The 123,179-nt window shown below is 42.0% G+C and overlaps 5 protein-coding genes across 8 annotated transcripts in view; 1 reads left to right on the forward strand and 4 right to left on the reverse strand.

Annotated features, from left to right (window-relative positions):
• The window catches only part of plagl2 (pleiomorphic adenoma gene-like 2), a gene marked incomplete at its 3' end in the record, with an annotated part of 3,816 nt that extends 897 nt beyond the window's left edge, over positions 1-2,919 (forward strand). The window contains exon 2 of the mRNA XM_079181451.1: positions 1,464-2,919. Coding sequence (XP_079037577.1) covers positions 1,468-2,919 — 1,452 coding nt within the window. The 5' untranslated portion in view covers positions 1,464-1,467. The remainder of the gene's footprint in view (positions 1-1,463) is intronic.
• Positions 2,920-20,132: 17,213 nt separating this feature from the next.
• Positions 20,133-35,012, reverse strand: tm9sf4 (transmembrane 9 superfamily protein member 4). The gene is made up of 18 exons (XM_079174696.1): positions 34,991-35,012; positions 31,654-31,764; positions 30,940-31,039; positions 30,620-30,776; positions 30,203-30,347; positions 29,588-29,711; positions 29,354-29,475; positions 28,242-28,353; positions 27,610-27,680; positions 27,356-27,488; positions 25,520-25,601; positions 25,352-25,427; positions 25,130-25,213; positions 24,653-24,828; positions 24,450-24,513; positions 24,206-24,325; positions 23,637-23,726; positions 20,133-23,362 (listed from the first exon to the last, which is right to left on the reverse strand). The coding sequence occupies exons 1-18, from the start codon at positions 35,006-35,008 to the stop codon at positions 23,213-23,215; spliced, it is 1,935 nt and encodes a 644-aa protein (XP_079030822.1). The 5' UTR covers positions 35,009-35,012; the 3' UTR covers positions 20,133-23,212.
• Positions 35,013-35,384: 372 nt separating this feature from the next.
• hck (HCK proto-oncogene, Src family tyrosine kinase) lies at positions 35,385-56,071 on the reverse strand. 2 transcript variants are annotated; one of them, XM_079170679.1, is made up of 13 exons: positions 55,848-56,071; positions 48,652-48,791; positions 46,682-46,715; positions 45,891-45,984; positions 45,649-45,744; positions 45,379-45,482; positions 44,102-44,251; positions 42,439-42,591; positions 42,159-42,341; positions 40,307-40,383; positions 38,747-38,900; positions 38,318-38,449; positions 35,385-37,181 (listed from the first exon to the last, which is right to left on the reverse strand). In XM_079170679.1, the coding sequence occupies exons 2-13, from the start codon at positions 48,781-48,783 to the stop codon at positions 36,979-36,981; spliced, it is 1,512 nt and encodes a 503-aa protein (XP_079026805.1). In that variant the 5' UTR covers positions 48,784-48,791; positions 55,848-56,071; the 3' UTR covers positions 35,385-36,978. The 2 variants fall into 2 exon arrangements, with proteins under 2 accessions (XP_079026805.1, XP_079026806.1); XM_079170680.1 differs by lacking the exons at positions 48,652-48,791; positions 55,848-56,071 and adding an exon at positions 47,285-47,325.
• A 3,864-nt stretch (positions 56,072-59,935) lies between these two features.
• rbbp8l (retinoblastoma binding protein 8-like) lies at positions 59,936-79,586 on the reverse strand. 3 transcript variants are annotated; one of them, XM_079182718.1, is made up of 14 exons: positions 79,510-79,586; positions 76,329-76,411; positions 76,158-76,200; positions 67,787-67,882; positions 67,338-67,450; positions 67,053-67,128; positions 65,909-66,096; positions 65,754-65,797; positions 65,316-65,377; positions 64,275-65,010; positions 64,083-64,179; positions 63,929-63,984; positions 63,628-63,766; positions 59,936-62,522 (listed from the first exon to the last, which is right to left on the reverse strand). In XM_079182718.1, the coding sequence occupies exons 2-14, from the start codon at positions 76,387-76,389 to the stop codon at positions 62,461-62,463; spliced, it is 1,773 nt and encodes a 590-aa protein (XP_079038844.1). In that variant the 5' UTR covers positions 76,390-76,411; positions 79,510-79,586; the 3' UTR covers positions 59,936-62,460. The 3 variants fall into 3 exon arrangements, with proteins under 3 accessions (XP_079038844.1, XP_079038842.1, XP_079038843.1); XM_079182716.1 differs by having other exon boundaries at positions 63,929-63,987; XM_079182717.1 differs by having other exon boundaries at positions 63,929-63,987; positions 76,329-76,407; positions 79,510-79,559.
• Positions 79,587-116,404: 36,818 nt separating this feature from the next.
• The window catches only part of gata5 (GATA binding protein 5), a 7,660-nt gene continuing 885 nt past the window's right edge, over positions 116,405-123,179 (reverse strand). Inside the window, exons 2-7 of the mRNA XM_079172333.1 lie at positions 122,702-123,179; positions 120,681-120,850; positions 119,314-119,442; positions 119,002-119,086; positions 118,658-118,785; positions 116,405-117,626 (exon numbers count right to left, since the gene is read on the reverse strand). The exon at positions 122,702-123,179 is cut by the window's right edge and continues 145 nt beyond it. Of these exons, the coding sequence (XP_079028459.1) occupies positions 117,507-117,626; positions 118,658-118,785; positions 119,002-119,086; positions 119,314-119,442; positions 120,681-120,850; positions 122,702-123,179 (1,110 nt within the window). The 3' untranslated portion in view covers positions 116,405-117,506. The remainder of the gene's footprint in view (positions 117,627-118,657; positions 118,786-119,001; positions 119,087-119,313; positions 119,443-120,680; positions 120,851-122,701) is intronic.

Below are 123,179 nucleotides of genomic sequence, written 5' to 3' on the forward strand. Positions count from 1 at the left end.
GCGTCCCGCATGGGGTGGGAGGTGTTGCTCATCAGGGATGAGAGCTTAGCCATCATCCTCCTGTCTCCCACCACCTCCACCGTATCCAGTGGACACCCCAGCACACTGCTGCCTTCTTGACGAGTTTGTTCAGTCTGTTCCTGTCAGCTGTCGAGATGCTGCCGCCCCAGCAGACCACTCCATAAAAAATGGCTGATGCCACCACGGAGTCAAAGAAGGTCCTCAGGAGTGCTCCCTGCACTCCAAAAGACCCGAGTCTCCTCAGCAGATAGAGTCTGCTCTGACCCTTTTGTAGAATGCGTGGGTGTGGTCATGAGCTTCATTCTCAGACAGCGGGCAGCTGTTTTTCAGTGAGCTCCACACCCACTGTACACTACTTGCCCTGCTCCAAACAGCAGGCAGACAAAGTTAGGTCGCTGGTGGACATAGTGGAGCATTTCGCTGTTATAGAGCTAGATATGTCCCTCAGTTGGTGGAGACCAAAGTCAGAGCTAAAAGTTGAGTGACTATTGGACTTACATTCATCAACTGGCCAAGAACCTGACTCCAAATGAATGATAATGTCGCTTTGTAACTTCTGGATGTGTAAATAAGCTGTTAGTTTAGTAAAATCTTACCATTTATAAGGTGTTGAAATATCAATGCTGTATTTACAAATTAGTTTTTTCCTAAGTGGCAAAAACAACCAATCAGGAAGGAAGGAAATGAGCCTCATTTCCACCAAATGCTCGACTTGACTCGCTTTAAGTACCAGGTCTTCTTCTCTATTGCATTTTCCACAGAATACCTCCTCAGTGTAGACGGGTTTCTCAGCTGTTCGCCGTGGCGACACCATGTGAAATTTCTGTGACATCATGTACAACGACACTCACTAAATCCTTTCATCAGCAACTAAAATGAGCTTCTAAAATTGTACGGCGTCGTGTACGGCATTGTTTTGCAGGCTGCCATGATTTAACTGGGGCGAGAAAACTAAACAAATTGTGGTAGATATTGGCGGTAGCTTGGTTATTTAAAAATGTGTGCAGGATGTCCCGTGCCACTCTAGGACCGATTCATTCTGACCGATCAGTGGTCTGCAGTGTTTTAACTCTACCTTTAAGTATCGGCTTAGCTTCCTTGGTAATTAGACGGATAGTACCAAAAAAAGTAGCCGGTTTGATCCACAACTTTTACTAATGGAAAACCAAAAAAGAGTGAGTCGGGTTAAGTAGAGACATGCAGTGGAAAAGTCTCATAAACCCATCAACATACTAAGATGTTTGGAATCCTTTGAATCACAGGAAGTGGTTCCAAAACCCACTTTGGGTCCTTGCTTCAAACCACTGTGACTCATTTATGTATACATGGACACAAGAGGTTTGACTGAGAGGAATTCATGCCTCACTTTAGCTTACTGCCAGACTGCATAATGAATAAGATAAGCACTGCCTAACGTCTCCTTTTCCTGTGCCCCTTTGCAGGCATATGGCCACACACTCTCCACAGAAGACCCATCAGTGTTCGTTCTGTGAGAAAATGTTCCACCGCAAAGACCACCTGAAGAACCACCTGCAGACCCATGACCCCAACAAGGAGGCCTTCAAGTGTGAGGAGTGCGGGAAGCACTACAACACCAAGCTGGGATATAAGCGCCATGTGGCCATGCACTCTGCCACGTCAGGGGATCTCACCTGCAAAGTGTGCATGCAGAGCTATGAGAGCACACCCGTGCTCTTGGAGCACCTCAAGACCCACTCGGGGAAGTCTTCGGGCGGCACCAAGGAGAAAAAGCACCCGTGCGACCACTGTGACCGGCGTTTCTACACGCGCAAGGATGTGAGACGGCACATGGTGGTCCACACGGGTCGAAAGGACTTCCTCTGCCAGTACTGTGCCCAGCGCTTCGGCAGGAAGGACCATCTGACACGTCACGTGAAGAAGAGCCACTCGCAGGAGCTGCTGAGGATCAAGACAGAGCCTCCGGATATGTTGGGTCTTTTAGCGTCCGGGTCACCACCTTGCTCTGTGAAGGAGGAGCTCAGCCCCATGATGTGCGGCATGGGTCCTAACAAAGACCCCATGATGGGCAAACCGTTCCCCAGCGGGGCCCCTTTTCCGATGGGCATGTACAACCCCCACCATCTCCAGGCCATGTCTAATTCTGGGGTGGGTCACCCGCACCCGTCCCTGATGCCCAGTCCCTTGTCTGCAGCTATGGGCATGGGCTGCCACATGGAATCTCCTGGACCTCTTCACCCACGCTCCCTTCACCACCACCATCACCACCACCATCACCACCACCACCATTCCCCTCCGCTGCCCACACACCACCAGCCTCCGGCTCCCCAGCAGCAGCACCAGCCCCAGCCAGCCCCCAAATACCAGCTGGGATCTACCTCATACCTGCTGGACAAGCCCTTGAAAGTAGAGATGGAGAGCTTCCTCATGGATCTGCAGAGTGGCTCGCCAGGCCCGGTTCTCTCTGCAGATCCACATGCTGCTGCCTCACCCACCAAGGACGGACTGGAGCCCACCTCGGGCCTGGTGGATGAGCTTTGCGGGGATCATCTCCTGTCCAAGAGCCCTGTGGTGATTGCGGAGTCACTGTGTGCTGCTAACATGGACTTCTCCCACCTACTGGGCTTCCTGCCCCTCAACCTGCCTCCCTACAGTGCGCCCATGAGCACGGGAGGGCTGATGATGGGCTACACCTCATCAGCGACCCCCTCCTCCTCCTCCTCCTCTTCCTCATCTCTGCACGAGCCCCACGCTGCGGCACTCGCCGCGGCACCTTTTACCTCTTTGCAACCGCAACCTCAGGAGCAGCAGTGCTCCAGCGGGGGTCTGGGCATCGGACCCCTGCACCCCCACCCACCAGTGTTCAGCTCCAGCCTTAGCACCACCACGCTGCCTCGCTTCCACCAGGCCTTTCAGTGAGAGAGCCAGTCCTCGGCCCAGCCAGGACGGCCTCCACACCAGCCTCAGCTCAGCTCAGTGTGGATATTTCGGGCTGGGGTTCTTTACAGGGCCTGTTGAAGAAGTTAGAGAATTAGAATAAATAAATGAACATGTAGAAGCCTTAAATGAAAGTGCACAAAAGATTTTGATTTAGCCTTAAAAGGAAGTTAAACCTCTTAGAGCAAAAATGGAAAAGGTCAAAAAAGAAGTTGAAGCAGCTTTTATTTGGGCGCCCCTCCCCCCTATCCTATAGTTAGAATGATGTATTAACCCATCCTTTTTTATTTCCATTTACTCCCCCCTTTTATCCCCCTTCCATCCCATATTTAGTAGTATAGAGGGCAGGATCAGTAGGCCAAAAGGCGTGGTACTGCATACTTTAAGTAATACTATTTCTTTTTTAAAGATAATTTTTAGTGAAGATTATCTGTCTTGTTGTGACCCAGAAAAAAAATATAGTTTGAAGTGGATATTTTGTTTTACTTTATTTTCATTTTCCAAATGTAAGGAAATGGTAGAACGTGTCTCATCTTTGAGTTTTGAACCACCCACTCTAATAACAAGATCAGTACAGAGGGTCTCTCCTCTTTTTCTGTCAGTGAAGGAACGAAGAGATATAGACATTGAGTCAACGATTGAACCGTAGCTCTTTAAAATCCTCCTCTTCATTGGGAGACAAGAGCCGCAAAAGCCCCCTCTGATTAAAAAAGTGCTCTTTAAACAAGGAAAACATTAAACGGATGTCCCCATTATTTTTCTTTGAACTGTAGCTGATGTGCTCTTAGAGTCAGGTCAGCTAGAATGAAAGTAGCTCACTTAAATGAAAAACAGACTCTTGATAAGAGTCCCATTTGCTGCCAAACAAACAGACCAGTCACACACATGGCCACCCATTTTTCAGGAAAGGGAAAAATAAAAGTGAGTGAAAGTGTGAGAGTTGAAAATTATGGAATATCACGCTGGCTTTTTTTTTACTGTTCCTAAAGAGAAGCACTTTTTTTTTTGTCTCCTTCCTCGTGACTTCTAGAGGTTCTCAGAGACTCTCCTCAATTCCTTCACCTGTCCCTCCACAGTTATCTTTTAAAGTTCCAATGAGAATAGCAGCCGTTACTTGGCTGCCCAACATACCTAAAATATATATATATATATATATATATATATATATATATATTTCTTTTTTTTTGGAACAAACACATCTTTAGGCAGTCTTTTTAAAAGAAGATGCATCATCATGGTAATGATGAACCCTGACATATGTGAATGGCAAAAAAAACAAAAAAGATTTCAGTGACAGATGAGTAAAAATGTGTTAAAGAATGTTATTGCAGTGTACGAAATATCTCAAAAATGAATATTATTATTGCTTTTTATCTCAGTAAGGTGTATTTTAGGTAGACGTATTAAACTTAAGTGATGATGTTTTTTGATGTCTGGCAGGTTTACATTTGTGTGTATCTTGCATTTTAGATCAAACAAACGGATGAAGTATTAGCTTTTTTCCCCCTCAAGCTTTTTTCTGTCCTATCCGATCTTTACCTTTACATGTGCTTGAGTTAGTATAGCGGAACCAGAACTGTGGATGGGAAGTGTCTATAGAAGGCTGTTAGCGCCTTAATAATCAATTAGGATTTGAACTAGATAGATTGTTCAGATGCTGACGAGGACGGCCTGCCACTCTACGGCTGTAAGTCGTCGTCCAGCGGGTTGTGTAACCCCTGTGCTGTGATGAAAAGTCACAGCAATCAGAGTTTTACATCCTTTCTAACCATTCACCACCAGCCTATTAAAAACCTGAGCCCAAAGTTAACATAAGCGTCAAAGTGAAACAGGTGCTCTCGAGCTAACGTTCAGTCCGTGGCACGACCAACGCAACCGGCCTGTCCGTGACCTCACACAGAGACGGCCCCCCGCTGTCATCTGTGATGGCTCATTTTCTTGTCCGGAGACGTCGTCGTGCCACAGGCGAGCCCCCCAATCACCATTAAGTGTTGAGTGAAAACGAAGAGAAAAAAAACGGAGCACATAAAAACAAAAAATATAATACGTTGCTGCTTTTAGCTACGGTTGCTGATGGACGACAACTGTAGACCACTAGAACATTTAAAGGTTTTTTGTTTGTTGTTGTTCTTGCAAGATGGACAGCGAGCTGAAAACATGCACAAACCGAACCGACAAAGTGTTCATCATCCCCGGGCCCCATCCCCTCCTCCTCTCTCAGCTGCTTTGTCGAGTCAAAGGTAAAGGGTCTGAAAAACACGGCGGTACCCGGGAGAACGCAGTCACCCAATTCCCAGGCTTTGACATTCAAAGCACAGGGGGGAGGGACACATGACTGACTGCACAACCCGGAGGTATCGCTCATAGTCATATATTTGTTTTGTTTGTTGTCATATGATATATTATTTTCTGTTTGTATAAAACAGGACCTCGAAAAACAACACAACACATCACCTCATTTTTGTTTGTTTTTATTTTTTTCTTACCAAAACCTGGGGAGAAGAAACTACATTTTTGCACAATTGCTTGTTACAAAATGCAACAAGTGTTACCTGATTTAGCCGGAACCCCGGCGCTGAGCAGCTGATGGCTCTGATGTCTGAATATTCCCCTCTGGCTGAGAATTCAGAATCAGCAGCACTGACGCAGGAGAAGCTTCCCCACAGTCTGACTGTTAAATCACAACTCCACCTCTAAAATCCGAGATTTTATGATCCGAGTTTTGAACTAAATTGAAACTTATATTATTAGTCTCCCCCTGGAAAGTCATTATTTTGATAATGGCTCTTGTAAAATGATCAAACTTTTTTCTATTGATCCTAAACGAATTAACTGTTGGCACCTTTCTGAGAATTTACATGATATATTCAATTTATAAAATGTATTCAAATTTGTTCTTTGTTATAAGCTAAGTTTTAAAAACAAACCCTCTTGGCTTAAGCCAAATTTGCAGCAATCAAATTGAGCATTTAAATGAAAAGCTTTGGGCATGTATTACGTTTGTCCTCCCTGGGTTTCTGTGAGCTAATCTGAATTCTAGCACTTTCAACCTTTTAAAAAAAAAAGAAGAAAAAAAAAAAAGAGTATTTTTTCTTTTAAAATTTCAGCTTATATGTTCATATGTTTAAAATGTGTATTGATCCTGTATATGTATGTGCCATTAGTTTGATGTTTAGACTTTATCAACCTTTGTGTATTTCTCTTCTCCAAAAGAATAACAGTATTTTTGATAGACTTTTCACTAATATCCTTCTAAAGAGCCCCCTGCCCCCCCTCCTTTGAAACCTTTTTTTGTTTTTTCGGCTAACCAGCTTTGCCCTCTCTCTCATAAATCTATCTAATCAAACTCTATCGCCGAGCGCTTGAAGAGAACAGCAGGAACATATCTGTTATTGTGAGGCGGTGGGACACGAGGCCGTTGTCAAAGCCACAGCCTGACCACAGCCTGCCATTGAAACGCTGTTGCAACAGAGAACCATCTGCGTGCCATATTTAGACCATGTAACTGAAAAAAAATAACCCCAAAACTTAGCACTTAAAGCTTACAGCCCCAGAAATACTTGTTCCGTCATGACAACTTCATGCTGATAATGACGCATGTGTAGTTTTACTTGAATAAAAGTTTGTTTTCCATAGTGAAGTTGGTAAATGACTCTCACATAAATAAACAAAACAAAATAAATGCAAGTAAAAAGTAGTTGAAAAGTAGAATAACTTTTAGATATTTTCGGACAGAAGTGAAAAACATGGAGGCTGTACTTGTAGCTGTGAAACAGTGTCAACAACAGATTTGTGGCTTGGTGTGCTACCTGAGCTCATACCGGTGTTTCCAGAGTGATTCCAGGACTGGGTCATTTCTTCATAGTGAGATAGTCACTGGATTCATACTCCGATCAGTACGGAAGGTCACTTCCGCTAAGAAAAGAAAGAAAGAACAACTCTACCTATGGTTAATGATACGTTTGACTTACAAAGTTAAAATGATGAGGTACGAAATCAAATTGACTTAATAAGTCAAGATTATTGCTTATATGTTATTATAAGATTCTAAGGCTACATCCACACCGCTACATTTTGGTTTCAAACCGCATCCCTTTTCTGTTTACCCCTGGCGTCCACACTGTTCCGACGTTTTACCGTAAAACGGAGACGTCTGAAAACGCTGCTGACGGCGTTTCAGTTTGAAAACTTCAAAGTTGCGTTTTAGTCTGGACGGGTAGAAACGGAGACCTTTTAAAAACCTAGACACCCACGTTCATCACTTGATTGGTTCTCATCAGTCACAACGTCGCTTCACTTGATTGGTCAGGTCTCTATATCACGTGATCCATAAGAGAAACATCGGCCTCGACTACCAGTGGTTCATTTCAACATTAATAACCAAATACAGGCCTTGCTGACTTGTTGTCTGTGCTAGCAGCTGTCGTGCAGTTAAATTCAGCATTTTTTAATAAAAGAAAACGTAGGAGGGTGGATGTAGCCTAAGTCAATACTACAAAGTCAAATTATCTGACGAAATCAAAATGTAGCCTTTAAATTTGGAATCAGTATCGTAATTCTTTACATTTAATAAGTGAAGATGTTGACTTCTGCTTCTTAACTACTATTGACATGAGAACTAATACTAAATGATCACGTGACTCGATAAGTCACAATTGGATTCACTGTGTCTTAATTGACTTACTATATCATCATTTTGACTCACTACTAGGCTTCAGTAGTGTTAACTGACAAAAAAAGGTGATTCCAAACCAGCACGACTGTGACACACTCGACATGAGATGGATGGTCCGCCGACCTCTGACGGTGATGTTACTCTGTTCCTTGGCTCGGCTGTAGCTCCATTACCTCGACCTGCACCTACTAGGGATGCACTTATCCTCACCTTTTCCTCTTTACTACTAGGTGCAGAACGCAAACATTTTAAGGGAATTTGTTCATCAGTTTAACTGATTTGATTTTAATAATGCTCTCTCTTCCTCCCCCAGTGTCTCTTTTTTATTTTTGCTTTTAGTAAAGAAACTGGGTACTGCCTGATGCAGGCGACATCCACATGTAGTTTTATATATTTCTAGCTTAATGTAAGTCTTGCATTCCAACCTCTTTGTGTATCTCGTTTAGTGACATAGCCCATTTTGTTTTTATCACTTGCTATTACAGCCACCTCTGGAATAAAAAGGGTGAAAAAAGGGTGAACGAAAATAGAATATTTGCATTCACTTACACTATTTTATATAGCATGGAGTTTATCAACTACAGGGAGAATTATATAAATGATGTACTTCGGAGAAAGAAAGAAAATGAGAAGTCTTGCTTTTTTGTTACATATCTCACATGCAATCAGTTGCTGCAATGTAGAAGTGACAGATTTGTATATTGGTTGATCCAAAGAGATGATGAACACAACAACAGAACTATTGACTTATTGTACAGTACAGTGTATCTTTGAGTTGTCATGTGTTATGTTGAAATGATTAAAAGACAAACCAGCGGTTTCATACCCTCTTTGCATTCGATTTTTTTATTGTTTATTTTGAAGGTTTTCTTCACTATTTTCGTTTTTGAACTGTAAACCACTACAAAAGAATATATCAAGTCATAATTCAATGTTACATAAAGTCGTGAGCTTACGTTGTGTCAAAAGTGTGTGGATGAAGCATTAGGTTGTTACATTTGAACCCTTTAGTGCTTGGCTAGTTAGCTAGTTAGCTTGCTATTTCCACCGTGCTTCAAAGCTACAGTAACAGAACATAAAAAGACATGAACATGAACTGCTGGGCTTGGTCTACACTACTTTAAAATTTAGCCAGACTGTACTGTTTTTAAAATACTGTTTATGATTGCTGTCACTCATTCAATTAGCTTATGCTTATCAAAAATCATTTGTGATTTTGAGTTTACATGCCAGGCTAGTACATGTATGTTAGCGGCAGGGACATGCGGTCAGGGGAGGCAGAGCCTCACCTGTCATCATGAAAAGTAAAAAACAAACTAGAAAATTTCGCAAGAAATTTTGACAGTGTGGCTTCTACTGCCGGAAGACGTCGCAATATATAGCTACACAGGCCGATGTTACGGTTCGATTGAGTTATCGCTTCTCTCTTTTCTGCATTTAAAATCCATACTCTTGAATTTAATCTTGTATAACGGTTTCAATTTCCTGTACATGTGAGTTTTTCACACACCAAGCCGGATCAAGTGCTGTCTGTTCAACAGGCAGTTAAATATATCGTCCACCGTTAATGGTGTTAGCATTGGAGCTAGTTTTCTTATGTGTATTGAGAGGGACCCCTAGTCATGGTCATTACTTTATAACAATGAACAACCCACAACTAACGCTCTTTAACAGAGCAAATCACAACGACACAACAGTCTGTGACACAAACAATTTGTAACACTAGTAATTTTACATTTATAAAATTACACCGCCGAACTGCATGCTGGGTACAGCTCACTCGCCTGCTAGCAAAACAGTCTGCTAACAGCTGGGAGAGGCTCCGTTGCTCCAGTAAAGTTTTTCACATGATCTGCTCTTCAACTCATCATTTCTCTCATGTGTTCATATCGGAGCAATAGGAGCTACGGTTATGGTCACACTGTGAACGGAGACTCACAGTTTGTGTATGTGAGTCTATGAGCCTCTTCACTAATTAGCTCAATCAGAATCACCTGTGCGCCTGCAGCCTGTTCATGGAGAAAAAGCAGGGAAACGCCTCTCCTCAAATTACGTGATGCCTACTAGTAATGCCTTTGGAAATGATGGGAGCTTACGCTCCCATCATTTCTCTATTTGAGATAAATACATTTGTTTGAGAAGCCTTTGGAAATGATGGGAGCTAACGCTCCCATCATTTCTGTACGAACCTCATTCTGAGCTTCATGTTAAGATACAGTTAATCTATGGGGCTTTTATTTTGAAAGGATGGGACTGGGTGGGTGAGAGAGGGGGAGAGGAGACATATTCATAATGTTTGACACAAACACAAAGGTTATTAAATGACAGGCTTCATCACAAGTATTCCAGTTAGGATTCACTCTGTGGGGCTTTTATTTTGAAATGGGAGGGGGGGGGGGGAGACAGAAAGATAGAGAGAGACAGAGTGAGTGAGTGAGACAGGCAGGCAGGCAGACAGAGAGAGAGAAAGACAGACAGAGAGAGACAGACAGTGTGTGTAGAGAGACAGAGAGAGAGCGTGCGTGCGTGCGTGTGTGTAACTGGTTGCCATGGTGAGGACGCACCTGGTGTTAGAGGCAGACTTATTAATAAACGTTACAGTAAACAGTGATTTTGAAACAAAACTTTTTAACAAAAAGTAGGAGTCTGAGTGCCAAAATATGGATACCGTGAGAAAGATAAGACTCTGCCGAACATGGTGATGTGCTTTTTTATGTTAGTGGTGTTAAAAATGTGAGCTCGAGAGCAATGTACAAAAGTGGTACCGTCTGCTTTCTTTGAGAAATGAGTGGTCAGATTTAACATGGAGTCTAATGGAGCAGAAAGCTGGTTTTCCTGTAAATTAAGGTCTGTAGTGCAAAATGTGTAAATGTGCTGGATTCCACAGTCATTTCTCTAGACCAGCACACCATTAGCTAACTTTTTGCAAAAAATAATGCATGAGGTGTGCAAATTGTGGCACTCTGAGCAATTTGTTTGCAGAAATCACAGAATATTTTCCTGCTCTGCTCCACTCTAACAATTATGCCCTCACTCTAGCCCTTAACGAGCTGCGCAATACACACCCATTATAAAATCTGAAATGGAGCCAAAATGTTCCTGAAACTTAATCTGCGACTTCATGAAAACTGTGCTAGCTATCAAAATGTCCATTTGGCTCAATAACCTCCAGCGTTTTGTCTACGTTTTAAACTTTAAATCATTTTTCTATGTTAAAGTATGGCTTGTCAATATGGGTCCAAAGTTCAGTGTTTTTTTTGCTCTCTTCACGCCGAAACCCCATTCAAGTCTATGGGCCAATTTTGCTCCGTTTTTCGGGATTTTCGGGAAAACCGCTGGGCGAATCTCTTATACAGGACATAGCACACCATTCCCGATCGGGCCGCACGTTCGGATATACTTTTCACGCCGCTGTTGGCAACGCTGTGTGACGAGATACACGCCGAAATTCGGGGTGGCAGATGGAGAATAAGAACTAGAAAATGCATTTCCTGCTGAAAATGCGTTGGAATGCTGAAAGCTGAAATTAATTGCGAAAACATTGCTGAAACATTGCTGAAACATTGCTGAAGTATGAGGACGTTGAAGGATTTGAAAGTTGAAGAAGTTTAACAGGATTTGAAGATTTTCTCCATAGATATCAATTCAAAAAAATTGCAAAAAGCTTAATATTTAAAAGATTTAAAGATTACAAATGTGAAAAATCATAGCACCCCTCTCCTGAAAGAGCTGAACATTTTGATAGTCGAACGGTTTCTGTAGCTTAAAAAAGGGAAAAGTCCTCTCAAAATCTCTAAGACCTAAATGAATATATGAGAGACACAGAGAGAGAGAGAGATAGACTGAGTGAATGAGTGTGAGAGTGAGAAAGAGACAGACTCAGACAGTTATATGTACTGAGTGAGTGAGTGAGACAGGCAGACAGACAGTTATATATACTGAGTGAGTGTGTGAGACAGGCAGACAGACAGTTACATGTACTGAGTGAGTGAGACAGGCAGACAGACAGTTATATGTACTGACTGAGTGAGTGAGACAGACAGACAGACAGTTATATGTACTGAGTGAGTGAGTGAGACAGGCAGACAGACAGTTATATGTACTGAGTGAGTGAGACAGGCAGACAGACAGTTATATGTACTGACTGAGTGAGTGAGACAGGCAGACAGACAGTTATATGTACTGAGTGAGTGAGACAGGCAGACAGACAGTTATATGTACTGAGTGAGTGAGTGAGACAGGCAGACAGACAGTTATATGTACTGAGTGAGTGAGTGAGACAGTCAGACAGACAGTTATATGTACTGAGTGAGTGAGTGAGACAGGCAGACAGACAGTTATATGTACTGACTGAGTGAGTGAGACAGGCAGACAGACAGTTATATGTACTGAGTGAGTGAGACAGGCAGACAGACAGTTATATGTACTGAGTGAGTGAGTGATACAGGCAGACAGACAGTTATATGTACTGAGTGAGTGAGTGAGACAGGCAGACAGACAGTTATATGTACTGACTGAGTGAGTGAGACAGTCAGACAGACAGTTATATGTACTGATAGAGTGAGTGAGACAGAGAGGCAGACAGACAGACAGGAGGTCTAAAAATGCCTTTGACTGAATATCTCCAAGTCGTGTGTGTGTGTAGAGAGAGAGCCTGCGTGCGTGCGTGTGTGTAACTGGTTGCCATGGTGAGGACGCACCTGGCGTTAGAAGCAAACTGATTAAGAAACGTTACAGTAAACAGTGATTTTGAACAAAACTCCTGCCTCCTTTTAACAAAAAGGGAGCCAAAAAATAAGGATACCGTGAGAAAGATAAGACTCTGCCGAACGCGATGATGTGTTTTTTATGTTGGTGGTGTTAAAAATGTGAGCTCCGGCGCAATATACAAAACTGGTACCGTCTGCTTTCTTTGAGAAATGAGTGGTCAGATTTAACATTGGTCTCTATGGAGCAGAAAGTTGGTTTTTCCTCTCAATTAAGTCATTTTCTGCCAAATGTGTAAATCTGTGGGATTCCACAATCACTTTTTAACGAGAAGACAGGATTAGCTACTGTATGAACTAAAAAATATATATGAAGAGTGTAAATTGTGGAGTCGAAGGCAAAAGACAAATATTTTTTTCACAAGAATCTGAAGCTGCTCTTCACTCTAGCGGTGACATCACGCACTCTAAGCTGCGCAATACACACCCATTATAAAGGCAGAAGAGGACTGAAAAAATCATAAAAGTTAAAATGGGACAGTTCAAAAAGTATAAAAGATATTGAAAAGATTATAACATACAATAATAGCTTAAGATTTTCTCTGTATTTTAATGTTGAAATGGTGTCTGTAGCTGAAAGTATGAGGAAGTTGAAGGATTTGAAAGTTGAAGAATTATTTGAATTATTTGAAAATATTCTCCATAGAAACCCATTCAAAAAAAAAGTTGCAAAAAGCTTAATAATTCAAAAAGTTTAAAGATTAGAAATATGAAGAGACATAGCACCCCTCTCCTGAAAGAGCTGAACATTTTGATAGTTGAACGGTTTCTGTAGCTTAAAATATGAAGGAGCCTTAGCGTGTCAAAAAACGTACGGAAGAAATATAAAAAGATGAACTAGAAAATTTCGCAAGAAATTTTGACAGTGTGGCTTCTACTGCCGGAAGACGTCGCAATATATAGCTACACAGGCCGATGTTACGGTTCGATTGAGTTATCGCTTCTCTCTTTTCTGCATTTAAAATCCATACTCTTGAATTTAATCTTGTATAACGGTTTCAATTTCCTGTACATGTGAGTTTTTCACACACCAAGCCGGATCAAGTGCTGTCTGTCTTCAACAGGCAGTTAAATATATTGTCCACCGTTAATGGTGTCAGCATTGGAGCTAGTTTTCTTATGTGTATTGAGAGGGACCCCTAGTCATGGTCATTACTTTATAACAATGAACAACCCACAACTAACGCTCTTTAACAGAGCAAATCACAACAACACAACAGTCTGTGACACAAACAATTTGTAACACTAATAATTTTACATTTATAAAATTACACCGCCGAACTGCATGCTGGGTACAGCTCACTCGCCTGCTAGCAAAACAGTCTGCTAACAGCTGGGAGAGGCTCCGTTGCTCCAGTAAAGTTTTTCACATGATCTGCTCTTCAACTCATCATTCCTCTCATGTAGTCATATCGGAGCAATAGGAGCTACGGTTATGGGGGTTTGAGGATTTGTTTGAGAGGCGTTTCCCTGCTTTTTCTCCATGAACAGGCTGCAGGTGCACAGGTGATTCTGATTGAGCTAATTAGTGAACAGAGACTCACAGTGTGTGTATGTGAGTCTGTGAGCCTCTGTTCACTAATTAGCTCAATCAGAATCACCTGTGCACCTGCAGCCTGTTCATGGAGAAAAAGCAGGGAAACGCCTCTCCTCACATTACGTGATGCCTACTAGTAATGCCTTTGGAAATGATGGGAGCTTACGCTCCCATCATTTCTCTATTTGAGATAAATACATTTGTTTGAGAAGCCTTTGGAAATGATGGGAGCTCCCATCATTTCTGTACGAACCTCATTCTGAGCTTCATGTTAAGATACAGTTAATCTATGGGGCTTTTATTTTGAAAGGGTGGGACTGGGTGGGTGAGAGAGGGGGAGAGGAGACATATTCATAATGTTTGACACAAACACAAAGGTTATTAAATGACAGGCTTCATCACAAGTATTCCAGTTAGGATTCACTCTGTGGGGCTTTTATTTTGAAATGGGAGGGGGTGGGGGGGGGGACAGAAAGATATAGAGAAACAGAGTGAGTGAGTGAGACAGGCAGACAGACAGAGCGAGAGAAAGACAGACAGAGAGAGACAGACAGTGTGTGTAGAGAGACAGACAGAGAGAGCCTGCGTGCGTGCGTGTGTGTAACTGGTTGCCATGGTGAGGACGCACCTGGCGTTAGAAGCAAACTGATTAAGAAACGTTACAGTAAACAGTGATTTTGAACAAAACTCCTTTTAACAAAAAGCAGGAGTCTGAGTGCCAAAATAAGGATACCGTGAGAAAGATAAGACTCTGCCGAACATGGTGATGTGCTTTTTTATGTTAGTGGTGTTAAAAATGTGAGCTCCAGAGCAATGTACAAAAGTGGTACCGTCTGCTTTCTTTGAGAAATGAGTGGTCAGATTTAACATGGAGTCTAATGGAGCAGAAAGCTGGTTTTCCTGTCAATTAAGGTCTGTAGTTATATGTACTGAGTGAGTGTGAGAGAGAGACAGGCAGGCAGACAGACAGTTATATGTACTGAGTGAGTGAGTGAGAGAGACAGGCAGACAGATATATGTACTGACTGAGTGAGACAGACCGACAGACAGACAGACTCAGACCGTTAGATGGACTGAGTGAGTGAGACAGGCAGACAGACAGTTATATGTACTGACAGAGTGAGTGAGACAGAGAGGCAGACAGACAGACAGGAGGTCTAAAAATGCCTTTGACTGAATATCTCCAAGTCGTGTGTGTGTGTAGAGAGAGAGCGTGCGTGCGTGCGTGTGTGTAACTGGTTGCCATGGTGAGGACGCACCTGGTGTTTATAAACATCCCTAATTAGAAACACCTGTGTGCCAGCAGCCTGTTCATGGAGAACAGACAGGGAAACACCTCTCAAACAAATCCTCAAAAACCCCATAACCGTAGCTCCTATTGCTCCGATATCAATACATGAGCGGAAGGATGGGTTGAACAACAGATCCTGTGAAAATTGTGTCTGTAGTGTAAAAAATGTGGCTAAACTGGCGATGTAGAAATGGGGTACCGAGTTCTGTGGAAGATGTTTTTGCAGCAAGATTTAACATTGGTCTCTATGGAGCAGAAAGTTGTTTTTTCCTCTCAATTAAGTCATTTTCTGCCAAATGTGTAAATCTGTGGGATTCCACAATCACTTTTTAACGAGAAGACAGGATTAGCTACTGTATGAACTAAAAAATATATATGAAGAGTGTAAATTGTGGAGTCGAAGGCAAAAGACAAATATTTTTTTCACAAGAATCTGAAGCTGCTCTTCACTCTAGCGGTGACATCACGCACTCTAAGCTGCGCAATACACACCCATTATAAAGGCAGAAGAGGACTGAAAAAATCATAAAAGTTAAAATGGGACAGTTCAAAAAGTATAAAAGATATTAAAAAGATTATAACATCCAATAATAGCTTAAGATTTTCTCTGTATTTTAAAGTTGAAATGGTGTCTGTAGCTGAAAGTATGAGGAAGTTGAAGGATTTGAAAGTTGAAGAATTATTTGAAATATTTGAAAATATTCTCCATAGAAACCCATTCAAAAAAAAAGTTGCAAAAAGCTTAATAATTCAAAAAGTTTAAAGATTAGAAATATTAAAAGTCATAGCACCCCTCTCCTGAAAGAGCTGAACATTTTGATAGTTGAACGGTTTCTGTAGCTTAAAATATGAAGGAGCCTTAGCGTGCTACGGAAGAAATATAATAAGAGGAATAAAGAAAACAGGATAACAATACTTGGAATGCTTAAAAGCATTCCAACAATAAAGAAAACAGGATAACAATACTTGGAATGCTTAAAAGCATTCCAACAATAAGCCCGCAGGATTACAGTCAGTGTGCTTTGGCACAGGCAGTTCTACTGCCTTTGTGCCACAAAGCCACACTGAATAAGCCCGCAGGATTACAGTCAGTGTGCTTTGGCACAGGCAGTTCTACTGCCTTTGTGCCACAAAGCCACACTGAATAAAGAGAAAAACAGGATAACAATAGTTGGAATGCTTGACAGCATTCCAACAATAAGCCCGCAGGATTACAGTCAGTGTGCTTTGGCACAGGCAGTTCTACTGCCTTTGTGCCACAAAGCCACACTGAATAATGATCAAATAAAAAAAATCATATTTCTCTACTGATCTGTGCTATAAATGTAATTTCTGTATGATTTCAATCATTTTTATAGTCAAAATCGCTAAATTTGCGCATGTCCTGTTCAAACAGAGAGGAGACACGCGAGGTGAGGCAGCAGCAGTTGTGCCTCACCTCAGATTGCGCAATCCCTCACAAAGTGGGTTGAGCGCGTGCCTTTTGCGTTCTCATTGTTTGTCACCACTGTAATATTTGTAGACGCTTGTATTATACGTCCTTTCCATAGAATATGTCATGTATTTCACGTATGTGTAGAACATATTTAGTCTTGCTGATCTGACAGAAACCGCAGTGAAGAAGCACAGAGGGGAGGCAAACAGTACCTCTGCCTCACTGAAGGGGTCGTGCGAGAGCCCACGAGTCGGCTTCATGCGTGTCGTTCCGTTACTCTTCTTCTACACTTCTCTTCTTCTTATAATTTGCTTTGACCGCAAACATTGAAGATTAAATATCTAAGCTTTAACAATTCTCAAAAAACATGGTAATATGACCAAATCAACAGCAATTCAGTGTCGGACAGGTAAAGTCAACTTTTATGTGTTTGTTGTTCTCTTTATAAATCCGTAGTTACAGATTATCGAGGGATCTCGCGATGTTCGCGAGACCTCACCGCACGTCACGGTTAGCGGTTTGCATTCACACTAGTGATTAGATTAAGTGATTCACAGGATATAGAAAGGTTTAGGGCCACTCTTCACTAAATACTCCTCTCCCACAGTATGCACTCAGACAGGAGAGGCTGCTTTTAAATGAGGAGGCGGGTGTTGATTGTGACGGACGCTGCCTCCATACAGACAGACGCGTATATATGAATCCCACTGCACCGTCCATTGGTCAGGGCATAGGACCTGGACAAATCCATTTACCGGGAACCTCGGCGAGCAGTGACGCCTGGCCAATCACGCTGGAACGCTATGCAACGGTTCACGAAAAGCGGCGGGTTTCATAATAACGCTACAGTTCAGAGCAGTTTCCTGTATTTGTGTCACATGTGTTTCACCACTGCTCCGGCCCCTTTTATAGCTTTGAGGCAGGTCTCGAGTCTATTTACTCCAATGAGAGAATTGAACACAGATTATGACAGATTCTTTTGCTCCACAGTCGCCAAAGTAAACATTGAATACGTTTTCACAAGACAAATATCTTCCGAACACTTTAACACTGAAATGGCTTTGTTTTACAAATATGATACAGAACGGGTGTATTAATACCACATCTCTATGATTCACATATTTGAATTGAAATGAAGATAATTTACAAAATAATACAATTTAAACGAATCGCCATATGATTAAATTAAAAAGATGAAAATGTCATCCCAGAATATTGCAGGACTAGCTGACTATTGGCTTTTGTCCCAGTGTGTCTAACCCTCGTACCGGACCAGGGTCTAGATCATGTCTCAGAGACCTGCACCAGTAGGCCTGCATAGCATAGTGTCAAGACTACCCCTAATTATAGTACTAGGGAGCTAACCTATACTTACATCAACTGAGCTGACTCTCACACATACACTTACGGGATGCCAACAGTGCCATAACTCAAGAATAGAAACTCTTTTGGTTTCGTAGAATTTTCTTAGGAGGAAGTTAAAAAAAGGACAGCGACACCACAACACAGACTTAATCATTAGATTACACCAGTGGCGGGCCGTGCATTTTATACCTTCACTGCTGTCCTCACAGCTACGGTTATTATTTGTTTCGTGTAAAAATGAAGCTCAACACCTACAAATACACTAACTGCAGAGTGCAGATACATGAATACGCCGAGAGTGTCTCCTGTCTGCTCTGACTGCAGCTGGGACTGCTGTGAGACTGACCGCCTGTGAGTGCTTTGGGGCGGCTCATGGCAGCACCCGCTGCTCGTTCACTACAGTAACTGTAGAACGTACAAGCTTTCACGTCAGAGTCAAAGTAAGAAGTAAGAAGTTCTTCTCGATTCATGGATGCCAGTGAAGACAGTCGAGCCTCCCCAGTTGTATTTCTTGAATAGGTTTTAATGCGTTTGAGGCTTAAAATGTCCGCTCCACAGAGGCAGCAGATATTGTGATTGTCCCCGCCCAACATGTCACGCTAGCCCACTGACCAATCACGTATGGCTAGGCCAGCTAGCAGCTCTGACACGTCAAAGAATAAGCCCAACATGTCAAACTAAAGATCTGATTGGTTGAAGACTATGACAATCAACAATATCGTCCCCATTCACTTAAACTGCAAAGGGATTCACTTGTGAGTCTGAAGGCCTCGGGCCTCTCTTCTTACCTAGAGACACAGAGGTGAAATCTGATTGGATAAAAGCTCTACTTAAAACAAGCACATGTAGCTGTGCAATGAGAAAATAAGATAATGGGAAAGGAAATTATAATACATGTAGTGTATTTATGAAAATGTATTAAATTATAAAGTAGCTATGACTTTGTGATTCTGTCTAGGCCAGCAGAGAAGGCCTTGCTGGCCCTGACGGCTCACCACTGGATTATACCCTCCTAGACTCTCAACGCACTGGCGCACACACACACAACATACATCACATTTATAGCAATGGTGAGTGGGATTCGGGGGAATCTAGTGGTGAGACTGAATATTGCAACCAACTGAACCCCTACGCTCAATCATCCCCATTCCAAAACCGCGGTAACGCCATTTGCCTCACTCAGAGGCCATCCTTACCATAACAACACTACTCCAGGGGCAACAGAAGTCACCCGGCAGCTGGCGGTACCACAGTTTTGCACTCTTTTCGGCTCATGTTACCGCAGTTTCACAAGCGCGTCGAAGAGCTAGGGTGGCCTTCAGATTATGTAAAAACACAAAAGGCTCCCTCTAGAGCCAGAGTCTGGTTTGTCGGTAGACTACGTGAAGAGGACCCGCTCCCTATATAGATATGAAGGGCTCATTCTAAGCTAACGATAACACAACCATTCTTAGTTTCTGGTGATTATACACCAATTAAAACATAGTTCTAAATATTACATTCCATTTCTTCTAATAAACCCCCCGAAATGCTACACACTGGCCCTTTAAAGGGGAACTCCAGCGATTTAGTACCGCACATCCATAAAGTTGTGAGGCAAGAGACACTCTCATAAGAATGGTGCAACTCAATAACATCTTTCACTAGATTTCCTTCCTGGTAAATGCCCATGTCTTTAAACCCTACACCCCAGTTTGCAATGCAATGAGACTGAAGTTGGTTTCAGACAGTGAGCGATTATCGCTGTGGAAGAACTCCAGCCTGAGACTGAACTGCAAGTATAAAAGTGCGTTGCGAGCAAACGAGAAGGGAATTTTTCATGCGGTAAGTTTACATGCAATTTTTTTTGCCGGGTGACGCAAATACGCGAGTTGAAATGTTTCAACTTAAGCAAAATAATTTGTGCAACGATATGTCGTAAAAAGTTTAAGAGCATTGAAATGTTCCCAATTTGGCCAGAAATTAGAGACGGCGGACAAACTCTTCCCTCTTCTACCAGTTCTAACATTGGATGTTGAGGGAGAATATTCGCAACTCCAAAGTAGTCCGCATTTGCACGAGTAACGCACAAGCGTTTTAAAAATGTTTAAACTATCTTGTCAACACAGTGGAAGCTGATTTTCATATTCATCTTGTTATCACTTTATTGTTTTGTAATTGTACATTCTGTAAAAGAAACAAAGAAAAAAGTAACAAACAAGTTCCTTTCAGTCATCATGAGCATCATGCTTTTGGCTAAAACGATGACGGGATCATTACAGAGAGCGCCACAAACAGCGAAACGCAACAAATACAAAGCCGTTTCATTTTTCTATTTACATTGTAAACCCCTCGACCATACATATGCACGCATGACCCGGGCCTCTTTAAAAGTGTAAAAAAAAACTCCCCCGGCATGTGCACTTCCAACAGCAGGAGGGGAGTGTCCGTCTGCCGTTACGCAAGACAGCAGCCAAGTGTCAGGGCCACGGTAACTCTGACGTAATACAGAGGGCAGAACAGTAAATAGGAGATGGTATCAGTGGGTCTAATTGGAGTGGAAATAAATTAAAGTATAATAGCCAATACACAAATTCACCCATTGAATTGAGGAAACCTCTGAAGGCTGGCTCGTCTCGCTCTCTTTAAGCAGCTCATTTGAAGCTCAACACGTGTTGGGTTGGCTCAATTATGATGAACGAAGAAGATGACACAGGAGGAAGAGTCACTCTTTCATTCAACCGTTTAGTGCGTGGAGAATTGGGGTTGAGCCCCTCATTTCTTCACGTAAACTAGTAGGATGTCAGTTATGAAGACAATAATAGACTACAATAAATATTTAACCCAAGAGCCCAGAATGTCCTGCATATTTCATCAAAATGTATCATCTCAGCTTGTTGTAATTTAGTCTTTAGAATATGCTTTTGGGACTCCGATCCGGCCCGTAACACCCCCGTTAACTGTATTGTAATGATGTACCAGTGTTCTGCTGGGTTCGTGTTATCTGTCAAAGGGCAGCAGGCAACAAGAACAGTGCTGTGCTTGAGATGTAGAATAGAGTTAGGATCATGCTGACCAGCCCATGTTGTGTTTAAAGGAATACTTTGTCATTTTAGGAAATACACTCAATCCCTTTCCTCCAGTTGGATGTAAATATGAAGCAACCTCCAGCAGCCGGTTATCGTAGCTTAGCATCAAGACGGGAAGTATTGGAAAACAGCTATACTGGCTAGATTTCATCGTCTTTGGGCAGGCTGAGGCCAGCTGTAGCGTTGTTTCCAGTCTGTGTCAAAAGCTATCATCATAAATGACAGTAGTATCAATCTTGTCATCGAACTCTTGGCCGGAAAGCCACTAAGTGTATTTGGAACACGTTCTCAAACCGAAACCAGAGTAGACTCACGTTAACGACCTATACGTTGTGAAGCGGTCGCAGTTTTAAACACGTTGAGAAACGGAACTACTTACAAACTACTCACAAAAGTAGATGGTTAGGTCTATGTTTGGGTTGAAATAAGTATGTGACGTAGTTTCTACATTACATTCGTGACGTGGTCACGTACTAACGTGGTTCTGTCTGTACCTGAAAATAACTCAAAGTGTCAACTTTTGGACACGAACACCGATCTCCTATACATATATATACATATATATACATGTATATACATGTATATACATGTATATACATGTATATATATACATATATACATACACACACACATGTATATATATATATATACATATATATAGTGTTTTTAGCTACATTAAAATGTATTGGCTGTCTATGGGGAACCCTTAGCTCAAATTGCTAGTCTAACAGGTTCCACCCATGCTCTAAATGCAATTTTAAGTTTTTTAGCTGACAAATCTAACCACATTTTGTTAACCCAAAAATGTCATTTGAAAAGGGGAAAAAAACAAACATGAGAATTCAAGAATACATCATTACTATACAGCTCTATTAATTAGACTTGATTATATTTCAATGCTCTGCAACCCATGACACCCAAGCACTGTGAGAAGCATCTACCACTGTCTGTAGAAACAAAGATCTGATGATATACACAAAAACGCAGCACACATTAGATTCAAACTTAAAAGAAATGAGGCATAATTTCTCAACAAAAACGGTCCTTTGAAATAACCTTTCGCAAAATGCACTCTCCATTGCTGCATAGTTGAACAGGCACCCAGCACTGCTAAGGCTACACTGATAGCGCGGTTAAAGAGTGGAAACGTTTCCTTTTTTTTTTTGGTACGTTTCTACTGGAAAAGCTTCAAACACATATTTGTGTTGTGGTCTTTCGAAAATAAAGTTACTCCTACTTGTCATATTTATTCCTTTTCTCCAACTCCAGTGGCTTCACCCAACAGTCCGCTGCTTTAGGGCATCGGGTTCATAGTCCCGTTCAGAGCCGTTCTGCATCATTGAGTGCAAATGGACCAATATTTGGACTTTTATCAGAGACCCGTTGTTTTGGGAAGGAGAAGGGAATATCTCGATTACTGTCGTGGTTAGCATGGTCAACACCAGGACATGGAAACTGGAGTAAAACTAATAGAACATTTAATTTATCCGTTCTTGTGTTACAATGCAGAACTTCCCAGCATAATTTCCATCCATACGAGTTCAACACAACAAAGTCAAAACCATAACCACAGTTAGACCCCCCCCCAGATCTCCAATGTCTCTGAAACTGAAACAAAGCAACGTTTGAAAACAGAGACAGTGGAAAGACAATGAAATAGCTTTTGCAGAAGATGATTGGAAGAAATTAGGTCAGAGATAAATCCTGCCATGACAAAAATAAAAACCCTCCTCGATAAGTTAGACTCATAACACGAATGAAAAGACTAAACAGAAATGTGCAGAAACCATCGTCTGACAAGCTTTGGCCCACTGTGTTGTGTGTGAGGTGAAACAGCAGGAGACATTGACTGTCCCAAGCGGAGGACAATTCCCTCGAAGTCTCTGTCCTGGATGGAGGAGGGGGAGGATAGAAGAGAGGGGGAGGGGGGGAGAGAGACAGCCGGTTTAGCTCGGCCACCTTGCTGTTCTTCCCCACGAGGCCAGTGGGTGGGGCTGTTGCGCCGTAAAAAGCCCCCCTCACGTTTCCTCTACACACAAGTCAGTGCTTGTTGGACATGAAGAATAAAAAATATATACATAAAAAAACAAAAACAGAATGTGACAAAAATAACCGAGAACAGCAGCGACAGTGACGACTCAGTCTATCTTGACCGCAGCGTAGATTTTCCTGATGAACATGTACGCTGCGTAGAAGCCGATCGTGCCCGTTAGCAGCCAGAACGACAGCACCATCAGGGCCGTGTAGCCGAAGTACAAGAGGGAGGGGATGAACTCCACGATGTCCAGCTGGGGAGAAGTGCAGAGGAGAGGAATTAAGTTCAACATGACGTCCATGTTGTTATTATTTGTTATTTGTTAGTTATAATGCAGGTTTTCTGTCTGAAGCCTGACTCACAATAACCCTGATGACATCATCAAAGATGCCAACTATTTCAGTCCAGGAGTGCCATTTAGACAAACCCATCATTCCAATGAGCGCTGCTATAGTACTTCTGATCATCAGTAGACTCAGGGAGGGTCTCTCATGTGAAATGTGTGAAACAGCCTCCGGGCTTTTTACCTTGTTGATGAAGTAGAAGACGGCGTAAATGAGGACGTAGAACGCCGAGCCTCCCGACACCAGGAAAGTTCTCCACCACCACCGGTAGTCCTGAGAGTGAGGAGAAACAGAGAGAACACAGCACCAATGTGTGTGTGTGGTGTGTGTGTGTGTGTGTCACTGGAAGAGAACTTTTAGAAAACACTACAGACGATTCACACTGGAAATTCTACTCTCTTCTAAGACATTGTAAAGTTGTGAATAATGACTTCAATCTCTTTATTCATAGCTAGACATGCCGTGTATTGTTTATTGTATTGATATTGGGCTTTCAATTTATTTTGAATGTAAACACGAGTGTGCGATTATTGTGCTTTACACAATGCTGCTTTAGAAACGTTTAAATATTCCATTGTAATCCTCTTCTGAATTCTAAAGACAACCAGGCTGACGTAGGAAATGTACAGAGAGTATGCACGCTTCATTTGTTTACTTATTTCAAGTCATACTGTCGTCACAATATTTATTCAATGGCAGATTTCCCTCACATCGTGCAGGCCTGAGTCACACCTGGACCCAAATGAACTCACCTCTGCACAGAGCTGGAAGTAAACCATTACGATGCTGATCTGAGAGCAGGACACCACCAAGATGATGAAGACCAGAAACAGGAAGCCAAAGAGGTAATAGAACTGATTCTCCCAGATGGCCTGTAGGTGGGGACACGGACACACACACACACGGACACACACACGGACACACACACACACACACACACGGTGATGTGGCTTTGAACTGATCCCAGTACATTTAGAGCAGAGCGGTGGTACTCACGCTGAAAATGAAGAAGAGCTCGATGAACATGGCACCAAATGGAAGGATCCCGGCCATCAGGATTCTAGTGGAAAGAAAAGACAACATTTTGATTGTTCAGAAAGCTCAACTCAAAAGGTTGAAAGCCTACACTCCATAACATCAGCCCTCCCAGCATACAGCCAGAGGCTGAAAGCAGATGGGTGGCTTGGTTGCATGCTCACCCTACAAACTTGTTCATGTACCAGCGCTGCTCAGGGACCTGCCGGGGGATCTGGTTGGTGCGCACTGGGTTATCGTAGGGCTGTTTACGGAAGCCAAAGTAGTAGCCCAGGTAGACCAGGGGCATGGAGATGCCGAACCACATGCACAGCAGGGCCAGCATGGTGGTGAAGGGGACCTGGAGTGGAGAGAGAAGGGTGTTTGTTTTTCTTCCTCACCTGCTACTTTGGAAGGTCACTGAACATTTCTACCATATTTGTCTGCCACTTTAGAAATGTGTGTAGACGGCTTTAGAGTCGTACAGTCAGTGGTACCAGACAACAGATATATGGTATATATCTTTACCCAGCCAAGTATTACAAGTGATCTGCTACGAATCTTATATTAACGTCGCTACTGTAAAAAGTAATTAGCCTTCTAGCTAGCGTCTTAAAGTTGCATCCATTTGAAGTTCCATGTATCTGAGTGGTGGTACTCACGGCCCCAGAGGAGTGTTCTCCCCAGATGAAGCAGTTGAGGATGAAGCCGATTACAAACACCACGGCGGGATACAAAGTAGCTGTCTACAGGGGAGACAGAAAAACAATCACAACTTCAGCAACACCAATGTACAGGAAGTCTTCTTCGTTTACCGCCGGTACGCAGCATGGAACTAAATAAACGCAAATATAGTATTCAACCTTGGTTTGTGTTTGACTTACACAAAATGCTCCTTTCCTCCACCGATGGCCCTTCAGTGTACGGTACAGTCTGCCGGCGAAGTAGCCACCGAATACACTGGAGGAGACACATCCACAGATAACAGCAGAGTGAAAACAAAGAAACCTTCCACTCTTTGGGATTTTATCAGAGATGAATACGGCTCGTACCCCATGAACATGAAGAGAAAGCAAGCGGTGGTCATCAAGGCTCCTCTACTGGACGGAGACAGCATGCCCAACATGGCAACAACTAAAACACACACACACACACACACACACACACACACACACACACACACACACACACACACACACACACACACACACACACACACACACACACACACACACACACACACACACACACACACACACACACACACACAGGTTAGAGCATTCTATAGATTACAATGACTTTATAGGGATGGGCGATATGGCTTATAAATAACATCTTGATTTTTTTTAGGCTATGCTGCAAAACATTGACATCTTGTAATTTGTATGTTTTCCTCTAAGATAACAGCTGTTTGATTGAACCGTTGTGATGCATACGACCATCCAGCGTGATCATTCTAGTAAACTGGTCGGACTTTAGCGAGAGAACGCGGCTCGTATTAGATACTTTAGAAGGATTTTGTTGTGACATCACACATCAGAGTGCACCGATACTGTCCGAGTGACACTCCGACGTGGTCTGCTATCATTTTGTGACATTGGTTTCATTGGAAACAGGAAGTTGAGGTGACGTCCAGTCATTTTGAAGCCTGCCTGCGGCGCTCTGCACTGGGTGGTATTTGAAGTGATGGAACAGATTCCTGGTAATGTTTCCTTGTAGCAATGGCTTTGTGGCACGCTTTGCAGAGGATAGTAGTCTGGTCTGGTCCACATTGATTATTTGGAATTAACTCTTCTGGGCTTGGCTCTTCTCTGGGATATTAATCCATTTTGAATTGCCGTGAACTCAGTACAAGGATTGACGCAGGTTTAAATATCCTCCATCACATGCATCATGTTGTTAATCCTGCTGTCACACAAGTTTCAGATCTATCAGCTGTTTATTGTAAATATCAATACGGGCGTGTACGTAACCAGATATAACTTATAGTTAGGCTGTTACTTATAAATGTACTTTTGTCTGAGTGAGAAACAATCAATGGCATGAATCTCACGGTCAATGTGTGGTAGAAAGGAGATGATGGAGGAAGACGGATGGAACGGACACAGCTGGTGATCCTTTCTTTGACTGTCTTTTAAAACAGCTGACGGGCCTTACGTTCCAAACCCAGCCACTGGTGACGAGCTGCACATTAACGATAAGATGTTCAGACTAAGCACATCTAGCTGTTGTCAAGGTGCTGCAGATGTTTGCTTCTTTGAGCCCCAGCACCATGAGAACACTGCTTTGACCCAATTTCACCTCATAGATAAATGATAGGAAGAGAACATAGTGGTCCGAGGAGAGATTGTACACACTGTGAGGATCTACGGCAGGGGTCCCCAAACTTTTTCCTGTGAGGGCCACATCACTGAACATATCGTTTGACCTAGGGCCCGATCATGGGGGGGGGGGGGGGGGGGGCGACCGTTGGTGATCGACCGTTGCATCGTGCGCGCGGATCGGGGCGGAACACCGCCGTGCGCGATACAGAGAGCAGGGGAATTGAAAACGCGCGACCATGTAGTGACAGACGTGACATGCCGGCGTGTAAATACATTAAGCACAAGTACTCGTCCTTCAAGCTCCCGTCTCTCTGCTTCTTCTACTTCTTCTACTCTTCTACTTCTACAGGGTGCGCGCATGACAGCTCTCATCTCGTTCGCCCCCTGGTGGTTGGCTGATTAAAATTCGATTAATTGTGCAGACTGAAAAAATATCATAATGCGTCTCTGGTATTGTTCAGGGGGCCGGACCAAATGTGGAGGCGGGCCGCATCCGGCCCGCGGGCCGTAGTTTGGGGACCACTGATCTACGGGGAACTGATTATAGAGAGAGAAATAACTCACATATGACAATGAGGATCATGCAAAAGAGCTGGATCCCTGAGCCCAGCAGAGAGCTGAGGACCATGGGATACTGAGGCGGCCTGAAGACGTCACCGTGGACATTCTTCCATCCCGACTCCTCCATGGTGTCCTCCTGGTTGGACAGGAGAAAGATGCAGTAAGGTCATTCTGATCTGTACAATTTTCTCAAAGGCATTACATGCGTTCTTTCCCCAAAGACCCGCTGAGACCAAGCAAACTGTGTATTTTCTTACTATGTCGTCCTCTCTGTTGTAGTTAGCAATGTCCTTCCTCAAGGTCCGGATGATGATCATACTCAGAATACCTGAACGGAGGAAAGGCAGGGAACGAGAAGGAGTCAGTCAGCTGGAAAGACCGGAATCTCACCACCTCCCATGCTGTAATCAATCTATAGATGTTCTATGTCAGACATCATGTATAGTAGGGGTGTTACAGTATGTGTTTTTGTATTGCACCATCCTTTCGGTATCCCTCTGACCCAAACAGCAGTTTGTGTCTACTACTCGCACAGACGAACGGACTGGACAGCGAGTCCTTCCCTCCAATATGTTCAAGCAGCCCCCCACTACGGATTCAGTTCCAAAATAACTAACGCCACAGAGTATCGCTGCGGATATATATGCACACTCGATCGTAGACGATACAGATTTGAAGTATATGGTTAAATATGTGAGTTCACATTTAGTCTGCCTCGTATTGAAACGAGCATAGGCTACAGCCCAGTTCAGGAATTAGCAACAGGTCAGAGTCTGATGATGGAGCAGTGCAGAACCAGCGCAGCACAGCGGTCTGACGCCTCCACAGTTGTGGAGTGCAAACTCTATGACAGTTGCGCCGAGCAGGATTTGTCAAAAATAGGACTTACCAGACAGGAAGAAGACGACCACCACGGAGTTGACGATGGAGAACCAGTGAATTTGGACGTCGCTCATGGTCAGGTAAGTGTCCCATCGAGACGCCCACTTCACCTCGCTCTCCTGCACAGAGGAGAGAAGAGGCTCAGCTGACCTTCCTCCACATTCATCGAGCTATATTTAACCTCTCATCCTAGAAAACTCAAACAGTTGGAAAAAAATGTATTCAGTAGGGCTGCAACTAACGATTATTTTAATAATCGATGAATCGGATCAAAAAAGCATTAATTTCCAACCCTTTATTCAAAAACAGAACTGACAGTGCAAAGAATCTTCAGAAAGTGCACAAACAGGTTGCTCGAACATCCCTGAGCTGTTAAAGTAATAATAAAAAAAAGAAAATGGACTAATATCAGGAGTGGGGTTCAGCGGGTTACCCACGCCTCTCAGTGAAGGGTAGACACACGCTGATCCACTCAGTGTGGCGCGCTGCAGCCCCGGACATCTAAGGGCATCACAGACCTGTTATTGCTTAATCTCGTGCGCTGAACGCCACTCGTCCCTCTGAGAAGCTGGACGCCGACCGCACGAGGCCACTTAATTAGTTAGCATGCCGGAGTCTCGTTCGTTATCGGAATTAACCAGACAAATCGCTCCACCAACTAAGAACGGCCATGCACCACCACCCACAGAATCCAGAAAGAGCATCAATCTGTCAATCCTTTCCATGTCCGGGTCGGGTGAGGTTTCCCCCGGCCGTCCCTCTTAATCATGGACCCAGTTCAGAGAAAAACACACTCAGAGAAAGTCCTGTTCCATTATTCCTAGCTGCGGTATTCAGGCGACCAGGCCTGCTTTGAACACTCTAATTTTTTCAAAGTAAACACTTCGGACCCCGCGGGACACTCAGTTAAGAGCATCGAGGGGGCGCCGAGAGGCAAACATCTCCGCGACTTATTGAGTGGCGTAATAATCGCGCGACACAACGAATCGATAATGAAATTTGTTGCCAACTCTTTTAATAATCGATTTTTATCAATTTTATCGATTCGTTGTTGCCCTAGTATTCAGCGTTACAGACTGGTCTGACTCCTCACTGAGAATCCATGTGGCAGTCACTGACCTCCCAGTGAACAGAGTAGGTGAAGAGGACCTCGTTCGCCTTGGTCGGGTCAATCTCCTGTGGGGCGGAGCCACTGGCCTCAGGCAAGGTGCACGTCTTCTCCTTTTCCACTGCCTTCAGGTCTGAGAATAAAGAAATACAGGGTAAGTACTACAAGATCTACTACTACTATACTTCACTGAGCGCTTTATACACGACTCAAGCTATTCAAAAAAAGAGTGTGCTGACACCTACCATCTACTTTCACACTTTGGGGTATGACCTCAAATCGCACGACCCTGTAGTTGTGGATTTCCTCTTGCTCCAGCTTCTCTCTGTGGAAGTACAGGATGAAGGACAGGTGGTTGTGCAGATAAAACTGTGGGAGAAGAGAAGAGACAGAAATCAGTATCCTTCAAAAATACAAGCAGACAGTCCATATGTATATTTACATACATACTAGGGTTGGGAGGTATTGAAATTCCCCTACTGATGATATTGCTTTAGAGAAAGAGAGTGCCTGAATACATCACAAAATTCACAGCAGGCATAATTGCATATCACTCTGCTATTATGAGGACCATTATGATGGCCAACCAATATCGTGTTGATCTTATCGCCCCGGACTAACACATACACACTATGGGCCTTTCTCATTTCTTGATTTGTGCCTGCTCGCTCCTCCAGCTTGAAGGACGTCCTCATTCCTAAAATGCATCTCGAGGAGCGAGGAGGCTTGCCGGAGGAGCTATAAGTAAGGATACACGACTCCTCTCTCCCTTCCTCGCATCTCCTGTGGGCGGGGCTAAGCCGCAAGGAGAAGAGGTGAGGAAAGGAATCGAGGATATGGAGATACTATATCACATCTACCTTGTTGCCGTCGACAAAGCCCAGCCTGTAGCCGTGCTCAAACTGGACATCTTTTGCCACGTCTCTCTTCTGCTCCTCCTCCACGGCTGCCTCTCTGTTGGGGTAAAACTCTAACCTGGTGGCAACTGGCAGGTTATCTGCAATACTGAAAAGCACAGGGGAGGGGTTCCATTTGTTTTGGTTTGCATTTTGAACATAAAAAGATCCTCTAAAATATGTGATTGAGAACAGAAAGAAATGGTCTTCCAACTACATTATGCTACAAAGTACAAGAAGAGGAATAGCTTCAATCATTATGTTAAGACGTATAGAGCCTTGACTCACTGAACAAAAACTATTAGTCAATTAAAATAAAGTAATATAGTAGCTATAATATATATTAATAGCTGGAAACAACAGTGAGGAAGGGATGCTCACAGGTGCACATAATACTCCTCCTGGACTCGCTCAGCCACCAGCTTGCTCTCTTCTATGTTGAGCGTTTTCTTGTTGCATACCATCTCACATTTCCTATCCTTGTTCATCTCCACATTGTAGAGGGTGTTCACAATACGGTCCCCACGTAATACCTCACCTGTAATAATTAGAAAAGAAAAACACAAAAAAAAAAAAAAAATATATATATATATATATATATATATATATATGAGACATACAGTTTGTTTTTAGTTTTAAACAACAACATGCAAGAGGACATTGCTTGTCCTACACTCACACATCAGCAGCGGTCCACTTACCCAGGTTCTCTCCCTTATAGAATACAGAGTCTGGCTTACAGAAAGGCAGGGAGTAGTATTCATAAGGAAGCTGGGTGCGAGAGCTGGTCAGCTTCACTGCCTGAAAAACAAATGATCTGACTGACAGGGTCACAGATACAGAGATATGCAAAACTACACTCACAGCAGCTTGGTCTGAATGGCATTGCAAACTGTACTTTGGGTGTGGGCTTTCTAGCCGTCATGTTTCCCCAAAAAATCTTATCTTAAAACAAAGTAAGTAGCAACTTCCCAAGTGCAGAATTGGCTGTTGGGACACCTGGAATGGGGAATATCTTTGTGAACATAAATCTATTTCCATAAATGCATTGTTTTAATCGCTCTCTCCCTGTGCTACTATGTTTAAATAGCTAACTGGAGCACAAAGTTCTTCATGAAATCTGTAAAAAAAAACATGAAGAAACAAAAAACAAGGCTCGACTTGAAGAGTTTCCGGTTGACGGAGGGGTCCCTCAGCCTCTTTCACGGGGCAGCCCTTTAACACGCTAACTAAAGTTATATTCCATGTTTTTTATGTGGGAGGCGGACACTCGCATAAATAAGGTAAGATAAGGCCACAAAGAAAGGACACCGTTTTGTTAAAAACCAGGACCACCATGATGTACGGCAATGGTGCTAAAAACTGAACAAACATTCCACAATGTGAAATGTTGACCGCATGAACTCCGGTCTTACCTTCAGATCTACTGCGTCCCCCTCGTGGAAGTCCCGGGGAGCGACTCCGGGAACATAGAAGGGCCGAACAACAGGTATGAAGGACAACAGCAGCAAGGCCAACCACGTCTCCTGCAACAGACACCAGCACACATTTCACCACACAGACACTTACAATACATAATATGTGTATTATGCGATTTGACGGTAACAGAACATTCTAAATGAAGAGATGCGGCGATCGATCGGCTGCCGATCAAAGCAGTTTTCAGCTGATCGGCCAGTTACATGTATCCTACTTTTTTGCCAGTCACATTAACGCGCATGACAGTTTTACATCGCACACAGACAGTAGTCACAGCCACACTCACACACAACATGTGTCGGTAAGCTCAGAATTTGTCACAACAGCAAGTCCAAAATAAGTCTGGGAGGAAGAAGCTTAAAACATTTTGAACAATGAACTTGATCAGACACTTATTATATTGTAATTCATTCCCATGCATGCTGTTCAGCACGGAGCTAAAGTGCTGACGTTAACGGACGTTGCATTGATCGGATTATGGGACGTCCAAGCTCTACTCAGTAAATGTTCAAATTGGATCTTCTAAAATGTAGTTTTTGGCAAGGAACTTTTATAAATAGTTGTTTGAGAAAGATGTTTTCACAGAAACATAAGTTAAAAATCATAAAGGGAATTATGTCATAATCTGGAACCTTGCTGCTAATTATAGTTCCTAGAAAGAAAATCAGCAGGTCAGACAGAAAAAAACCATCATTGGGTTAAACATTGTATTGAAGGATGTTTACACACACACACACACACACACACACACACACACACACACACACACACACACACACACACACACACACACACACACACACACACACACACACACACACACACACACACACACACACACAGTTTGAATGACTTTAAGTTTCCTCTAGTAAGTGCTGTTCCAGTGTGTGTGTCCACGCATTATATTTGTGATGGGTGGAATAGAAGAAGTGAAGCAGTGATGTGCTGTTGTTGACCAGGTTGGAGTAATACAGTTGTTGCCCTCTTGGTGAAGTCAATGGAGCCTCTGTGTTTTTTTTTTCCCTTCAACCTTCTTAAAGTGTAGACGCAACGTAACCCTGGGCTGCACAAGCTAAAACAAAGGATGTCTGCATGCGTGTTCTTCATTCTTTCTCAACTACACGTAGGAATATGATTTATTTGATTGACAGGTTCGATTTGTTTCCTGTGAGATATTAATGAGTTTATATCGTGACTCTGCTGTGATAACAATACTGTTGCTGCGCTACAAACTAAATTTAGCCTTGCTTCATTTAAAACATTCAATTCTAATGCGCTTCTGAATTCTTAAGACAATCAGGCTGACGTAAGAAAATGTACAGCTAATATGCACACTTCATTTGTTTGTTTAATTCAAGTCATACCGTCATTGCAATATTGAACATTGCTATCGTACATTGCAGATTGTAGGCCTAATTCTAAACATAAAACTGTTTCATCATACAATACAACATGTAAAAACAATTACGTTTGTTCTAGAGGTGCAGACTATACTGAGCTTCAGGTTATAAGAGAAAGAGGAAGGACAGTTGCTGTGCACTGATACCAGTGTGCTTCAAATGTCTTTCAAGAAATGCCTTCAGGCAGGACAAACCTGAATTTATGTCCAAACAATTCCCTTTCATGATGTAACTGCATATGCAGAAATAAGAGCGCATATGTGGCATGTTAATGCATCACGTGCAACGGTGTTGGTTCTCTTTTATGTGTGGAGGACAATGGCACATAGTTCAGCTATGTTTACCCAGACAACTAATCCAGGATTTTACATATTGGGATGAACTTTGCCTGGCCAAATGGATCAAGACATAGTCCAATATTGGTAGAGTAATGGCGGGGGATCCCTTTCAGTCAATAAACATCAACTATCTTATCTAAAGAATGCCAATAAAATGAGTACATCAAGTCAAAGCAACATTTCAAACAAATCAAAGACTTGAAAAGTAACAATTAGGGAAGGATATATGAATACTTCCAATTCACAGTATGGTCATTTTCTTTTATGGAAGAAAACTGGCACAGCTGTAAATCTGACATGGCGCACAGAATAAATCTGTGAAGATCCTCAGTCATAGAGGCCTGTGGACACCGAGGAGGCTTCAGTGGGCCAATGCTGAGACCAGAGACTCTGTGCATACAACTGTTGCCCAGGTGATTCTGCAACGGCAGCTTTATGTGACAGAAAACCTCACAGCCAGTGTGTGGGGAAAAGAGTTGTCTTTGTGCCTTCTGAAGTGGCTGCATGGAGCACGAGAACTGATACGAGGGGAGACAAAGACTTATTTTCCAACAAGACGTTGATCCTACACACAAAGCCATAGAATTTAAAAATGCCCTGACAACAAGAATATTGACGTGGAGTGGGCGAGTCCTCGCGTAAATGCAATCCAAATCGCTTTACAATTTACTTCTCATTCCCACACACAATGGCAGCAGGCCACCATGCAAAGGTAACGGCCCAACCAGAGGGGGCAACTTGGGGTTCAGTGTTCTGGTCAACCACACTTTGACATGTGGACTCAATTTGTGGCAGCACTCATGCAACTTGACAGAGCCTAAGCTGTTGTGCTAAAAGACAAATTGTGGGGAGAATTGAATCGCATAAACAATGATGAAAGAGGAGCGCATGTATTTTATAGGCATTGTGAGTTATGATGCGGTAGTGAAGGAAGTTAGCAAGCGTGGCTTCTGACACAAACGCCATTTACGTTATCTGACAGTGCCAGCACAGTTAAATAACGTAGACAGTTTAGTTCACGTTTTCTTCGTCTTGTGTAGCTCATCTGCTGCAGTCATCTTGACATCTTTCAGCACGGTAAACTACAGCGACAACAAGCTCAAACTGACAATGTCTGGCAGAGTTGCTAACAGCTAACGTTGAGTCAAAGTTCGGCTCGTTGATTTCTCTAGGCTGTACGACAAATGACAGTCTAACAACCGAATACGTGGCAATTTGTACTCTGTCAGCAGAGTTTCATGCATTAGACAAATGACACAAATCGTTTTTTTGAGCCACGGCCCATTGACAGTCAAGCTAGGTAACGTTATAGATAGCTAACGTTAGCTAACTCCAGCAAGCAGTTAGCTAAATTGCCAACATCCTAACAGCATCGAACTCTAGTAAGTCGGTACCGAAATTAACGTTAAAATGTTGTTTATCGACCAGGGTAGATATTTACTCTCCCACAACTGCAACGTTGCGTCTGAACTCATTTGGGAAGACAGTATGAGCGAGGTGTAGTTTAAAGAAAAATAGTTCGCTTTTCCACTTACCATAGCCGCGGCCGCCATTTTGAATACGTGTCACAAGTGACGTCGCGGAAGTGCTCTATGGTTTTTCGATGAATGCATTTGTTTTTTATTTGACGCACCCATATGTAGTTCAGATGAGTGATATCTGACTCAACGGAATGAAACCACGAACCTACTTATACAAATAAATAGTAATTCCTTTAACAAAGCGTTTACAGTATTTGGCCCATCTTCTTTTGAATACTGCGCTTGTCTGTTAACTATCATAAATAGTATGCTTTCAAATCATTACGATTTGGCTCCACCTTCATGAATGCATAAACACAAGCGCATTAAGTGTGTATAAAAGTATGTACAAAAATAAAAAATATCAAACATTGCTTGCTTTTATATAAATGCACATTTGGGTAGATAATAGTTTCTAAAACAATTTATTTGAAAATGTTTACAACAGTTGCATTGAACCAAGCATCTAACAAAACAAAATAGGCAAAGAGTTTTATATTGATAAAGAAAAACACAAACAGATCATTCTCTATATTTGCGTTCCATAAAAAAATTCTCTCACTTATTGTTTCTAACCAAATCATGAATTAACAACATCCTAAATGCGTCAAAATATTCCCTTTAAATTTGAAGGATCTTGGGCCACAAAATCCATTGCTATTTCCAACAATACAAGAATCACATTATCCAAACTGTGCAGAAAAAAAATATAGAAAAGGCAGGTAAGAAACGACCATTGCATTCAAGATACACTAATCTTCAATACCATTTGCAAAAATAAATTAATTATTTCACACAAAAAACAAGAAGGCCTAAAGATGTTTGCACTGCTTTTTTTAGTTCCCAAATACAGAACAAAGGTTTACTGAGCCAAAAGGATCAACACGCATTATCAGTTAATATAGCTTCACGTTAAACCCTATTCCTAAATAATTGTATTTATTTGCGTACTATATACACAGAGCATATGGAATATATTATAAATGTTGAGACAGAAAAAGGCACAGCGAAGGAGTCATGCTCTCTATGGAATATACTGTGAATAGAAGATTTAAGCATATATCAGCCACACAGTATTCTGCACTTTGTAAAGTCCACTGCACCCCTGCTCTCCTTTCGCAATGTAGGACATTGTATGATTTTTTGTTTAGGAAAAAGCTTTTTTACCGCACAGTGGAGGTTATAATGCATTATAATGTGATTGTATAAGCAACTCTAAGTGGTTATTGTGTGCTTTAAGTACAGTAACAATTATAAATGATAAAAAATACAATGCTTTCTGTGTTGTTCTTGCATAGATTTAATGAAATTCTTCCTCATTCTTTATTTTTCTTTACTAAAAGCAAACTGTGTCCTCTTAGAGTAACTTATAATCACTGTTATAATGCATATATGCATTATAATGTGATAATAATGCATTATAGCAGGGATTGCATTATAAAAAGATTACGATGTTGACCAATATGGGAATAATAATACATTATGATTCTTGCAAAAAGAAATGTATTGACAATATGAAAATATTATGACCCCTGACCTCTAAGTCATTATATAATACTTTATAATGTTTTATGATTTGTATAATAAAGCATTACAAATAGTTATGAGTGCTTGTAACTATAATCGTGCAGTGCTCTAAACACAATACAATAACAAGTATGTTTATAATGCATTATTGGTATGGGCGTTGTAGAAAGATATATTTTGCGCTCCTTAATCTCTCTTGTGTAGTTATATTACTATTACTTTTACTGTTCTCATCCAAAGTGAGGAGAATCCAATGAAAATATAAAAAATGTTAGGAGAAGTGATGCTTAGCTTCCTACAATATAGAGTTCATGAAGTTTCAACCCTACCCAAGAGAGAGAGAGAATGGTAAAGAGAGAGCGTATGTGTGTGTGCGAGGGCTCTGAATTGCACTGCTGCATGTAGAAACTCGACCTGCTGTTAAGTATGAAAAGAACAGCACTATAAGAGAAAGACATGTCTGTGGATGTTCAGCCTCATGGCTGCTGCTGATACTGGCTCTCTGTGGCTGTGTAGAAATCCTCTAGGACACTCTGCAGGTAATCAAAGGTGGGACGGTCCTCAGGCTTGTTCTTCCAGCACTCCAGCATGATTTCATAGAGTTCGGTGGGACAGCTGTCCTGGCGCTGCATTCGGTAGCCCTTCTCCAGGGCACGAATTACCTCCGGGTTGGTCATCCCTGAAAACAAGAGCATGGGATCGGGTTAAGAGAGGCTGGATGGGCTGCCATTCACAGCCATTCAATGGTTACGTCACCTTTTGCAGTATAATAACATTGATGAATCGTGGTGTTGAGGTAAATATCCAGACAAAAATATTAGATGAATTGCCATGTAATTTGGTTAATGTTGTCCTAACTTTCGTGACCATCTGACTTTTTTACTAGCGCCATCATCAGGTCAAAATTGTAATTGTCCAATGCGTTGGTTTATGACCAAATACCTACAAACCTAATGACATCCCCTTCAGCCTCAGCTGTACCTTGTGTTTACAACTCAAAACACAAGTTTATGATACTTACACGTTTTGTTGAGCAAGATAATCTTCACAAATAAACACCTTTTTAATGATTTAAAAGCATGACTGCAATCACCACAAGAAAGCTAACGTTAGGCTATACACAAACTACACCACTGTCACATGACTGAACGTCACCACCACTAAGCTAAAGGAGGACTAGTGTTCGGCGTGATGACATTTTGTCTCATTTAGCCACTTGTTAGCTTTTTAAGACACGTAAAAGCTTCAAAATTCAAAACCTTGTTACCGCTGCACCTAGAATCAAGGGCTAACCTTATGTTGAAAAACACAGCAGAGCAGCGGTAAAGTGCGGCTGGCGGCGAGCTGTCATGCAATGTCAACGGAAAGCTGTGTGTGGCCAGAGAGTACCCATAGCCAATCAGGGTCCTGTGACTCCAGTGACATGTTGACCTATATTACAAATAATTTATTCCCGCCTAAAACACACGAATGTACCTCCCAGCCGCGGAACACTGTAATTTTTACTGCAAGCGTCATTTTGATGCTGCCTGGTGCTTTTTCGTCCTAATACCTTGAGAAAAGCCGGATTGATACAAAATGATAAACTGTCAAGGACTAAGGTGATGAGCGGTTGACAATGACATAAGAAGGAGACTACAAATAGCGCTCCACACTCACAAGGTAAATCTGGCTGTATCTTTACCTAATTTTTGGAAGGCCACTTTAAACCAAAGCCAAGACAATTAATGCGCAAAGTTTAGGTGCAGAAATAGAATAACGCCTTTGCTCTTCAGAAGCATTCTATATCAGAGCTGAAACCAGTGATCCACTTACCTGGGTATGGTGTACGCCCATAGCTGATAATCTCAGTCAGCAAGATGCCAAAGGACCAGACGTCAGATTTGATGGTGAAAGAGCCATAGTTGATGGCCTCAGGGGCTGTCCATTTGATGGGGAATTTGGCTCCTGGGTTGTAGGGCAAAATGGAAAACCAGTCAGGTAATGTTGACATTGTTCGTTCCATGCTGGACACGTATCTTCTCAAACTCTTCAGTGAGCCAGTTGGCAAGCTGATCTCATCTTCACCCTTTACTATTTTTGGCAATCCGACATCTCGCTGACACAAAGTAATTCCCCCAGAACTGACGAACCCGTTGACCGCTCGTTTCATCATTTCTGGGGGATTTAGTTACCCAGTTTCCGAATCATTTATGCTGAGGACACCCAGCTACGCAATGTGTGACGGTGAGTATCGTGCCGTACCTTCCCTGGCGGTGTACTCGTTGTCTTCGATGATGCGAGCGAGGCCAAAGTCAGCGATTTTGCACACCAAAGCCTTGTTGACCAGGATGTTGGCAGCCCTCAGGTCTCTGTGGATGTAGTTCCTCTGCTCAATGTAGGCCATACCCTCTGCGGTCTAGAAACAAATAAGTCAGTGCAAAAGAATCAAAACATAGTTGCCAATAGCAACTATCACCCCAATTGGACAAAACATACTGGACACTTCAACGCTAGCAGCATTTCCTTATTAAAAACAAAACTTCCATGCTCTCAGACATACTATATGTGTAATAGATATGTATACAGTGCTGTTTTTCTTTCAGCAAATTGCACTGCTGTTAATAACAGAAAACCGACATTTACTATGCGTGAATGAATTCATCTGATGTATATTTTAACATGACAAATGGGTCTTGGTGGAATTGAATCAATCCACCTCCTCTTTGTCAATACATTCATTTTTTTCCCCTTTCCATACATCTACTACCCAACGAGTTTATAGTAAAAATATTTAGCACTAAACACAGAATGTAACCTTCATTGCTACTTTGCATTCCCCTCATTTCCTCGCCAGCATAACTAGGAGGACAGTCGTTGAAGGTGTTTGAACTCTTCCACTTTTTAAACGACCAGGTCATCAACAATGGAATATAGTAGTCTTTATTATGTTTTCAATTGGTGTAAAATATCCTGACACTAAGAATCTCAGTGTTTCTGTTAGCTTAGACTGAGGCCTTCATATCTACACTGGGCTTTGTAGTGCCACGTTTCTACAGTTGCTCAAAAGGGACAAACCAAACACTGGCTCTGACTGTATATAAGAAGTGAATGTCACCCATTGGTTCGTATACATTCGCCATCGCCATCCTGGATTTTCTCTGTTGCCATCTTGGTTTTATGTAACCAGGTCGCCACGCCCTAAAGCATACCCTGCTTTATGGTCTATTGACTCTAAATGGACCATCATTTACTAAATGAACATCATGCAACATTGAAGAAGACTTGAAACTAGTGATTGAGACCATAAACTCATGTTTACAATGTTTACTGAGGTAATAAATCATAAACTTCTACACAATCACACTTCTTTTTACAACCAGAGGAGTCGCCCCCTGAAGGCCAGTAGAGAGAATGCAAGTTTAAGTTACTTCAATATTTGCATCACTTTTTAGTGTTGCCGCCTGCTGATACTTTCCAGGAGGTGGTGCAGGTTGGACTGGAAATTGCAGGTTCTGCAACTGGATAATATTGTCTGGGTGTAGTTTAACGTGCTTCACATCTATGACACTGTGTTTAGCATTAATACACAACATACAAACAGAGAATTCAACTCTTGTTTTACTGGTGTAGACAGTTAGGTTTGCAAGAGCAAAAATAACCTATAGCACATGGTCCAAAAACATTTGAGTATTCATCTACGGCTTGTGTATTGTTGCAGACACACAGATGATTCGTTGATATAAAACACAAAACAACCAGAGTTTGCTGTGTGAGTCCGGCAAACTGTCCTGCGTAGAATGGAGGAGTGACGCTATCTCTCACCTGGGCAGAGAAGTCGATGAGCTTGGGGAGCTGGACACGGTTGCCCTCATCACTCTTCAAGAAGTCTAATAAACTACCTGTAGGCACACACACACACACACACACACACACACACACACACACACACACACACACACACACACACACACACACACACACACACACACACATATTAAGAAACGCATGCTACATGTAAAGTTCAATGTGCTACACCGGTGTTTCCTGAACCAGCCTTTTAAAATAAATATACGTTTGATAAATAAAACAACTTTATTTTATGCATGGGCAATTGTATGGAGCTAAATCCAGGTCAAAAGTTTTGTTCATTTGAAAAAAAAATCTGAACCTGAAAGTTCAAGTTGTGGTCTTGAACATTGAAAAATACAGCAATGTATTCAAAATAAAAATAAGTGAATGACATTTTTTTTTGGGTTGAATATAATTTTGATTCAGTTCTGGAATTATTTTGAATACATTTTCTTTTTTCATTTTTCACTTTCACATATTTGAGTTCTTATGTTTTCAGATTCAAATCTTTTTTTTTTCGGTTTCAAATCTTTTTTTGAAGAAATCTGACTGTGCTAGACACATCCTTACCATAAGCAAAAGATCTGTGACCTGGTAGTGCAAAACTGCATGTTCTTTTCAAAACATATATTGTCAAAGATTCGATCAATATGTTTGATGTTAAATACATTTGATGTACTGCTAATATTAGGGAACTCTAACTATTGTTATCCATTACTTTTAACAAACTATTTGAACAGCTTATTCATAACATTTAGCTATCTATTTAAACCATTTATCAAGTCAAGTATTTATTACTTTTAGCTATCTGTTTAACCATTTAGCCATTACTTTTAGCTAACTGTTAAGACCTCTCCGCTTGCTTTCTAACTCGTTTTCATGCCCTTTCAAATACAACATGTAGTGTTCAGGTATTACAGCTCTTTTTGTTAATTGAGCTTATTGCCACAATCTTTTCACACAGGCCCTAGCAACTGCAAAAGGGGAACATGTACCTCTGTTTGAGAATCACTGATTTCTGATTTGCCTTTCAGTTTAAATGGCGTTTAGGGTAATATAATGCCGACGTTTTATAGGCTGTCTATTTTGGGAGAAAAATTATATTTGTTGGTATAAATGGAAAAATTTGAAGCAACAGAGGTGCAACAATCACCCGACTTAAATCAAAAGAACACAACAACTGCACAGAGTGGGACGTCTTTTGAGCTCTGGCTCCTCCTGTCCGGATGTCGAAGTGCCTTTGAGTAAGACACTGAACCCTAAGTTGCTCCTCGAGCGCATTACTGCAACCCGCTGCTTCTTAATGCTTATCGTGGGTTAGATGCAAGGTTCAAATCCATGTATGTAGTGTGTGTGTGTATGATGACCAAAATAACGGTGAAGTACAAAGTGAGGATGGGCAAAAATGTCCTCACTTTGAGGTTCTAAAAGTCCAAAGTGAAAGTCAAATGTCCTCACATAGATAGCTGTACAAGAAAACACCCTTGTAATTCTCATTGACATAATGCATTCCCTAGGGCCTAGGCCATACACTGACCTTAACCATCACAACTACATGTCTCACCCCAACCCTAACCTAAACCTGATTCTAACCTGAACCTTAAAACCAGGTCTAAAACCTCAAACAGGCTTTTGAAGGTCCGTCCCAAAGTGAGGCCAAAATGTCCTCCCTGACAAAAATGTCCTCACTCTGAATGTCTAAAACTCAAATTGGTCCTCACAAGAATAGCTGTACAAGTGTACACACACACATACACACACACACACACACACACACACACACACACACACACACACACACACACACACACACACACACACACACCTTTCTCCATGTACTCAGTGATGATATAGATGGGCTCCTCCATGGTGACCACAGCATTGAGTCGGACCAGCTTGTCGTGCTGCAGAGTCTTCATCAGGTTGGCCTCGCCCATGAAGGCTTCCACTGACATGGTGCCAGGCTTCATGGTCTTCACTGCTACTTTGGTGTGCTTGTTGTACGTGGCTTTAAGCAGAAACAAACAATCAGATTTAGAAAATGAATTGCCGGCTTCACATCTACATCAGTAACTGGATTATAAAACGATCCGGATCCATCTCACCCATCCAGACTTCTCCGAACTGGCCGGCACCGAGCTTTTTATCCATTTTGAGTGATGATCTCGGGATTTCCCAGGCGTCTTTCTCCCACGGTTTCTCAGGTTTGGGGCTCAAGCACGGGCTGGTCAGGTTTTGGCAGAGACCATCTCCCTGCTCTGGAATAAACAGAAAAAATACTTTTAGAATCCTTTAATTCAATGTTTTTATACAATAGAAATCCGCACAATTTTGTTCTTTATACGGGAAATTATATTTCAGCAAAAATTAAAACACTCTTCTACTGATGCCATTACTTACTGAAGAGCAATTCAATATATCACTTAATCGTTTCTTGCAGTTGCCAAGAAACAATACCTTGTGGCATAATAATTGATCTAAAACACACTTTTTGCAAATAACGACACACAGTTATCTACATCAGCCTCGTCATTCAAAACTAAAAGCCTGCCCGTGTTTTTTGCTTAACACTTCCTTTGATATACCTACACTCAATTACCAGTCACCTGCCCCAAGAATGCACCTGTGAAAAAACCTGTGACCAATCAAATAACTCAGAAATCAGAGCATGAACACTATGAATAGGAGTTGTTTGTGCTCAACAATGGAGGTCAATGTTGAAGAGAGAGATGACTGTAGTTACAGTGTACTGTATTTAGATAACAGTACAATACCGTAAATATGATCGTGTCAAGTTCAGTTAAGGAGAGATACTACAGGTGAATAGGGTTAAACAATTAACTGTTACATATCACAGGGAAACTTCCCCAGTTGATTACTGAGGGAAGTTTGAACTGGGAAAGTTTTGCAACAGTAATCATTTTTTTGCAATACAAGTGCTCTGAAAAAAAATGTATTCATAAATGTGCAAATGAGTCATTATCGATAACTTTTGGGGAATTTAGGAGAATGCAAATAGACAAAGTAGTAAAGTAAAAAAATATGTGTGTATCAGATGTTTTTCTTTTCACTTGTCTGAAAGAAGACAATAAACCAAAATGTTAACATTGACCAGTGCATGAAAAACTATGGTTGTGCCCGAAGTGTCTCGCTTTAGAACTTGTGTCTAATATTGTTATGAGTATATGAGTATTGAGAATAAACCCATTGGATCTGTGTTCAAATCCTGTATTTACAACATGCAACAAATGACAATGATAATAGTGTTTTATAGTCAGCACGTCAGTGTGCAGTTGACCTGAAGAAAGAGCTATTTATTTGTTTTTTGTGAGTGCAAAAATATATTTTTTAGAAGAGTTTACATAGTTTTGAAAGAAGTGTTTGCTTTTGCAAAGGATTCCTTCCTTGATTCCCGAACAACAGATCGGCTACATGAGTTTGTGGTTTTTAATCATGGTGCCACAGTTACAGATTGTGTGTCTTGGCAATTGCAAAACAGTTTCTCATAGGTTAAGGTATTAAAGTTGGCCAGTAGAGTGTGCTCTGCTTCACACTTAGTGGAGGGACACGGACTGAACTGAAGTTACTATTTTCTGAGAGCATTAAATAAGAAATATTTTTGAGAAAATGAACCCCTTACTGATTACTGGGAACCCCTTATTTGCACCTTACATCATGATTTTAATGACAAAGCAATTATTCAACTAGACTGCTAAAACACACGGCTGTGAGGAGGTTAGAATCATTCAGTGCCGGTAGTGAACTCACTCTTGTAATGGCTGATCAGCTCCAGCAGGGTGATGAAGGTGTTGCGTGGAGAGATGTAGAATCCTCCGTTGTCCAGCGTACGGATCTTGTAATGTTTGACAGTGTCACCAGACTGGGGGTCACGGTCCCTCACAGACAAGGAGTAGCTGCCTAAAACAGAAAGAAGACAGTAGTTACCATGTGACCAGTAGGGGATTTAAATAAAAAATGCTGGTACCAATATATTTTCAGTTTGTATTTTTAGATGTTTCAGCAATTTGGAAATCTTTTTTTTGTATGTTTAGTATATCTCAAAGATCTTCATTCTTGTGACAGCTTCTGGGACTTCCCGCTGAGTAACTCTTAAAGGGCCCTGCAATCATTTTGTATTGCACTTCCATAAACGTGGGGAATTCAAAAAAGAAAGATTAAAAAAAAGGAGAATCAAAATCAACGCCACAGAACCCAAGATATCCTGACTTTTACTCACTATTATGGGTCAAGCTCCAAAAACACAGGATCCTTCATTTCCCACAATTCATCTCAATAGCATCTTCAATTGCTCTTAAATGCCAACTTTCAAAAGTCACAGCCCCAGTTTGTAATGTGGGATGTCTGCTAAATGCTGCTCGATAGCCGTCGTGTTTCCACTTTTCTTTCTATTTCGTTGTCCACTGAGGATAGTACTCTCTGCAGTTTGGACGATTCTCATGAGCTGATCACCGTAGCAACGCCGGATAAAACTGCCATGACATCATCTTCAACGGGACACTCGCTGAATCCCAAATAGAAGAACGTCTGCCCTCAGTTTTATGGTGTGTAAGGCGTAGTTTTGCGGGTTGACATTTTAAAGAAATCTGGGTGGCGTGAATAAAAAATGGCGGTGGCTACGGTAGCGTGGCTTTTTAAGAATGGCGGGTTTGTGCAGGATGTCCCGAGTCGCACTAATGACAATTGTCTCTGAAAAATCTGTGATCTGCAATGTTTTAAGTTGGAAAATGAGTCTTTGCAGATACAGATACCACCACACACTTCTAGTGGGGCAAAAGTGACAATTTCAAGGGATTATTTATGTATGAGTTCATACATTGTTTTCCTTTTTTTGGGGGGGTGGGGTGTAAATCCTACTTATTGTGCCTTTAATGGACAATTCTTAACTTTAAAGTCATCAGTATGTTAACCAAGTTTATTTGTTCATCTGGGAAAAACAATCAAATTACTTGTCATTTTTCTCTCAATCATTTTGCATCATGACTATATAGACTGCTCCACTATAGGACAAATACTCTTTTACTCACCCTGGGTGGTCTCGCTGTCTCGGATCATAAAGGATCCCACTTTGTTCCCGGAGGCCAGCAGCTGCCTCTCGGCATCTTTCCTGCTCACGCCCTTGAAGAACCACCTCAACAACAGGAAACAGATCAGTTAGCGCAGAAACCCTCTCAACGGACCTCAATATGCAAGCCTCGTGACGAACTTCAAAAAGGTTCCGTCTAAATACGGCACATGATACTCTATAGCAGATACTGATGATGCATATGAACGTGTTTGAATGGGAGTACACTTACTCCTCTGCCTCCAGAGTGTCTTTGGCCACATAATTACTGGGGATGAAGCCCTCCTTACCCGAACTGATTAACTTCGCTTTCCACCACTCCCCTGATCTGTGGAGAGAGAGAGAGAAAGACAAGTGTGACTTGGCGAACCATGTCCTTCACCAACTCCAAAAACTGCATTTTGAACAAGCAGCTAACTTATTATTGTTATCCTTATATCCGAAGCAACGACTGCTCTCTCTGTTGATACTTACTCCTCTAGGATTCGGAGCTTATCTCCCTTCTTGAAGCCGAGGTCGCCGTCGTGGATGGCCTCGTAGTCGTACAGCGCCATGGCGATGCTCTCTCCTACGGCAGCATGGCCCAGAAAAACAGTGAAAAGAAGCTGGGGGCTTTGCGTCGGTACATTGTGGTCTAGACGTGCAGTGTAAAATAAATATGTGCCTATTTCGCGTTGTCATGTGAAAGCTGCAAGCGTGTTTCCTCTCTGAAAAATTGCATGCTGAGAAGTTATTGCCTGATAAAAACATTTTGTGGAGCAAAAAAACTAAAAACACTGGATAACCTTAAACTATGGAGTTGAAACCGAGGCTGTTTTTTTTGGCTTGTGAAAAGTTGGCATTTGGAAGATCGTTTTTCGTGAGTGTCTGCTTGTTTTTTTCTTCTTCTTCTTTTTCGCAGATTCACTGCATTTAAGTCTGAACCACATCAATCTTGGGTTCCCCTGTGCTTAGACTAACTGACTTCCTTGTGTGTCTGATAATAATAGCAGCGGGGCTGGTCTTCAGTGTGTCGGAGGCCCGTGCGATGGAAGGGCTGTCGCTCTGTGCAAGACACACTCACTCTCCTTTAAACGTTGCGTCGAGCCTCGGTTTTCAAGACTCTGTGGTGGTGTTTGAAAGGTGGGAGGTTGGAGATACACCTGGCATTGACTGATCTTAGTGCTTTATTAGTGGTATGACTTTCATTTGAAATACAAAAGCAAGTACAGGTTGCTCTGTGTGAGTGGAGCTGCAGCAGTGTGTCAATAAAGATTGTGACTCACCGTCTGAAGAGTTTGCATTGGATGGCAATTTGCTCTGTAGAGAGAAAGACATGCGGTGGTATGAGGCCAAGAGGAGACCCGTCAAATATTCATTCCCCCCAATTTAGTTTATTCAAAACGAGATTTTTCTTTTCTTAAAGCTGCAATAATTATACATTTTTGGGTTGCTTAGGGACATAGCAACACAATCATCATATCAAGTTGTTATGGCAAACATGTTGGCAACCTGTTAGACTTTCTACGTTAGCTCGTCGTTAACTTGCTATAAAACGTCCGACTGCAGATGCTGGAAATGACACCGATGAGAGCCGTGGGATTGAACCAACACTTTAAAGGTGCAGGCCAGGAAAACAAAACAATCAGCCAAAAGATGCTAAAAAATGCTCTCTAGATTTGCGAGGATTCGCTACGAGCAATCGCTTGCACATTACAGACATTTAATTTGTTTCCATTGTTAAAATAGAAATATGAATTAGTGCAGCTTTCAACACTTTGTATATGACTTGAACATGATAAACTTTAAAGTTGAATTGAAATTGTTTTCAATTCAACCATGTCATTATTAGATTATCTAAAGCAGGATTGTCTCGAAATATTACTTACCATGTTAAAGCAAATCAAGATTATATTTCACTGAAATAATCAATCATCTAAAGTCTTAAATTCACCTAGAGTAAAACCACAAAGAAAACAACCATTTGAAAGGAAGGACTTTGTCCTATCAACCTTTAAAAAATCAGCATGTTGTCGACAGCTATCGTCAGATGACGAAGGTATAACGAGCTGAGCTGTGTAGAGACCAGACAGCAAGACAGACAGACACATTTAGACATCTGAGAGATAATACAACTCAAGTTTTGTGTCCTGCCCGAGTGCTCTGCTTCTGTCACTTCCTCTTCCTTCAATGGGGGGTGACAGAGTTACAGTCAGCACACAGGAAGCAGTAGCCAGAGGAACCACACTTCACACGCAGCAGCACTGCTGCTTCACCCATGGCACAGATCAAAGTCTGGCCAGTATGCAAACAAGCCACTGGAACATGTTTCAGAGTATATGTCGGCACACGTCTATCCTCTCTGAGAAGAAAACCGTGGTAGTAACTATGGAAACAGTGTTTTCTTTTCTCTTTTGAACCTCGTCATACTTTCACTGCTTCTGCAATTGACACCATTGATCTTCCTCATTCTTAAGCCCAGGCACTTCTGCAGGTGTGCACGTCCATTTTTATTTGCAAGTTCATCAACACATGTTGGTCAGATACAATGTGGCTAAAGATCTAAATTGACATTCAGTGGTGGGAAGTAACTAAGTACATTAAATCAAGTACTGTGCTTAATTACAATACTTCCATTTGATGTTATTCTACCCCACTGAATTTATTTGCAAACTTTATAGCTACTACCGTAAGTACGAATACAAATACGTCAGCATTAGACGTGTCCGTGGTTTGCAGAAACTACGATTTTCAAAAATATTCCCTGACCACAGGGCTGACATTTGCGATGTAAAGGAGGTAAAATCCTCCAGTATTACCCCCCAAAAGCAAAGATTAGAGAACAGTCCTCAGGCGCAGAACTTACCCAGAGGAACCACACTTCACACGCAGCATTAATCATCTTATGATGATGAGGATTAAACAGTATATAAAGTAGCTCTAATAGTGACAGGGGCCATTTTTCCTGCACAACTAATTTGACTTTTGATGTATTAAGTGTCTTTTGTAAAAAAAAATTCTGTAGTTTTACTGAATCAAGATTTTGAATGCGGGACTTTTACTTGTAATGGCGTATTTTTACATTGCTGTATTGGTACTTCCACCAACGGACATGTCACAGTTAGTCATAGAAGTTGTATTACAAAGGGGCATTTTTGAGGAAGCAAAGTATAGATGACAACTTCTCTCTGTGACTTTTTATACATGTTACATTGTTACTCGCCATGTTATTTTTATCTGCCACATTACTGCTTACAGCTTTGCTCCCGGAGTTTCCTGCGGTGGGGTCTTTGACGTAATGGGCCGTCTGCGCACAGCTCTGCTGGTCGTCGTTGCTCGTCTCTTTGTGGGGGGGCTCCTGCTCCTTCTTCGAGCCCACACAGCCCATGGTTCCTTCTGCAGCAGGACAACAGAGGAGAGACAGCAGGACATGAACACAAATGCCCAGTTCTCTCAGCTCTTGTGTGACTTGATATGTTTCTGCTTTATATAGAGAATAGTGGCAGTAACACCCATTTAATAAGGAACATACTGAGTATGCAGTTGTTGGGGAAGTGTTTGTAATAGAAACGCTGTTAAATCATGAACAATTAAAGTAATATATGACCTTTGAATACCACAAGGGGCACTATGCTGGTCATGTGACAAACACTACTGGAGTAAATATATAACTAGTACATTTTGTAACAACCACCACAGGAGGGCCTATTTTTTGAGGCACTTCAGCATCGTTTCACGTTTCAGGCCCAGAGGTTTCCTTGTGTTGGAAAAACAATTTGTGGACTGAAAACAAGAGTTTCTTTTCTTATCTTGGTAAACTTGGACCACTGGTAAAATGTTCTCTCACTTAAGAGGAGACAAGACAAGAAAACATCGGCGAATCCCAGAAAAAAATGTGTGCAAGCAAAAATAGGAAAACAAAACGTGGATACAAACAAAAATAAGAGGGCACTTGTTCTCATATCGCTTCCTGCCTGAGGCCCATTATCTCTCTCAGCTGGCTGTTACTGTAAATGAGTTTCAAATGTCCCTAACATTGGGTGGCGAATGTGTGAAAATGGACTATCACATGATATTCTTAGATATTCTTCACTTCAGGGGGAGAATTAAAGCTGACACAGTCAGTCAGCTTACTGGATGACCATCTGCTGTTATTGTGTGGGTGTGTCTGCAACCTCAACATTGTTGCTGTTCATTCTGACTCAATAGTTTTCACGGATGTTGGCCACCAGCAATAATGTTTTCTCTATCTATCTACTAAGATATTACAAGAATGAACACAGCAAGGTCTTTCTATCTACCGCTGCAATACAAATATGTTCACACCAGACACTTTTTCATCAGTAATGTCTTGTTTTCTCTTTCTTTCACACTGAATCTGACTGTGTGTATCCTCATGTAAATGTGAATACAGTTATCTGGAACCAGGTTTAGGAGAAGCGAGAACAAAGAGGGAGTCTGTGATGGCAGATGGTAGTTGTGTTTTATGGCACATGTTGGCACACATACACGTGTAACCCGCCTCTCGGGCTCAGAGAAGCAGATTGTAATGTTTATCATAAACAGTGGAGCACTGCTACCATGCAAACACAACTCCTATGATTGGAGAGGTCACATGTCACAGTGGAATAACCAGAACTACCACAAAAGAAAACGCATGATATCCTCAGTCGACACATTTTGAATCACTTTAACTGTTAACGTTTCTGTAACCATACTCATTAGCATACTGCTGACACGCACCGCTGTACAGTGGTAAGCAGTGGAAAATGTTTCATATGAACATTCAGACACAGGAAGTTCCGGTGTTCTGGAGGTCAAAATGAATGTATTTGCTTCCTTTTTTTGTTCTCTGTTTCAAACCCTGTTCCTCTTTAGATGTCTAACCTCAGGAGGCTCGGGCTTGCAAGTATTGAACAGTTGTGGCTCCCTGTCATGTTTTCACTGATGGAGGTCAGCATTAGGCTGCTGGTAACACATTGCCCTAGTTTAACTATGTAAAAAAATTGCAGCTGTCATTGATTCATCTCAGTCGGTGACTAAAGCAGCTACGATACATGTCAAAGGAAATCCACAATTTCACATAGCCTGAATGAAAGTTGAAATCAGCTCACATGGCAACTCCTGAACTGAAAGACAGTGAGATCCACTGGGACTCAATCATGGAGACCAGCAAACCCAAACATGGAAGGCAAATGAAAGCTTCTTAAAGCTGCAGACTGGGGCTTTTTGAAATGATGAGAGATGTCTGGAGAAATAGGGTTTTGGGCCCAATTGCTCCACTTAGCGGACATGTTGTAATTCCACGGTTTGGCCACTATGTGTCCAATTTGCTTCGCAACCAACGGCCGTACACCGCACAGCCACTTTATGTTAATAGTTACATAATATAATTTTGTTCAATCATCAGGTCGATATATCAGCTTATTGCACTTATATTGGTATCACTGGATACTGTATGTCCCGTTTAGTATCTTAGTCACAATTCTTTAGAAAATCAATCGAACTGTCTTTCTCGTTTTAATGTAATATAGATAATAAATAATGAATGTGCCTCAAAAGTCCAGTATTGGTCGGGCTATAACATGTGCTCAGACACTGAGATTGGGCGAGATTAACTGTAGACTGTGACACTACAAAAGCAGAGTATTATCTCCTCATCCATTATCATGGATTGCAGGAGGTGATTCACTACATAACACCTCCTGTCATCATAGAATTTGCAAGATGTAACTTTTATTTTCAGACCTCACAGCCTCCAAGGGGATTTATCAGGTTCAATGGGGATGACCCCAGTAACTTAACCGCTGCTGTGTCACCAACTGGAAAACACAATATCACATTTTGACATTGTATTTACCTTTCTGCAGAGCATTAGATGAGAAGATTATGTATTAGTATATGATCTAAATATGGAACTAAGGCTAGCAGATGCTAAACTTACCATAAAAACTGGAATCAGGGAGAAACAGCTAGTCTGGCCCTGTCCAAAGCCAAGAAAATCCAAAAACCAGTATTCCTAAAGCTCACTAAAGACATATTTGATCAAAAACATCACTGCTCCCTGCACGTGACTCTTAGCAAAACTAATTGTTTTTACACTTTTTATGTGGATTAAACAAATGGCTGACTTGATGATTAATAAGTGTTAGAGGTGCAGGAATACTGATTTGGTATAATTCATGATGTTTTAACCTTTGGACAGAGCCAGGCTAGTTTTTTCCTGCTAAGATGTCTCTAGCGTCATTTTTATGAGAGTGGCACCCATCCTGTCGTCTCAACTCTCAGGAGGAGAGACAGCAATATCTGTGGAATCAGCTCTGTGTTAGTTTGACAAGAATGTTGAAAGAAAGATCATCTCTAATGCTGGAAATCCCAAATCTATCTATCTATCATCACCAACTCAGTTGTTCCCAAGTTAAAAAAGTCTGAAAGTCTGAATTCTATCAACAACTATCCAACACACTTTGAAAGACAAACTCTCTGGGAGGTTGATAGGAGTTCAGTGGTAAGCAGGAATGTGTATTTTTATGAGCTTTCTAAGGAAGGATGAACATGTGTCTTGCATAAATTCAGATCATATGAATGATGACATCATTTCCTATTACCTCCTAGGTCGCACAACAACATGAGCCTCAACATGGCCAAATAAGTCAATGGTGGAAATCCAAAAATCTGAAATATGGTTCTTTTTGTTCTTGCAGAGTTATATGAGAAGATTGATATCACTGTAATACGCTTGATACAAGGCCAGGATCAGGTTACCTTAGTTTAGCACCACGTCTGGTAAAAGTGGGAAACAGCTAACATGGCTGTGTGCAAAGTTCACTCATCATAACCTCTACAGCTCTCTACTTAACAACATCGTTCCCGTTTGTGTAATCTGTAAAAATCTAGTTTCATGCAGGATTATGTGCCGGATTATTTCTCAGCCAGTAGCAGTGACTTGTTGGGAGTCTTTGGTTTTTCCTGGCAACCTAACGTTGACTACAAGTGGAAACATGTTAATGTCCATCTAACACAATGTTTAATTTGTCCGTTCTGGGTACTTGTAGAAAAATGGTGCAACACAGTGTGTGACATGGACCATAGACTGTATAAGAAGCGGATATTACCGTGACATCATCTGTTGGTTTGTGGACTGCCATTCTGAAGCCTCAAATTTGGCATTTTAGCTGCTGCCATCTTGGTTTTTTTAAATCAGAAGTAATACGAGAGAGTGGAGCTAAGCACAACTTAAAGCTGAAAAAGACATTTTTAGGCGACCAAAAATGGTTAAAATAAACTTTCATGAACTGAAAACACGTTGTGAAAGGATTAAAGTTAACAAGAAAAACATGGACAACTCTCAGACCGGACAACGCCATGTAGCAACCTGTCAATCACAAGGTAGCCACGCCCTAAAGCATACACATTTGCCACCATAAGCTAAGTTCATTGAAAGAGGAAGAATGTGTTTTTTCTTCTTTCAAAGGTTACATAGATATAAAATGAGAACTGTACTATTCAAGAGCAGTGCTAAGGTCTAAAACAGGACAGCCGTTATAGTCAACCACAAGCCTTTCTGATGCATTAGTAGTAATTAACATAATATACATTAATAGAAAGTATTAACACTGAGTTAATTTACTATTTCAACCATTTATCTATTACTTTTAGCTAATGATTTCAACTGTTTATCCATTGTTTTTGGCTATTTTTAAATAGTTTTTGTTTGAATTCTTGTTCTATATCTACTTGAATTGTTTCTGAACATCTTTCCGACATCATGCTGATTTATGCCTTCTTTCTTATTTTCTCCGATACATTTTTTCTCTCCTGTGAAGTGTCTTATTTCACCCATAAAGCATTGCCTGACATGCTATCTAAGTTACTCTTACATCAGTCACTAACAGGGGAGCTCACAGGTAAATGTATGTGTCAAGTGTGTTTAGTGAATAAAAACGTACCTGACTGCTCCAAAACCCTAATCAACATATAATGTTGCTGACCCTTCATAATTATCCAACCATATCATACCATGCAAATAAGTACCACTGCATCATAGCCATAAATCTGCAATAAGCTTTTAGGATATGTGGACAGAAAGTGTGCATTGAAACTTTGAGCACAACAGGAAACATACTTCGACATTATATACTTGCATGTGCCGTCTTAACCCTAGCTAGCTCAACCCTACATGCACCGATAGCTGTCCAAGCTGTGAGCAGGTACAGTTCACTTCTTGAAGGGTACTTTAACTGAATGCCATGATTACACTGTAATGCATGTGATATAGTGGTATTGGAACAATTTGGCAATTAGGCAAGATTTTAGCTGGTGTCCCCACCAATCCTTGTGTCCATAAACTCACAGAAACTGCTTACCTATATGTTTAACACCCGAATAGTCTTTCCAACTTCCCCTGATGAATTTAAAAAAAATAAATAAAAAAAGTCTCCTCTCATTTGCCTATAGGCTACCACCTATGCCGAGGGCCGGCTTTGAGGAGTATTATCCTACTAGCAAACTAGTTGAACACATAAGAGCCTAGACTCGCTCAACAGATGGGAATAATTCATGTATTACATAACATGTATTCTGTTATGAGAAGTGATTTTATTTAAGCAGATGTACATTTTGTGGGCTGCCAGGCTGTGTACCTGTTTTGAACTGCCTCAGGCCACAACAATATCACCTGCCAGCCTGGCACACAACCAACAGGAAAGAAAGAAAGAAGGAGTCACTTGCATCGCTATTAAGTAACTTATCAACAGGAAAGGACTCCGGACTGCATGACGTCTCCATCTCAGCATGCTTTTAATTACTTTGTAATTACTTTTAATAATCGTAGTGTATGACATTATTGCATTAGACTTCATGGACAGTCCTGTTGGACTGAACCAAAGTTCCTGCATCATTTATGCATTTATAAGCTGTTTGTTTGCTCTTGCCACCGCCAACAATATCCAGTTTACTTGACAGATAGCCCATATATAGAAGCTGAGACTGATATATTGTACAATCTACACACACTTTTTGATCATACAATTATATCTATTACATATTATGCAAGATTACAGTTTATTTTCTGCTCTATACTGTATGTACATAGTTTAGCATGTAGTGTACATGCAGGAATGTAGCCTATTGCATATGGAACCATTGGCATATGCCAAACCTAATGTACGACATCCTCGTGACAATGATCAGGTAAGATCAGAGCTGAACTATTTTGATGATTGATTTTTTTCTTCTCATTTATTTGAATCAACAAGCCCCAAATCCTCTGGTTCCAGCTTCTTAAAGTTTGAGGTTTTATATCATTGTAAAGTGAATATCTTTGAGTTTGTTGGACAAAACAAGAACTCAGAAAGTTTCATGGGCAATTTGTTTTAAAACTATTTTCTGTCATATTATAGACCAGACAGCTATTTGAGAAAATACTAAATAGATGAATCCATAATGTAGACAATCATTAGTGTCAGCCCTATAGGTAAGGTACATTAACTCTATATTGTTATTGTACATAATGGACCATTCTCTATGTTATTTCTTTAAGCATTTTGCTCTTCTTAGAGGAAGTTGGTTTTGTCTAAAAATTCAAATTCTGCTTCTCTGTCAAAGCAAGACGAACTCAAGCGACCAGTCTTGAGTGTTGTGTCATTTGAAAAGTTGGGGTTGCGATATCTCTTAACGCTCTGCTTTACAACATGTGGGGGAAACTAGCATGATGCAACGCTGGCATTTCTGCAGTGTACATAGCATGCTATGTTTCATGCACAGAGTGTGATTCCCTAAGCACTTATCTTGAAGGGATGCACTCACTAATATCACAAACACATGTCCTCACACACTACAAAATACATCTACAGTATACCTGTTGTTTCCTATTTATTTTCTTTTGGGGGGGGGGTCTATGATCTTAAGACCACTGGACATCTAAAATGAAAGTTAATGCACATACACTGTAAGTAACGGAACAGAAACTAGTCTAGTTTCTGGTTTGGTCTAGATGGACAGTCTAAAAATAGCTCTCCCAAACACACACACACACACACACACACACACACACACACACACACACACACACACACACACACACACACACACACACACACACACTTGAGAACCCTCACCAGAATGCATATGAAAGTGGTGGGAAGCGCTGTAATAAAATAGTTTTGTTTACTTCACTTCACTTTAGACCATTTTCATATTTTCTCTGTATATCATTTGTACACAGTGACGTCTGCAGGCGGTGGTTGTTTCAACTCAAAGACTGAAGTTCCTTTTTTTGTTGTATCTTTTTAGCATCCTTGTTGTAAAAACTGCATGCCAAAGCAAAAATGTCTTACTATATTTCCGACACATTTACTTCATGATCTATATATTTTGTCTTTTGTCATCGTTCAGTCTGTCTACTCCCGGTCCCTTCCTACACAGGCGAAAGCATCTCAAGAGGACACTTACCACACTTCGATTGTTACTTCTGCGCTGGTATATATACTCTTCTAGACTCGGGTGACCGTGTACAGCATAATCCTCATTTCTTCTCCGCCGGCTCCATCCTTTCACAGAACTGTTTTTTTCTCTTGGGGTTCTGGATGAAGATGCGGACGGATCGACGGGGCGCAGCGCACTGGGCTTGTACAAGGAAGTTCGAGCTGTGCGCATCTGACTGAGCTGGTGAGAAGAGGAACAAGCTCACACAGCGGTCGTACTCTCGGTTTCACTGTCTGAAATAGCCGGCTGTCATTCCCCCCCCCCCCCCCCAGCTGCTTATATGGAATGGAGAGGAGAGAGCTGCGTTGTGCGTCAAAACGCAAATTTAAAAATACAGGACATTTATTGCCCCTAATCCCAAATTCCCAAAAATGTATACGTTGAAGCCAAATTAATATTTTTGCTGCTATTTTTGATGTTGGAGTGAATGGCTAGAGGGAAGAATATATTAAATGGACGGATGCCATGGATGGTGGACAGATGTGAGGGACACATTTGCATGGTGTGCAGGACAACTATGTATATGTATTCAAATGAGTGTGACAGCCATCATGCTCAGTGCGTCCTCTGGGCGGAGGCAGCAGGGTTGGAGGCGTGGGCGGCTCAGCCCCGGGGCCCACAACAGCAGCTCGGCAATAACACATCAGAGAAAGCTCCCTGCTCTCCAGATGTAATCCTTAATCAACAGTCAGGATTAGAAATTGAGTTCCCTCTGAAACCTAGGCTGCAGTGAGGGAGAGAGGGAGGGCTGTCATACGGAGACGAGGACAAGGATGAAATTAGAATTAGATCAGTAAAAAAACCTGAAAAGGTAGCGTGTAAGAGTTTTTAAAAATGGTGAAGGATGATAGTGGATGAAAGAAAAAGAATCCCTGCATGAGGGATAAAGAGAGAATTGGTGTTTAGCAGCTGCTCAGAGCAGCAGATGACCATGAGGTTGCTGTGGGTGACATACAGGCCACAGTTTGTGGCTCTTTATATTCAAACTTCAGGGGGAAACAAGTTCCTCATTTACCACGTTGAAGATTGACAGATAGCTTAATTATTATACAGGAATTACAGCACATGTGAGTGAGAGACTACATACTTTATTGTTTTGGACGGTGTGTTTTGGCTAACAGTTTACAGAACTACAAGTACATACACCGCTGAGTATGTCGTCGCCACTCAGCTAGCTGCTACGTCGGCAGACAGCTTGGTGAGTTTTATTTTGTTTGGTATGACGTATCTCATACTCCTGGTGGAAATCTGCACTTGTGTATTTTGTGTGAAATGTAAAGATTTGTAAGTAAAACAGTCACCAAACAGCAAGTTAATTTAATTGAAAAACAGACACCTAACTTGGTGTAACTCAGTGGTGGCCGTCAGGGCCAGCTAAGCCTTCTCTGCTGGCCTAAACAGAATCACAAAGTTATAGCTATTTCATAATTTAATAATTTTCCACAAATACACTACATGTATTATAATTTTTTTCCTCCATTAGCTTATTTTCTCATCGCACAGCTACTGTCTTCCTCTATTGCTCTGCTTCCAGCCTGCAGCGCTGCTTCCAGCACAGCTTCTTTTATGGAGAGCTTTTATCCAATCAGATTCAGCCCCTATGTCTCTATGTAGGGAGAGAAGCCCGAGGTCCTAGGTAGACTTTGCAGTTGAAGTAAATGGGGATGATATTGTTGATTGTCATAGTCTTCAACCAATCAGATCTTTAGTTTGACATGTTGGGCGTATTCTTTGACGTCCCAGTGGTACCGAGGTAGCCTCCTAAGTACGTCAGCATTAATGTGCGCCGTGACAGAAAGCTAGCTAGCAGATCTTAGTATTTAGTAAGAGTTTAGGTTGAAACATATATAAGAGAAGTTATGACATTTTTAGCATTTTGCTTGGTGTAGATTTTTTTTTTTTTACCTAGTTTTGTTTTTTTAACACTCAATGGATGAAGGAGGAGGAGAAATGGATTTGGGAGTTACTGACTTTGTTAACAAAGAAAGGAGGATGGACTTTGTCTTTAAGTGAAGGCAGCTTTGGTAAGTCAAGTGCTTTTGTTTTTTTACATCTGCAGCAGCGTTACTACTGTGTTCATTTGTCTATTGTGTCGTTTTTATGAATAATATGAATAGCCCGTGCTCTAGCGCTGCAGTGTTGCTGGATTGATTTGTTGCTTTGTTGTCATGTAAATATATGTGACTGGTTCTTGTGAGTTTGTTCTTGTCATTGTGTTAATTATATTGATTTGGACTATATGCATTGTCCGTTAATGACGAAGCATCCTGTCATGCGCGGGGTTATTGTCCTGACAATTGAATCCGTTCGGGCTGTTGTTTTCTTTTTACAAAGCAAGCATGATGGTCTGGAGAAATAGGGATTGTGTGGCGATTGCTTTAGCCCTGTCTGAATCAGTAGGGAACAGCTAAACTCTGCGGGGAGATTTCGTAGATTGTTTGCCGCTGTTGTTTCCCCGCTAAACTAGTTTAGCTTAGCCTCCCTGAACACAGGCTGGGCCTCAGCTGTTTGTTATTGTTCCAGGTTCAAAAGGTCACACAGCCGCTGTCTGTTACGTGAGCGCAGTCCACCGAAAACATTATATTTCCCACAATTTAAGCTTCTGCATTTTCCAAATGCACTAGTATTATTCAAACATTTTGTTCGGTTCGTAAGCCTCGTACCGAATGGTTTAATATGAATACGTGTATTATTACACCCCGAGAAACAAATAATAACCGCAGCTGTGGCGTCACAATGAGCTTATTAGGAGCTGGCTCAAGTGTAGTAGGACAGCACAGAAGGCCCAGGTATAAAATGCACAGCCCGCCACTGGTGTAACTTGATTGTGCGTCATGGGACTTCGGACTTTTTATTTTCTTCGGACGTGTTCTTGGGTCTTTTTCTTGACTCTGGACTTGCTCTTGTCTTGGGTCTTGTTCTTGACTTTGATCTTGTTGTTGACTTCGGCCTTCTAGTTGACTTGGGATTTATTGTTGTCTTGGGTCTTGTTCTTGAACTGGGACTCCTTATTGTCTTTGGACTAGTTCTTGATTTGGTATTTTTCTTGACTCTGGACTGGTTCTTGACTTGGGTCTTGGTCATGACTTGGGTCTTGTTCTTAACTTGGGTCTTGTTCTTGATTTGGGTCTTGTTCTTGATTTGGGTCTTGTTCTTGATTTGGGTCTTGTTCTTGATTTGGGTCTTGTTCTTGATTTGGGTCTTGTTCTTGACTTGGGTCTTGTTCTTGATTTGGGTCTTGTTCTTGACTTGGGTCTTGTTCTTGATTTGGGTCTTGTTCTTGACTTGGGTCTTGTTCTTGACTTGGGTCTTGTTCTTGATTTGGGTCTTGTTCTTGACTTGGGTCTTGTTCTTGATTTGGGTCTTGTTCTTGACTTGGGTCTTGTTCTTGATTTGGGTCTTGGTCATGACTTGGGTCTTGTAGCTACAGCAGATGTGTGCTACAGGCCCTGAATACCAGCATTATTATTACAAATAATACCATTTTAGTATTAACGTTCCACAACATACGATTGGCATAATTATAGTCAGGCAAAAGTCAGTTCACACTGAACAGTACATTTCCGTCAGTCACTTCCTGTGGGTGGAGATGGGACCATACAACACATTTCATGTGAGCAAGCAGAACCAATCTAGGACATCTTGAAGAGAGTTGATGAAATGCTTTGCTCTATTGCAAACATTAATAGGTAATAACTTTACCTAAAAATCTTTCCTTGTGTAAATGTAATCTGTGAATAGAATGGTTTTACAGGAAGCTGACCATTGAGATGATTTCCTGTAACAGTAAAGTTGTATCACACCACAAACCTTTGATGGTTTCCACTGGTTTCTACATCCCTGTTCATCACACCGCAATGCTTTTGCATAATGTCCTGAACAAAAAGTTTAAAACATAATGTTACTTATAGTTCCCAGAACACTCTTCATTATTCACTTGGGGTTATCCCCCCTTCAGTATGTGTACAGCAGGAGTGAGGTAAACTTGCTATTGTAGGATGTATAAGAGCTGAATCATATACAGAGGGAGCTACAGAAGCAACATTCAAAAACAGAAGTTTATTCCAGCATTAGAAGAAGTGCATTCAGACAAAATTTTCTAAGAGAATACATTGTATCATTAGAAAAACAACAACATTTCTGTTGAGGCCACACAACAACACAGTTTTTAGCTCGATGGATTAGCATACTGTAAAAGCCAAAGCACAGTAGTACTTACAATACAGTCAATCTCATTTTAATTAACTGAGAGATACAAACGGCAGGGGAAGGCTATTTTGTCCACTGACCACTGACCAAGTACTGTGCTTAATGGACTCTAATGGCTTTAGAGAGACATGATAGAAAAACTGGAAATCAATATAACAGCATTATGGCTGCACAGGTTTTCACACACAGGATAACAACTTTTTTAACTAATAACTTTTGAAAAAAGAAAGGACTGAAAAATAACAATCTAACTTTCGCAGTAAATATTGGCTGATTCTGCCTGATTAGGGCATCGCCATTAAAAAATAGCTTATATATTTGCTCAAAATGGACACATTGACTTAACATTGTAGTGCCACAAAAGTATAGGTTATTCAACTGACTCTGTCACTGTGTTTTTATCGCTTCCATCCACCCGGCTTACCACAAGCTGTCACAGCTGTGAACGGAAAGTTAATACTTGCAAAATATGTGCATTCTGAAAATGAAAAAGAGGAAGAGGAACATGTTTTTTCTTGGGTAGTCACTTAAGACGGGGTGGATGTTCTGTGGCAAAAAATAGCCAGGCAGTGACAGTAATGTCGGTTTGAGTCGTACCTAGTCAAAATGGGCGGTTACGTGTTACAAAATGTGTTTTAAGCTCAGTTCCCCACCAAACAACTGTAAGCAGCTGAACCGGATGCTAATGTGTGCTTGCATGCACATTCATATTTGACAATAAATGTTTTATTCAGATGGAGAGAGTCTAATGACATTTTCTCCATATATTCATTTTCATCAGTGTTATTTTGGATTTAGTGACTTCGTGGAAATGGAATTTGTGTTGCTAAAAAATCCAAATAATCAATAGAATATGATGTTGAACACTGGTTCATTTTGGACTGCCCAAGGTAGTACATTCAGATTTATGCTAGCAGGAATTGGACATATACGATTTATTGCAAACACTAGATGGTACGAGACGTCAAATGTTCCAGTTCATAAAATTACTATTTGAATATCCTGAAACTAAACGGAATATTAATATCCATATAAGTGACAGTGAATATTGGACTTACGATCGTCAGGTGGACACAAACAACTCCAAATGAATCCAAGTGTTGCTCTGTGTCTGCTGGATTCAACCCTATCTCCTACAAAATTACGTTTTTCATACAACTACGCTGCATTTACAACTACGTTTGGAGGGCAATGCATTACGGTCCCAGTTTTAAACAGTTCTTTAAACATGTGGCAATGCTGTGAATTAGCGCCTTGAGGTTGTATGCCTCCACCAACCAGTTAAGTTGCAGTTTACATCCATGTTTGTCCAAAATTTCATCACCTCATAATTTTATCCTATTTGACATTTGTGTGAAATTGTCAATAATTAGCAAATTCATTCTTCATTCAGGGCTAAAACGTGACCTTGACCTTTGACCACCAGAATCGAATCAGTTCATCGTGGAGTCCAAGTGGACATTTGTGCTAAATTTGACCAAATGTGACAATCCGAAAACATAAGGCCTCTGGCGATGGCTGTGAAGGCTGACTTTTGGCTTCACACGAGACACGAACAGCAGACTCCTTTGTTAAAGTCCTTTGTTTGTTCGACCCATCCAGCACCCTGACCTCCTCTACACATCAGAAACTTATTTGTTATATGCCAAAAACAAACGTAATCCTCAACAAAATACATTTCCCTCGAAACGTATTTCACAATGCAGTTTTGTTGTATGTGGAAGTGATTTATTGGAGGCTGGCTGGATGTGTAAAGAGACAACTGTTTGCCACATAAATTCTTTTAAGGGGATATCATTTGTCATTCTGTTTACAACTTGTTCCTGTTACCCCCAAGTGACCAAAACTATGTTAATGCAGGTTTAGGACTATTTCAGTCAGGGAAATCATTTACATGTTTAATTTAGAATTCCCATGTAGTTTCCTGAAACATTAAAGATGCAGTTGCTCTGATTTGTAGTGTCCTCTTAGTCACTGGTTTGATTGCATGGCCTGCCACTTTACTGTTTTGATCCACAGCCACAGCAGGCTGCTATTTGTATCAAAAAGGTCTTTAAAGTCCCACTCTACCTGTCCAGCACCAACAGAGCCCGATATCGCCCTCAGATAGTAGCTGGAAAGCAAAACAGAGCTAAAAGGAAAGTAAATATTGGACTTTCATTCGGTGGCCAGAAACACAACTCTAAATGAATGCATATAAATGAAGGTTGCTCCATGTCTACATCAATGTTTGCTATTTTGTTAGCCGTATCAACTTTATAAGACGCACGTAAGTGATGTGTGTACAGCTCATTGTGGTTCCCCCAGGTGGCAAAATCAGTTGATGCAGGTTGAAGTGAGATCACTGTGAGTTAATGTTATATCATGCTCTTTAGCAAGTGCTGTTCTCCTCAGTTCTCACTGTGATCTTGATCTTCCTCTCCCGCTGGACGTCTGTGAGGAAGAAAAAGGAATTGTTAAAAACAAAAACAGTTGGTGAGGGTTCGTCGACTGGATTACTGTGCATTCACAATGTAAGACCGTATCCATTAGAATTGTGTTTAATTGTAAATAATGTGTGAGACGTCCATACGTGGTCGTCAGGCATCTCTAATATCAATAAGTGGATGATATTTGTATGATATACAAGCAATGTTGAACTACCTCTCAGATATCATACGTGTGTACAAAAAAACGGAAGCAAAATGTACATGGACCACGTGGGGAAAAACATCTTGGCCCATAAAGCTTTCGAAATGTGGTTGGTACTGAAAACCAGACACAGGAAGAACAGAAAGAAAGGAAGAAGGGAAGAAAGAGTAGGGATGACCTGAATAGTCAACTATTGGACAATTCGATCAAAGGAGCCTGATTCGACTGCAGTTGTTTCACATCTTCCTCATTTTCAGGATGGTTTAGTGGATTTGGATCTAGTCATTGTTAAACGTTGTGTTATAGGGATACTCATTGCCAGAGAGGATGGAAGGAGAGATACGTTTCTAAAATGCTTCTTTTACTCTGTGATCTGTAGGTTTAGCTTCTATCTTTATCTTTTTAATCTGTTTTCACTGCTGAATCAGTGTGAAATCCTGGATACATCCTTCAAACAAATATTCTTCTGTCTGCTTCTCTCTGAACTTGCTTTTTTCAAAAAAATGGATTATATTTATTTAGTCCAGTTAGTGATAGTGTGGGCTCCATTTAGCTCTGATAGCTTGAATAGCAGCAGAGTAGACAAAATGCACCATTCAAATTTGCTGGAATAGAGTTTTGGAGAGGAGTAGAAACAGCTGTTTCTGGCTTGCGTCTCACTCCCTCTCATTCCTTCTGTCTTCTTGTATTAGGACGGAAAGTTCGACTTCCAACCACGAAAAGCAAGCAGGCTGAAACCCGTCTCTCTATCGATCTCCGCTCTATCGATCTCCGCTCTATCTAAATGATTTGACGATCAGTCAACGATGAGGAAAGCTTGACCAATCAGATTCTGCAAAGTTATTTCTGCGTTTGGGACACCCCTGAGAAAGACACAGGAGGACTTGAAATGTGAACCAATGCCTACGGTCTGAGTCTCTGTCGGTTTCTGTCTCCACAAATGTCCTCTTCCTCTTGCCGCCCTGGTTGCTTTCTTGTCCTGACACACTCCCCTCCTCACCGTGCTCATCTGAGCTGCTTCCTGGCTCAGCTGCTGGTAACGATGACTGTGATGAGGCAGAGGAAGCACAAGGGCTTACAATGGAAGGGAAGCTCCATTTCAAGTAAAAATGAACTAGAACCAGCTAATATTTTCACATGGAAATTGTTATATTGAGTGAGAAAATATTCGACAACACAGCCTCAACTGTATCTGCTTTGGACCTCACCTTGCCTTGTGATGATAAGGATTCTTGCAGGGCAGAATTCAGGTTCTCCAGCACCACTACTATTAGATAAATGACACCAGAAAGTATTATTTCCTTGTGCAAAGTAAGTACATGCATGAACACACACGGACGCATATGAATCTAAGCTCTTCACCTGGACGTAATGATATAGTGAGGATGGGCACCTTCTTCCCGTTGCAGTGGTCTGTCTTTCCATTCACCTCCTCTTTCTGCTCCTGCTCTTTGATTACCTGCCATGGTGAGACCATCATACCATGAATACCATTTGTCCCCTCTTTACCATCAAGCCCTTATTTGTTTTGAATTTATTGCGAAAACAACTTACCTTGTGGTTATAGTCACTGGTAGACTCTTCCTCTTCTTGTTTTACTGGTGGGCTAGAAGTCCAGGAGCACGAGGGAGGAAAGACAGGAGAAGGTAATGATACCACTCCAGGTGAAGATGGATTGGCCTTCCCATCCTTGTCAGGGTTCGTCTGTACTCTCTCTCCACCATGTAAGGATAAGGGCGAATCATCTCTTGCCATTTGGCTGGATTTGGACTTTCCTTGATCCGATAGGTCCAGAGGCCCATCGTACGCCTCTCTTAGCCCTTCTGCAGAGACCCTCTCAGTTTTAGGTGGCGGACTTTCCTTTATCTCTCGGGGCTTATTTTGACTCTCGACATGCTCTGCCAGACTTCTCAACCTGAACACCACAGTTGGTTCTTTGGCATGGGGCTGAGGGGCGCTCTGCTTGTGCCAGTGAGACTCAAAAACCTGCCTTACAGGGCCAGCATGTTGGCTAGTTGGGATCAGGTTGGGAAAGCGTGGCAGGTTTGACTTGGGTTGGACCAGGCTGGTCCCCGTAGCAGCTGCAGTAACCCAGTCTGAGGATCCAGATATGGGCCAGGGGAAACTGACAGGGCTGCTCTTGATTGGCTGAGGACGGCAGGGGACAGGAGCATGGAGCACATGTCTGCTGGGGTTCACTTCTCCACCAATCGAGTAAGAAGAGTTCTTAAGAAGGAGAGCTTGAGGAGGGATAGTAGATCGCTGGTCCTGTCCTTCAACAATCTGGGCTCTAAGTTTTGAGAAACAGAGGCCAGGCAGATATGTTTAGGTTAAAATGTTTGTGCAGATAATTAGACAATAATGCATTACTTAGTAATAGTAATTTGATTACATTTTCCGCAACAAGATTTAAATCTGTGATATAGCTGTTTAAAGCTGACTGATTGTTCTTTTTTAGCTCCCAAAACAACTCTTTGTTTAAATTTCAGCACACCCAATCACTGATTTGTTACATTCACTAATCCATACTTCCATTGCTCAAATAGTGGCACAACAGCCTTTATTTGAGCTAATTCCCATGTCCCTCTGTCCCACCTTCTCTCTCCAAAACGGGTTCCACCTTGTTCTGTCTTCCAGGAGAGAGGCTTGTATGACTCCTGTGAGAGTGGAGGAGGGCAGAAGGAAAAAGATATGATCATATTTGTGGCTATCCTTAATCACATAAATGAAAGTAATAGTTTGACATTTTGGAAAGGACAACAGAAAAAAGAAGCTCTCTTAATGAGAGTTTGATGACAAGATGGATTACCACTCTGTGTACAATAAATACGAAGCTATAACCAGGAGACAGATAGCTTAGCTTAGCATAAAGACCAAAAACTACTGAGCTTTAGACATGCAGATAGGTGGATGTTTTTGCAGGCTAGCTGTTACCATCGGTTTCCACTCTTTACTGTATGCTAAGCTAAGCTAACAATCTCCTGACAGATATGAGAGTGGTCTTCTGAGCTAACTCAGAATTTAGAAACTTACAAAGTAGCTTCTGTTCATCCCTCTCAATCGTCTTTGTTCACTTTCTGTCATGAAACACAAACAAGAACTTAATGTATGAAAGAGAGTGTGATAATCAACAACACAAACAAGCAAACACATATCCTCCTCCCAGCTCTTCTTCACATCATCCTCACCTTCAGCTCTTTGGTCCGTCTCAGTTTTCACTGCATCAGTGCCATCTGCTGGCTGGTTACTTGCCCTGCTGGTTGCCTTAGTGACAAGGGCCACAGGTCCAGAAGAGGGTGAAAGGTCAGGGGAGCTGTTTGGTTTGACCTCTGTGGTGATGCTGTGGCTATTGGAGGAGTGGTCACTGGGACCTTTTCTACACAAACACACACAGTGTTGCATGGTTGGTGTGTGAGAAATTGCTTTCAGGTAGTCCACAATCAACCACTGGGAGTTGACAGGGAGACCCTTTTATAACGGTTATTGTCATTGTCATGTTATTGGTCATGTAAGAAAAAGGTTTGGATGTATAGTTATGCAAGATTACTGTAAAAACTTTCACAAACAAAAAACAAAAGAAATAGTGGTCACATATCACTGCATTAACTACAACTATTGAGAAATGATAAATCGGAAAATTGAAAAAGAGTTGAAGTTAAGAGTATAACGGATATTCCTATTCAACTCAACACAGCAGGTTGGTCAGAGTGGCAGCCATTTTCAACACGGATGTATATAGAGAACTTAATAATAAAACGTTGGAGGCTTGCGTGAAAGTTGCCCAGTGGACTTCCGTGTATAAAATGATCCTGATCTACTGGAGATCTGCTGCATCCATGGGCCCACAGAGGAAGTGCAGTAGCGTTTTCCTTTAACCCCGTCTCACAAACAATATCAATATCAGTTTGCTCACCTAAACGGCAGTTCATTATGCCTAGGGAAATAACTCTGGATTAGTGCGTTTTACAACTCTATGGATCTAATGATTTTAAAGAAAAAGCACGACAACGCCTCATTTTTCCTGCTTCCTTTGGAGCGTTGGTTGTGTCTGTCCTCAGAAATGATGACTCGATGTGAATGCGTTGGTTAAAAAGCAAGTGTATCTCCGGCCTAACACCTCAGCATCGGCCTGTAGTGTGTGCGCGCGTAGTCCCACCATGCCGGCCGTCAATTTTACGCAGACATCGATGGCGATGCTTATGTGCGTTGTCACACGATAACAACCAACAGCAACCGCTATTTTATTTTGAGCTGGTTAAATGACCCCCCCAAAAACAGTTCACTTGTCTGTTCTACTTTCATTCTATTTCCATGCTTATACACCATACTCACTCAAGGGCTGCTCTGATACTCCTGAGCTCCTCTCTAAGTAGCTTGTTCTCCTTCTTCAGGTTGTTCATCTCTCCCGCTACAACACAGAACACAAGACATGATGAGAGCACTTTAAATTGTATTTTTAGGGGAATAGGGAAAAAACACGAATGGGAGGTTGAGAAAGTTGTACCAAATGCCAGAAGCCAAAGAAGAGACAGGAAATGAATGTGTGACATTAGAAACAAGCGATGGATCAAGAATGGAGGAAAGGTTGATTTTGAAAGACGGACGTGAACAGAATACCCAGTAGAGTGATGTGCTGGATGCTCTGTATTTGTGACGACTCAAATTCCTGCTGTCTCCTCTTGGCTACCTCCTGAGTCACTGTGCATCGGTCACACAGCCCCGCCCTCAGCCTGCACAGGCAGCAGAAAAACACACCAGAAACACAATTGGCTGATTTTGAAAACACTAATATATTCTTAACGTTCAGGTACTAAATGCAGCCGCCAGTGAAGTTAAACACCAGCCAGACTACGTAACTTTTGAAAGAAGAAGTGACACATTCTACAAAGGAAATTTTAAGCATTGCCGCAGCCTCACTTGGTATGACCAGTAGTTGGTAGTGGCTAAGGTTAGCACACTTTAAATCAAAATTGCTGTGGTGCCGACATTACTCTGTTTGCTGACTCTTCTCTGCTTGTTCGACAATTTCACTATGTTTATACATATATAACCTGATCTAACTGTACCTGTTTTCCAGTGTCTTGATGTTCTCGGTGAGTACTCTCTGCTGTTCTTTCATCTGCTGGTTTTTGGAAAACAGGTCCTCCATTCGCTTTGTATCACTGTTGATATGGACGCAGATAACACACAAACACACGCACACAATGACACATACACACACACAAAACAAGAATCAGACTACTGTTAAAAGGTAATGGCAATCAGATATCACAGAAGTCTTTTTACGATCAGTGAGATGCAGAATGATTCATTGTCTCTCATTCATTTCTAAAGAACAGGCAGTCAAGAATCATCCTTTTAGTTTCAATGCTGTAGCTGCATTTCAGCATCAGCCTCCACATTTACACTCCTCTTTTCATTTATATAAGTAAAAGTATCATGAACACACTATAAAAAAAAGTGCGACCACGTTCAGAAAATGTACTTTTACGCCAAAGTACAGAAGGATTGTTAAGAAAATGTAGTTAAAGTTCACGTTTAAAACCGTGGAGATGACGGTGGACTTTATGAAGAGCCCCCTAACACTGCCCCCCCACCACAAACTTCTGGGATCCACAATCTCCCAGAACTTAAAGTGGGACTACGGTCTAGAAGCCTTGAATTAGGCATTTTGGTCGTCGCCATCCTGTTTTTTTTTTTTAAATCGCTTTTTTTTTTTGTCGCCTTCTTTTTTTATTGTGCAAGTGACAAGAGAGGGTGGTGCACCTGAATGCTGATTAAGACATTTATAGGCGACCAAAAGGTTTACACACTATGATAGGTTAGCATTTTGAATAGAAGTGTTTTTCAAGTGATTCAAGATATTTCACTTTTGAATGTGTCTTATGTCAGAAACATTGTGTAGTGTTTTGAAAGAAGTGTAAAAGTATTCACCTTTAGTGTGTGAGGAAACACAAACAAATGTATACAGACAGTCTTAGGCTTCAAGAAACACAAATAAGAAACTATAATAAATAAAGCTGTTATAATGTTTCCTAACAGATCAAAAGATCTAACTGAAAACAAGAACAACTGGAAGTGAAATAAAAAATTGAAACGGCCCTGGGGATAAAAGGCAGGGAAGAGACAAACTGGATTTTCCAAGTTCACTAAACCACAATGCTCAACAAAAACTTCTAAAAGTACATGTTGAAACTGAAAATATGTTTGACACGTTCAGACTCAGCTGTGTGTTAGAATTTTTAAACTGATGTTCTGATATAGTTTTACTGTTGTTACGCGTGGCCCCCATTAACTTTTCTATGTTTTATGGATTCTTTGTTCACTTTAGAGCTATGCGAGAAGTTTTCTTCACAAAGTCAAGGTAACACGGGGTGAGTAATTGATATAAAAATGATCATTTTGTGGTATTCCTTTTGTAAATAACCAAATTCATGTGTGGCAAGCAATCTGTTGTTTTTCGTTGCATGTTTTGCCTGTTTTTCTGAGTTTATGTCTTTATTGTTGTTAAAACGAAATGCTTTTATTTTGAAAGCACCTCTGAGAGTAATAGACGGAAGTGGTATTGTATGCGCAAGGGGAGAGAGTAACGGACGGAGAGAAAGACGGTAGGAGAGAGAGTAACGGACAGAGAGAAAGACGGTGGGAGAGAGAGTAACGGACAGAGAGAAAGACGGTGGGAGAGAGAGTAACGGACAGAGAGTAACGGACGGAGAGAAAGACGGTTGGAGAGAGAGTAACGGACGGAGAGAAAGACGGTGGGACAGAGAGTAACGGACGGAGAGAAAGACGGTTGGAAATGGATATTAACGGTACGGGATGAGTACCCCCCCGAAGAGGCACAAGCTCTTAAGTTGGTTGTTTGTAGTTGTTTGTTGTTTGTTTGATTAATCAATAAATTACACAATCATCAGTTAAGTGTCAAACCATCATTCGGAGGGATGCGCTTCAGTAAGAGCTTCACCTTCATCTGCTACACCTCGCTACTTGTGGAAAAGTAAGAGCTTCACCTTCATCTGCTACGATAAAGTAAGAGCTTTACCTTCATCTGCTACGATAAAGTAAGAGCTTCACCTTCATCTGCTACACCTCGCTACTGGTGGAAAAAGACGGAACGGCCACAGAGCAGCGAGTTGCAGCACCTAGCTTGATGGTCAACAGTAGCGGTAAGGAAAAATACATTCAAAATGGATTCCATAAAGGATCAGATATATAAGCTACAAACGGAAATTCAAGAAATTAGAGGCTTACTACATCTGGAGGATTATGAAGTAATGTCGAAGCAGGAATTAAAAGAGGAAATTGAATGTAAGGAAAAACAGCTAGCTGAGCTTCAACTTGAAATGGATGATGCTACATTACCACGTCGATCAGAACGTCATATTGTACAAACGGAGAAAATGCTTGCCTACCAACAAGATGAACTGAGTAAAAAAGAAAAAAGACTCCTAAACTTGTATGATCAATGGAAAATTAAAATCAGAACATCCAAAGAAAATTTAAAGAAAGACATATCAGACACCGAATTGTCTACAATAGCAGACAACATTGAAGAAGGAATGGATGATGTCATGAGAGCGTACAGTGAATTAAGAGAGCGTACCTCACCATCCACTGACTTGAGACGCAAGATTGATGCTTGTGAGGCTGTGACTAAAGATGTTATGAAGATAGTCAATGAACGCTTATCAGCAGTCGATGGCGATTATGATGCAGTATGTGAAAGGCATCGTCTCCGTCAGTTATATGCCCATGACTATGCGTACTCAGTATATGGCACTGCTTCTCAGTCAAGTGGCAGTCACCACTCTGAGTCAACGATCTTAGCTGCAAAAAGGGCTGAGGCAGCCGCAGAGCTCGCGGCAAAGGAGGCTCAGTATAAAATACTGCAAGAAGAAAGAAAGCAAAAGGAAAAAATAAGGATAATGGAGGAAAACCATAGGAAGGAATTAGAAAAGCAGACGTCTGAATTAGAGCGTCTACAAGTAGAAAGAGATATGGAAGTTGCTCGTGCTAGACTGGAGATCTACGACAGAGAAATCAGACAAGAAACTGATAGACAGTCCATTCAGCAGAACAACAGATCCCCCATCATTCCTTTCAACCCTGCTATATACCATCAAAATCCTCACGTTGTGACACCAGCGCCCACTAATGACATGTCCTGTCTAGCCCAAGCAATCCAAGACAGCATAGCCATAAACAGACTCCCAGTGCCAACGCCCACAGTGTTTAGTGGAGACCCAATCCAGTACATTGAATGGCGAGCGTCGTTCATGTCACTTGTTGACCGAAAGGGTATTTCTTCAGCTGATAAACTGTATTACCTAAAGAAATATGTCAGTGGCCCTGCTCATAAATGTCTCGAAGGCACATTTTATCGCAATGATGATGAGGCATATAGGGATGCATGGAATAAGCTCAACCATCGCTACGGACAGCCTTTTGTCGTCCAAAGAGCTTTCAGGGACAAGCTATCAAAATGGCCAAAAATTCAGCCCAAGGATGCTGAAGGGTTAAGAACATTCTCGGACTTCCTAAGTGCTTGTCTGCAAGCCATGGCCCACGTGAAGGGTTTAGAAATATTAAGTGACTGCGAAGAAAACGTAAAGCTAATACAAAAGGTTCCTGACTGGTTAGCATCAAGTTGGAATCGTCGGGTTACAATAGCCCTAATGGAAGGAAAAGAGTTTCCCACCTTTGAGGATTTCACTAACTTTGTGTCTTTAGAAGCAGAGATAGCATGCAACCCAGTCACTTCCATATATGCTCTTCACTCAGCCAACTCATCTCATGACAAAGGATACATAAAGGAAACAAAGGGAAACAAAGCCAATGTTTTCAGCACTCAAACTGCCATGAACAGTGACAAGTCAACATTAAACAATGCAAAACCAAGGTCCCCCTGTTTGTGGTGCAACGATGACAAGCATCAACTTCCCAAGTGCCCTGACTTCAAAGAAAAGTCCCTTGAGGATCGACGAGCATACGTGAAGGATAACAAGCTGTGTTATGGATGTGTGAAACCAGGCCACGGTGCCAAGGAATGTCGTCACCGCCATTCTTGTGATATATGTAAGGGAAGGCACCCTACTTGTCTCCACGATGAGAACTACAGAAGACGTGATGGTAGAGAAAGGTCTGTACCCCTTGCCAACACAGCTCCAAACACTGTAAACGAAACCATTGCAGCCACAGCACTCAGTGTCACTGGAGGTAGTCAGTCAGGCAGCACTTCCATGATCGTTCCTGTATGGGTGTCCTCTGCTGAAAACCCAGCCAAAGAACAGCTTGTCTACGCATTACTAGACACTCAAAGTGACAGCACCTTCATCAACAAGGAGATAAGCAAGGAACTACAAGCAGACGCATACCCTGTGAAACTGAAACTTACCACTATGCTTGGAGAAAACATGATTGTGAAAAGTGAAAGGGTATCGGGACTACGTGTGAGAGGTTACAATTCAGGTGTTCACATCAACCTTCCTCCTTCTTACACCAAGGACTGCATTCCTGTGAATCGTGATCATATTCCCACTCACGAAACTGCAAAACAATGGCCTCACTTAACAGCGATCGCAGATAAGATGCCACCTCTTCTCAGCTGTGATGTAGGACTCTTGATTGGGTATAACTGTCCCAGAACACTAACACCCAGACAAGTAGTAGCAGGAAAAGACAACGAGCCCTATGCCATCCTTACGGACTTAGGATGGAGCATTGTAGGCTGCTCAACACAGTGCCTCGATGAAACAGAATCAAGGCTGTGTCACAGAGTCACTGTAAAGGAACTCCCAATAGTCACGCCAATGGATGTGATAAGCGCCCTGGAATCAGATTTCAAGGACACCAAAGGAGATGACAAGACTGTCTCACAAGAGGATATCATTTTCCTAAACAAACTCAAAGAAGGCATAAGGAAAAATGATCGGGGACATTACGAGATGCCTCTGCCCTTTAAGCAGCGGCCACACTTACCTGATAACAAAAAACTCGCTGAAATCAGACTTAGTCATTTACGACGGAGGTTCCACAGGGACGAGAAATATAAGAAGGACTACACAGACGGTATCCTCAAGGTGGGAGGAAGACTCCGCCACTCAACACTCTCCGACTCATTCAAGCATCCAATTGTCATCCCCAAGGAGCACCATGTGACAAAGCCCAATCATCTGATCAACATGAAATCCGGAACAGCTCTTCCGCCACCCGGAACGTTCCCTAGAGAGGACTTGTATTGCGTAAAAAGATGGCCGAGCAGTTCTGGAGTCGGTGTAAACGTGAATATCTTCACAACATCATCGCAAGGCAGCGCTGGCATACACCGAGGAGAAATCTATGTGTCGGTGATATAGTGATGGACATTGATGAACTGTTGCCCAGAGGTGAATGGAGACTTGCAAGGGTCTTAGAGACTGTTAGTGGTAAGGATGGACTTGTAAGGAGAGTGAAAATCTCAGTGGGAGATAAGAGACTGAACAAGAAGGGTGAGCGCCTTAGAAATCTCTCCATAATGGAGCGCCCAGTGCAGAAGTTAGTTCTGATGTTAGAGGCTTCTTAAGCTCAAGACTACAAAAGGAACATTGTCGCTCCTAATGTGAAATTATTCATAGTTCATATGATGTAATATGAAACATTCATAATTTGGTGGGAGTGTAAATAACCAAATTCATGTGTGGCAAGCAATCTGTTGTTTTTCGTTGCATGTTTTGCCTGTTTTTCTGAGTTTATGTCTTTATTGTTGTTAAAACGAAATGCTTTTATTTTGAAAGCACCTCTGAGAGTAATAGACGGAAGTGGTATTGTATGCGCAAGGGGAGAGAGTAACGGACGGAGAGAAAGACGGTGGGAGAGAGAGTAACGGACAGAGAGTAACGGACGGAGAGTAACGGACGGAGAGAAAGACGGTGGGACAGAGAGTAACGGACAGAGAGAAAGACGGTGGGAGAGAGAGTAACGGACAGAGAGTAACGGACGGAGAGTAACGGACGGAGAGAAAGACGGTTGGAGAGAGAGTAACGGACAGAGAGTAACGGACGGAGAGAAAGACGGTGGGACAGAGAGTAACGGACAGAGAGTAACGGACGGAGAGAAAGACGGTTGGAAATGGATATTAACGGTACGGGATGAGTACCCCCCCGAAGAGGCACAAGCTCTTAAGTTGGTTGTTTGTAGTTGTTTGTTGTTTGTTTGATTAATCAATAAATTACACAATCATCAGTTAAGTGTCAAACCATCATTCGGAGGGATACGCTACACCTTTCATTTTGAAAATCGCTAATGTAAAATTGTAAAAGTATGTATTTAATTTTGACTTGCATGTTTGACTGTTTGTGTCCCTACTTGGCAACCAAAGGCGAAGAATTGGTTGCCAATTTCTAAAAATGGTCGACAATGGCAACCTGGCAACCCTTACTGTCAACCCCTGAAAACAGTTGAGACCTGCAACATAATCCAACCTTGTGATTGTGTGCGACAAGGGCCCACATTAAGAGATAACAAAGATACAAAGTAATGGGCTAAAAAAAACCAAGTAAGAGCCTTTTAAATCAAGAACAACCCAGTGTCTCTCATGCCTTACAGAGAGAGAGGGCATCCCAATCTTACAGCACACATCTTACAGTGATGAGTATTATAATTATCTCTAGTGATACAGTGATAAACAAACCCGGTCTAATCTCCTGAGCCGCAGGTTCAAAAAAGAACTAAATAAGACAAACAAACTTTATAGTTTACATACATTTCTTTTTAAAGAATATTGGCTCATACAGTATATGATTTGGGGATTTTTAGCAATGTGGCTCTATGGATGGCAATGTGAGTCAGTCGGTCGGTCTGACACTTTGCTCCAGAATGAAATATCTGTACCTGTGTCTGTAACATTAATTTGTTCACTGTTCACTCAGTGTAACTTTCTATTCAGTGTTAATTAGCTAAATGTTAGCATGCTAACGTGCTAAAATAAGAATGTGAGCATGATGAATATTACGCTTGCTAAACATCAGCATGTTAGCATTGTCATTGCAAGGATGTTATGGGCTTGTTAACATGCTGGCGATAGCATTTAGCTGAAAGTACCACTGTGTCTAAGTAGCCTAACCTGCAGCTTCACAGATTAGCTAGCATGGCTGCAGAATCATAGCTATACTGTTGAATTTCACCCTTGAGTTTCTGTGACGCTCTAGGAACACCTCTTGCATCGGTTTTAGACGTGTCAGGGATGGCGGGACAGTTTCAGCTCGTTACATACATAGTGCCTTTTCAAAATAAGGCAAGGACACCTTTCAGTCAGGTTTGGGAAAAGATTGTAACTCACGTGACTAGCAAGATGCACTGACCAACCGTCGATATATAGAGCCAGATTAAGTTTGGAAAATGTCATTGAAATCTTTTGGATAACACACTTTCTGTACTCCAACGCAACTAACCTGCCACTCTTCCGGCATCACGTCACATAATGTCTTTATTGGACGTACGTTGACGGTGAGGAGTTGCCAGATATTACATTGTAGCCAGGTGGCAACCATTGAAGTCTATGAGAAAATGACTCTACTTCTCTCTTGATTTATTACCTCAGTAAACATTGTAAACATGAGTTTATGTTCTCAATCTCTAGTTTCAAGTCTTCTTCAATACAGCATGATGTGCATTTAGTAAATGATGGTCCATTTAGAGTCAAATAAACCATAAAGCAGAGTATGCTTTAGGGCGGGCTTACTGTGATTGAAAGGTCGCTGCCGCTACCAGAGACGTATACGACATCTCTATGTCACTCCTCGGCATTCCAGATATGGTAACTTCTGTTCATCGCCGAACTTGAGGCTTCAAAACATCAGTCCACAAACCAATGGGTGACGTCACGATGACTAGGTCCACTTCGTATATACAGTCCATGATTGTGGCATGTTTAGTGACTGCATGCAGTCTGCAGTTTTTTCCCTCAACACTGGACCAATTTCAAACATTTTTGTTCCCATTAGTCACTAAAAACATGGTAAGATAGGATCCAGGTTGAAGCAAAATGACACAGGTTTCCCTTTAAATGGAAACATGTTTGGATGCTTCTACAGCACTTGAAATTGACTCAGACTTTCTTGGATTAACTCCCAGTTGTAACAGGAATCTAAAATAACCTGACCTCTTTGCCAGCTGTTTTCTTCTGTGTGATTTCAGTGTAATAGAAACAAAGATTTTGTGACCAAGCACCAGACTGAACAACTTGTTGCAACATGAGCTTCTTCCCGAGCTTAACATGACACTGACAAAACGCAGGGCGAGGTGCAGCGCAGGACCAGCACGTCCGCCTGGTCTACAAAGACTTCAGGCCCGAGCACGGTGCCCACAGTGGTTGAACCTGTGCACATCTGAACCTGAATATCTTGTCGGTGTTGTCTAAACATGATCATGCAGAGACAGCGAGGTAAACGATTCACTCACCAGCCTTTCTTGTTGGACAGCTCTTGGATTTTCCCTTGCCAACCTGGAAACCAAGAACACAACACACCTAGTTATAATTCTTGGGAATTATATGAGATATTAAAGCTGTATCTATCTCTCTCTCTTTTATTTCTGTTACCGTTGGCTGCTGTTTCCATGATTTCCACTTACCCTCCACTTCTCGCTCGTGGACCTCCCGCAGTTTGAGGAGTAGGCCGTTGAAGCACTCCATTGCAATTATACTTTGAGTCTGACTGTAAAAAAGAGACAGAAAAGGTTTTTCTCCATGTTTTTGATGGATTGGTTGGAATTGTACTGATTTGGGGATTTAGGGCTATTTGTCTTCCATTACATGTCTTCTTTCAGACTAGTGGAAACAAAAACATTCACAACACACATTCAGGTGATTATTGTACTACTTTTTCTATTTGAGTCCGTAGATTTCTCCCAAATTCACGAGAAGTTAGCATTAGATAATGCCTCATTTGCATATTTAAACATAACATTTCAGACAATTTGTGATACAAAAAGTTATTGTCTTAATGTAAGTAATCAACTTGAGAAGTTTCATGTGGATATGTATTAGTTTCTTTACCTGTAGTATTCAAATGTGTGTTATTTTACTAAACATCTCGTCAACGGTCGTTTTCTCTCAAAACATTGTTTCTCAGACTCTGAGCCAGAAATCTCCACTTCAGTAGCACTTACATACATCAAGCTTACCACTTTCATTCCTATCTATATTGAAGGTTTTTACGGAGGGCTTTGTTCATATATACAATATTTTATTCCAAAGAAATATGTTTTTTTTAATGTCTGTCGACAGTATTAGTCCAAAGTTCTCTTGATAAAAACCTTTGACTCACATCAACAAAATGAAACAAGATTTTTGAACTTGGCTTTATCAAATGTTCAGAATTCTGTTTTTGGATATTTATGCAAATTATCACATATTTGATAAGATAATGCCTAATTTGCATATTTAAACATAGATTTTCTGAAAACTTGTAATACAATTTTTTTTTTCTTAATGTAAGTAATCAACTATGGAAGCCTCATGGTGATATCTATTAGTTCATTTGTTTTGCCTATTCCCCTGTAGTGTCTCCTCTCAAACAGTGAGTGGTCTTGACGTTATGACTCTTCACACACTCTAAATACACTTTAGAATTTTAAACAACTCATGGAGTGAGAACACAATAAATCAGTCAGTTATCAGGAGCTTGGGCGTTATAGCCCGAGGACTACTGGGTGTTTGGGGACGTACAGCCCCGCACGCTACTTGCTGGCACTATCTTGATGCGTCGCTGCTACACAAATGTGTTATATCAAGGGAGATTAAAAACTAGCTAGACTGGTCCTGCAAGGCCTGGCACTTAACTCTGCGGTTTGTGTTCCAAGTACATGAAACACAGCTTTTAACTGTTTGTGAAATGTGCATCAACTGCGTCTTGCAAAGTAACATAAAGAAATTGTTCATTGATTAAAAAAAATTGTCGTCAAACTGAAAGCCTCTATGTCACAAATAGATGCACTGAATACTATTTATCATTTTGATCAGTGGGGCATGTCAGGATATGTCGGGCTGTTCAGATCAGCAGAGCAAGAAAAGACCTGTCTGCCTTCATGCGTCTGCTCTGCTGTCTGTAGATCATTATTCACACACACACACACACACACGCACGGACAAGTTGTCACTGTTTAACAATTTTTTGCTGTGTAGTTAAATTATATTTCCAGTATTCAACCTTTAAAGGCGCAATGTGTAACATGTAGCCAAACAAACAGGGGGGCAGAGTTTCACCTCTACTTCGGGGTCCATACAATCTAAATATCCAGTAATCAGTTGTGAAAAAAAACTAACTAACAGCAGGGCATGAATACGCAAAATTCGAGAGCAAAAATGCTAAAACGTTGAATTTACTGCTGTCCGTCCTTTAATCTGAGGTGATTCGGAGGTTCTGCTTCTGTCGCGCCTGCCGCTACTAAACAACCAAATCTGCTTGCTTGGATGATGATGAAGTTGCTTCATATATTTAACTTAGACTGATATTTAAGGAAGAAATAAAGAGAGATCTGCCAGTTGTGATTGGTTGTTCCTCTTCACAAGACATGTTTTATCTCAGGAAGCAGCCGTTGGACCATGAAAAATAGGTGCTTCAGGAACGCGTCTACATTGACTACAATGTTTTGAGGGTGCAAAACACACTGCATGTGAACGGCCCCTTACGCTGCTATCTTATAATCTTCACGTGTGGCGTCGGCCTTTAGTTTATGTTTGCCAATCTGTGTGTTTGTGCCACTAAGTGGGGCTTTACTGTCTGTTTTTTTATTCGATTAAGTCCATCATGCCAGAAACGAGAATAAAAGCGACACCTTCGTCTCGTCCAAGGTGATGGTGTGAGATGTTTTCCCGTTTCAGCCACGCTGGATTCAATCCAATGAACAAACTATCAAAACGTACACGGACCACGTATGAATTAATGAAGAGCCCTCGGGGCAGCTCCACTTCTTCGTCCTCTCATGTTGGACTGAGGACAGACTGGACGCTACAGAGACTCACTATCACATCTGAAGGTACAAGTGGTATTACACAGGACGGGCTGCGGCTATCTGGTTAGCATGCTCATTTCAGTAGATATCTACAACACATGGACGTCGTTGACATGACTTCAACCCTGTGACCTATTGACATTCATCTGACAACGTCATTTTTTTTAACATTTTTAACAAAAATTGTGTTCACATCTACTACTGCCAACACTGTGTGACACTTCTCCCACTGTTTATAGACGATGTGGACAATATGCCGTCCCGGCTCACTCATCGGACAGAGAGTGACGCTGAGTTTTAACTATGACAACCACCACAGAGAAATGTGTATGGAGAGAATACGGCGTTCAAATAACAATAAATGCTGAAGGACAGTCTGGCACACTTGTGTCAGCCCCACCCTACACACATACACACACACACACACACAAACACACACACACACACTCACACACACACTTATAAAAGCACATATTGTCTCTAATGTCCTCAATATGATCCCTAAGCATATGATAACATGGATTGTGAGTTGTTTTATTGCACACTGTGTTTGCTTGATTAAAAACCTTATCTCATTATTGACAAGCAGTGTTATATCTATTTATATAGACTTCGGTACATTTTTATAACATTGTTTCAAACTTTCACAATGAGCATGGAAAGCCTGTTAAGTTCATGATTATTTCCTGTCTTTGACCTCACTCCCAGCCACACATACCTGTGCCTACCCACCTGTCAGCCACCCGGTCTATACCGGCCCTCGAGGCAACAACCCAGATCTTAATCAACGGTAACTCACCTCACACAGCGGAGGATTCCTTCAGCCGCTCGCTCGCTCGGGCTCCAGAGATGGGCCGGGTGGTACAGGAACGACAGAGGGAGAGACAGCGGAATGAAGAGGAAGAGAGGATAATAAGGTGATTGAATAACGCCCCACAGCCTGCCCTTCTCTCATCTCTCCACCCCAGAAAACCGGTCAGAGCTGTCGTTCCCTTAAGGAACACAAACACCAAGGCCCGGGCAAGTTCTCCCTTGATTTTCCTGTTCCTGCTGAAATCCCACATAACCGGCTAAACCGGCTCCATAAAGCCCTGTGGGGATAGAGGAACAAAGCCGATTGGGAAACACAAACATGCGATGCAGAAGCCTGCAGTGGTTGTAATCATAAGTTAGAGAGGAAGAGTTTTCTTTTTCATTTTTTTAAGTATTATTATTTTTTGTTCATAAATAAACTTAAAATACTGGCATGAGTCATGACTCATAAATCACATATTGAATTTTGTAAAAATTCCTTTTCGTTGTTTTGTTTTAAGTCTGTTGTTTGTGCTTTTGTGTGAAACCTTTATGCTGCGGTCTTGGCTAGGACTGAAAACCATCAAATAAAATAACCCTTGGAGCGTGGAATTTTAATAACTAGTACAAAAGACTATGTCCCGAACTTTAACCCTCCCACTTAACAACTCAGAGGTTGTGATCACACAATGGGAGTGTGATAACAATTTTACTGTAAACTGCTCCAATTTAATAAAAACAAATCATATCTTTAGTCCTGACAGAGGCAGCTGTGTGTGTGAAACGGGCAAAAAGCAGAGACAGGGTGTGTTGGACATGGTGTCCAACTTGGTATGCTAATTGGACAGGACAACAGGCAATAGCAATGGTGTACTTGTCTATGAAGCTCGACTTGATCCATACTTGATTAGAAAAACGTCATTTCCTGATTCCTGAACCAGATTCCTCACAACCGGCCGGACAGGGTACTGGCGGCATCTCCATCGTCATCCTCTTACTCTTCATTCAAACAGACACTCCCTGTAGTCACAGGTATCCTAAATATCTACCAGAGGATGGAAAGTATGAAGATGTGATTATGTGTTTTCATTGTCAGCGTTCACTGATACTCACAGAAAAAGACAGAGGCAGGGGAGGAGTCCCTCTTGGACGGAGGGACATGCAATAGACGTCATGAATACAGAATGTAGAATTACAAAATGGAAATTCAGAGTGGCAATAAAAACTTTTAGATTACACACACATCCCTTAAGCACACCAGTCTCAAAGAGGAAGAAGAGACAAGAGATAAGGAGGACGGATCCAGAAACAAAGACTTTTGGAGGGAAGCCAAAGGGAGAGGGAGAGGTCCAAGGTAAGCCAATGGTACAGAAAAGAGAGAACGCAGGAGGGGAATACAGGAAAAGAGAGGCGGAAGAGGGAGAAGAGGAGACTTGGCACACAGCATGGGCACATACTGTATGTGGCTGTTGGACAACAAAGAGGGTTGCATGGATGTTTTTTGGACAGTTTGGATGGATGTTGCATGAACAGTTTCAGCAATATACTCATTGGCAGGACAGACATGTACTTTAATTACAATGGCTTAAAAGATACATTGAGACGATGGATCAATTACTGAATGGCCCTACTGGGCAGTCTGAGTCCAACGGGTCAGAGAGGCACTAGGCCCGAACTGTCTGAATTGATGACAACTCAAAGTTGTATTAAACGACTATCAAGAGACACAAAACTACCACAAAAAGAAGCAAAGCAACCACAAAGACATCAGAAACGGACGCAAAACAACCAAAAAGAGACATACAATGATGACAAAGAGACTTAAAATGACTACAAAGAGACAGAAAACGACCGCAAAGAGATTGAAAATGACTACAAAGAGACATATTGGCTACAAAGGGATTGGAAATGACTACAAAGAGACACAAAACAACAACAAAGAGAAGCACAAAGACATAAAAGCGATGCAAAATTTGTACAAATTGACTCAAAACGACCACAAAGAGATACATATTGACTTCAAAGAGATGCAAAACGACCACAAAGTGATGCACCACAACAGCATGCTTAACATCGACAAAGAGACATGAAAGGCCACATGACCACAAATAGATACAAACAGACTCCGAAGAGACAAACAATCACAGAGACAAACAACATGACCACAAAGAGACATTAATGATCACAAAGAGACCCACAATGACTACAAATAGACGCAAAATGACCACGTTTGCAAAATAATTTCAAGAAGATGCAAAACCTTCACAAAGCAACCTGATGAATTCTTTTTATTTTAGACAATAGGACTGAAGCAGATAACAGAAGGGAGGGAGACAGACATGAAGGGTCATGCCCACTTATAACTTTACAAGTCATTAGTGGTGCCCTAAAGTCTTATCTAATGTGGAAAGGTGGCCAACAAAGGGAACCTAAGGTTGGTGTAATTTAGTAAAATATTCTAGCTTTAGTCAAAATTCTGAGCTTCTCTTCCACTATGTCAATAAAGTTGGCTTGAATTGAATACCTCACCTAAAAGTCAAATTTTTATTTTCATCCACAAGAGGGCCCAGTTGAACCTCGCAGCAGAAGGAGGATCAACATGGGTCTGGTGAAAGCAGAATATTTTTGAGGCGGATCAGTCTATGACGACCCATAGCTTTCCCAAACGCCACTAAAGCAGTGGTCGTAATGAATGACTCTTCACAGAAGGTTGAAACAGTTTGGGTGGTTTGGGAAGCATGCATCCATTGAGTGGAGTGTGTACAGGGTGATCCAGGGGTGAAAGGTCAAGCCTGCAATTTATTGCTGTCCTTTTTCCCCCTTCTGTAGAGACTCCTCACTTCCAAGCTTTCCTCTCACTGCTCAAGCTGAACACATTTAAAGTCTGGTGAAATTCAGGAAAAAGCTGAAAAAATTGTATGAATGTTATGCCCAACGTTCCAAAAATATAAATTCCACAATAAATTATTCCTCTTTAGAATTGTATGGACACCTCGTAGTTTATTGTGGTACTGCTTGTACACAGTTCAGCGTCCAAGTAAATGAAGAGTGTAATGTTTATTTTCCATCCAGTTTTCAGTTGTGCAGTCATAAACTGATAGTGGGGAAGTGCAGAGCAGCTCAGTTCAGTAGAGCTGGTTCTCTGTTCAGCACAGCCAATCCAAGAGGAACATGAGTAACATGAACAAACAGAAAGCTGCAACTACACAATCCTATCAGAATATGTGTGTATTTTACAGGGTGAGTCTGTCTCAAGAGCTTTCGGGTACAATAACACAGACCATGGCTAAGTCTGTGAGAGCGTGAATGTGGGTGTGAGGGTGTGTAAGAGTGTTTGCTGGGTTGTCTGGGTTGATACATTCAGTCCAATCTGTTCCTGGAATAACTTGGTCTTTGCTGTTACTGATACATTTAACAAACTTTGCATGCACATTTAAGCAAAAATACTTCATAGTTTTCTTTTGCTTGAAACAAGGAGCAAGGGGTTTTTATTTGTTGTGAAGAAAATAAATCAGGTTATCTAGCTGACAAAAGTTTCACAACAAGATCAAATTATTGAAATAAGATTAGGGCTATTCTTGTTTATAGATTCATATAGGCAACACCTGTATAGAGCCTTGCTCAGCCAGGTTTTTAAACCTACACTCTTCAAATTGGAAGACACCATTACTAAGCATTGAACTACCATGCCAACCATTTCCATGACATTTTGTACAGAAAATCACATTCACCAGATGATCTCTCTGAATGACTTTGATGATCACCTGGCCTTTTCCACTAGCGCTGCCATGAGGTGGACCTATTTGGGTTTTGAGTGAAATGTTTCCCCACCTGTACAATGGATTGGCAGATAATTCCCAGAAGGTCCCCAGAAGATGGCTATGAATGACGTTGATGACCCACTGACTTCTCCTCTAGCGCCACCAGCAAGTCAAAGTTTCTACTTATCCATTGGAATGAAATATAAAACATTCATGATCTCCAGAGGGTGGTTCTAATTCATTTTTCATCACTCACTATCGTTTGTCCAATACTTTGGTTTTTCACCAAATACTAAGAATATAATGATATTCCCACCAGCGTTCGTTTTACAGTTTAGTACTAATTAACAAATGTTAACATGATAACATACTAGCCGCTGTACTTACAGCCTCACTCGTCCGCTAGCATGCTGTACACTCTTATTTCTTATTTACTAACAATGGAAATTTGGACCAACACTGATGGGAGTCTGTAGTGCTGTCCAAACATAATTTCCAAAAGTTTTAGGGCATGTTATATAAAGTTGCTATAATCAATGTTTCAATATAAAAAATGGACCACATGACCACACAAGGCGTCACTCGCGAATAATCCACAGATAATTATCACCCGACCCCATTCACATCATTGTCGAACAGCATCTAGCATCAGGACAGATTATGTCGACCATATCTCATGACCTTTTTGTTCCTATTCAATCTGAACGTGTTGTATATTTGCAGGCTAACGTTAGCTCCGTCAGTTAGCTTTTGTTACAGCAACTATAAAATAGTTGCACTTAGCACAGGGGCGTAAATATAGACAATGCTGTTGCACTGGGGGGGGGGGGGCCGTAGGGAGAGTGGGCCTTCCAACAATATCTTGGGTGGAGGACGCCGGGCTCTTATGGTGATTCTGATTGGCACCAGGGAAATATGCCTATGTTCAAATATGAACTATTAATTAATAAGCGGTTCCATTTGCCATTCATGCTCTTAAAAAGGCAAACTCATCTCCATCATTTTCTTAAAATGGGCACTTGATTATTATGTCAATTACATACGTAATTATGTATGTTGATACGGGTCTTCCATAAAAAGGTCACTAAGAGATGGTGCTAGATAGGTGTTTGCAGATGTGAACAATTTCCAAGTTGCCATCGACCCCACTGGCCACTTTCACAGCTCTCTTTATGGGTCGACACAGGGCGCTTTAAGTTACGACGCCCGTGAGCCGTTGGAATTTGAACCCGTCCTTAGACTTGTTATGATGTTCATCCACCAGCTCTCACTTGTTATGATGTTCATTCGCCCTCCTCTCTCACTTGTTCTCTCCCCCGACCCTCTCCTTCTCCTCCTCTCCTTTCCTGCACCTCTTATTTATGATCATTACCTTGACCTGCACCAGCCATCACTAAAACACTCACAGGCCAGTAAATCACTGGAGTCTCTCTCTCTCCCTCTCTCTCCCTCTCTCTCTCTCTCTCTCTCTCTCTCTCTCTCCATTACGTAAACAGCGTTTAAGGAGGTGATAGGCCTGAGGGGCACCAATCAGACATAAATTGTCACAGTTGCTCTGGTAATATTAAGGAATTATGTTTTGGAATTGTTTGGTTTGGTTTCACTACTTTTATTGCGATGTATTGACTAATTTACTCCCATCCAAGAGGAAATAGACTATAAAAGCAATGCTTTAATTATCTGTGGTTTTCAGGGGAAACATCCCCCAAAGGGACAATGTGTCTCAGTAAAATGTTCAGTTCATACATCGCCACAATTGCTGGCTTGTTCTTACTCTGTAGGCCTAATCTTGAATCACATTTAGTCCAGAGGGACATGAAGGGCAGCAGCTTGAATAACTGTCAGCAGGTAGAACGTTCAGTGTTTTGCTCAAGGGCACTCCAACAGGATGCATTACAGTTGATGGACACATCGGCTACCTAACTATGATTCAACCTGCATTTAGTTTGCTCTGTGAAAACCATGTTTTTTTAATTAATTAAAATTAGAACCTGCTTATTTGTAATGTATTATTATTTACATGTTTTTTCTCACAAGACCAAGATGACTGTTAGAAATATATACATTTTTTTCAAAATCCTTTTTCTGATCATGCTCTTTTTTTATAGACACATTTTTTTATATTGGAGATAGAAATGGAGTTTTGTACAATTCTAAAGTGATGAGATTGATGATGAGCAGCAAGAGACACTTCAAAAATCTGCCAGTGGAACAAGTGAAAATTTGCCTGGTAAGATTTCTTGAAATAATATTTAGTACTTAGGCCTTTCGAGGTAAAAAGAGAGCTGGGATGCTCAAACGTTTTTTATTTCTCTCAATAAGATATTCAAGAAAAACAAGTCCCTGTATATCACTGAAATTGTACTTGATAGGTGTTTGTCTTATATTAAGTGTTGATATTTTGACTAGTAATGAGACAAATATACCTGGTACGATTTTGTGTTTTTGCAGTGTAAACATAGTTAGCCACACAGACACACAGACACACACACACACACACACACACACACACACACAGACACACACACAGATAAGACATCAAAGCAGCGGGCAGATTTACAAGACACTGCTGAGGGCCTTTAAAAAATACTGCTGCATAAATGTTTATGCAGCCTTCTCCATGTCAGGCACTAGAGGAGGCGAGCACGGCGGGGCAGCGCGAGACCGGACACCTCGCGAAATTAACGGCCGCCCATGAATCTGGCGAGCCGTTTGCATTTCTGTGAAGGGAGGCGTTGTAATGGCTGTAAATGGTTGACGGAGTAAATCTGGCCCCGCTCAGCGAGGCCCATGCGGCTTTGACAGGTGCACTCTGGAAATCGTTGACTGTGGTCTAAAGAGGCGGTGGTGCACAGGGCTTGTGTGAGCATGTGAAAAAAAATAAAGATACATGCACTGCTCCTATTAGACACAGCTCAGAGGAAAGGCAGGTGGCTTTTGCAGGAGCGTCCATCATATAGCTTATATGAATACACAGTGCCTCTCAAGGGGCTTTGTTTCTGTTATAACTACTATATATCCTGTCTAGGTATATATACTGACACCTTGCATTTAGCCCATTACTGCACAAGTACAGTCAACACCACAGCCCACAAATCAGAAATGGCCGGCCATCCCAGCAATGACGTGAGCCAACTCCATATCTGGCTGACCTCATCAAATAAGGGTGCGAAAAGTTACTACGGCAACCGGTTAGCCAGTCCACGAGCTGATCTCCAGATCAAGGCCTGCGTGTGTGCACGAGTCAAAGTGTGTGGACGTAGAAATTCTCGCAGCATTGAAGCCTCACTATTCCACCCCCCTCATGCTTCCCACTGTGCGCACTTGCAGATACGGTGCATGTGCGTGAACTGGTGTGTGCACGTGTCACTAAACCTCGGCCATTGGACTCAGGCATGATTGAGGGTGTGGTAGACGGAACCAGAGCTTTTGATGTGAGGGTGGAGCATTGGCTGCTGTGTGGCTACTCCACTATGTGCGCTGGACCCATGCCCATGTTTAGATACACACTGTAGGGTAGCCCAGGAGACACACACACACACACACACACACACACACACACACACAAGTGCAATCTTAAAAACAATGGTGCAAAAGTTGACCTTTAAACACCTAAAAGGAACTATTATTTTCATACCTCTTCCCTCCTTCTGGCTCTTTTTGGTCCCTTTCTGTCTTCTGAATCAACTTGTGAAACGTGAAGGCCGACTTAACATAAAAGTACATTTTAAAGGGGACATGCCACGCTTCTTTTCAGGTCCATACTTGTATTTTGAATTTCTACTCGAACATGCTTTACTGTAAAAAAAAATATATATATACAATATTTGTCTCTTACAGTCTGTCTGGGTACCTGTGTTCACCCTCTGTCTGAACTCTGTTTTAGTGTCTGTCTCTTTAAGGCCCCTCCCTAAAGAACCCAGTCTGCTCTGATTAGTTTGTGAGAAAAGTATGGTGCACCTTTGCAAAGGTAGTTCTCAAGCCGTGGGTGGAGATACTCAGATGGGAGTGGGTGGTATATTCTAATGAGCCTGCAAGTGACATAGGAAGGGTAGTCAAATCTGAAAGGCTTGTTCAATCACATGTTTTCTGATCTCGGCCGCCTACCTAAATCTATGCTGCTGATTAGAGCAGTGAGATTGCACCAGACAGTAAATCCAATAATTTTCTCAGGTTACTGCAGGTTATTTTCTTCCTCGCTACATATAGAGTACATGACTTACTGCATTGGCACTAATTGTTAGAGTCAGATATATTCTTTGTGTCTTCAGGCAACTGTTTTCTATCAAGGAAGCCATAAAAAACGACACCACCCCACAGTATATCAAAACGCTATATTTGGCTTTGTATTGAAGTAATTGCTGCTTTACGAATAAATAAGTTCTATCATCATATCATTGAAGGTAGCTTGGGTATTTAAAACGGGTTAAAAACTGTTAACCCAACGGTGGCAGGTACCAGACGCTTTTGCTGATGGAAAACCAGAAAAGGAATTTGAGGAATAGCTACCACCTTGCTGATAAATGTAATGTTATCACCCGACCGTACAAAATACAAATGTCGGTCCTGTCGCATTGCACACTGAACAGTAAAAAGCACTGATGTAGGTGCATGTTAATGTGACTGAGAATAATAGTGCCCTATCTATAGCCGAGCCTGAGAGCATCCAGAATTGGCAGCGCGGCCCGGGCCACCCAGAGCGATGAATAAACCTGGGACTTCAAACAAGTGGAGAGGTAGGATAAATATTTCAAAACCCAGCAAGACAGAGGAGAAGAGAGACCCAACAGGCTGAGGCGAGAGGGACAGTGTGGGATAATAAGACAGAAGAGGAGAGAGGTAAAAAGGGGAAGAAAGTGCCAATTAAGTGCTTGTGCATGGTGAATGTATACCTGTGTGTACACAGGTGTGTGTGTGTTTATAGGGTGAGTCTATCTTCAGTTTTATGGTACTAAACCACAAATCTTGACATGCATGTTTGTGTGTGTGTGATCTTTGTTTTGATCATATGCGGTTATCAATAGAGTCAGTGTATACAGTAACAATAAAGGAAAGAACCGGAGAATTTTAGGATATAGGATAATTTTAGCCCTCTGTTGAACACACACACACACACACACACACACAAACTTGTGCCAGCACTCTTTGTGCGAATAATTCCCACGTCAATATATACATTTTTGAAATGTTGTTTTTTATATTCACACTAATCGCAATTAAAGCTGCGAGCAGCGATGAACGGGCCCCCGCATCCTCCAGCACGTCGGGGTGCCGGTGGGACGCCGGTGGGGCCGAGAACGTCCGCGACCGTCGGACAGCGAAGCCGCTAGTCTGACGGTTTTTCGGATGGTGTTTGTCAGAAAACGCAGAATATCTTTCGCCAGCAGGTGGCACTATGAGGATTATTGAAAATGAGCTTGTAGACATCCTCGGGTCATGAGTGTTATCAAGCATGTGAAGTTTGGGACCGTTTGGAAGAAGTCGAGTTGAGTTACATTAGCTTTTTTCATGGGGAATCACGTAAAGTAGCCGCCCGCTATGGCTAAGCCCTTTCGTCAAACGTAAAGCTTTTGATACATTTTAATCACAATGGTCTTGAGATTGTACTGACCAAATTTGAAGTGGATCTGACAAGGTCCCTAGGAGGAGTTCATTAAAGTATAGCGACTAGAAATAGGCCAAAATCTATCAAAAAATGACATAAAAATCAAAATGGCCGACTTCCGGTACAGTTTAGAGCATGGTCCCAGGAGACTTATTTTTAAGTCTTTATGTGATACATGTTCTGACCAAGTTTCATACATGTACGTCAAGCTGGCCCCGGGGCTGCTCTTTTGAACTGGCTAGGAGTGTCACGATTAGGCTTTGCCTCTGTGTTCTGTATGTCTTTGTACCTTTGATAATGTACCTTGGAGTTATAACAACTTCCTTTTTCATAAACAATGAGGCAAAATGGCTGCCACGCCATGTCAAGGTTCTTCCACGAAAACTCTAGGTTTTGATAACTTTTAATGACAAAGGTCTTAAGAGCATCCTGACCAAATTTGAAGTTGATTGCATAGATTCTCTAGGAGAAGTTCGTTAAAGTACGAAGGCTGAAAAATGCAAAAAGTGACAAAAAGCACAACTTCGCGGGCTTACTGTAGCGCCCCCTATTGGTTGAATGCAAACAAAATCGGAGGGTATGTTAAAGGATGCGATGTGCACATATGCTGAAAATATGGTGAATTTTGGACAAACGGTTGAGAAGTTATGTGTATTGATGTACAAGCCGCGCCCCAAAAAGTTAATTGGTCCGTGTCTTGTAAATGCTAAGAGATATCAAAAAGATGTTGATAACTTTGTGTGATCTATATCCAATAATGATCCACAGGAAATTTGGTAGCAATCGGACACAGCATGGAGGAGGAGTTTGCAAAAAATGTGTTTTTCACTAAATTCAAGATGGCGGAAAATCTAAGGAGGTGGAGGTTAAGGGCGGGAGAGGCTTTTTTTTTTTTAGATCTAGCGGATTTGGACATGTGTGTTGAATTTCAAGTAAATTGGACATACTGGCCGAGGGGCATCACCGGCCCAACTGGTAGGGGGCGCTAGAGAGCTATTGTTTTTACACACAAATATGCAACCTATATCAGATGGCTATATTCACCAGGCCTGACAAGTGTGCAAAGTTTGGTGAGTTTTCTAGTATGGCAAGTCCCCCAAATATGCGCCCGATTTACTATGTGTGTTTGAATTTCAATAGGGCCTTCGCTGGCCCGACGTTGTCAGTTGCTCGGGCCCTAAATATAACCGAAAAACGGACAGGTTTTATTTTTTCCGATGAGGGTCGATTTTTCGGAGCTTTTGCACCGTGAATAAAGGCATCAACCAATAGAAACAGAGATATCCAAAACGTACGCTATAGTATTCAACAACACAGACGCTCCGTCGTCTGCAACAAGACAGTAAACTTTATTACCCCTTTCAACACAGACCAGATCCACTACTTTAGTTCTTACCTTGCACAATAAAATCCCGAGACATTTACACTGTAACTGCTTACCAGAGGGAACTCAAATTCACCAAAAGGAAAATACAATAGCTGAGGCTATATAACAATTGAACTCAGACAGACTGCCAGACTCTGCTCTGGGCCAATAGCATTCCGGTAGTTGGTCCTCTGCCTGCAGGAACCTTTCATTGAAAAAGTGTCACACATTTGCAACGCTGCTGGTAGGAATAGTTTTGATGCAAAATATTTGCCAAACTGTCGCCTCTCCGTGTTGCGTCACAAACACCTAAACCCCACCTGCTGCCCTGTAGCTCCTCACAGGACGCTGAAACACATTGTCCATTGTCATTGTTGCTGTTGTTTACGTTCATATATATATTCTTCGTATATTGTACATAGTAGTTACATGTTAAATGTTCATGCTTAGTTTCTTTGTTGTCTTTAATGTCCTTGTTTTTATATTTTTCTTGTTTATTTGCATATTCCATGTATGTACGTTGAGAGCAATGTGTAAATCGGAGTCAAATAGTCAAACTATTCCAATAAATTAGTCTTTGAAGAATGTAAACCAATTATCTTTGGAGTTAGTAGCCTCCAGTTTGTGAATTCATGTCATCGGCTTCCGTTAAAAAATGACTTGAAGAATGTTGCCGTGTCGCTGGTAGTGTGAACGCAGTATCGGGGTCTCTTCACCTTGTACCCGCTCATTCTTAAGAAGGTCCAGCTGGCATTGGGCGATAGGTGTACTGTATTATTTCTTCATGGATTTATAGCACTATTATGTTTGAGTCTGCATTGATCTTTGAAATAAACAGAGATGCACTTCTGGTTAAGAGTTCAGGTCCCACTCTCACAATCCACTCCACTTCTCTAGTGTTAACACACTCCAGTCACCAGGCCTGCTATCTTTGACTTTATACACTTTCACGCAGACAGACAACTCAAAGACGCACACCCGTCTTTGAGTTGATTTGTTTGTTTGTGTATCAGTGGTCTACAATAAGACGCCGTTGTTGCGGGGGACCGTGCGAGCCCCGTTGCTGTGTTGCCGCCGGCTTCCTGTCTGTACCGGTTTGTTTCCTGTGTGCGTTTTGCCTCCATGACAGGACGCCTGCAGGCTTCCTCCCTCAGATTAGTGTGTGTGGCTCTGCTGATAAAGTGTATTGCTACTGTGTTTTTCTCCCCCTCTGTCTGTCTATTCCTGTTTCACATTTTCTCTTCTTCCGTCACTACCTGACTCCGTTTTCAGTTACGCGCACTCAATACGCCATCACCGATGGAACGGTTAAAAAAATTGATGGCCATACAAAAACATTCGCAATGATCACACCCGTCTTCATTCCAGCTAATAGAGATGGACAGAGGGTTCTGAGAGAGACAGAAACTATGGGTCACATGGTTTTTTTCTCCAGCCAGACTAATGGACTGAAGACAGACTGAGAGAGGAGGGGTAAGGGATGGTTTTGAGATGACCAACATTGGGCATTCTTCTCTTCCTCCTCTCTCACTCAGCCTCAGCAAACAGATTGCTTGGCCTTGGATGGAGTGAGTGTGCGCGAGTGGAGGGAGCATTTGGAGGAGCGAGATAGAAAGACGTTGCCCTGATTTATGCCCTGTTTCTAGGCCGCAGCCTTCACGTAACACCCTGCAACCTCCAATCTCCCCCTTGTCTTCTGTAAAGTTGAAGGAGTAATTGTTACTGAAAATGCCCCTAAAACATTGAACTCTTGTGCGCAAGTGCACCAGCCTCAGATGCATACAAACAACTCAACTCCTTGCTGCTCTCACCAGTTTTTAACCCTTCGTATTGTTGAGTTACAGTGCTGAACGCCTTTAGGTCTGGGAACCAAAACTGGAAACATTGCATGGAATTCCCAACAAAGAGGAGCCCTGCGTGTCCCTGACTCCAGAAAATGCTGTTTACTCTCTTGCTCCCCCTTCTCACCCCGCTGTGGCCCCATTGGCTGTCAGCATGGCCATTCATCCTGGGAGGAGCCAATGAGCGATAGGCCCTGGCACGGAGTTGAGCCAATCAAACCACACACAATTGTGACATTGAGGGAGATGCTGGGAATAGCTGGTCAGTGTTTATGGGCTCCTGCCTGCCTGACATAAAGCAGAACCCCCTGACGAGAGGGAAAGAAAGAAAAAGCAATTAGGCAATTACACCATCTAGTCCTATGAGGATCCCACATCACACTGTTTTCTTAGCCTCTTCAGGGGCCAATAAGGGACAGCTGCCAGTTGAAAAATGATCGGTGGAAGGACCTGTAGAGGATGGCAGGGAAGAGGAATGGGAAGTAAAGAGAGATCGGGGGGAAGGCTGGACGGCGGAGTCAGATAGGAAGGGCAACGAGAGGGAAGAGGGACAATGGGGAGGCGAAAGTGAGATGTAGCTCAGAGAGAGGATGAAAGGAGAAAGTGGAGGAAGAAGGATGTTCAGGGAAGAAGGATGAATAAAATAAAAAATTACAGTTTCTTACAGAACCTCTGAATGGTGGAGTAAGAGGCAATCGGCTCACCTCACTTAAATCGTAGCTAAAAAGCCAATCACGGTGCCAGATTGATCAGATGATGGTGTAAACTTGGGTTGCTCTGCCCTGATTATGTGTTGGCTTGGGACTGCGTGAGCGTTTACAGACCGTGCTTGATTGACATCTCCCTTACACGTTTAGCTTTTATTGCACCTGTAAGGGCAGGACAACTTAAACATTGATCAGACTTATTGGTTCATGTACTGTGGTATAGCTCCACAGTACAACTTAAACCAGAGCAGAGGTCTAATCAGCCTGAATAAGTGAAAACTCCTTTGTGGGTGTGCCGGGTTTACCTAAAGTTTACTTTACTCATTTGTGACTACTAGTAGATATTTATTTTAGGAATAATTCCTCAATCTCCTCATTTGGACTGCTGCTGAAATAATAATACCCTAACAATACATTTTCACTTACATGTTTTATTTGCACTCTGCACTGTAATATATATATATATATAAATAATAGTGCACATATAATATATATCTGCACTATTATATAATATAATATATAATTGTGAAATATTTGTCTTTATTATTTGTACAGGGGACTACACTGAGAACAATGCTCTCTTTTTCAGGAACGCCCTTATCACATTCACACTTCATTAACCTTTAGGCCACTACTGCCCACACATATATTGCTATTATTGTTGCTAATTCACGTATCCTTGCCCACCTGCAGTTGTTGTCTGAGGGACAGTAGTGGGTGTAACAGTAACAGGCGTAACAGGTGCAACAATAGTGTTTGGTGTTAACCAGAGGCAGAGAGAAGTTTTGTGTTTACTGCCTTGGCATGATGGTGTTGATTAATGGGAAAAAAACCGATTCAAAGATATATTAATCAATGGAAATATCCAAATCTTTCAGGTAAACGTATCACCACCAGAACAGAGACACTAAATGCATCGGTTGAGGGCTAAAACAAACAAACCTTTGGCATTTGCACCATGGTACTCTTATTCCTTTTAAAGGGCGGTGCATGTCGGGGTAAGCAGGGTGAGAACAGGTGTAATTGATCAAATTAATTATGGCCCCGTGAGTCACAGTCAATCCAATGAGCCAGCCTGCACAGTACCAGGGCCCTGACCCACTTACGTTGAACAGGGCTATAATTCATGTAATTAATTACACCTGTGCATACCCTGCAATGACGTTTAAATTCCTGTGAAAGAGGTCCTGTTGGATGTCATTTGGGTTGCATTATGGGAAATGCGGAATCTGGCGTTTTTAAGGCTTGACTGCGCTGCCGTGAATTTTATTTGTTCCCATACTCACCGAATCGGGAATTTGAGACAAAATAAACTCTTGATTTACTTTGTGTGTGTTTCGAATGCAACGCACACTTATCAAGCAAGAAGGGAGATACTCAAATCAAAGTGGCACATTTTGTATTCATTCCTGCTCCGTGTTTACTCAAACGGGAGAGGGAGAAAAGATAAAAACTGAAAAATCAGGAAGTAGGTTTGGGTAAAGCAACTTAAAAGGAGCTTGTTCCAGCTGAACTCCATAAACATATTTGTATTGCATGGCGTCACTCTGCAGTACTGTGCATTTCCGGGAGCAACAGCAATGAATAGAAGAGAAGCAGGCGCTGGAATCGACCATAAGGACACAATGTACATGTTAACCATCTGATCACAGTCACGGCTCTGTGGATGCTGAGTCACAGGATCAAACCTGTAGCTGCTAGTGGACCCACCAGAAACCGATCCATCTTTCTGCAGCGGGGAGCAGGACATCTGGGTGGTCTGGTATCGCTCTCGCCCATTCTCTCTCCTTGTATGTCTGTCTTTTTTCTCCTCTTCCTTTTCTCTCCTTCACATTGCTTTCTCTTTCTTCTCTCTTCTCTTGCTCTCTGTGCATCCTTTTTAGCCAATCCTTTGTCATGTCCAACTAGCAAACTGCACCATAAGAACCTAGATAAAAGTCCTAAAGTTTTCTGCAGTGCTTCTTCATTTATTTTGCCTCTCCTCCACTTTCTATCGTTTGACTCTCTCTTTGTTTCAAAGCCAGTTATTCTCTCTTAAGTATGCCATTGAGAGACACGTAAGGTCCTCTATGACCATTTCAAAACCAATAAACCATTGTCAAGTGAGAGGGAAAGCAGAGAGAGCGCGGCCATTTTAAAAGCACATCAAAGGCTGGAGGCCGGAGAGGCATGAGGTTGGGACACGTGGAGGGATGAGAAAACACAGCACACAGTATATATCTATATTTCTGTCAAAGTAGCTGCTCAAGGAGTGTTTGCTGTGGTAGTGCACCACATTTGGTGTGACCGTGGTAACCGATGGGTAGCGCCAAATCAACCCAGACCAAAATTTTAATAGTACTCCACCTATATTTTTGTTGGATGTTTGATGATTCGGCTAACGTAGCTTTTCGCCTCAAGCAGGATATGAGGAGCGGGCTACTTAGGTCAGGTAACCTCACTCCTTTCTTATTCCAAGTAGATGGTGCAACAAAGCTAAGCTACAATAGTGGCTAAATTAAGCAAATTTAAACAAATCCTAAAATGATTAGCAACTTCTGTTTGGCTCAAGTCTGTGAAGGCGTTACGAAACATACGAACAGCTCCTTGTTCAGTGCTCTCTTTGCGTTTGAGCTTGTGCTCCCTCGCTTCTGTTCTCTCACTCTGTGGGCATTGAGAAAGAATGGGGGTTCATAAATTGTTTGACGGCTCTACATTTCTGCCGCATTGCTGTTTACTCGAACAGTTAATTTGTTACAAAAACCAAACGTCTCTACATATACCAAAATGCCCCGCTTCGTTGCAGGAGGCCCGTACATCACTGAGACAGCCAATAAAAGCCAAGCAAAGAGTGGCTTTGATGAATGCAGCTTATACATGCAGGCAATGATTTCATGGTTTAGGCTTCCAAAGAATTGGAAACCTAAACCATGAAATCAAGTAGAGAAATGTTAGAAGAAACCTCATGTCTTTAACATGAACACAATCATTTTTATTTCTAACGTGTATAACAGTTCGTTTTCTTTCTTATCCTGGAAGAAATAGCTTCCATACTCTTCAGTGACCAAAGAGAACAAGTGCTCCTGTTCTCAGTTATAACTCATCAAGCTGTAGCAAATGGCAATAGAAACATCCCATTGTTTCTCACCTGAAAGTGTCTTAGTTGACAACTGTGACTGTTATGTCTCTAGCAAATGATTTGTAAATTCATCTGAATGTTATTTCTAAATTAGGGCTCGATTAACCTGCTACAGGGCCCTGGGGTAAAAATCAACGATGGCTCCTCACCGCCTCCAACTGGTGGCTGATGAGGTCTCCATCCGCTGCCCGTTTGTCACTCACGAACAGTACAGCTGTAGAGAATCGAAGATGACATTTGGAAGATATCATTAGACCAATGCTATGTCTACATTGAATTCTGGTTGTTGACTGGGGAGGACTTACTTTCTTAGAAAATAATGCAATGGAATGAAAAAAGTAGTATCCATAGCATGCACACTACTTTTTGCTTACAATCCCACAATGTAATGTGTTGCATTTTCAAGATGTGAAAATCATTGTTGACTGACAGCACTCTTGTCACTGATTATGCAAAATGATTATGATTCACAAGTTTCCAAAATCTTCTTCTCCATTTTAACAACGTCTAAGGCTCATGCAATCAGCAGCTTTACCAAACTGAGGCAAACACAAATGTTCTCAGAAATACAAACCTAAACCTATAATATTGTAGAAGGTTTCTATGTTGAAGAACATTAATGATATCATAAAAACAGCAGCAACAAAGAGTTTACAGTGGGATAAAATCTGGAATTTAACAGTTTTCGACTCTATTGTCCTCTGAAAATGTTGAAGCGAGACACAGCAGGGATACAGCAACGTTTTCTCTGTAAATGTATTAAACTGACATCTTGGGACAATCCTAAGCCACAAAAAGACTATGTAGACATTTCTCCAACTAGCTCATCAAAGACATCAAAGTTCAAGAATTCATAGTCCTCCACTACACTCTAAGCCCAAAGCCCCATTGTAGACCTTATCAGAGAGCTGTGACGTAAGCCTGAGCTCTCTCTCTCTCTGAACATTAAAACCCCCACCAGTGGAACTAACAGAATTGAGTGTGTTGTGTTTGCCAGACTTGCTGCTGGAGACGGAAACCAACTGGCTTTCGCAATCCAGTCGCCAAGAAGAATGTTGGCATTTGTCCATTTCTGCAGACTACGAGATAGGTTGAATGTCTCTAAATCAAAAATACTCTTCATAAATAGGTTTTATATCAGCCTCTTATCACGCTCACAGAAAAGCACAATGACACGTTGTTAATAATGTGGTGAACAATTGGTTAGGTTTAGGCAACAAAACGTCTTGCTTAATGTTAAAAAAGATGGTTTGTATTTAAACAACATAAAAATGTCACGTAACAACCTTAAAAACGTTACTACTGCGAATGAATTACAATCGCCCTTGGCTGACTTTCTTCCGTAACGTTATGTAACAAGCGTAACAATGTAACAAGCGTAAATAAATAACCCTTAGCAGACTTAATAAGCCCTTAGCAGACTTGCTTATGTAACATTGGTTGAAAGTCCTGTTTGTTTGATCCATCCCAACCTGTCCGACCAACATTCAGTGGACTTTCTTTCTTGTTATACTCCTTATTTGACCATGTAATTACTTTCTATAACGATCTCTCCATATATTACTTCGCTTGCTCTGCCCGAATGCAAACATGTCCACATTCAAAACAAAAAAACAGCGTGGACCTTCAACGTATCCCTGGCTTGCAGAATCCTACAATGTCAACAGGTTTTCCCGGTGACTTCCCTGGGCCTCTACCTCCCCAACACTTTCACCAAGTTCAAACCTGCAACCGCTGGCTTGTACCGAGCTGCACGTTACCGCCAAACACTCACTTGGTGATTTACTAGGTGAGGAGACAATGGTAATCCCAGGGTCAGATGTAAATGTGGGTCTGAAAGAGAGAAAGAGAGAAGGAGGGATAGATGATTGTTATAAAGAATATGTGTCTTTGTGTGAATGTACTTACAGTGAGTGTGTGTCTGTGTGTGTGTGCGTGTGTGTGTGTGTGTGTGTGTGTGTGTGTGTGTGTGTGAGTGTGTGAGTGTGTGTCTGCGTGATGTATTTGGGTTTGGGTCCCCCTGGGCAGTGGGGCCTGCTGCCTGTCACGGTGAGTGGCCTTATCTTCCCCAAACATTTACTTAACCCTTTGTCTTACAGGACCCAGGACAATGAGACAGGCATGAGGAATCCCAGCATGCACACACACACACACACAGTTGTTTTTTGATACCCGACCTCTTTGATTACACAGAGTATTCTCCACCCTGCCCTGCACACGTTTTGGTCATGCTTCACCCCCATATAGACATTAATAGTACTAATCAATCACCACATGCTGTGCTGGATATTAGGGTACATGTCTACATAATATGTCTCATCTCTATAACATACAGGATATGCTCAACTTCAGTCAAACTAACACAAAAGAAAACAAGTGGTTCCCTTGTGTATAATAGTTTTCTGTGGGATTTCTGTTATATCAATTTCTGAAGATGAACTCTGAAACTTTCGGGTTTGTTACTTTTCAAACGTTTTATTACATTTTTTCAATTTGTGAAGGTGAAAAATTGGACAAAATGAAAGGGAATGAGTTAAGAGCATAGACTGTATATAAACAGTAGACATAGTCATCTTGACCCATAGTCACCCATTGGTTTGTGGATTGCCGTTATGAAGCCTGGAGTTCGGCGATTTTTCCGTCCCCATGTTGTTTCTTTTGCAACTGATAAACAGAAGTTACCATATTTGGAATGTAGAGGAGTAACGTAGAGACGCCTATTACGTCTATGGTAGTGGCAGCGACCTGTCAATCACAGTAACCCCAGCCTAGAAAATACTCTGCTTTATGGTCTATGTTACTCTAAATGGACCATCATTTAATAAATGAACATCATGCTGTATTGAAGAAGACTTGAAACTAGAGATTGAGACCATAAACTGATGTTTACAATGTTTACTGAGGTAATCAATCAAGAGAGAAGTAGAGTCATTTTCTCATAGACTTCTATGAGTGGAATGGAAGTTTTAAGACACTTCCGCATTGGCTTCACTCGGCAGAAACGGAGCTTCCCGCCTGGTTAATAGACATAATGATTAAAAAAAAGGAAATGATGGTTCACCGAAGGGTTCGATTGGTATGAGCATGAAAATGAATCATCGGCTCCTCTGAATACCTATGGGAGGTTTTGGAGTTACATGTTACACAGAGCTCTCCACCATCGCCATCAAAACACTAACTGAGGGAAGAGCACTGCGGCTGTGCTGATGGATTATAAGGCCAACACAGTTTAAATTAAAATTATTTCTAATAGACACAGAGATGTGCTCAGCTCAATAAAACCCCAAATCCACTGAGACATAACCATTTACAAAAGCAGAAACGGGTGAGGATGTTTGCGGTCCCTGTGGACAAAAGCGGTAGTGTTTCCGAGCACCAGAGTCCGTTTAGAAAACCTCCCGTTTTACTGCAGCAGGGTCTGACAGGGTCTGCTCCAGTCAGTCCTGGTTCTGGTTCTCCTGTGCCTCCCTTCCCTCCAGCGGGCCCAGCCGTACGGGTTGGGTCTCTGGCAACGTGGTGTCGGTATTGGCTCCCAGTGGGGAAGTGTGTTTAACTCTACTTGTCATTGCACTTTCTTCCCCGATCCACAATCCACAACATTGACTGATTTTGCACTTGAAAAAAAGTTGACCCCAGTGTCATACTTTCATCTAAAGCCAAGCCTGAGTCTCCTATGTTGCTGGTGAACTTTCAGGCATGCAACCAACTTAATGATCATGAGACACCGTTTGACATGATTGGGCCATTACTTTTGATTGCCCCGTCTCTTGTTCTGGCTGAGCTGGCTGGAACTATTTATTTCTTCTTTGCGTTGGAGCCGCTTGTCTTGGCTGCTGTAAAGACAGTTATCTGTACGTTTAGCTGATGTCTGAGAAGAATGCAGCAATCAGCCTTTGTTTCTGTGTCAGCGAAGAGGAGGTGGGATGCCAGCAAGCAAGTGTGTGTGTGTGTGTGTGTGTGTGTGTCTTTACATGTATCCGTCTGCATGTGTTAATGGGTGTTAAGAGATACCAGAGATTTTGTATAGGTACATAAACACAGAAGAAGAAGAAGAAGAAGTATGGTGAAGACAGGTGGGGATGATCAAACAAAAAAGTCAAACTTCTGCTGGCTCCTTTGTGTTCATTTCATGGCCCTTCACCACAGCGACCATGTCGATGGGTCTTCATCCCCCGTGTCCCCTAATGTGTGTGTTTGTGTTTTTCCTCCACTCGCTTGCCTGAAGTATTGCAGTAGAACCCAACAATGTAACCTCATGGGCAGGCGTATATTAACAGCACGCCACTTTTAAGGACATACCGTGTTTCATGAAAGACATTTCGGCGTCTCATTTAACGCCACTTATCAGCATCTAATGCAACAAATCACGATTAAAATACGTCGCAAAAGAAAAGGTTCTGATCGGATCTTATATATCCAACCCCAATATTTATTGTTCTTCATTGTTTCTGTACTTCTTCTTTTCTGTTTTCTTTCTTTACAAAATAATAATGAAGAAAAACATTTAGAACATGCAAAAGAGTGAAAGCCTTCAGTTCAACCTCAAACTGTCTCTCTCTCTCCCTCCCCGGGTAACCCTGTGACTCGACTTGGTTAAACCCACTGCAGCCAGTCAGTCTTTGGTCCGCGCATTCTTTCCTCTCGTGGAAATCAACGAAATAAATAGGGTGCATCCCAGCGCAGGAAGCGGAGGGGAGGCTGCTCCGCGGGTTATCCAGAGTGCACATTCAGAAGCTGCAGACAGGAACAGATGAGCCAGCAAGACGGATGAAGGTAGGGACTGAGAAGTTAGAGAGAGAGAGGGAGAGAGAGATGGCAGCTGACAAAGGCAAGGGAGAGCCAAACAGATGAAGGTAAGAGGAATGGAGAAACAGAGAGTAGGGGGATGAACTTAAAACGGCAAGAGGAAGGCTTACTTAGTCCACAGAGTATGGGGAAAATGAGGATCAAGAATAAAGGAAATCACCAAGACACAAGCAGACAGAGGCATGTGGAGAACGAGATACATAGCAAGCAAATCAGAGGACGAAACCATTAAAATGATGTACGCTTACTATGCTGAGGTGAATACAAGTCTGCTCTGACAGTACAGAGAAAGAGGGAGGAGAGAGGAGGGACAGAAAGAAAGAAAAGAAACGGGGGTCTGAAGGGAGAGATAATGGAGAGAAATGAGAGAGAGAGCTCCACGTGCAGCGCTTTATGATGGCGGTAATGATCCTTATTTAGTGCGGTTCTTATAGGTGGAGGGGCGGCGGCGGCAAGGAACACTTCACTAACTGGGGCTTCATCAGGAGATCAAATGCAGCGCCTGTCTCCGCTGGAGTGTCTTCAAAGTGTACAAGGAGCAGAGAATACACAAGAGGTAATACCATGGCCCTGTGTATTCTGGAGCAGACAAAGAGGAGAGCAGCCCAGACAGAGAAGTTCTATAGTGGTGGTTGTGGTCAACGTATCCTGGTACAACGTATCCTTTGATATCTTACGAAAACGTTACTCAATTTATGCTTGTTACATGCATAATGTTACATGCATGATGTTACAAGCATGAAGTTACATGCATGATGTTACATGCATAATGTTACATGCATGATGTTACATGCATGGTGTTACATGCATAATGTTACATGCATGATGTTACATGCATGGTGTTACATGCATAATGTTACATGCATAATGTTACATGCATGATGTTACATGCGTGATGTTACATGCATGATGTTACATGCATGAAGTTACATGCATGAAGTTACATGCGTGATGTTACATGCATGAAGGTACATGCATGATGTTACATGCATAATGTTACATGCATGATGTTACATACATGAAGTTACATGCATGATGTTACATGCATAATGTTACATGCATGAAGTTACATGCATGATGTTATATGCATGAAGTTACATGCATGTTACATGCATGATGTTACATGCATGTTACATGCATGATGTTACATGCATGAAGTTACATGCATGATGTTACATGCATGAAGTTACATGCATGATGTTACATGCATAATGTTACATGCATGAAGTTACATGCATGATGTTACATGCATGAAGTTACATGCATGAAGTTACATGCATGATGTTACATGCATAATGTTACATGCATAATGTTACATGCATGAAGTTACATGCATGATGTTACATGCATGAAGTTACATGCATGAAGTTACATGCATGATGTTACATGCATGATGTTACATGCATGAAGTTACATGCATGTTACATGCATGATGTTACATGCATGAAGTTACATGCATGATGTTACAAGCATGATGTTACATGCATGATGTTACATGCATGAAGTTACATGCATGATGTTACAAGCATGATGTTACATGCATGAAGTTACATGCATGATGTTACAAGCATGATGTTACAAGCATGATGTTACATGCGTCTTTTCAAAATAAACTCCCAGGAAACAACGGCTGAAAATAGCCTGAAAAGTTCTTTTTTTAATAATAAGTAACTTTTCTTACAGTCACATTTTGCACATTTACTTCGAGTCACAGCGCCTTTTAAACACAGCTGAAATTCAAGGTTTTATGGCGAGGAAAGCATTCGCATATTTGTAAAGACAATAAGGACGCTATATACAAGGCCAAATCGTATGATACACTGAAAAGTCCCCCCTGAAACAAAAGTGTGTCCTTGTCTTCTCACCTATATCAAAATATCACTCATGTTAGTCTGCATATCACTTCAAATGCAATAAAACAGCTGTTTGACAGAATGCATCCTTAGTCACTAACAAAGTGATGCTCTTTAAGCAAAATGCATTGTTTGGGCTCCACTGCAGCCTGATGCATATGCTGGAGCAACGTTCACTGAGGTATTGTCAAAGCAAAGAGTTTCATCAATATTCGTATTATACAAATGTTTTTATAAAATGTTTCATTAATTTTATAAATATATTATCATATTTTTTTGCCTCTTAAAGTACACAAAGAATCATAATAGTTTATACAGTAATATAAATGCACTGTATGTATGTATGTATTGGCATGCATTGCTCATATATTTTACGACGAGGTGTGGACTCGAGTCACACATTTGATGACTTAAAACTCGACTTACACTGATGATTCGTGAATTCACTTGGACTTGACGTCTCGTCTCTTGCTTCTGGGGTCAAGGTCCTTTTCGTAACAGTTTTCAAACAGTACAGTTTGGGATCAAAACAATGAAATTATGAGTTCTGTCAGACACACGGCCTGGACTGTGTCATGTTTCAATTTCAGTTTTGACATGACAGAAGCATTTTTGTTTCCATGCGAGCACACCTGACGCAGGATGATGATTCTAATCCCACGCTGGGTCAAATGGCTGTTTATATGACAAGCCAAGATGGGGAGGACTACCAATTCAGAGTGAAACTTTCTTCTGTCCTTTTGCTCACAACAAGAACCAGATCTTTCCGTCTTATTTGAGCGTATAGGTGAAGAGTTATATTGGAATGTTAGATTCTGTGCTACTTTGATGAAAATGAGTTTTGCGTAAACCTTCTTCTAAAACGTCATAGCTTGTTTCAGAAAGTTGAGAAATAAACAGCAGGTATAATCAGCAGCATATGTTTAAATGTGAAGCATTTTTGGAATGAAATTGTTACAGTATTTTTGTAACGTTGATAGCTTTTTGGAATGGAAACGGTTTTGTATTGTGAGGGAATCGACCCGAAATGGGCTGTCGGCCTGCCTTTCTGAAGGGAGATGAGGCAGTAGTCCATCTCTGATGAGTCAGTGACCTGCAGGCCAAACGGGAGGTGATAGTGTGTGTGTGTGTGTGTGTGTGTGTGTGTGTGTGTGTGTGTGTGTGTGTGTGTGTGTGTGTGTGTGTGTGTGTGTGTGTGTGTGTTTGTGCATTTGTTAAAAATACCAGCAGACCCTTGGAGCCTCTGTGCCGGCCATCGCCGACGCCACCCTGACAACAACTCTGAGGTGGTGCTCTGAGAAACGTGGTGACGCCCCCCTCTGAAGGGCTGTACCTGGCACGCATCACTCTGCACCTCTCTCTCTCTCACACACACACACACACACACACACATTCTCCCCCATTTACCATTCTCTCTGTTTCTTCTGTGTTTTACCTATTTTATATTCCTTTTTTTCTGTTTTTCCCCTCTTTTGCTCTACCCCCTCATTTTACTCCCTATATCCATTCTAAGTAGTGAAATGTCCTTCATGATGTTCAGGTTGATAATGAAGCTTTAAACCATAATAGAACAGTAGGAGACGGGACATTCCCATTCAAATCAACGTAGCAGGATGGTCAGGGCGGCGACCATTTTCAATGTGAACAGTTGCAATTGTGACCAGTGTAGAGGGCTATAAACTAACACTCTGACTTCAAGTCATGGACTCATTATGGTGAGGTTTTGCAGTAATGACTAAAACGAACAGAGTAGTAATGCTATGAAGCTAGAGAGCCTGAGATAATGAGTCAAATGTACCAACCAAATGCTCGGTCACAGCGTGGGAGAGCACTTTGCTGTTGTCTCATGGGTGGCAACTTTGTACGCCTCATTTTCTGTTACCAGCGTAGCATTAAAGCCCGGTGGAATTAGCCAGCTAGCCGGCTAACAACACGTACGCTCTCTTCCTGGTGAGGTGCGACAAAGATGTACAGCCCCACTGGTGTGACTACTACTACAATCGCCATTTACTTGTGTACTAGTCAAATTACTACAGAAAACAATTCAATGTCCATACTTACTGTTGTATGTCTATGCTTAAAACAATTTATCTCGTGTTCCTGTTACATACGACTGAGAACCAACCATGTTCATGTATTTAGGCAATAATAACTGGTTCTTAAATATGCTAAGTTTGCACCACTAAATGAATCAGTTGCTGTCCAAAACACTTTAACAGTTTAACAGTTTAAATTAAAGATAGATTCCAGATTAGCTTCTTTTAAATTCTAATCATCTTGAATTGAAAACAAACATATATGGTAAACTCTTCAACCGACCACTCAAGATTACAATATTATCTCCACACTGTGAAAGATACAAAGAGCACACAACTCTTAGCGTCCAGCCAGTAATGGAGGTTTAGCACAGTTGGTCCAGAAGGAAAGGCCGTCTTCATCACATTAATGGGGTCGTGCTGCAGCGTGCCGGAAATGCCAAAAACAATTTAGAACTAATTTTCATCTAATAAGGTCATGTGTGTTGATCACAATATTCTGGTCTTCTGGAAATGTATTGGCGTTAGAATGGTAATGGATCCAAACCTGTGTATTCTTGGTGTTAGCTCCTTATCTGGTCAAAAGGCACATTTACTATCATGCTGCATGCTGCATGCCTTTCAATGCTACATGTTTGGTAAGATGTACATTCACCTACGTTGTCTGATAAATTATTAACAATTCTTCCCAACAAAAATGAGATGGCTTTATAAAGGAATGGTTCCCCCTTAGTACATATTGTGGTTATGAATGGCAAGCAATAACCTGTATTGGAGTAGATCTGTGCTCGATTTGCTCATATGTGTTTATGCTGAGTCAACACTCAAAGTTGGACCATATGTGTATGTTGATTTCCTGTTTTCTTCTGTTTTGTTATTTAAAAATAAAGAAGAAAGTGGGGAAAAAAGTTAGTGGGGTTATATTCTTTCAAAGCAGGAATGTAGGTTTAATAAACAGCTTATGAAGTTTTGTTTAAAACCGAATAGTAGTGGTGGGGATGTTTTACGACAGCATGCCACAGGGTGCTCTCTCGTCCTCCTGTGACCCCCGTGCTGCGAGGTGAAGCTGTAGAAGTGGATCAGCAGGCATTGTTGCTCTGTGTGCGGAGGCGTGTCAGCAAACATGTTCTTCCATGACCCAAGTACAGAACAAACCAACTCACTCACTACTAGTTTCACTGCTTGTCTTTTTGATTTCATGCTACTGTACCACCTCGATTCCCAGTGTGTGATATCACTGCTCAATATCAAAGCTTTTTCCTCTGAGTGGAGTTCCATTAAAAACGATTCAATGAGCCACTCTGTTACCGAGGGTTACATGTTCCTTCATCGCCATGGACACACGCACTGTACTTTATTGTGACCCAATCCCACACACTGTCCTGGTGCCACCAATACTCACTAGAGCGCCAAATGTGGATTAATCGTCCCCATGCTTTAGTAACTTAAAAAAAAACCTACAGTGACCAGCTGCTTTAGGAAATGAATGAACCTTATTAAAGAGGAAACTGTACTTTTGTGAGATGACCGAGTGCGATAGACCAGTTGTAGGGAAGTCAGAAGGTATTGAGACAGGACAAATACATTCCTTTGAGGCAAATTTGCGATTTTAAAATGTAAAATTGGCTCCTTGGTTTTGAAGTTTTTATAGGTTTCTTTAACAATAAGAAAACAATTTGACACGAGAAAGGGAAATTAGATGCAGCAAACTTAACATCCACACAAAGGCGTTTTCAGTGCCACTTTAACCCCGAGCGTTCAAACTACTCCGGCATGTTTTGCAACCCCCTGAAACGGAGATGCTTGAAGACGCTGATTACATTATGATTTCAGCAGCAGCAACAACAGGCTCTATTTAGCAGAGCAATAGTAGCTTAACACTAAAAAGACTTCATGATACTACAGGCAGTAATAAACCTGAGGTGGGTCCATCTCTCCATCCCTTGTCCTATTACATCCCATAATCATCTTAAATCATACCTGTAAATGTTCTCAATTTGTCTTTGTGTCTATAAGCGTCTTGAGTTTCACCGTGGTTACCTGTTCCATATCTCCCTGCCTCCCTCTCTGTGCCCCCGCCTCTCTCTTCATAGATCTGCTCCTTTTCACCGAGAATAATCCTCAAGCCTTCCATTTCTCAATCCTCCCCTCTTGCTCCTTTTATTTATTGCTCCCTCACTGTTCATAGATCTCCTCCTCCTCTTCTCTTCACCCATTCCATTCAGCAACCACCTCCCCCCTCCTCCGCGAACTCAACCAGCCCCCAGCCACCCACCCACCCCTGGCCCTTGGTGGTGGAGAGAGAGAGAGGTGGGGGGGGGGGGGGGGGTGTTGAAGGGAAGGGGAGGGTCTGTGGGGGTTGAGTAAGCCTGGACTTGACCCCTGCTTTCTGGGCTCCGAGTAGTCTCCTCTCCACCCTGGGCCAATGACGGATGGAGAGACAGCTCGGCACACACACACAACATGCATGCACTCCGTTACACACACACACACACACACACACACACACACACACACACACACACATACACACACACACACACACACACACAAAAAAGCAGGGAGAGTGATCTCTTTCTACAACACTCCCACATGTAAAATACAGATAGCACCCATCCTTGTATAAAGTCTAAAACACACACACACACACACACACAGAATTTCAATCTTGGAAATGGGAGACCTGAAATCATGTGATGGATGTCCATTCGGGCGCCTGCTAACAGATCCATCTATCTTTGCATCACTTTGCATCCACATGCGCGTGTGCACAGCGTGTGAATGTGTCTAATGCCTACTACAGTACAGCGTTTAGTGTACACGAGTTTGTGTAAGAGTGCTCATGCAGCACATGCTGTGGAAACAGAAACAGAAATTCTATGTCATGAGTCAGATTGTAAGTAGTTAGAACATATTTATATTAAAAACCTTTTTAGTTTAGCATCTTAAGATGTGATCCACAGTAATGCCATCTTACGGAGTCTTTATGTGTGAAATGTGACAAATCCACTGAAACATCTATCTATGAGGAGGGATGAGGAGACTGACACCTCCTTTAAATGAATACGTGGAACAATCATAAATGTCATATTTCTTTATCATGTTTTCCATATTCTCCTTTGATCGTTTAAAGTGTTATTGTTGCTCCTTTGATGTCATCTCATTGTGCTTCTACTTCTGCAGTTGTTTAGTGGCACCCGACTCCTGATATTCACATGAGGGCGGTTGTTTCCTTTAAGTTCTGCTGCATTTGGACAGAAACCCGTCTTCTGATGAGGCTGTTAACTATTCAATATATACCACTCATGTCATTTTTATATAGAAAATAAAATCCTATTCACCTCAGGAATCGGGACGAGGAACCACAGGCCCTCAGACTGTGTATCCCACAGAGCAGCGTGTGCCAGCTGACATGGAGTATTACAGCAGTTTATGTAGTAAAAACACACCTTTAAGCTGGCGATGCTGTGAGCCCTCTGTTAGGGGCTGGCTAGTGCTATGGGGTGCCACTGAGCTATGTGGCGAGGTAGGTGTGAGGCAGATGTTTCAGAGGGATGATAAATCAGCCATGTGGGAATGAGAGAGAAAAGACATGTGGATAACAATATGCAGTCAGAGAGCATATATGTAAGGAGAAATAAAGGAAGGCTCTTACTGATTTCCCCCTCAAAAGTATATTTTGCGCTTCCCCTCACCCGCTCTTCCTGTAACCTTTTCTTCTCAAGGAAACAATCAAACTCACGGCCGCGGAAGTCGTCGTTTCTCGGGTGTCTCCGGGTGATCCATCACCCCGTTGTTTTCCATCTTATTTTAGGCCTCACTCAGCCTCTCCTGTTGTGTGTTTTTCCTCCTAAAAATGGAAGAATAAGTCTACGAATAGACCCCAGCCTGAGTTAACAACTAATAATATCAGCGGGGATTGTGTGATTCATGGTTTTTGCTGGGAGAGAAAATAAATTCATGTGCATGTCTGCCTGCCCGACACTGTTTTTTCCTCTTTTGCCACAGAAATATTCAAGGGACAAGGTCATCAGACGCACGATAAAACATTTACCAGTATGTCAGCTCTCTGTTGCTGGCTCTATGCTGTGTTGCTGTTATTCAGGGTCTAGCTGTCTCGTCTCAACAGCTACTTATACTTCAGCAGGAGCAACCGCATCCTCAAGACATTTGAACAAGTCCGCTTCAGCTAGTTTAATTTCACTGAAAATCTAAATGTCCTGTTCTGCTCTCAATAGACTGGAGTTAGTGGAATTAGAGTGTTATTGACTCTAGATAAAACTATGAATGAGGCATGTGTGGCTGAAGTGGGCTCACTGCGCCCCTCAAATAACCCATTGCTCTTGTATTAGTTTGTCCGGGTTGGGCTATTGAGTAAGGTTGGGCCAGACTGTGTGGTTAGTGTTTGTCTTTCCGTGCAATTGGTCAGAACTGTTTCAAGTTCTGCTCTATGTTTACTTGTTCTTTCGAGGAACTTGTCCTTATGTTCAGTTGGGATGGGATTTATACGATGGACATGCATTTAGGTAACCAGCTTACAAAGAGAAATCATGAAGTGAGACCAATGGGTCAGCCATCAATCTTTGGGCTCACTTTTAACCAAGGTATGTCACCATGTTAACCTATGTTGCATGACTCTGACAGTCTGCCCCTCTCAGTCCTGGTTCAGGTTCTCACCAGGCGGCAAACTCAGGTTCTGCCGAGTGAAGCCAATGCGGTGTCTTAAACTGACAAGTCTGGTTGTATAGAAGTCTATGAGAAAATGACTCTACTTTATTCTCTCAGTAAACATTGTAAACATGAGTTTATGTTCTCAATCTCTAGTTTCAAGTCTTCTTCAATACAGCATGATGTTCATTTAGTAAATGATGGTCCATTTAGAGTCACACAGACCATAAAGCAGGGGATGCTTTAGGGCGGGCTTACTGTGATTGACAGGTCGCTGCAGCTATCAGAGACTCATATGGCGTCTCTACGTCACTCCTCCATATTCCAAATATGGTCACTTCTGTTCATTGATTACGAAAAAAACAACATGGCCGCCAGAGAATTTTCTTTTTTCAAGACACCTCCGCATTGGCTGCACTCGGCAGAACCTGCGGTCCCCACCTGGTTCCACATCCTTTGCACTCCAGACTGTTTACTGCTTGCAACAAAAGCCCGCTCAAACATGATTGGTCAATACTACTCTGACTACAAACAGAAACCAGACTGCTTCCGACATCAAAATCTTGTCCCTTTGCCTACAGATTCTGCATTCAAATGCAGATATCTTTTTATAGAGATTAAGCTCAGTATAGCCAGGTAACCCAAAAAAAGCCAGACTAAGCCTTGTCTTGCTTTATAGGCAACACGAAAGGGAGCGATCAGATCACAAAAAGTCCTCCATTAAAACTATGCAAGGGTGTGTTGCTTTATGTACAGGTGAGAAATGAATCTAGATTTTATAACCCTGGAAAGTTACCAAGGCAGCAACTATTTTGTCTTTGTTGAAATGACCTTGGGGTAAACAGTAGACATACAGTGATCTCGCTACAAAGTAATCCACCACTACGCTTGCTTGTATTTTAACTGGGGCCACCCTGCGTTGGCACCTTCACTGGGTCAAAAGACTAAAAGATGTGTTGTGAAAGTCTCCCTGAACACTGCCTAAGCCATACTTTTTGCATCTCGGCATCCGTGAACAGCCGCGTACTTGTAACGGTTGCAAGGGGCACACTTGTGGTTTCATTACAATTGAGAGTCCGTATTGGTCTGGCATTTCACGCATGTACATTTCCAGATCCACACGCCATTCCAGTTGGTGGGGGTAACACACCATAACGTTGTTTGCCAGGAGTTTGCCATTTGACAATTTGGGAATTTTATAAATGTGGGTAAACCTCTCTTCAGAACGAGCATCCACTTTGTTATGAAACGAGTGTGAAATGAAACTGGAGCATAAGCAGTCGGTGCGCTTCATATGCGCTCAGTCAGCATGGTCTGTAATATTGGGCAGAAATGTTGCGAACATTCAAGGATTCAATGTTAATTTATTGTCATTATTCAACACAAGGATGCACAACGAAATACAGTTGTAGCACATTTGCAACACAACAAACACACACAAAACGAAACAGAAACCATTCTCTGGGCAGATAATATGGCCGACATCTTCACAAACATTGTCCATCAAATCTGACTGTGTTTGAGCATCAAGCATCATGATGTGAACACAGAGTCCCCCTCCTCTCGTCCCAACGAAGTCCTGAGTCATCAAGCACAGCTTGATCCGGGGTGAATGATGGAGTCAGGTGTCTGTGAAGATGTGGGCTCAACAGTCATCGACCTCCTGCTGCTTTACATCCATGGGTGGGCGACGGCATTTACGCTGCGAGGACCAAAGCTGACCCTCGTGGACATACGGATGTGGAAAGTATGAATAGGCCTTTAATGACGTAATCAGAGAACGTGTTCACATGCAATCTAGATACCGGGTTACTGTAAATCAGAGCATGTTCACTTGTAATTATTTTGAATATGAATATGTGGTGCTACACGAAATGATCTCTCCTTTCATCGACCTGCTCCGCTGTTACCTTCCCCTGTCTGAAGTCTTTGTAATTGGGCTACTTTAGTGAATGAAAAACGCAGCGCTGCACATTGCTGGCGTGAGCCCGGCTGGGTTAGTGAGAGGTTAATGTGTGGGAGGGACGGGTGAGGAATGAGGAATGAGGAGCATGCTGAGGAACAATGCTCATCTCACCTCAGAGAGGAGCAGAACAATGGTGACAAATCAGACACCTCCACTGACCCCAAAGCAGAGGTCAGAAAGAAGTACAGGACATGATGGCAGGCCGGTGCTGCAGACCAGCACTTCAACAAAAGATAATTCAATTAAATGATTTCCTCAATATAATTCCATTCATCCAACATTATTGTTTCTAATACAGCAAATTTTGGAACATGTGATTTACTGTAAAGAGGTGCTATAATTAGCATTTTATTCTAATGAACAACATCTCAGGTGAAATGTAACGTGAAATGTAACGTCAGCCATAAATCTGTGTGTGTGAGTGTGTGTGTGTGTGTGTGTGTGTGTTTTACTCCTCTCCACCTCCTGCCAGGTAAGATGAACTTTGGTTTATGGAGCCCTTGTTGTATTACACCTTTTGCCCTGCTTGTTCTGTGGACTTCAGACCGCTGAGGACGTGTCCCCCTTAATGTAACCTCATGTTAGTTACGATAAGAAAAATAATAGTTGAGTGGAGAGGAACTCTTATTCAAAATGTCAAAATAAAATTGATGAAGTGGGTTTGAAATAGTTTAATTCACTTTAATTCCACTTCCAAAGTAAGCCGAACCCCGTACTTCAGTAACAACACTTCTGTCGGGATTTTAACCCAAAGGATCTTTTTCTAAAGCTAACTAAATAGGTTTGTTGCTCTAAACCTAGCTGAGTTGTTTCCTGTGAAAAAAGGAAATTGATTTTGAATGTAACAAGCGGAAATTGACACGTGTTGGTGTACATTCGTAGGAAAAAGCAGGTAAAATGAGAAGTGACTTTTCATGAGACGTCATGCGGATACGTTGCAAAATGCTCGGTATGTAACTAAAACATATGCGCGATCTTCACTTTGAGTTACTGAGCAGCAGAATGTTTCCAACAGTATGCCGATCTATTTATAATGTGTAGTTTACAGGATCTTCGAACTCTACTGCAGGATTATTGCAGTTTTAAGAGCTCTGGATTTAAGTGGCAGGCCTCTTCAGCCTCCGTTTGTGCTTTATCTCTGCTGTCCCGAGGAAACCAAGGGCTGAAGCCCAGAGACACCAAAACACAGGCGCTGATTAGAGCCGTATGAACATCCCACGAGAACGATCAGCAAACACACAGTATATCTACGTGCAACACACACATACACACACACACACACACAGAGTGAAGAATGGGACCTCGGGGCGAATCACTGAGCAGACAGCTGGCGGAAGTTTTGATTTAATGGCTGAAAATGAGTTGAATAAATGTGTGTGCTACACTCACTCTTAGTCTCTCTCTCTCACACACACACACACACACACACACACACACACACACACACACACACACACACACACAAAAGGCAGTAAGCCAACAAGGACCCACAGTATAGAAGAGAATATCCTGTTTGTTTGCAGGCAGTAATTGAATGGAACAGTCGAGGAGCACAGTCCTGGGAACGACCGTCTGCGGCTGTAGACAAAGAAGAAGGAAAAAAAAGCCATTTCTCACTATCGGTGGCTCGTGTTATTGCTGGACCGTGGCCCTTTCCCGCATGTCAGTCCAGGAATTGAGTTGTAACACCGCACACACACACTCACACACACCCTTAGATGTCGCATAGTCCATCCAGGAAGACTGAATGCTGCCGAGAACATGAAGGAAGGGGAAATGTAAGGCCCTCAGAGCTGAATCTCTCTCTCTCTCTGTCTTGCACATATGCACACAAGAAAAGCAAATCCTCTCTCCTAAAGTGTGGGTCAGGGTACACGGGGAGGTCTGACACACCAAACTCAAAAGTTGTTACAGAGACGCGGCCTTGACACCGGTCTGACCGCAGCCTTGATGCTTCCAGGTCTAAATCAAATCCAAGGCTTCTTTGTCACCACCGGCTGTTGGTTGAAATGAATGTATTAGCCCTGTTCACCCAACAATTGTAAAGTTACGTGTAAAGCAGTAAAAACAGAGGCGGTCAAAGGGAAACGGTATACATTCCCGGCCGTGTATTTATTCCTTATTGCATGGCTCTTGTCGGGACATGTACAAAAACAACTGAAGAAATTGGCCAACATGAGTGCAGCATGTAGATAGCACACTGCAAATACAAACATGTTGCCTTGCAGAAACGCGCTGCGAGCAGCTCACATGACAGTGACAGCGGAAACTGTTTCCAGGGGACACTAAACAGGGATGCACCACGGCTTGTAATTAACGTGACAATTCAAGTAACCCGATGAAATACACACAATTGATTGTGGCTAACAATCACGTTATGTTAGCTATATAGTTCCTTTCAGAAGGTGTAATAGGGGACAAGCAAGTTAAACTACTGGGGAAGTTCACCTGGTCATTTTTGAAAACCGTATTTGCAATAAGTTATCTTTGATATTTGTATAGTTAAAAACAGGGATCGGTACTTTTTCCTTCACTTGTTGAATCCACCTGAAGGACTGAGGAAGTTTTGATATGAGTCATGGAAAGATGGAAATTGGACCCCGAATATATATTCAGGAAGAAATGCAGTTGGAAAGTTTATTTTGTGAAACCTGTTTGTAGGTTCTACTGCCAGAGGTATTGGTAAGAGAAACAAACCCAGAGCCAATAGCAGGGGCGCGTTTGATGTTGACACAGTACAGGAGGTCTCTGAGCAGCCCCACGCCTCATCCTCCAGTCACACTCTACACGTCTTATTGTGACACGGCAGTAATGAAGCCACTCAATTCAACAACAATTGAGTGTAAATGCGGCCGTAGGAATTGTTTGAGTGGAGGAGCTTTCTCTTTAGCACGTAGCCCCCACTGATAGAAACGAGCTAGGGCTGGTAGCTCACTGTGTGTGTGTGTGTGTGTGTGTGTGTGTGTGTGTGTGTGTGTGTGTGTGTGTGTGTGTTTAGGGATGGAATAGGGCTATTGATTTTGAGGTTACAACAGTTGAGGGTTTTTATTACATTGATGCTGTAGCTTGGTAAGAAGTTTGATTTACCTTTTTAGGAGCTGCTCAAATATCCGTCTTAGAGGTGAACTTCACATTTATAACAGAAAGCCTGCGGTACAAAGTATAATCGATGTGGAATCGGGTAACATTTAAACCCCACTATTTAGCATTCATAAGCAGTGTATAAACAGTAACAAATTGTTAAAATATATGATACTGTACTTGTAAGTTGAAATAAGTACATTTTTGTCAATGTTATTGGTCAACAACTGAAAGAAGAGATAATGAATGCTGAACAATGTCACATAACTCGGTTGTAATCATAGAAAAAATGTCTTCATAGGGAGCATGAAGTATACTTCATGCTCCCTATGAAGACATTTTTTCTCGATTATATATATTGACATGTGTATTATTACATGTGAGCAAACTCCGTCTGTTGATGAAGTCCATGAGACGTGGGTGACCGCTCCGGTAGAAGGCTAGTAAGTGAACCTTGAGTTGTTTTGTCAAAGTTTTTCTGAAGTCGAGTTTTGAACACATTTGAAATGTTTCTCATATATTCTCTGTTACTCTTAATCACTTGTTTAATTGATTAAACTACTTTATAGTGTGTTATAAACCATTTGTTACATTTGTACACTCCTTGTTTATTAAATCAAAGTGGTACCAATGTGGGACAAAGTCAAGGTATCTCAGGCTCGACTACATCAATTTTCACCATTCTTTCTTAAAATGTAGTCTTTTGAAAATATTTACCAAGAGAATAAAATAACTTGTAATCTGGGTTCCTTTAAATGAAATATTTACCACGTCACCATAAAGTGAATCAACGTCCTTGGCTTCACAGTAATAGAAATGTTATTTTTTAATATACCAGTGAATAATAGTATTTTTAGACATTTTATTTGACATCCACTTTACTCTTCTCCCTCCCAGACAAAAAAAAGAACGCCTGCATCTTCACGTGAGACTGCGTAGGCCTCTCCCAGCAACAGATAAGATGGCAACATCTATCTTGGCCAACAGTCATAAAGCAGGGCCGCGTCGGTGCTGCATCGGTGCCTGGATGTCGCCACAGCGGCAGTAAAGCAGCGCCCTTGTTGCTGACAGGCCTGTATTTTCCTCAACGGTGCATTCAATTCCAACCTGGACGCCATAAAGCAGATTTGGAACGCAACCTTTGGTCGACGCTGTCGGCTTAAGCAACCAGCAGGAGAACACACCCTTCTTGTACACACACACAAATATATGAAATCACACACACATATACCTGACTATGTGCATTGGAGTGTATGCTAATATAGATTTGCTAAATATACATGCAAATGCACCAACAACTTTGCAGAAATGCCCAATAGACGATGCCGTGCAGGGATGTGAATCACAAACATAAATACAATGGTTATGTGGGAAGATATGGATGTAGAATTCTACTGTGAATAGAGCACAGGATGTTTGATGAAAAAAAAACTAAATAATATTATCAACCAGTGTGATGCTGATCTTCAATGTAGGATAAGCAGCAAGCTGCCTACAACCATTCATTCAGTCATTGGTCTCTGCATGTTGCAATTGAGTGTGTGAGTTCAAATATTTAGCTAAAAGTAATCAACTAATGGTTGAAATAGATAGATATGTTTAAAGTAATGGATCATTGGTTGAAACATTTAGCAGAAAATTACGACTAAATGATGAAATAGTAACAGTAAGCTAAGATAATGTATAATGTTGGAAGGGTTCAAATATAATGTCAAAAAGTCATTTATGAAGTGATGGAAGGGTAATAAATATAATTTAATACCATTCTATTTAGTGTATATACTGTGCATTTTTTTAACTTTATTTTCTTAAATTGAATATGTCCTGCTCTATTATTTTATTGTATTTTATTATTGTATTGTATATATTGTGTATTTTCCATACTTAATATCTGTATTTTATTGTGTAACTTCGTCTGCTGCTGCCATAGACACATTTCCCCTTGGGGATGAATTTCATAACCCGTTCATGAGAACTCATTTGGATGGTGCTGTTGGGAACCACACAAAGAGCACACCATCTCAAGTACACTGAAGATATTCGGGAAATGTACTCGAAAACCAAACACATTTTCATAATTCAAATGAATATTATGTGAATCAGTTTATTAACCTGAACAGATTTCAAAGAGCATTGAAAAGAGAGGGAACAATAGAGAGTTATTTGCAACATTAGAACAATAAAAATCCCTTATTGACAAAATACAGACAATAAAATTAGATGATTATGTTTAGAATCATTCACACTCATTTTGTTGTGCTTTCAATAGCTTCAATGAAAAGCTGAGCCATTGCACTTTCATTCATGTCAAATATTAAAGCAGTAAAATGAAACAACATTCTGATATGTAGTCATGATGTCAGAATCGAGACGACTGCTTCTGATTGTCAAATGCATCATCAAATTGATGCAGTTTATATCTTGTAAAGTCACTCACACAACCTATGCGTCAACACACCAGCCATTCTGCAGCAGTGAGCAGCGGGGCTATATCTGGCTGCTGTTAGTGTCCACCATGACTTTTAACTGTCCTTATCGCAACATAAATAATGTGCCCATAAAAGTTAATCATCTGCACGTCTGCAATGAGACATGTTCAACAGCCATAAAAAAAAGGTATTTCTCTGTCCATTATCCGGGTTTTTTTCTGCTCTCATTATGTTCTTGAAAAGAGCACAGAAGGGTATCAGCAAACAGCAGCCACAACAACTACTCTACAGAGAACTCAATTCAGCTGTCAGCTATAAAAAAAGAGGTTATTGTATCCATGTTCTTTTTTACATTCCACTTGATTGTCTCTGCGTTGCTATAATTGGTGAGTTTCTCCAAAAAGTAGAGATTTGTTTTAGTAAAAGGTAGGTCTTGTTGTCCGCTGAGGAAACGTGGCTTGTTGGGTGTGAGTTCAGGAGAGCCAACGTCAGTTTTTTTTGTCCTAGTTCAGCTGTGTTCTTTGCCCTGGCTGAGCCGTTGAGTCGGCGGGCTGTGTACGCATCCTTTCGTAACGGCAGCCCCAGAGGTACCCTGTGTCCCGTTGCAGAGCCAGTGTGTCACAGTATATATAGTATGGCAAGTGGATTAGATCAAGACGTCCAACAGAGTGCCTGAACTCATGGAGCCAATCAGATAGTCACAGTTTTGTCCCACAGCTCCAGCGTGGAGAGTTGCAGGACGAAGAGCTGTGCGGCATCGGTAGGCCTCACGCTTGAGACAGAGCACACCAGGAGTTCTGTGGGGCCATGGAGCTCGGGGTAAAGGGATAATCCTCGTATTTAATGTCCACGTGTCCCGACCCTGTGCCGTCTAACTGAGACGTTGCCTACGGGGGAGGAAAGAGACATTTTAAGCAAAACATAATCAGTTAAATTCAGAAAAAAAAGACTTTACACATAAAAGTAAAATTGCTCATCATGAGGGGGGCTATTAGTCTGCAAAAACAGCTGTAGAATGTTTTCTGTGGCTTTGTAGGGAGCTTTTTCGAAAGGCTGATGACTTTAAGACGTCAACATTTCGCAGCAATATCAGTGAATTCTCTTGCAGGGGTTGAGAAAAGTAAAGGTGAAGTTTCTCAAAGAGTTCAACTTTGGTGAACTGATGAATGCACGCCATGGCATCGTATTTTGGCGCTCGGGCAGAAGTCACCTTTTTGCGTAGAATCTCGACGCAGAAGGTACGCGCCTCAACATTGTGAAGCGGTGGCGGTTAGATTTAAGCAGCAAAACTACTTGGTTAGGGTAAGAAAAAAAACATCATGGTTTGACTTAAAATAACTATCGTTACATAACTTAAGCTACGGACGTAACGTCGTGTGACTCAGTGACGTAGCAACACAGCGTCGTCGGTCCAAATAACTCAACTTGTGGTTTCAAACCGGACATGAACGCCGGTCCCCCAGAACACCGCTCCCACCCGCCCTGAGAGGACTTCCTCGGCCTTTATACTACATCAGTTGCGTTGAGTACACCGGGTGTATTCTTATAGAGTTACCAGGCTGGCCAATGACCATTTGCAAGTTGTCGTCGTCATCTTTTTTATTGTGTAGAAAAGTGAGTACAAAACCAGTGCAGACAAGTACATGAACACATATACAGCCCAAGAAATTATACAAAGTATAATGGAGACAAAAACAAAGGGGGCAAAAGCAAATTGAGGAGAATAACAAAGGTTTAGACTGATAAATGTAAGAGTTAGAAACAAATATCCAGCAGTATATAGATGGATGTGTGTGTGTGTGTGTGTGTGTGTGTGTGTGTGTGCGTGTGTGTGTCCATTTTATGTGTAATCCAGTTAACGGGTGAGGGAGGGGTGTCGATTGAGGTTAGGTTCCATTTGAGTGGAAAGGAGGTTTACCTGAGTAGCAGACGTGACCGTCTGCCCAGCGTACGGCGAGGGGGCCATGTTGGGTTCGCTCTTAATGGTCAAGGCGTGTTCTGAGACCGACAGGGAGGTTGGGGAGCTGGTGTCAGAGGCGGCGGATCCTGAAGACAAAACAGGACATTGTGAAATGAGTTGCTTTTCAGAACGACTTGTGCTTTGCTGATTCTTACTCTTCTGACCCCGAATTGTTTTTGAAAAACTTGAGATATTCCATTCTAAAATGAAAAGCAAATCAAACTGTGGGTTTAGATTCTGCCATCCGTCTCCCTCTTACACCACCCCACTCTCCCCCTTTCTCTTCATCAGTCGGCTCCTACCTGTGGACATTTTGTTCTTGGGCATCTTGGGTTTGCGCTTCCTGGTCTGAATGCTCTCTTTCTTCATGGCCAGAGGTCTGGGCACCTGCAGGGAGTATAGAGCAAACCCACATTAGCTGAGCGTACCTCCCTGTCCCCGATACGCCGCGGTGTCGTGGCAACCCACACGACCTCCCCTCCCACACACGATGCCCTTGGAGAGTTTTTTACGCTGCACAAGTAATCAACCACTCCCGACTGCAGCAGGAGTTGCATTGCAGGCCAGATAATGCAGCAGATATGAAGAAGTGGACCCCCCATGGTGCGACCTACCCCGTGCAGCTTCATGTAGAGGCCGCAGGCGTTACACACGGGTTCCCCCTCAGCGTTGCGTCTCCACAGCGTGGTGGTGCTGGTGTGGCAGTTGGTGCAGCAGAGGCCGGCCCGGCGAGACGTGATCTGCTGCAGGTTTAGAGGGAGAAACAGTCAAAAGTCAAAACAGTTTGACTTTTGTTTGGGTTGAAAATCAAATAATGCCAGTGCATTCAGAAATAGACTCCCAGCTCACATATTTGTACCCTTGAGGTGTAGTTTGAGAAGCTTGAGTTGAGCTGTTCCCTTAACTTTTAGAATGAATCGCAGGATGTCTGTGTGCGGTTTGGTACAACAATGATCCCTCCACATACTCATACAACATACACATACAAAAGTTCCAATAACTCCTCAGACAACCATAAATAATGTATTTTTTGTCTCGCCACTGCGGTGTGACTGTCAGTCAGCAGCAAGCGCGGAGCAAAAAGCACCGACGCGTTGCTTTTGGAGGGGCCCTCGTCTAAAAGCGGCTCCGTCCAAGGGCAAGGTCACTGCAGGGGCAAATAAAAACAGGGAAAGCAGCCCGGCGGAGGGGGAGATGTTGGGCAACTCACAGCTGCTCTAGAGAGGCGGGTTCCTGGGAAATGTACAGCTGTGAAGCCTTGACACACACCCTCACCACAAGACCACAAAATGGGAAATGACCTGCTCTGACCTAAAGAAGATTACATCTGTACAGCATTCTCTATTCACGTAATGATGTTGTTTTACTGTCTGACTAATTTGTGCTGGAATCATTTTGATATTTAGATCCACCACAATGTAAAGATTCCTAGTAATTATGACTAGTAGTGATTACTAGTCCTCCATTCAAAACTGTATTTAAATAAAAAACAGAGTAAAACGTAAAGTGCAGTAAAGAAGCATCTTAGAGTGAGGAGAGGAGCCGTGCTTGCTTGGGGGCTACTTGTGGTTGATAGTATCGTAAGGCTTCATTTCGTCCAGTATAAATAAGTATTTAAAAATCTCAATACATTATAAACACAATATGTGTAGAACACAGTTTTGTCATTATCACTGTATCAAATCTTTATTTATTACTATCTGTGAATGATTTTTATGTCTTTGTCACTTTGTAACTTCTAGATATTATTATTATCATTGTTATTATTATTATTATTATAGTTTTAAATTATAACAATATAATTCACTGATCAGATGTTTCGAATAAAATAATAATCTGTGAAGGAATGTGTAACTTAATCTGGCACATAAATGCACAACATAGAATATCACAAAATATAAATATACAAGCACTTCAGACTTGTAGAGCACATCTTTAAATGACACATCAGTCAGTCGCTCATTCCTCGCGCGCGTCTCACCAATCGCTTCTGCGGTTTGATGAGAGGCCGGTTGATGCCGTTCATTTTGTGGTAGAGGCCGCAGGCGTTGCACAGGTAGTGTCCGGTGCCGTCCCGGCGCCACAGCGGCGTGGATACGGAGCCGCAGTTGACGCACTCCCGGCCCTCGGTGGACATGTCGTCGATCAGGTCTGCACACAACAAGACATGAATAGAGAATTATATAATGGGTTGTTCAGAGAACATTTGAATTGTATTATTAATCCAGCAAATATTTATGTAGCATTTACTTAATCATTTATTTATTGCAAATATCCTGTGAGAGTTGTTTTTAAAACTCAGTTATGTTCAGCTGTATTGTTGGCGTCACCTCAGCCAGTGCAATCTGTGGATGATCAGCCTTAGACTACGGGGGCGTGGTGGGCATGGGGGGGGGGGGGGGGGGGGGGGGGTGTTACAGGCCAATGCATGATGAACAGGCAGCAGGAGGAATTTAGCCCCCCCCCCCCCTCTCTGTGATGAGAGAGATCAAACCCCCCCAGAAAGAATCAGAAAGAGAGACAGAATGTGCGCGAGGGGGGGGGGGGGCTACGTTATCAGCCTGTGGAATCCAGGGGTCCCCCCCACCCACCCATCCATCACAGCTCTGACACACGACGGACTCCTGGCATCAATTGCCCACATTCCCAATTCCTCAATTTAGAGGAGACCTCATGAGGAAGACCCCACAGGTCAGGGATGAAGGTCTTCCAATGATGTGATTTGGGATTTTGATATTCCTTGAGAAAAAAAATGGGAATACATCACAAAATAAATGCTGAGCCGGGGGTTCGAGGACAACCAGAAAAAAACAAGCAAAAAAAAACACTTGAAATAACCATTAACATGTTTAACTGCAGCGCTGTAAGCTGATGTTCAACGCACATGCACGCCTCTGTCTGCGCAGGAAGAGAGGTCATAATTGTATTCTAAATATACAGGAGCGCTTCGGTGTGAATTTCCTCCACAAATCAACGGAATTAGATCAAATCGTGACGTGTGAAAGCGTCTAAAGGCCAAAATCATCAAACACAAACTCGTAACGGGTCCTTCTGTATCGGCCTGTGTCGTCTGAACAAGGTGATAACTGCTCCGATTGTTGTGCCACTCTTTTTCTGTGTGTGTCTCTCTGTGTGTATTGAATTGTCATCACAATGCTGGACTGTTGCCGCGGGAATTAATTAACATGTTTAATTGATTGTTTTGTTTTTTAAACCCTCTCTTCCAGGAAGAATGCAAAGAATACGTATTGTCTAAATGTAATACAGGGTTGTTTAGGGAAATTTGATTGAATCACGCCCCCCCCCCCCCCCCCCCCCCCTGTGACACAGCCATCACTGTTAGAAGCCTCTCTATCACCTCTCCGCTATAATAAATAACATGGCGTTTACGATCCCTGATAAACGAACGCACCAACCGCTGGCACGACCGACTGTCGAGATAAAGGGAACAAAGTTACGTCATAACCATGTATAACAATTACATGCTCATATTAATGTCCAGAAATGTGATTTCGTTGTTAATTTGCTGATATATTTTGGACGAAAATGAAACGAAAATAACTGATTGGAAAATATGAACGAATACATTCGTTATCGGTGTATTTGGAGGAGAAGGCCCATTAGGGTTATATGAATTTTCATAGGAATATTAATGATCCAAGTGTGATTTTACACTTTTTAAATTAGTGGAAATTAAAATGAGGGTACAGATTAAATACCAAAAATACCGTTCACATTAAAGATCTTAAGATTTTAGATTTAGACAAATTCCATTGTTTAATATTATTAATAATATTTTGGTCAGGGCCGGAATGTTAAATATTCTTAATTCCTAATTATAACTATATAAAATATATAATATTTTATAATTTCCTCCCACAGTTGTTTTACTGGTATGTGTTTCTTTCTTTACCAGGTTCATACATTTCAGGGTTGACTTCAAGAATCAAAACTCACTTCATGACCAAGACGTCTACACTAGTTTCGGGGCCCCGTGCTTACCCAGACTGGACCTTCTCCCGGACAGTCCTACGTGCCGTCCCTGCAGACTAATCACTCCGCTCTCGAAGGGCCCCGGCGTCCAGGAGGACGTCGCCATCTCCGGGCTCATGTACGCGTAGGGGCTGGAGTAGGATCCCGCGACCGAGCGCACCAGGGCGCCCCCGTACTGGTCCGCCCGAGCGCCGTTGCCGAGGACCAGCGGGCTCTGGTAGGTCGCGTCCCGGCCGGTGTTGCTGCTGACGGGCGAGCTGTGCGAGTACGAGAAGCCGTGCGGAGGGTGAGGGCTGCCGGGCGCGAAGGAGGAGCCGTCCGCGCCGGTCTGGGGCCAGCCGTGGTGCCCGCCGAGGCCGTGGGACTGGTGGGTCGAGTCGCAGGTCTGCAGGTAAGGCAGCGTGGGCAGCATGGAGGGGACTCTGGTGGTGGGGACATAGACCGGAGAGCTGGCCGACGGGTGGATGTAATTCCCGGTGTCGTGCGC

This window comes from Pholis gunnellus, assembly GCF_910591455.1.
Source record: "Pholis gunnellus genome assembly, chromosome: 2".
NCBI classification, from domain to species: Eukaryota; Metazoa; Chordata; class Actinopteri; order Perciformes; family Pholidae; genus Pholis; species Pholis gunnellus.

Coding starts and splice junctions, on each gene's coding strand:
- tm9sf4 (XM_079174696.1), bottom strand. Junction 29,712..30,202: donor GCTTTGTCGACGGCAACAAG/GTAGATGTGATA, acceptor CTTCTCCCACAG/TTTTATCTGCACAACCACCT. Junction 24,326..24,449: donor AGCTCTTCTTCATTTTCAGC/GTGAGTACCACC, acceptor CCCCACCTACAG/GCCATCTGGGAGAATCAGTT.
- rbbp8l (XM_079182716.1), bottom strand. CDS start 76,389: ATGGAGTGCTTCAACGGCCTACTCCTCAAACTGCGGGAGGTCCACGAG. Junction 65,011..65,315: donor ACCCGTTTTGGAGAGAGAAG/GTGGGACAGAGG, acceptor CTCAAAACTTAG/AGCCCAGATTGTTGAAGGAC. Junction 64,180..64,274: donor CCAGTGACTATAACCACAAG/GTAAGTTGTTTT, acceptor TCACCATGGCAG/GTAATCAAAGAGCAGGAGCA.
- hck (XM_079170679.1), bottom strand. CDS start 48,783: ATGGGCTGTGTGGGCTCGAAGAAGGAGCAGGAGCCCCCCCACAAAGAG. Junction 46,716..48,651: donor GAAACTCCGGGAGCAAAGCT/GTAAGCAGTAAT, acceptor TTCTCTCTACAG/AGCAAATTGCCATCCAATGC. Junction 37,182..38,317: donor TGGGCGTACACCATACCCAG/GTAAGTGGATCA, acceptor TCTTGTTTTCAG/GGATGACCAACCCGGAGGTA.